This window comes from Lycium ferocissimum, chromosome 4, assembly GCF_029784015.1.
Source record: "Lycium ferocissimum isolate CSIRO_LF1 chromosome 4, AGI_CSIRO_Lferr_CH_V1, whole genome shotgun sequence".
Classification (NCBI taxonomy): Eukaryota; Viridiplantae; Streptophyta; class Magnoliopsida; order Solanales; family Solanaceae; genus Lycium; species Lycium ferocissimum.
The window spans coordinates 40,539,410-40,657,152 of record NC_081345.1 but is presented as its reverse complement, the minus strand read 5'-3'; the positions used below and the strand labels follow the sequence as shown (position 1 = coordinate 40,657,152).

The 117,743-nt window shown below is 35.7% G+C and overlaps 9 protein-coding genes and 1 non-coding gene across 27 annotated transcripts; 9 read left to right on the top strand and 1 right to left on the bottom strand.

Annotated features, from left to right (window-relative positions):
* Positions 1-21,347: 21,347 nt before the first annotated feature.
* Positions 21,348-27,004, top strand: LOC132052930 (GDSL esterase/lipase At5g62930). Of its 2 annotated transcripts, XM_059444672.1 has the most exons (7): positions 21,348-21,676; positions 21,763-21,840; positions 23,173-23,247; positions 23,828-23,968; positions 25,308-25,384; positions 26,067-26,231; positions 26,557-27,004. In XM_059444672.1, the coding sequence occupies exons 1-7, from the start codon at positions 21,578-21,580 to the stop codon at positions 26,729-26,731; spliced, it is 810 nt and encodes a 269-aa protein (XP_059300655.1). In that variant the 5' UTR covers positions 21,348-21,577; the 3' UTR covers positions 26,732-27,004. The 2 variants fall into 2 exon arrangements, with proteins under 2 accessions (XP_059300655.1, XP_059300656.1); XM_059444673.1 differs by lacking the exon at positions 23,173-23,247 and having other exon boundaries at positions 21,354-21,676.
* A 3,402-nt stretch (positions 27,005-30,406) lies between these two features.
* LOC132054055 (transcription factor MYB98-like) lies at positions 30,407-33,345 on the top strand. The gene is made up of 3 exons (XM_059446128.1): positions 30,407-30,957; positions 31,406-31,532; positions 32,791-33,345. Exons 1-3 carry the CDS (start codon positions 30,407-30,409, stop codon positions 33,343-33,345), a joined length of 1,233 nt encoding a protein of 410 aa, XP_059302111.1.
* Positions 33,346-33,710: 365 nt separating this feature from the next.
* TRNAQ-CUG (transfer RNA glutamine (anticodon CUG)) lies at positions 33,711-33,782 on the bottom strand. The gene has a single exon. It is a non-coding gene; the product is annotated as a tRNA-Gln (tRNA).
* A 3,823-nt stretch (positions 33,783-37,605) lies between these two features.
* On the top strand, positions 37,606-39,806 carry LOC132054054 (large ribosomal subunit protein eL42-like; the record flags this gene model as incomplete). The annotated part of the gene is made up of 3 exons (XM_059446127.1): positions 37,606-37,794; positions 39,353-39,427; positions 39,511-39,806. Coding segments are annotated over 3 exons (324 nt in total), but the record flags the coding sequence as incomplete, so codon positions are not given.
* A 4,862-nt stretch (positions 39,807-44,668) lies between these two features.
* LOC132054702 (uncharacterized) lies at positions 44,669-47,188 on the top strand. The gene is made up of 8 exons (XM_059446673.1): positions 44,669-45,352; positions 45,532-45,565; positions 45,657-45,854; positions 45,948-46,037; positions 46,132-46,197; positions 46,290-46,381; positions 46,469-46,516; positions 46,644-47,188. Exons 1-8 carry the CDS (start codon positions 44,985-44,987, stop codon positions 46,759-46,761), a joined length of 1,014 nt encoding a protein of 337 aa, XP_059302656.1. The 5' UTR covers positions 44,669-44,984; the 3' UTR covers positions 46,762-47,188.
* Positions 47,189-55,991: 8,803 nt separating this feature from the next.
* LOC132052929 (anthranilate phosphoribosyltransferase, chloroplastic-like) lies at positions 55,992-59,794 on the top strand. Its single transcript, XM_059444671.1, has 10 exons — positions 55,992-56,406; positions 56,529-56,672; positions 57,075-57,236; positions 57,326-57,409; positions 58,033-58,221; positions 58,332-58,422; positions 58,565-58,624; positions 58,834-58,952; positions 59,126-59,260; positions 59,337-59,794. The coding sequence occupies exons 1-10, from the start codon at positions 56,209-56,211 to the stop codon at positions 59,379-59,381; spliced, it is 1,227 nt and encodes a 408-aa protein (XP_059300654.1). The 5' UTR covers positions 55,992-56,208; the 3' UTR covers positions 59,382-59,794.
* A 1,277-nt stretch (positions 59,795-61,071) lies between these two features.
* On the top strand, positions 61,072-67,338 carry LOC132052928 (serine/threonine protein phosphatase 2A 55 kDa regulatory subunit B beta isoform-like). 2 transcript variants are annotated; one of them, XM_059444669.1, is made up of 14 exons: positions 61,072-61,331; positions 63,035-63,138; positions 63,267-63,374; positions 63,500-63,619; positions 64,076-64,249; positions 64,389-64,480; positions 64,672-64,790; positions 65,321-65,444; positions 65,559-65,682; positions 66,190-66,258; positions 66,395-66,486; positions 66,616-66,693; positions 66,773-66,849; positions 66,970-67,338. In XM_059444669.1, the coding sequence occupies exons 1-14, from the start codon at positions 61,268-61,270 to the stop codon at positions 67,098-67,100; spliced, it is 1,476 nt and encodes a 491-aa protein (XP_059300652.1). In that variant the 5' UTR covers positions 61,072-61,267; the 3' UTR covers positions 67,101-67,338. The 2 variants fall into 2 exon arrangements, with proteins under 2 accessions (XP_059300652.1, XP_059300653.1); XM_059444670.1 differs by having other exon boundaries at positions 61,289-61,331; positions 63,035-63,130.
* A 6,091-nt stretch (positions 67,339-73,429) lies between these two features.
* LOC132052926 (protein MICRORCHIDIA 6-like) lies at positions 73,430-89,735 on the top strand. Of its 14 annotated transcripts, none has more exons than XM_059444660.1 (21): positions 73,758-73,917; positions 76,233-76,464; positions 76,601-76,890; positions 77,174-77,248; positions 77,366-77,400; positions 80,274-80,352; positions 80,457-80,546; positions 80,625-80,700; positions 82,861-82,939; positions 83,799-83,927; positions 84,641-84,739; positions 84,832-84,930; positions 85,020-85,166; positions 85,654-85,746; positions 86,508-86,562; positions 86,678-86,789; positions 87,147-87,235; positions 88,220-88,326; positions 88,486-88,565; positions 89,271-89,313; positions 89,457-89,735. In XM_059444660.1, the coding sequence occupies exons 3-21, from the start codon at positions 76,683-76,685 to the stop codon at positions 89,568-89,570; spliced, it is 1,809 nt and encodes a 602-aa protein (XP_059300643.1). In that variant the 5' UTR covers positions 73,758-73,917; positions 76,233-76,464; positions 76,601-76,682; the 3' UTR covers positions 89,571-89,735. The 14 variants fall into 14 exon arrangements, with proteins under 14 accessions (XP_059300639.1, XP_059300641.1, XP_059300645.1 ...); XM_059444659.1 differs by lacking the exon at positions 76,233-76,464 and adding an exon at positions 75,767-75,863; XM_059444656.1 differs by lacking the exons at positions 73,758-73,917; positions 76,233-76,464 and adding an exon at positions 73,430-73,631.
* Positions 89,736-98,951: 9,216 nt separating this feature from the next.
* Positions 98,952-102,665, top strand: LOC132052924 (protein neprosin-like). Of its 2 annotated transcripts, XM_059444648.1 has the most exons (7): positions 98,955-99,468; positions 99,578-99,664; positions 99,992-100,210; positions 100,314-100,478; positions 101,095-101,148; positions 101,283-101,429; positions 102,224-102,665. In XM_059444648.1, exons 1-7 carry the CDS (start codon positions 99,247-99,249, stop codon positions 102,605-102,607), a joined length of 1,278 nt encoding a protein of 425 aa, XP_059300631.1. In that variant the 5' UTR covers positions 98,955-99,246; the 3' UTR covers positions 102,608-102,665. The 2 variants fall into 2 exon arrangements, with proteins under 2 accessions (XP_059300632.1, XP_059300631.1); XM_059444649.1 differs by lacking the exon at positions 101,095-101,148 and having other exon boundaries at positions 98,952-99,468.
* Positions 102,666-103,595: 930 nt separating this feature from the next.
* LOC132052925 (kinetochore protein SPC25 homolog) lies at positions 103,596-116,088 on the top strand. 2 transcript variants are annotated; one of them, XM_059444652.1, is made up of 9 exons: positions 103,596-103,715; positions 104,050-104,533; positions 105,180-105,245; positions 106,823-106,969; positions 114,284-114,397; positions 114,553-114,642; positions 114,723-114,845; positions 115,054-115,216; positions 115,845-116,088. In XM_059444652.1, the coding sequence occupies exons 2-9, from the start codon at positions 104,365-104,367 to the stop codon at positions 115,882-115,884; spliced, it is 912 nt and encodes a 303-aa protein (XP_059300635.1). In that variant the 5' UTR covers positions 103,596-103,715; positions 104,050-104,364; the 3' UTR covers positions 115,885-116,088. The 2 variants fall into 2 exon arrangements, with proteins under 2 accessions (XP_059300635.1, XP_059300634.1); XM_059444651.1 differs by lacking the exon at positions 103,596-103,715 and having other exon boundaries at positions 115,054-115,274.
* Positions 116,089-117,743: the final 1,655 nt, after the last annotated feature.

The window sequence follows — 117,743 nt, the reverse complement described above, 5'->3', positions numbered from 1 at the left end:
GGCCATGGCCACATGGATGGCTAATATATGCATATTAAGATGGCTAAGTAGTCATCTTTTCTATCTTCAACACTCAAGAAAAATCAAGAAACTTGGAGAGCACAAGTTGAAGGCCATTCGGCCATGGAGGAAAAAAAATTGAAGATCAAAAATAGCCATCAAAAAAATTATTTCTTCTAGGTTTTCAACTCATTGGAAGGTCCTAAACAACATGGATTAATTGTTATAGCAAGCAAACCATTCATCCTTACAATTCTCAACTCAAGCCATGTTGAAGAACTAAGTGAAGAAGGTGAGTTTTAATCCTCTTTTCATATGTTATGAATGGGTTATGTGTGTTGTAATATGTAAAAATGGATGAAATTCATGAAATATGGCATGTTGAAGTTGAGGCCGTGTGCATGGTGTATAGCCGTGTACATGTGATGTGGTGTTGAAGTGATGAATTAATCCTAGCTAGCATGTTTGGTTGTTGTAGTGTAAATAAATGGATGAGAATCATCTATATGTGTATGTATGGTGATGGCCGAAAATAGGTCATATTGTATGACAAAGAATGGATCAATTCTATTTAGTATGTTGATTGTTGTCGTAGTGAATTCTATGTTGATAATAACGATTTAATGATCTAAGTTGAAGTTGTAGTTGATGTGGGACGTTGGCACCTTAATGTGATTCTTATGTAATTTTTACATTGGTGAAAATGACGTTGTTAATGTGTGAATTGTTGGTGTAATCCATGAACTCGGAAGTGAGGAATGTGTTGTGTTGTTCTCGGGTTTGGGGATGAATTCGGGTGAGTTGGGATATTGTTTGGGTTGTTTGAAATATTGTGTGAATTGTTTAAAGTGTTCTTGAATAATGTTAGGATGGTTTCGGATTAGTAGTTGAACGTACGAATGTGGAGGTTGGTTTGAATGTAAGTGGTTGGATTGAATATAATGGGATGTTGTTGAATTATGTAGAAAACTGTATTTAATGTTAGAATGCGTTTTGAATTGATTGTTGATATTGCTAGAGTGATTGTTGGTATTGTTGTTGATGAATTTGGCCGAGCTGAATTCTCGGGGTTGTTGTATTTATAGGGGAAATGCTGCCCAAATTTCTGTAGAATTTGGTGTTCGCTTGGAATCGGGTTCCTAAATGCTTTTAGCTAATGTTTGGTATTTAATGACATATTGTAGATCTTGGGAAGTCCGCGACGTAAGTTTGGATTAGTTTCGAGAGCAGACGAGGTATGTGAAGCTTACCCTTCTTTCTTTTGGCATGCCTTAGTTGTAATTAGGCTATGACACGAGTCTCGGGGTAACTCCATTCTTAAGATCCGAGCACGTATACGATTCTTATTCACTTCTTGATGCTCACGTTCTTAATATGGTCAAATTATGGCTTTTAAGTCTTTTGTACGAGTTGGATTTCAAATGTTGCATAAAGAATGTTGTTTTTAAAGGATTCCATAACTACGAACGACCGTAACTTTCATAGACGAGCTCGGATCGCTTCGAAACGTTCATAGGAGATTCTATAATGAATAAGGTCTCCAACTTTCATAGATGGACTCGGATTGGTTTGATACTCGTCCGTGGGACCCGACACTTTCCTTTGTGTAATGCTAATGACTTTTGAAAGGATTTAGTGTGACTATCGTCTTAAACTCGGACGTTAATTACTTACTTCTCTATCAAGTTTGTAATGACGATTATGCCCCTAATTTCCTTTAGTTATTTCATACGGTTTGATACGTATTTATGAGCCCTAAAGTTCCGTTTTATATGTTCTCGAACGACATTAGGAAGAAACATGGTTTGACTATCGCCTTGGTTTTTAAATGACGGTTCATCTGATTATTCCATCGAGTCTATGAAAAATGTTTTTAAATTGCATATGGTTACTCACGACTCTGCTCGTGCATTCTGTATTTACATCCTTCACCGAGTCCGGGCCGGTTATGTATCGTGCGCACTATGTTATTTTCCGGTGTGATCGTGTTACGGTTCACCGAGCTCCTCGCTAGAGGGCCGGTTCCGTTTATATTTGGTGTTATCTTCGTGTTATGGCGTTATGGTGTGCTATGATGTGTTATGGGGATATGTCGGGTTATGGAGATATGAAACCTTTTGGTGTGATACTGTGTTATGGCGCCAACGACGGGCGGGCGACCATATTCTAAGAGCCCCATGCATGACTATGTTGTTTTTTGAGTAAGCATTTTGATATTCTGGATATTGCATTTACTTTCTGTACTTCTGGTTTTGATTATGATCCTGTTTACTATATTTCATGCTTTGCATACTCAGTACATATTCCGTGCATCGACCCCCTTTCTTCGAAATTTTGCGTTTCATGCCGCGCAAGTACAGATACTTGTTTGGATGATCCATCAGCTTAGGATTCCTGTTCAGCCGTCTTGGAGCATTCCCTTGTTCCGGAGGCTATACTTTGGTCCAGATTCTTTTATCGTACATATGCATATGTTTATTCAGGGGTACGGCGGGGCCCTGTCCCGTCATATGATTTTGTTATGATTCTTAGAGGTCTGTAGACATATATGTGTGGGTATGGGTAGTCACTGTTGAGCCATGTCTGTGTGATTTGTGTTTTGGACGTCCCCCCGTATTCTGATAACCTTACTGGCTTATATGTGATATCATTTGCTGAAAGGATTTGACTACAATATGTATGTAGGTGTTTGCAACAATGTTAGGGCGACGTATTACTATTCTGTATGTATAAGATCTGGCTATGACAGCTATGATCTGATGTCTGACTATTGTATATGTATAATCTGTTTGTACGCTGATTATGGTTAGCGGGTGCGCCTGGGTGCCCAGCTCGGGCACTAGTCACGGCCTACGGGGTTGGGTCGTGACAAAAGTGGTATCAGAGCAGTTCGTCCTCGGATTGTCTACAGACCGTGTCCGGCAAAGTCTTATTTATGGTGTGAAGCCGGCCACACTTATAAACAGGAGGTCGTTGGCATTTAGGAATCGGTGACCCTTTTTCTGTCTTAGATCGTGCGATAGAGCCAAGTCATAGGAAATGAGATCCCTCGTACTAACTTTTGATTTCAGCGGAAGGCAGACATCGACAGAAGAAAATGACTGATGATATTGGAAGCTATGAAGCGCGCAGGTAAGTAAAGGTACAAAAGGCATATGTTGACTAAGGTATTGAAGTATGATCGAAATGTAAAGTTGGAAACCGAAAGGGAAAGTAAACAGGAAAGTGTAACAGGTGTGGTTCGAGTTGGACATACGAGGTAAGCCCATCATTTTCATACTGATGTTGATATCGGGAGCCCTGTGTGGCTGTGATATGATATGATATGATATATATATATATATATGTTGGCCCTGTGAGGCATTGTTGGTATTTCCTGCGTACAGGTTTTGAGATAGTAAGAAATATAGAGGAAACTCTGCCGAAATTTTTCCAGGAAATAAAACAAGAATGAGGTATGGGTTTGTAATATGCCTCGAAAGGTCGTGTTATGTTATAGCCCGTATTTCGTACGTCCGGATGTTGCGAGACAATGGTGAGGAATTAAGGACAAGACTATGTTTTAAAATAATTTTAATGTCGGAGTTGTTGGGAATATTATTTATGAATATTGGTATTGTGGAAATATTGAGAAAGGCTAAGGGCAAGAGAGAAATTCGCAAAATGGGCCGTGGAAATAATGCGGAAGGTTAGGGACAAAATGGTAATATTGAGGAAAGTCGAGGGGCAAAACGGGAATTTCACAAGTTTCTTGAATATTCCAAAAAAAAAAAAGGGTCATGTTGACCATGTGAGAAAAAAATATAAGATGACAAATAAGTCATCTTTGCCATGGAAAAAAAAAAGAAAATTCTAGAAAAAGGAAGGGAAAAAAAGAAAGAAAATCTAGAGGAGGGGCATGTGCCCCTCACATGCTTGCACAATTATATGTATGTACATATATAAGAGCTCCTCTTATTAATTCAAGACAAAAGAAAAAACACAAAAAAAAGGGAAAGAAGAGAGAAAACAAGCCATGGCATTCGGCCATGGCTAGCCAAAGTTGGCTTATGGAAGACTTAGCAAAAAATTATTTTCTCCTAGTTTCCTACCTAATGGAAGGTCCTTAACAACATGGAGTGATTGTTGGAGAAAGTAGAGCCCTTGTTGTGCAAGTTGGGAACCTAGCTAAGTTGAAGAGCTAAGAAGAAAAGGTAAGGTTCAACTTCCTTTCATGTGTTATGGATGATCTATGCATGTTGTTGAGTGTTGTGATATGCGGAAATGGATAAAATTCATGAAATATGCTTATGCATGTCATGGCCGAATAAGGTGTGTTGTGTAGAAAAGATGACATGATGTTATTTAATAGTTTAATTGTTGTGTTGTGAAATCCATAATGTAAAATGAATAAGGATTATGATTTCGGTGTGTGGAGGTGTTGAGCCGTGTGGGGTGTGTTGTTGGCCGTGTATACATGATGTTTAGCCGTGTATATTGTGTGGTTTCTATGTTGCCAATAAAAGCTTAATGATCTTAGTGAAGATGTAGTAGTTGGAGACTTGTTTTAGAAGTTTGTGTAAATTGAATATAATATTCTTGCATGCATGGAAGGTATTTGTTAGTATGATGATTGTTAGTATGTAGTTCCCGAATTGGGAAGGAAAAGGAAATGTGTTGTTATTGTTTTTATTGGAGTTGGAAGGTTTTGAAAGAAAGTAGTAAATTGAGATCGTGCATTTTGAATGGAATATGTGAATTGCTAATGTGATTGTTGAATTATGTTAATAGTTTGGCCGGGTTTGAACTCCCGGATTGTGATTGATGAGAAATTTGGCTATATTGAATGTTGAGGATGGTAGATTTACAGAGGAAATGCTGCCGAAATTTCGGTAGCCAAGTGTTCCCTTAAGACACTAACTCTAAGAATCCTAATAAGAGTTTGGCAAATATAACCAATTTGCAGATTTTGACAGGATTGCGACGGGATTTTGGAATAGCAAAAGGAGCGGAAAGAGGTATGTGAGGCTTTACCCTTCTTTCTATGGCATGTCTTAGACGTACTAAGTTGGATACGGGTCTCGGGGACTATTCCTTTTCTCGAAATCCAAGATTGAAATTCGCTACTATTCATTAAGAGAATTGAACTAGAAATGGTGCGAAATGTTGGAAAACTTCTTAGACCTCTAGAACTTGCATAAATGAGACCCGATTACTTTAAACTCTCATAAGTAATGTCATGAAACGTGTTACACGTAAATTGTGTGCGCCGCCTCATTTGACCCGAGGTGGGCCCATTGTTCCTGGATTTTCCCTATTGTTTCATTTGGCTTGTTTTGGAGTGGAACCCTAAGGAAATTTCTGATCCTTATCCTGATTATCAAACGATAGGTACAACGCTACCCTAATGTAAATGTGTCTATGATGGCCATGACAACGACAATGCTAAGAAAGAACATATGTCCATGATAAGTACGACAAAGATGATTCCTTGACTAAGGTAAAGAATATGATCTTGTAATGACAACGATGGAGTCGAAAACGAGAAAATGCCTACGATAGATATGTTGACGATATGTTCTGTTATAAAAATGAAAATATGGAAATGTTAAACTGTTTCTGGATACCCCAAGTCTATTATAGGTAATGACTATTCTAAGGAATCTAAACACATGGAATTATGCCTCATGACCCCGATTGATGTGTGTACCCAACATACGTATATATATATATATATGATAGAAGAATCAGAGCGCTATAGACGCTGATATATGTATATGATATAAGTATGTGCATATGACAAAAAGAATCAGAGCGCTATAGACGCTGATATATGTATATGATATGAGTATATGTATATGATGAAAGAGCCAGTGGCGCTACCGTACCGATATTTATACGTGAAATATGCATATATTTACGGGGGAAGATGGAGATAAGGGCAGAGCGTTATATACGCATATCCACCTGATCAGTTGGAGTATGGCACATGATATCGTCCCGGACGCGGGATGCCCGGACGCGGGGTGTGCATAATATGGTTAAATGGATCGGCTGCCGACGCCTCGGCAATATGATATATTCTATTTTTTTTATGTATATATGTATATATATGAGTAAGGACAGCTAAGAAAGATCGATGCCCGCAAGGGCACTTATACGTACGTGTTTACGTTTCTATCCCAGACATGTGTCAGAAGTTCTTTATGCCATTATATATGATTTATGTTTCGACACATTCCGCTTACGCTTACATACTCGTATAATGCCCGTACCGACCCCCTCTCTTCGAAGGGCCGCGTTCATGCCGCGCAGGTACACCCCGATGATCAGACGCTATTATAGACGATGTTCCGCCGGAGTTGGCATCTCCATTGTGCTCGGAAATGAAGGTTGTCGTCAAGAGTCCTATGCTACGACGCCATGTTCGTTTAGTTAGAGACTTTCCGGTACGTAGCCGGGTATCGGGTTGTCATGTATAAGCGGCTCCAATAGCCGATATGCTATTATGTTTCGTGTCATGAGTCTGATACGGTGTTAGATTCTATTTATGAAAAAAAAAAATTGGTGTGTTCACTTCTAACTGATTCCCGAGTTTATATGCGTAATAAGAGTTAGCGGGTTCGCTCGGCTCCGAACATGGGGTCGAGTGCCCATCACACCCTAGTAAGGTCGGGGTGTGACATGTTAATAGTAAGGATAGAATTTGACTAAGTTGCAAGTACAGCTGACCTTCAAAAGTAAGTTAACTACTGAATTGGCGGTAATAGTAATTAGGAGGTCGATATCGATAGATAAGAAGAAGAATTGTGACGGATATGAAAGTACTGACAAGACAACTTGTGAGATATTAAAGATAAGATTGACCGGAAAGGGTAAAAAGTTAAGAAGTGTGACACTATAAGGTTGATTACGAACAGGATATTATGTGAATATCATAGGGATCATTATGAAAACGAGCAAAACCTAGCGAGGAAGCGACTAAAGGATATGACGTGATCCGCGTGACTAAAGTATGAAGGTGAGCTAGTGATCAAAAAAAAGAAGGGATTAATTGGAAGGAAGAGATAAAAAGAAAATGAGAGATAACGGATACATGATACACGAGCGAACAAAGTAATAAGGGGTTAACTATGAAAGGCCAAATCATAGAAATACAAATAGCGAGGTAGAAGGAATGCTAGGAAATGACTGGATGAGGAGAACAAACAGGGATGAACAGAATATGATTTGGGAATGAGAAAGGGATTAAGTAGGAGTAGTATTCTCCGAGAGATGTGGGGATATTATAAGCTCCTCGCACGCAGAAAAAGACAGGATGGACATAGGCTGGAGAAATATGGTAAGGGGATACTAAAGGAGTAACTAACCTGGATGTAATTAACAAGTATGAATATGAAACAAAAAGGGCATAAAGCATAAAGGGGTGCTGCGTGCACGCGACTTCACCTCGGAAATAATGGGATCTCTAAGCGACAGAGACGCTAGGCTTAAGGAACCGGTGGTGCAATATAATTCCACCAAAAGAAACAGGTGATGTAGGTTGAGGTAAAAATACGACTTCGAGAGAACTTTGGACACTTATCGTTGGAATATAAGTGCCACTAACTGAGAATTTGGAATGTCTACAAGTATTAGATAATTATTGATTGAAGTACGAGACCCTTTCTAATTCGGCGGGAAATGTGTTATGGGAATATTTTGAAATCTGTCCGGACTTCAACTTACTCCAGATTATGTGCTGAAGATCATGCGACGAGGTCGACGCGATCATATTAACATTAGAACGTCGCATTTCATCAGAGTCCCAAAGTTAAGCGTCTTTGGAGTGGGAGCGATTTTAGGATGGGTGACCCCCTGGGAAGTTTTCTGAAAGTCTTACAAATTTAGACATAAGAAGTAAATGGGAAGCTAGGTTAATCTAAGGAAAAATTAGAGTCTGCGGAGTGGGCAGAAACCTCAAGAGGTCGTGTAGAACGAGGCGTACCAGACCTAGATGAAGAGAAAGGAAGGTGCATCATGGCTTTAGAAGCGTGGTAAGTTGAATAGCGGGTGGAAATATTTCGTGAACAAGATGGTAGTGATTATGTATACGTATGTATATGATATCCCATGCATGGATATATTGAATCCCAGCAATCGACATTGCGACATTGGAAGGCATTAATCGGACAGGGTAAGGAAGCTCAAGAGAAAGAAAATAAAATGGCACAAATGTTATAAGGCAAACTGATGCTGTTTTCACTACGGGTTGAACCCGGAAAGCTCTAATACAATGATATTCTAGAAAAGAAAGAAAATGATTAGATAGTAGGTAAAGCGACCAAAAAATCGGGAAAAAAGCGAAAGAGTAAGAAACATGAGGGAGTAAAGCCTCCAAGAGAGACGACGGGCAAAGCACAACACTATTTGGATTAAAAAAATTGAGGTTAGGCGTGTGAGAAGGATAGAGTGTGGTAGTATGGAACAAAAGAGGAATGTGTGAGGTTGAAGGACGGACTTTAACAAGTGGAACGAAAGGATAATGACCACGACGAGGAATGAGAAGTAAAGGAAAGGAAGATTAGGCCGTGCAGCGATGCTAAGAGATTTCTAACTCTCGAAAGGTAAGTGCCGAAGGCATCGGATTTGAAAAAAAATCATTAGTGTATTGGAACCCCCTTAATAAAGGGGGGAGAACATATTGGACTTGAAAGAGATTATGACGTTCTTATGCTCCAGAAGGGAGAATTTATTAGCTTGGAGCTAGAGTTCAAACGATTGCCGATACAAGGAAGTCGAAGACACGTATACTTGTGTTATGAGAGAATCGTAAAGGGGGTAAGAATTTTCGCAGCCCTATGCTTTTGAGTTGTATTATAAGATTTGAGGGATAAAGGTTAAAGGAATAGCTGTGGCAAGAGCCCAATAATTCGGTTTAAACTCGAATTACGAGTTGCCATAAGTATAGCAGTACTGCGAAGGAGGGCAAAGGGTGCAGGACCATTTCGTATATAAATAACCATTATATTCACTACGAAGTCATGTGAGTGAGCATTCGAATGTAAAGATGAATGGTGATGAGGATGTAAGGACTAATGACGCTGACCATTGAACCACAAGTCTTAGTACGGTATGTCACCCTCAGACTGGCGGACAGATCGCGCGTACTATTCGGACGCTAGAAGATATGAATTCAGAGACAGCTAGGATGATCATCTGCCACTTATGGAGTGTGTCTATAATAAAAGCTGCTATTCTCGCATCCAGATAGCTGTATGAGGCTCTGTACGGCAGAAAGTGCAGGTCACCGATTGGCTGGTTCGATGTTGGCAAAACTAAGTTAATTGGGCTAGATATGAGTCAGCAAGGAGTTGACAAAGTGAGACTCATTCGGGAGCGGTTATTAGCAGCTCAGAGCTGACAGAAGTCATATGTAGATAGCCGACGTCGACACCTAGAGTTCCAGGTCGACGATTGGGTATCTTTGGAAGTGTCACCCTTGAAGGGTGTTATGAGATTCGGAAAAAAGGGAAAGTTCAGTCCAAGATATAATGGGCCTTATCAGACTGTCCGTAAGATAGGCAAGGTTGCCTATGAATTAGATTCACCGTCTGATTTGGAACCAGTACATCCAGTCTTCTACGTGTCAATGCTTTGTAAAGGTATAAGCGATCCTTCCAGAGTATCTCTCATAGACGCTATCCAGGCGACAGGAAGTCATCCTACGAGGAACAACCCATAGCCATACTGGATCGGCAGGTGAGAAGGCTGCGTACTAAAGATGTGGTTTCCGTTAAGGTATTGTAGCGGAACAATATCAAGAAAGAGATGAAGAATACGCATTCCTACTTATATCCTATGTTTTCAGGTAATCCAAATTTCCGGATGGGTTATGTTGACTGATTAATGAACTGTATGTGACGGCAAAAAAAGAAACTCCCCCGAAATACTTATACGACCCTATAAGACTAGTTTAACATTCGAGGACGAATGTTCTAAAGGGGGGAGGATGTTTTATACCGTATTTTGTACATTGGGACAATCCGAGTTAACTACGATAAGTAAGGGACAAGACTATTCCGGGATACAAAATCGAGAATTTTAACCACAATTTTGTTTTAAGACATAAGTTGTCCATGATATGGTGGTATGGAATATTAAGAAAATTTGGGGTCAAAAGTTATTTTTGGAAAGTAATTAATTCACGAAAATGGAAAAAAAAAATAGGGGGCATGTGGCCTGCCAAATGGAGTGTGGGCCATGGCCACATGGATGGCTAATATATGCATATTAAGATGACTAAGTAGTCATCTTTTCTATCTTCAACACTCAAGAAAAATCAAGAAACTTGGAGAGCACAAGTTGAAGGCCATTCGGCCATGGAGGAAAAAAAATTGAAGATCAAAAATGGCCGTCAAAAAAATTATTTTTTCTAGGTTTTCAACTCATTGGAAGGTCCTAAACAACATGGAGTAATTGTTATAGCAAGCAAACCATTCATCCTTACAATTCTCAACTCAAGCCATGTTGAAGAACTAAGTGAAGAAGGTGAGTTTTAATCCTCTTTTCATATGTTATGAATGGGTTATGTGTGTTGTAATATGTAAAAATGGATGAAATTCATGAAATATGGCATGTTGAAGTTGAGGCCGTGTGCATGGTGTATAGCCGTGTACATGTGATGTGGTGTTGAAGTGATGAATTAATCCTAGCTAGCATGTTTGGTTGTTGTAGTGTAAAGAAATGGATGAGAATCATCTATATGTGTGTGTATGGTGATGGCCGAAAATAGGTCATATTGTATGACAAAGAATGGATCAATTCTATTTAGTATGTTGATTGTTGTCGTAGTGAATTCTATGTTGATAATAACGATTTAATGATCTAAGTTGAAGTTGTAGTTGATGTGGGACGTTGGCACCTTAATGTGATTCTTATGTAATTTTTACATTGGTGAAAATGACGTTGTTAATGTGTGAATTGTTGGTGTAATCCATGAACTCGGAAGTGAGGAATGTGTTGTGTTGTTCTCGGGTTTGGGGATGAATTCGGGTGAGTTGGGATATTGTTTGGGTTGTTTGAAATATTGTGTGAATTGTTTAAAGTGTTCTTGAATATTGTTAGGATGGTTTCGGATTAGTAGTTGAACGTACGAATGTGGAGGTTGGTTTGAATGTAAGTAGTTGGATTGAAAATAATGGGATGTTGTTGAATTATGTAGAAAAGTGTATTTAATGTTAGAATGCGTTTTGAATTGATTGTTGATGTTGCTAGAGTGATTGTTGGTATTGTTGTTGATGAATTTGGCCGAGCTGAATTCTCGGGGTTGTTGTATTTATAAGGGAAATGCTGCCCAAATTTCTGTAGAATTTGGTGTTCGCTTGGAATCGGGTTCCTAAATGCTTTTAGCTAATGTTTGGTATTTAATGACATATTGTAGATCTTGGGAAGTCCGCGACGTAAGTTTGGATTAGTTTCGAGAGTTACGAGGTATGTGAAGCTTACCCTTCTTTCTTTTGGCATGCCTTAGTTGTAATTAGGCTATGACACGAGTCTCGGGGTAACTCCATTCTTAAGATCCGAGCACGTATACGATTCTTATTCACTTCTTGATGCTCACGTCCTTAATATGGTCAAATTATGGCTTTTAAGTCTTTTGTACAGTTGGATTTCAAAAGTTGCATAAAGAATGTTGTTTTTAAAGGATTCCATAACTACGAACGACCGTAACTTTCATAGACGAGCTCGGATCGCTTCGAAACGTTCATAGGAGATTCTATAATGAATAAGGTCTCCAACTTTCATAGATGGACTCGGATTGGTTTGATACTCGTCCGTGGGCCCCGAGACTTTCCTTTGTGTAATGCTAACGATTTTTGAAAGGATTTAGTGTGACTATCGTCTTAAACTCGGACGTTGATTACTTACTTCTCTATCAAGTTTGTAATGACGATTATGCCCCTAATTTCCTTCAGTTATTTCATACGGTTTGATACGTATTTATGAGCCCTAAAGTTCCGTTTTATATGTTCTCAAACGACATTCGGAAGAAACTTGGTTTGACTATCGCCTTAGTTTTTAAATGACGGTTCATCTGATTATTCCATCGACTCTCTGAAAAATGTTTTTAAATTGCATATGGTTACTCACGACTCTGCTAGTGCATTTTGTATTGACATCCTTCACCGAGTCCCGGGCCGGTTATGTATCGTGCGCACTATGTTATTTTTCGGTGTGATGCTGTGTTACGGTTCACCGAGCTCCTCGCTAGAGGGCCGGGTTCCGTTTATATTTGGTGTTATGCTGTGTTATGGCGTTATGGTGTGCTATGATGTGTTATGGGGATATGTCGGGTTACGGAGATATGAAACCTTCTGGTGTGATGCTGTGTTATGGCGCCAACGACGGTGGGCGACCATATTCTAAGAGCCCTATGCATGACTATGTTGTTTTTTGAGTAAGCATTTTGATATTCGGATATTGCATTTACTTTCTCGTACTTCTGGTTTTGATTATGATCCCGTTTACTATATTTCATGCTTTGCATACTCGGCACATATTCCGTACCGACCCCCTTTCTTCGGGGGCTACGTTTCATGCCGCGCAGGCACAGATACTTGTTTGGATGATCCATCAGCTTAGGATTCCTGTTCAGTCGTCTTGGAGCGCTCCCTTGTTCCGGATCCTATACTTTGGTCCAGATTCTGTTATTGTACATATGCATATGTTTATTCAGGGGTACGGCGGGGCCCTGTCCCGTCATATGATTTTGTTATGATTCTTAGAGGTCTGTAGACATATATGTGTGGGTATGGGTAGTCACTGTTCAACCATGTCTGTGTGATTTGTGTTTTGGACGTCCCCCCGTATTCTGATAACCTTACTGGCTTATATGTGATATCATTTGCTGAAAGGATTTGACTACAATATGTATGTTTGTTGTTATATCCCGCATTTTATGCAATCGGATAATTCAAGATAATCGCGGGAAGACAATAAGCAAGGCCACATTTTATTTTGTTTGGCATACGAGCTGCTTATGAAAAATTTAGAAGCGGAATTAATGAGGAAGGTCAAGGACATAAAAGGAAATTTGCAATACGACTCGTGGAAAGATGGAGAACGACGAAGGGCAAATTTGGAATTTTGGAAAAAATTATTTTTCACAAGTTGTAAGAGGAAGAGATTGGGCTTGGAATTAATGAATTATTTTGGGCCAAGTTGGTCATTCAATTAGTGTGGGCTTAAGCCCACATAAAGGCTTAAGGAGCAAGTTTAAAAAGAAGACTAAGTCTTCATAATTCTCATAGTATTTTCTAGAAATTTCATGAGCCTAAGAACAAAGGAAAGAAGGAGAAAGAAAGACATGGCCATTCGGCCCTAGTAGAGAAAAACCGAAAAAAAAGAAAAAAAAAGAAGAAGAGAGTTCTCAACGTGCTCCTCCTAGCCAAATCATTCTTTGAAGAGTCCTTACCATAGTGGAAGGTCTTTTGGAGCAAGGAAAACAATAACCTTGACAAGTTTCCAATTGAAGCCAAGTGAAGAATTCAAGTAAAAAGGTAAGAATTCATCCTTTTCTTTGTATGTTATGGATGTTGTGCATGTTGTGGTGCATGGAAAGGGATGAAATTTATGTGAAGGTGGTGTGTGGGTGTGTGGCCGTGACCCACAAGGGCAGGCCGTGTGTGTGTGTGTTGTGTGTGTCGTGTTGTGTTGTGTTGTGTTGTGTGTTGGTTGTTGTTGTAAAGTGTAGGAGATATGGAAATTCATGAAGAGTATACACATGGGGTGTGTTGGCCGAAAGTTATAGATTGTGGAAGGGTGTGGTGAATTAATTTTACTTAGTATTGTAGTTGTTATTATGGTAAGTTCAATGATGTAAAGAAAGAATTTAATGGTTTATGGGTGAAGTTAGGTTGGTTGTAGATTATGGAAAGAGTTGATGTAATGTTAGTATGATTTTTGTGTTGTAGAGACAAGATTGCTAAATGTATATGTTATTGTTGTTTTATTGGAGATAAAAAGGTCTTGGATAAGAAGTATGTTGCTTAAGTTATTGAAGTACCGTATGAACTTGATTGACTTGCATTGAATTGAATTGCTTTGAAATGAATATGAATGGCCTATTGATTTTGTGGTCAAGATTTTTGGGCATTGATGGTTGTTGATTTGGCCGAGCTTTATTCTCGGATTTGTGTTGATGAAATAAGCCGAGTTGGATTCTCGGGGTGGTATATTTACAAAGGAAGTGCTGCCGAAATTTCGGTAGCCAAGTGTTTCCTTAAGATTCTAACCCTACGAACCCTAATAAGAGTTTTGGTAAATATGACCAATTTGCAGATTTTGACGAGATTGCGACGCGAATTCGGAATAGCTAAAGAAGCCGAAAGAGGTATGTAAGGTTTCCCCTTCCTTTATTGGCATGTCTTAGAAGTATAGGTTTGATTTCGCGCCTCGGGGACTTTCCTAACTCTAGAAATCCGCGATTGAAAATGGGTACTATTCATTCAGTAGGATTGAACTAAAAGTACTTGAATTGTGAAAGGAGTGTCTAAATATTCTAGAACGTGCAAGGATAAGACCCGATTACCCTAAGGCCTTCATAAGTAACGTCATGACACGTATTATAGGTAAGTTGAGTACGCCACCTCATTTGACTCGAGGTGGGCCCACTGTTCTCAGGCTTTCTTTAGTGCTTTGATTATTAAACAATAAGTGTTGTAACTACTTTAATGAGAATACTTCTACGACGATGATGACAACAGAATCAGAGCGCTATATGCGCGCTAATAAATGAACATGGCATAAGTATATTGTATAATAGCAGAGTCAGAGCGCTATAGACGCTGATATATATTTATACATGGAATTTTCATATATTTATGGGCGCTATAGACGCCGATATTTATTCATGGAATTTTCATATATTCATGGGCGCTATAGACGCCGATATTCATACATGGAATCTTCATATATTTATGGGGAAAATGGAGATAATGGCAGAGTGTTATATACGCATATCCACCTGATCAGTTGGCATTACATGACTTGATATCGTCCCGGACGCGGGATGCCCGGACGCGGGATGTGCATGTTTATGGTTAAATGGATCGGCTGCCGACGCCTCGGCAATATAATATGTATTCTATATTTTATGCATTTATGTATATATATAAATGAGTAAGGAAAGTTAAGAAAGCATAGCACCGCAAGGGCACCTATATATATAGGTTATGTTTCTATCCCAGGACTTGAGTTGTAATTCTTTTATGTCATTATGCATGATTTATGTTCTCGTATATTACTATTCATGCCTTACATACTCGGTACACTATTCGTACTGACGCCCCTTCTTGTGGGCGCTGCGTTGCATGCCGCGCAGGCGGCATTGACAGGCGGATTTGATCCTTAAGAGCTCTACCGGCCCGCACTTGGCCGGCGCTCCAGTTGTTCCGGAGCCTCACTCCCGTGGTACTCTTTTGTGTATATATTTTCGGGCACGACAATACTCGGTCCTTCCTATGTATAAGTGTATTATGTCTAGAGGCTCGTAGACAGATACGTACAGTCAGTTATGTATAGTTAAATATGTGGTATTTTGGCATCCTAATGCCGTTGTATAAAGTGATAGCGAAGCTAACTGGTCTATGTTTATAATGACGCTGCTAATGTTAATGTTTAGTTTGGAAAAAAAAAAAGAAGGGCACTGTTCCTACGACTTGTTAAGAGGTACAGGTACAATGATAGGTAAGGGGTGCTCGGTACGAGTATCGGGTTCCCGTCACGGCCCCTAGTTGGGTCGTGACATTTGTGTTTGCAACAATGTTGGGGCAACGTATTACTATTCTGTATGTATAAGATCTGGCTATGCCAGCTATGATCTGATGTCTGACTATTGTATATGTATAATCTGTTTGTACGCTGATTATGGTTAGCGGGTGCGTCTGGGTGCCCAGCTCGAGCACTAGTCACGGCCTACGGGGTTGGGTCGTCACAGAGGAATCCCTTAGATATGATGCAAAAGGGCTCTTGTTCTATCCTTGATCAGAGATTTCTCTATGAAAAATATGAATCGGAGTTTGAAGAAGGGGAGGAGAAGGAGCCTTTGACCCGCGTTAGAGGATTTATTCAATCACATAGTTTGGGCTCCTAGAGTATGGCGCCCTGGGGCTTTCTATTTGATTGTATCGAAAGGCCCAATGAATTGGGATTTCCCTATTGGTCCGAGTCATTTCGGGCAAGAGGGTCATTTATGATGAAGAGGATGCGCTTCAAGAGAATGATTCGGGGTTCTTGCAGAGTGGAACCATGCACTACCGTACACGAGATAGATCTTCCAAAGAACAAGGCCTTTTCGAATAAGCCGGTTCATTTGGGACCCGAGATCCACTCTTTTTCCTATTCAAAGATCAGCCCCACGGCTCGTGTTTTCATATCGAGAATTATTTGCGGATGAAGAGATGTCAAAGGAGCTTCTTACTTCCCAAACAGATCCTCCTACATCTATATATAAACGCTGGTTTATCAAGAATACGCAAGAAAAACACTTCGAATTGGTGATTAATCATCAGAGATGGCTTAGAACCAATAGTTCATTATCTAATGGATCTTTCCGCTCTAATACTCTATCCGAGAGTTATCGGTATTTATCAAATCGTTTCTATCTAACGGAACGCTATTGGATCAAATGACAAAGACATTGTTGAAAAAGATGGCTTTTCCCGGATGAAATGAAAATTGGATTCACGTAACAGAGAAAAATTTCCCATTCCTTAGCCGGAAAGATATGTGGCCATGAAAGAGGGATTAAGTGGAATTAATCGACTGGGTGCTAGAGTCGTGGAAATACTTGTTTCTTCCATATTTTGGACCTTAGCTCCATGGAAGAATATGTTACGGCTAAAACACGAAAGTATTGAAATCTTAGATCAAAACACTATGTATGGATGGTATGAACTGCCTAAACAAGAATTCTTGAACAACAAACAACCAGTTCAGATATTCACGACCAAGAAGTACTGGATTCTCTTTCGGATAGGCCCTGAAAGGAGAAGGAAGGCTGAAATTCCAACATGCGCCTATTATATTGAATTTACCCGATAGGCCCCATTTTGGGAACGTCCAGTGCCAAAGTCACTGAATGGGTAAGTCGCCAATCACTGGACTATGTAATTGTAACACCTCGTAGCTTCGAGCGAAGGCTTGACTCGTAAGATGATAATATAATGGAACCAATATGAGGGTTATAAGAATTGTTTGGAAAACTAATCAAGTCATAAGAAATGTCTTTGGGCAGAGCAAAGTTGGAAGCCACTCTACAGGGCATGTTTGCAAGTGAGTGTGTAGAAGGTCTTAATTCCAACGATCATAACCCCTTTATTAATTAGGAATTTGGGAAAACTTCCTAAATGAAAATTGTAGTCCTTTGAAATACCTTTCCAACGATATATTATGGGGATCAAGGGGACATCTGTACAAAAAGTTATGGCCATTTTACTGAAGGATTACAGAGCAGTCCGTTCACTGGTCATGTTATACGAACTGGTTATACGGCCCATATAATTTTATACGGACCGTATAACTCGTCCGTACTTCATGAAACCTCAACCCGACGTTCTGTTTTGTGCCATGATAAAATATGGTCATATTATACGGACCGTATAACTTTATACGGACCGTATAATATGTCCATATAATTTCCGCCTCACTTTGGTATAAATTCAAGACTTGAGTTCTTTTATTTCATTATTCACAATTCCAAGCCCTAGCAACAATCCAAAACATCAAGGTAAGTCAATCCAAACCTTTCCAACTCAATTCTAACATATACTCTAATAATCTAAGCAAGAAATCATTGTTCCTAATCTAGGGTTTTCAAAAAAACCCATCTCAAGGTTTAAGAATCAAGATTTAGGGAATCTTCTCCAAAATTCAAGTCTTTAATTCAAGTTTTGGAGCAATTAAGGTATGTAGAACTTCCATCCACATGTGGGAATCTCTACGTTCTTTCCCATGCTCCGTTTCTTGATATCCATGAAGTTCAAATCCTAGGGCATTAAACCCAACATATTGATAGCCCATATTTATGTATTTTTGTATATGAATTTTGTATCTATATTCGTTATTGTATTCCTAATCTTTCATTACGGTTATTACGAACCCTAACTTAATCCATGATTCATGAACTCTTCCTCATGTGTTCTCGTTATGTTTATATGAAACTTTGTGATTTTTATCTAGCAAGTTGCAAGCATGTTTTCAAGTCAATTATATATATAATCATGAACTATTGTTATTACTCATGAATCAAGAACATGTTTGCAAGACTATGACAAGTTATCCCATGAAACCATATTACAAGATATTTCATGAAACCATGTTACAAGTTATTTCATGAAATCGTGATTCTGGAGATTATTTACAAGTTATTTCACGAAAATCACGGGCTTTTTAGCCACTTATTTAACATGTTATTATTTTTGGGAGTTGCGTTAATTACGAGAAGGCTTCGAAGCGAGCACAGAAACATACATCTGGCAAGTAGGATGAGGATTGCTACGCCCCGTACGCTTGGGACGATCTCTCGTAATGGTGGATCTTTCATAATATTATTAAATCTCATATCACGCTTGAGTATGGTGTTACCTGTGATAGGACGCAATCACAGGACCATGTTATCGGTTATATTTACGCTATATATATAAAATAAACGCACGTGTTATATATGTATATGTACCTAAGTATTCGTGATCGTCATTTAAATCGGTCTACATTATGTTATTATCATGTCCCGGCTGTTATTTCTTTCGATTCTTTACGCACAGTACATTCGATGTGCGCGTCCCGCTTTGTTGCGGGGGCTGCATTTCACGATCGGTACGGATTTACGGATAGCGCCTGCGCACGCTTCATTGTGGGATACTTGCGTTCCGGCTTATTGGTGAGCCCCATCTCGTTCGGGGTTTAGGCGTTGTCTTTCTTTATTTAGTTTTGCATCCAAAGGTACTTTCGGGGGCACTTGTCGACAAGTATGTTACGTGTTTCGTTTCATGTTAGAGATTTCATAGACAAGAGACAAGTGTCATGTTAGACTTCCGGAAGTTGGTTGACACCGGTTTGGCTCGTTGTGATATCGATACGCATTCACGACTTAATCACACTTATGTTTAATATTATGACTTACTATGTTTTATAAAGGCTCATCAAGCACTTCACGTTATATTTCCGCTCATGTGGCCGCCTCGCGATGATTCGGTAAGCCTTGTGGTTCGCTCTTGCACACACGCAATGTGCACCGAGTGCGTGTTCGCCTGTGCCATGGTTCGGGGCGTGACACCAGCTCTACTAGTGTGTTTACATCTCCCATGGCACGCGGCGATTAATGCCGGGTTACCCAAAGGCGCGCTCGGGCGAACGTCGTGGGTTTCCATGAAATTTCCAAAAAAAAAAAAAAATACTTTGAAACAAACCTAAAGCATGTTATTTAAGAAAAGAAAAAGTCTTACATTTCATGTGTGGTTTTGCGAAGATGTCACTGACAGTTAAATTAAATGAAAGACGTAGCAGTGGGGTTTCCCTCGGAAAAAAAAAAAAAAACTCTGAAACAAACCTAAAGCATGTTATTTAAGAAAAGAAAAAGTATTGACATAAATAGCCGACCACTCAACTTCTTAAACGGAAAATAGTCAATGAATACATCATAGCTATATAATCCACGTATAATACAGTTTATTTATAGCCGTGCATAATTGGTGTACAACTTATATAAACTGAATAAAAAATAAACAGTGAAGTTCATCGACTATTTGTGTAAAGATTCCTTTAGAAAAATAATGAGAAGGGGAAAAGTAGTACACTACCACTAATGGAGCAGCACTTGAAATTTCGACACCAGTGGCTATTAGGGCTTGTATAGCAGATATGTCAAAGATAAGATGAACTCAGCAACCCAATGGCCATCGACCCGTTCATGGAACAATTGGTTATACATTTACATGCCCAACAGGCTAGTGTTTCCTGTCCACTGGGCAATTTGCACGAATGTCTTATTTGGGGGTGGTCTTTAATTTTTGGCCCTCAAATTGCTGGTCTTTAACCGCAACTTTATTTATAAAATATTTGAAGTTTTGGGGTTTAACAACGCTCAATCAAAAAAAAAAAAAAAATCGCAAGGCAGATTTTCGTTGCAAAATTAGGCCTATTCGGGCAAAAGTTAGACCTTAAGGCAGAATTTTAAGGCAAATTCTACCTTACAGGCAGACTTTTCGCGAAGTCTTGCCTTACAGTTTTTTTTTTTACCGAGTGGTATTCGAACCCAGAACTTAGGGATATTTTTTACTACTTTTTAAAGCGAAGGACAAAAATTAAAGACCAGCGCCATTGAAGGACAATACTTGCAATAAAATGTTGTTATCTTGATTCTTGTGAATATAAAGTTACATATTTGGCCGGACGGTTAAAAATAATTACATGCGCTAGCTAAAATATGTATATTTTTGGTATACAATATGTATATTTTTGGTATACAAAAAAATATACAGTTATTGACTATCATTTTGATGAGTTGCTATATTTTAGTATTAAAAAAAAAATATTTGTCGGCTATTATTTGAATGGAGGATTATACATTGTAGTTTAGTAAATGTGTGCTTGTGAAAGCAAAACTTATCCAGTACAAAACGATTCGATTCTATTGAGTAACATCAACTATGAAAGAAAACAAATTAATAAGAATAAAACAAGACTTGGATTCAAACAACATGCGTGAAACTTTGGTACATATTACCTCCAGCTAAGAGTAGTAGTGTAGTACCATTGTCTAGTCCTAGCTTTCATCTATCAAAAGAATATTAAAATTGAAGGCAAGAAACAATTATTGAGAATATCCAATAGTACACTATAAGAAGATATCCACTAAAATGGCATTTGCTTTTTGGTTCTAGTTTTTAACATTGAAAAAGGTACAAAGAATATCGTCATTAATTATCGAAAATATTATTTATCTGCTGCGTCAATAGTTTAGTTTATTTGTCGTTGCATTCACCAAAAATGGTATTTGCATTATGGTAGTTTTTCATTAATTTGGATCGGATTTTTTAATTAATTTGAGATTCAAAATTGGATTAGTTTAATTAAATAACTTGGATCTACAATTAGAATTGGCATTGTAAATATCTGGTATTATAAAGCGGTGTTAATAAAAATGGCATGAATGAGCCATTTTGGTAATGGTGATCGTAGATAGCGTAATTTTAATAATGACGATGACATAAATATTAGAAATATGAATACACAAGATCATTTCCATGATTTAATGGCATATTTGAGTTTTTTGTGTTTTAACCCTTGTTGAAAATCTGGTGCTTAGAAGTCAGAAGTCTGAAAAAATAAACATTACGGAAATATTACTACGTTTTTAGTTTTTAAATACATTGGTCTTTGATAATATATTATTTTCACCTTTAACTTGGGTTCTTCCATTTTTCCTTCTAACTTCCCTTGTCTTCTTGTGCAATAGGAAAGAAAAAAGAATCAAAGAATTTGGTTTGAATTTTTATTTGTATGCATATGTATAAATATTGAGTGAGAAAGATTGAAGTGAAAGAGTGTGTAGAAAATGAGGCCACAAATAGTATTATTTGGGGACTCAATCACTGAACAATCTTTCAGATTAGGTGGTTGGGGTGCTTCTCTTGCTGATACTTATTCTCGCAAGGTTTCTTCTTTTTCTTTCATCAAGTTGAACGATTATGAGCATTCTTTTTAATCTAAAATAATTGGATTTCATGTATTATTGTAAAGGCTGATATATTGAATCGTGGGTATGGTGGATACAACACTAGATGGGCATTGTTCTTGCTCCATCACCTATTTCCACTGGTATGTATGTAAGCATTTTCAATTCTTGGTACATTTTTTATAACTTTGTTTTTGATCTTATGATTATTATTGGAGGTAGAATATTTGTGGGGTTGGATTGATTTAGTGTATTTTGTTTGGTACATTGCTAAAATTTATAGTTTTGATAAAGGGTAGGATCAGGAATTTTACTGAATTTGCAACTCAATGGGCACTAAGAAAAATAAAGTTTTTTTTTTTTTTTTTTTTTTTTTTTTTGGTAATCTGTAGTTGGAAATCTACTGAATTCAATGATATGTGTCTTAATGAAATGGGCTTGAATATAGCAGGATGGTTATTGAGGATTCACATAGCCGACCACAACTTATTTAGGATGTTGTTACCTCTTGATTATAGTTGGAGGTAGAATGTTTGTTGGGTTGTAATGATTTAGGATATTTTGTTGGAGTACAATGCTAAATTTTATAGTTTTGATGAAGAGTGAGATCAGGAATTTTACTGAATTTGCGTAAATCAATGAGTACTAAGAGAAAGAAAGATTTTTGTTTTTGTGATCTGTAGTTGGAAATCTACTGAATTCGTTGATATGTGCCTTAATGAAATGGGCTTGAATAGAGCAAGATCGATACTGAGGATTCATATAGCCGATCCCAGCTTGTTGATTGTAGTTGAGGATAGGACATTTGAGTGTTGTAATGATTTTTAAGTGTGTGCTTTGGGATGCTATTTTAATTTCCCATTTGGGAATTAATTTGTAGTTCACTGCTATTTCACAGTTAGGTAAAGGGTAAGATCAAGAGTTTTATGTATTTGCAAAATCAATAGGGATGAAGGAAAGGAGGGATTTGTTGTCTGTAGTCTGTAGTCTGCAGTTGGGGTGAAACTTATATTACAATATAGGGAGTTGTTTCAATTATATAGGCATGAGTTTTGATCCTTATGAAGAAGGCTTTTGTATAACTTTCTTGTAGCTCGCTCGGTAGCGCCTTTTTTTTTTGAAATTATTTTTAATGGAGTCGATGGCTTTATGCTTACTTTGAGTTTCATTGAACAATGGAATCAAGAAAGACTTATGGAAAAAAGGATAATATTGAATGCAATCAACCTTCAATATTGTTCTTAGATCTCTAGGTTACCTGCTTGTTCATTTGCATTCTGTTTTTCTTATTATCTTGCTGCTATTATTGTCTTTTCTTACTGATGCCTTTTCATCTTTTCTTAAGCTGAGGGTCTATCGGAAACAGCCTCTCTACCTTTACAAGGTAGGGGTAAGGTCTGCGTATACTCTACCCTCCCCAGACCCCACCTGGTGGGACTATACTGGTTATGGTGTTGTTGTTGTATTGAATGCAGTCAACAAGGTTAGTAGTGAGGGACAAGAGGAGAGGCACTGTTCAATTTGTTGTCCTTCAGTGGGATTCGACAATGGTACAGCTGTGAATACCCACTTTTCCTCTCACAAATTTTATTTTAGAAGGTAAAAAAGACATCTGTGATGTTCTAGCGGAGGGTACAAGGAATGAAGTAAATGTAAATTTCCTTAAGGTCACAGTTTCTTGAGAGACCCAAAAATAGTTAGTTTCTTGTTCTGGAATTTTCAAGTAATTCAGAATTTTATAGAGAACAAAAGATGAAACTGGTCATGGAGCAACCGACTTCTGTGACTAGCCTCATCAACAAGCTGAGTTTTTGTTGCTTGCTTTGGCGGTTTACAAGTATAAAAACAGTACTGTCTTTTACTGTCTATGCTGCAATAAAGATGCTCCTTCTTTTCAACCTTGCTTTTTCCAATTTCCTGGTGAGTAAGTTTGTTCAGGATCCTATTCAATCAAGCTAAATTATGGGGCTATTTGTTAGATCCAGCTGCCTCAGATCTGAGGTTATGAGTACAAAACACAAATTTTGATAGTTTTGAATTTGATATATACAAAGGTCTGTCGTGGTCATGAGCTGCACTGTTTCTTATTGCCAAATCTTCTGATTAGTGTATCTTTTGTTAATATTGCAGGATAATCCAACACCTCCTGTTGCTGCCACTATATTTTTTGGAGCCAATGATGCTGCTCTTTTGGGAAGAACCAGTGAAAGACAACATGTACCACTTGAGGAATATAAGGAAAACCTAAGAAGAATTATACAACATTTTAAGGTTTAGAATTTTCCAAACTCAATCATGCCTGTTTGTTGCTAAATGTTGTCTCTCAAATGTGCTAAAATTTTCCTCCTAAATATGTTTGTCTGTGGAAGACTTCTCCTGTAATAAAAAATCACAGGATCTAGAAGGTTAAAAGGATAGCGTTAATAGTGGCAATGGGAAATATTAGTAATATTAAGCCAATGCAGCAAAGCAATAAGTGTTATATGGTATGAGGAATAAGTGAAACACAGAGTTACTATCCCCCATAAAACGAAAAAGATTGTAAAATTTATAGGTAGTTTTTCCGCATAATTAGATATAGAAGCCAGTAGAAGCTTTCTGTCGTATGACCAGGGTACTGAAGAATCAAATTGAGCCTCCTATGCTGGGCTATTATTTAAAGCTTGACAATTGGTGAACAATATTTTTGAGGTCAGGTTCATAATCATTTCTGTCTCTGGGAGTACCGTGTCCCGGCGATTTTGTAAATTCTGGAATAACTAAAGTAAATGAACACTTTATAGATCTTAGTAGCAAATTTATGAAGCTTCACTTCCCACTCTGATTTCGAGTATCCTGTGTTAATCAAATAACTTATAGTATTATAGGCTAATATATTCTTGAAGGTTGATAGCGTTATCTGCCTCTTATCTGTACCTTTTCTTCTTCTCCTTGCTCCCTTTAGAAAAGGACCACCTATATTACATGGAATTAGGTACGAGTAGAGGATTCAGATATGAATTTGACAGGGTATATGCTATTTTTAGCGTGTTTGAATTGTATTTTCAAAGCTAATACAAAGTTCAGATATACATGTCAAACCTGTTTGACACAATTACATCTTGGCAAAGATAAGAGTCAGTGTAGCATAGAGGGACACATATTCGTCAGTAACATCAGAAAGAGTTAAGAGTCTGTGTAACATAGAGGAACACATATTCGTCAGTAATATCAGAAAGAATGAAATATCTATTAAACAAAGTTTGGAAGTCCTATGTAAGTTGTCTAATGGTAGCCCATAATGGGGTGCAACCTCTCAAGAAAACTTAGTTGCTATGCTAGTTGAAAGACATGCAGATTCTGCCCAATATTTGGTTCATACTCTCGCTAAAATGATAGATTTCTAGCATAAGTGAATGACTTCAGTTAAAACCCAAAAGATTTGCGAAAGAAAAAGAGATCATTTAGATTTGCAGGCATGTCTAACTTTACCAACTATTTATTACCATAAATAATGAGCAAAAGTACAATACTCTTAATATATATATATATATATATATATATATAAACAAAATTCTGGTTTGAGCTTTGCTCTCTTTCATATATCTCATGCATCTTATTTATGACACAGAAATGCTCCCCGTCAATGCTGCTATTGCTGATAACTCCACCACCAGTTGATGAAGCAGGACGGTTTGGACATGCAAGGTACAATCCACTTTCTCTCCTATTGGTACATAGAAATAATGAGGCAACCAATTGCTCTTTTAAAAAACTCTATGGTGTCTGAGATGTTCGAGAATCTTCTTGACACACCCGGGAGCTCCTTTTAGCAATGGGATCCGGAGAGATAAACCAACCTCTCAAAATTTGAACTGGAGAGAATAAGAAAACTTCTCAGGGAAACCCCAAAAAAGAGAAGGCAATATGAATGATAGACTACAACTATTGCTGCAAAGACAGCTTCGACATCATTAGGCATTGTCCCTTGATCATGGCTATCAGACAATACCCAATGTAGCAGCCCCATATGCAGTTGTCACAAAGAGACCAAACCGCCACTAGTGTCCCCACATCAGAGAGTACATTTCTTTCTACAACTCTTACAGCAACAGTAAAGCAAATGATCTTTCTAAGTATAGATGAATGTTTCAAGACCCCATGGCCTTCTAGCAGTATGACCCGTGCCTTTTATTATTTACTCCAGGAACATCATTTCATATTCTTTGGTCATTTTTCCTTTTAGCCATTTTTTTTCCTCTAAAAACAAAACAGTTCTGTTTTTTAAAAGTTCCAAGCGGATCAAATCTATCAGTGAAACCAAGTTTTCTTTTTCCACTGAATCAAATATTATTGTGCTAGGGTGTGTTAATTTTCAATTTAAAAACAGGTCTATGTATGGAGACAAGGCAATGCAATTGCCAGAAAGGACAAACGAAGTGGCTGGAGAGTATGCAAAACAGTGTGTTGAATTGGCAAGGGAGCTAGGTCTCCCTTCCATCAATCTATGGTCTAAAATGCAGGAAACAGAGGGTTGGCAAATAAAATTCCTCAGGTAAGTGACAACATCACCACGTGCTTTTAAGTACAAACTGCGTAGTTCCATTAATATTTGAAGTTCTTGGTGCTATATGGCGTTTAGAGGAAAGATCATGCCTATGTATGTTTAATAAGAATGATTGGGGGTTAGGGGGAAGGGGAGGGGGCGATTGGTGTGGAGATACGCTGATGGCCTCAGTTAGTAGCAAACAGTTGCATTCTTGTCATGGCATCATCAATATACATGCGTGTTGGCAGTTACTCTGAACTCAATACTTATGTGGATATTCTTAGTGGTGAAATGTGAAAATTCTTATTTATTCTGTTTTATTTTGCTATAGTGATGGCTTACATCTTACACCAGAAGGCAATGCCATCGTTTACCAAGAAGTCGTTAAAGTGCTCAATGAAACAAGTCTCTCTGCCACGAAGATGTCTTCTGATGTCCCTCACCATTCAGAAATCGATGGGCAAAACCCCGAGAAGGCCTTCAAGCTACAATGCCCTGCTATCTAACCCTATATTCTGTCCTTTATGTATCAACGAAAAACCAGCATTCAAGAGTAGCAATTGGTTTCAGAGGTATATAGAGACGCTTTCATCAGCAATTGATTTTAAGACAGATGACAGTTGAATAATCTATAAAAGAATCCTATTCGAATTGATTTATATACAGAAAATTCTCTGTACCTTGATGAACATAGACGTTTTGGATTGTGTATACAACCTCCTCAACATTGTGGTCTGAAATGTTATGCCTTCAATAGTATCTACAGGTTTGAAATGCAACGGAGTAGAAAGCTTAGCTAATGTTTTGTAGTACCACAATTGCTTTTACTACCAAAAATGAGTTCAGAGATGCCAAGTAGTCGTTTGGCCATGCTATTTGAAATCATGAATTCATATTTTGATTTCAAAGCAGCGTTTGTTTGTGAAATTTGCACAAAATTTTAACTTCAACTTCATATCATGATTTCAGATCCCAAATTCTCCAAAAAGTAGTATTTGGGATTTCAAATCATGATTTAAATTTTTTTTTTTAAAATGTAAAACTTGACTCGTAAGTTTATATTTTGTAAAAAAAGTATATGTTGGTATAAATATTTTTTAAATGTAAAACTTGACTCAAAGTAACAATGTTGGTTCGTCTTCTCAGTCATCTGATTAGAAATGCATGCTTGATGTGAAGAGAATGTTTGTACCATATGGGAAGATTATAGCAAAGAGTAGTTACACTATAACTCATGTTTAATTTTCCTTTTTATTGAACTAAAGATCGATCAGTAGATGTTGTATTTTTTAGAAAGGTTTTTTGTTATCTTTGTTATAAACTATGATTTGCTCATTTGGTAAGCTTGTATAAGAGTTGGGGAAATTTTGATAGTTTTCACAACTTGTGAGGTTTATGAGAAAAAAATACAACTTAAGAAATTCAAATTGCATGTCCAAACAAAACTTTAACTTCAAACCAACCTAATATCATATCATGATTTCAAATCACCGATTTTATATCATGATTTCAAATCATGTCCAAACAGGGTCTAAGAGCTGCACATGTCCTTGCATCTTTTTATTTCGTATGATAAAAAATATAAAAAATCAGCCTTAATATCAAGTGAGTGCAACAAATTGTGAGAGGGTAAAATGGAGGATGAGTGCAACAAATTGTGACAGGGTAAAATGGAGGATAAGGCTAAATAGCTTTTAGATACATAAAAGTTCTAAGATTTTAAAACCAACTAGGCAAAAGACATGTAGGAATCTAGTATCTCAGTTGGTTGGTTACCTGAACTTTCACTTTGTTGGTGAGGGTTCGAATCCCCTCCCCCATTTTTCCTTCCCCTACCCCCCTATGTAACAAAAAAAAAATTAAAAAAAAAAAAAAACTAGGCAAAAGACATAGATTGACCCCTGACCTATACTCAAAGTTTCGATATCACACTTAAATTATTAAGGCGACCTATTACATCCCTGACAATATAAAAGTGAATTTAGTACGCTAAGAGAGAACATTTTGTTCAAAAAGAGCTCATTGATCTCACCTTTGTTTCCAATATATTTTACTTAGTGATGTGAGAGTTCATGTCCTGCCACGCTTTATATACTTTTTTCATCTAGTAGTAAAATTAGACCAATAAGCCTATAAAATAATTTTTTCAAGGAAAGAGAGAACAAACTACTATAGGTGGCTGGTAAATTAATCCATAATAATAGGATTCAACATTACGTTTACTAAGTTTTACTATGTCATCTATGATAATTTACCAACTATTAATACCACTTTAATGTGACAAGTAGTAAATTAATTTAATGTCACAATGGAGAGAGAGCGCGCGCGCTCTTCAGTTTACAAATCGAATTATTTATCTTAATTATTTTTTGAGGCACCTGACTCATGTAGAGTACTTTTGTGCAAAAAGCTTTTACAAAGGTACTGACTACTGACGAACATTCTAGTTGTCCAATTTACATGGTCAAAGAATTTATTGGCGAACTATAATAGTAAAAAATCTTTATGACAATTAAAGACTAGAATATAATCTTTGAACTACAACACGAACATGTTTTTGTTTACAAATGGTAAGTTATCCTTTCCAAAAATTAAAGTTGGTTTTCAACATAAATTCTCACATATCACTACATAAATATTTTGCTAAAACAAGTTCCATTTTCGAAACATTTATCATGTTACTCCCTTTAGGATAAAAACACCTGGTCATTTTTAACTAATGCAAAGGGCCAAAACTAAAATTGAAGAATGATAAAAATTGTGATTTTCTTTTGAGCCGAGGGTCTATCGGAAACAACCACTCTATCCCATAAAGGTAATAGAGGTAAGGTCTGCGTATATCTTACTCTCTCCTGACTTTACTTGTGGAATTACACTGAGTATGTTATTGTTGATAAAAATTGTGATTTTGAAAATATAGCTATAGGAGAATTCGCAAAGAAACTATGTTATGCAGAGTCAAAATTTTATTAAATGGCAGTAACCTTTTATTACACACATTTAAACTAAAATTTAACAAGGAATTGCTACTATTGACTAGTGCTTTAATTGAAGAAATGGCATTGACTTATTCTTCCGTAATCTTTGTGCAAAGCAATTTAAATTAAGTCAAAAATGTTAATCTAAGAACGATAAATTTCATATTGTGTGAGTTTACCAATTGAAACAAATATTTAATGGTAAATTTACTATGTCAATTAAGCAAATAGTAAACACTTATGGATGGAAAAGAAAAAAGAAAGAAAAGATGAATAAAATATTTTATACCGATCTGGAAAATCATAGCACCTACTAATTCTTTGTGACAATTAAGTTTGGATCTAATATTAGATACATATAAAATTTTCTTTTCTTCTATGTTTATCCACCCATGGGAAAGATAGTATACTTACTTAATGATACATACTCAAGAAAAGAAGAGGAAAATTTGGCAAAAAAAAAAAAAGAAAGTAAAGAATCACAGAGAAATCAGGTTTTATTAGTCAAATCTGTAAAATTCAACAAAAAGAGATATCTAACTTGGAAATCCAATCATTATGTAAAATTACCTCAATTTGGTAAGTACTTTGTTTAAGTCCTAACCAAAACAAGTCTGGTCTTTTGGAACATTTACCATTAGAGATATGATACAAAAGGTCGGATATAACTTATATACATCGCCAATATAATTTTAACTGTTAATTTCTACACCGCTAGCACAATTTTGTCTGTTAGCAGGTTATATATCGTATATTTTTTTCAGATACTAATTTATTCTTTTAATTTACCCACAAATTTGCAATTACCTTATAAATGACCTAATAGTTAATAGAGTTCCTATATATGCATTGACATCATAGAAATATTTACATAATATGATTACTGTTACACATAAATTTCTTGCTAAATATTAATTGCTACGTTGGTAGAAATAATAATCGACCTGTTATCACTAGTTAGAATTCACTAATAGCTAGCATAAAAATATATTTACATAGAAATAACTACATAAATTAAACTCCAAAAGGTCCAGATACATTCACATTTCACATTGCATTAAATCTCACTCCTTTACTACTACCATAAAGATAACAAAGAGAGAAGGTAATTGAATTAAAGATGAGAGAATGAGATGTATAGCTAGGTAGCTCCATATTTTCCCCTCTAATTCCTCCATTTTGCCTCAATCTAATTTCCTTCCAATGGAACTTGATCCAAGTAACAACCAAAACATTTCAATTCAGCCATTTTTTATGTCCAACAACATGTTGAAACCAGAAATAGACGATGATTTTTGCATACACTCTAAAGATTATCTTCAAGATTTTCAGCACCTTGATCTTAATTTTTCTTACAATACCTTCAACAACCCTGAAAATGTTATGATTGAAACTAATGGTTATTATGACCCCTTTGATCCATTTTCCAATATTGAGGACAATTTTTCTTCGTTAGGGGATTTTAACTTTAGTTCTGAGCTTAATCCATTTGATCAGGAAAATGGAGAGAGTGGTAGTAGCAAAGACATGAAGAATAATTTTCAGGGTGCTGATGGTGATGAGTTTGTGAAACCTTTGAACTTTGTTGTGCCTGATGATCAAAGTTCATGTGTCACTGGTGATCATAATGGTTCTTGCAAATTAGAAATTGGTGGAGGAAAGACTAATAGTAAGAAGATGAGTAGAAATCTAGGTGGTAGAGGGAGGAAGAAGTCTAAATCCGCTAAAGGACAATGGACAATTGAAGAAGACAGGTAATTAACCATATCGTCTGTTGAATTATATGACTATCTCATTGGAAAACATACTTCTAATTGGTTAATTATGTTATAACATCATTATTTATATATGATTTCTTGAAATTGATCAACTTTTTCAATTCGAAGTGTTTTCATCGAGTGGATAACTAGATTGACTTTGAAACAACAACGATTAAATATTTTTGCTATAAAACAGGCTTGTAGTCTGTCTTTGTTACTTTTTCTCGATAATGGGAACAAATGTGAAAGCACCGAGTTAACCACATGCCTATTTCACTGAGCCTTTATCCGAGACAGTGCCTAATTGTTACGTCTCTTTCTTCTTCTTCTTCTTCTTTTTTTTTTTTTTTTTTTTTAGCCCTTAAATAAATGGCTCGGGTTAATTTCTTATTAAGAAACCTGGTATCCTTATAAAATAGTACTAAATAGCTTATATGTGCAGGCTTTTGATCCATTTGGTAGAGAAATTTGGAATTAGAAAATGGTCTCAAATAGCTCAAATGCTCAAAGGGAGGATAGGCAAGCAATGTAGGGAGAGGTGGCACAACCATCTCAGACCTGATATAAAAGTAAGTATGTTCTTTTTTCTTATTTCTTTCTTCGCAAATACTATTATATTATTAATCTTGCTTCTGTTTAGGATCTTCCCTTAATATTGTATCATCTTTTTGTTAGATGCAAGTTAATCACATCCCTGGAAAAGGTTCTTTTTCTTTCTTTGTGATTGTTCTTTCTACATCTGTGCATGAGGTGAATTTTGTTAACAACTTCTCTATTGATTCAAGTAATATATACACGGAAATTTTCGCTCGTTGAAACAGTTATTTAGTAAATGACTCTTTTTCTTTTATATAACTTGTGAATTTTTTAGATCACGATTTAAATATCTCTGTTGAGCAAACTAAAAGTCCTATAAAAAACATTAGAGGATGGTCTAAAAAAATTTAAGTTAATTATTACAAATCTTAGACAATAGTATAATATTTTGTTTGTAAGATTTGAGATATATATGCGCAAACATTAGACCAGAATTTGACATTCTCCAGAAGGATACTTTTCAAGAGTTATATTTGTACAACTTATAAAAATATGGACAAAATTTAAATGGTGGTTAAAAAGGAGGATTTGCATAAACAATCCACCAAGTGTAAAAAAGACTCACACTATCAATATAGTTTAACTTATGTAGTAGATTAGTTACCATTTTTACAAGGTTAGCGATCACTAATGTTTACTATAAAGATAAATTATAATTACTATATACTTATGATTTGATTGTGCAAATATTCTCTATATGTAATTGCCTTACAAATGACTTGATTGTGCAGATCGTCGATGCATTAAATTTAAATTGTTTCTATATTTGTGTTGTCCATAAGGATTTGGTCCACAAGATTTGAGGAATATATATATATATATATATATATATATATATATAGAGAGAGAGAGAGAGAGAGAGAGAGAGTAAGCATCTAGAGTCTAACGTTTCCGGAAGGATATTTTTCAAGAGTAGTATTTGCATAACTTCTAAAAATATGGACAAAATCTAAATGGGGTCTAAAAATAGACATTTAAATAAATCAACCCACGTAGAAGGGCAAAGATTTTTCACACTATTACTTTGGTTTAACTTATATAGCATAAGTTACCAGTTTTATCAAGTTATCAATTACTAATGTTTATTATAATGACTACTTATATTTAATTACTTTACAAGGGACCTTATTGTATAAATATTTCTTACACGTAATTACTTTACAAATAACCTGATTGTGTAGATCGTCTGTGCATAGAACTTAATATTTTTTCTGCATTTGTGTTGTCCAGAAGGATTTGTGGACGGAGGAGGAAGACAGGATCTTAATCGAAGCTCATGGTGAAGTGGGAAATAAATGGGCAGAAATTGCAAAAAGACTTCCTGGAAGAACTGAAAATTCAATTAAGAATCACTGGAATGCAACAAAAAGAAGGCAATTTTCAAGAAGAAAATGTCGTACCAAATGGCCAAGGCCTAGTTCTCTCCTCCAGAATTATATCAAAAGTTTGAACTTGGAAAAAGGAAGCAGCAAAAAAAATTCTCAAATCAATGACACAAATTCTAGTGCCAAAGTCATAAAGGTATCACCTAAGACAGAAGCCATTGAATTTTGCCAAGGCAATAATATTGGTGATTATGATTTCATGAGTGAAGCTCCAGAATTTTCATTGGATGATAAATTTTTTGAAGATATTCCTCATGTTGGTCCTTCCATTATGGATCAGAATTATGAGAAACGCATGGGAATGGAGATTATGCCTTGTTATGAAATGCCTACATTGATGCAAGGTGACGTCAATAAGGAGATTGATTTGATGGAGATGATTTCTAGAGTTAATCCATAGATATATGTAGTGTTTTACAACACTTAAATAAGTATATTCCTGATCAAGAAAAATATAGATACATTTATACGTGTTTTTTCTCATCAAGAAAACATGTGTCTAATTGGAAATTAAGTATGACAAAAATAAGTACAGTTATATGTTGAGTATTGTTTAATTTCCTTTTGTTTTATGCTAGTTCTACCAATTTTATGTAGTGATACACTTTGTCTAGTACGTTACGTATTTCTTGGGTTAGACCTTGCATCTAAAGTGCTGGGTTATATGATTATATCTGCCTGTATTTGTGTACATATGCGTATCTTTTTTTTTATATTTTTTTTATTTACTGCTTTGTGAGGGAAAAAGAAAATCAAAAATAAGTAAGGTTCCACCGAGACTTGAACTCGGGTTACTGGATTCAGAGTCCAATGTCCTGACCACTAGACCATGGAACCAACTTTGTTATTGTACACTCCAAATAATAATAACAATACATTGATTCTAAGCAAGCAGAAGTGCCAACACTGGAAAAGAAATATCTATCACCTTAGTTGATCGTCCACCCAACAACATACCCACTATATTCTCACGCGCGAACTTTTTAAATGCACTTTTATATATGCAGTTTGAGATATTTTATAAACTAGCACTTTTTTCTATTTTGTGTTTTACATTTGAACTTTATTGCTAACTAACAAGTATAAGAATGAGAAAGGTCATTATCTAACAAATTTTGTGAAAGAAATCGAATATCTAACTTAAAATCTTAAGGCTAACATTATAATATTTTTACACTTGGATTTTAATGCGGAATTAGTAGTGTAACATTAACATGAACTTATCATATGTTTTTCTATACCATGTAAAAAGTGTGAACGTCTAATTTAAACCATTAAGCTAATGAGTGAAGTGATCCAAAACGTTCGTAAATAGTTTCTAAATGTTCCATTCCAGTGAGCAAGGATATCAACAGAAATAATGCATCTTATATGTTTTTGAGTACATTCAAAACATTCCATCAAGAAAACATTTGCAAATCAATAATAATACTTACACTTCGTTTCTTAAAAATTATGGGTAAAAAACATATATGTACATAGTAAGTGGGTATATTTAAAGAACGTGACGATACGTTTCAGTTTACAAAATATATTAATAGATTTGTTACAAAATCTATACGAATCAGGTAAATTAAAAAGAAGTAAATTAAACACATTAAATAAATTGTTTTCCTTATTTTATCCACTTTTCTCTCCCCATTCAAAATTAACAGATATTGTTCCCTAATTTTCTCCAACTTTTGCTCTTTTATTTCATCCACTTTTCTCTCCCCATTCAAAATTAAGAGATATTGTTCCCTAATTTTCTCCAACTTTTACTCAAAAAGTCAATTCTAATCTGTAATTTTTATCCACAAAGTTCATACACCAGAAAACATATATGTATAATTTTTGTATGTAATATGTATAACTGTATAAATTCGTTATAATTTTTATATATGAAACATGTATAAAAATCGTATGTGTATTTTGATTATGATAAAGTACATTTAAATTGTATAAAATATAATCAAAGTATGTATAATAAATTTGTCATTGATACAAACCAGATTCCATACAAAGTTCATATATCAGAAAATAAATATATATAAATTTTTGTATGCAATATGTATCAGTGTATAAATTCTTCATAATTTTTATGTATGAAATATGTAAAAAAGTTGTATGTATATTTTGATTATGATAAAGTACATATAAATTGTATAAAATCTAATCAAAGTATGTATAGATTATGAGAAAGTATATATATATAATAAGTTTTCTAATTGATACAAACCAGATTCCATACACATTTCATACACGAATTCATATCGAATTTATTCGCATTTCATACACATTGTACCGCATACATCTAAATGATATATAGCAAATTTCATAAACATTTCATACATATATTAGTTTTCAACATTTATGAAAGCTACAGTTTACATAATATATAAAGATTCCAAACCCACAATGATCACACATATCTCAAAACAATACAAACCAATTTTTATATACAATTAGTACATAGGTCAGTAATAAAAAAATACTTTGTGATATTGGTTTGAAAATTTATTCTAAGAGAGAAGATGAATTTTAGTTCTGGAAATGATGTCTATCATAGAAGGACAGGGAGAGGGAGAGGGAGAGGGAGAGAAATCTTTTAAAAAAGTAGAAGAAGTTGATTGATAACTATTCTAAAATTAAGCCCACATTTAAAATCAGATTCTTTTCCTTAAAAAAAACAGCCTAAAATCATGGGATCCCATTAAACTAAAATATGGTATACTTTGTAATTTTATTGGTATGTTTTGTAAATAAGAAAAAGTATCCTTATGTTTTGTAATATAGAGTCTTAAGTAGTATTACTAGGTCATTTTCCCAAAAATTATTGTATCCATCAAATAAAGCCCGAACTGAATCTACATTAAAAAAAGGGATTTTCACACTGTGTAGTTGTACATCAAAATAATAGACGAAAACTGTACTTGTTTTTGTATATAATATACATATTTAAAACACAATCAATATATACTTGGCTAGGCAACAACAACAACAACAACATACCCGGCGGTTATTATTATTTCAAGAAGCAGCCAAATGTGTTAAGAGCCGAAGAAATAATTCTAACCCGACAGTGAAGAAATTGCGTGGTTTGGCCTTCAAATGGGTTGGTCTTTAACTTTTACCTTTCAAAATTGAACTTATTCCTAGCAGGGTATAAGTTCTTTAAGGGCTCGACATAACTTGTGGGATATTATGATGCAAAAACATAAACTCACGTTCCGCGAAAAGTTACTTGTCTTGAGGGCCAAATAGTAAAGAACTTCACAAAACAGGGACAGAAGTGCAAATGAAACCCCGGCAGTTAGGCGTGGCCCAGGAACATATCTTTTTGGCCATTTTTTTGCACGACAAACTTCACAGGCGCTGGTATCTAATTTTTGGTCTTCAAATTGCTGGTCTTTAATTTTTGCCATTTACTTGAAAAAATGACTGAAAATATCCGAGGTTCCGGGTTCAAACCCCGCCCAGTTAAAAAAAAAAATCGCAAGGTAACGTTTTGCGAAAATTCTGCCTTAAAGCAAAAGTTTGCCTTACCTGCAAAATTTTGCAAGACAATTTTTTTTTTAACTCTGCTAGAATTTGCGTTAAGGCCTAACTTTTCCCGAACAGGCCTAATTTTGCTATAAAATTCTGTGTTGCAAATTTTTTTTATTCTTTTTACTATTCCGGTGTTCGAACCTAGAATCTCGGGATATTTTAGGGGAGGGATAAAAATTAAAGAACAACAATTCAGGGGACAAAAATTAAAGACCACCTCCAAATAAGGCCAATCGTGCAAATTACCCTTTTCTGGCCCAAGTCCAGTAATAGCCCAGCGTTCTTACTAAACCCTAAGCTGCAATACAAAACAGTCTCTTCACACATCTCAGGGTTATTATTCAACGGCGACATATCTGTATCATTATCCACGGGTGACAATGGTAATATACTTGTTACATTTTTCTCCTAAAATACGAATTTAGAATACCTTGTGTCTGATGTACTATTCCTAAATGGATTTTAATTTTTTCTCGAGCATTCTTAGCATTTCATAGAGAAGCATCCTGCTAGTTTAATTATGTATATGTTTCATTGCATATTGTAATGTTATGATGTTTTATTGTTGGGTTAACAGTGTTATTGTAACTTCCTCCGTCCCAATTTATGTGACACCTTTTGAATTTCGAGAGTCAACTAAGTTTTTCTTTGACTGGATTTTGTTTATATGTCTTTTAAATGTTTTAAGTTGTTAATCGTTGTGATTTATATTATTTTTTACGTAGTTTCCAGATATATATGAATTTTTTTAAAAAAAACTTGAGCTTTTATGTCCGAATTCTGGGGCAAAATGTAAAAGTTTGAATCTCAAAATTTCAATTGCGCCACATAAATTGGGACCGGCAGAGTATATCTTTTCATATCCAATAATGTTGTCCGTAAAATATGAATCTAGAATACTATTCCTGCAATGTATTTTGATTTTTTTTTCTGGATCATGCTTAGCATTAAGTGGTTTATTAAAAATATTGTACTCTTTATAGAAGCAGAAAGAGAAAACGAGCAAAACTTATTGAGTATTTCATACAGAAGCGTGCTGCTAGTTTAATTATGTATATGTTTCATCGTGTTTAGTAATGATTTGATGTGTTATTATTGTTGGATTAACTGAGTTTTGACTTTTGAATGTTAACTCTTGAAGGTGAACGTTCCTAAGACAAAGAAGACCTACTGCAAGTCCAAGGACTGCAAGAAGCACACCTTGCATAAGGTCACACAATACAAGAAGGGGAAAGATAGCTTAGCTGCTCAGGGAAAGCGTCGTTATGATCGCAAGCAGTCTGGTTATGGTGGACAAACAAAACCCGTCTTCCACAAAAAGGTGAGAACCATTCCCTTCAACCTAGTCCGTATTGGCTATATATGTAATCACTATCTATAAGATCCATTTAAGGAAAAGATCATAAGCTTTTCCAGAGTTCTGTGGACGTACATTATCCTCTTAAAAAAAAAGGAGTTTGCATAGATGCCTGAAATGACCTAGAAATATTAAGAAAAAGAACGTAAGCTTTTCCAGAGTTGTGGGTTCTGATTTAGTGACAAATTGTAGTTGGTAAGGGAGTGAAGAAAAACTAAGAAACTTATTGATCATATGTCCAGAAAAACATCCATATTAGAATGTCCATAAAAAGAAGAAGCTAAAGATATAGCGGAATGCTAATACATAAAGCAAGGTTTGTTGATCCAGGACATCAAGTAAGGTTATCCCACAAAATAATTGGCTGTTGCACGGAATCCAAAAAAAGTGTATTTTTCTAAAGATGATCGCATATTGGGAGTTGTTAGAGAGCAAGAAAAGGGCGTCAAAGGGTATTTAGGGGGTTATAAAAAATGTGAAAGATAATTGTAAAATGCTTGGTCAAACCAAAATAGCTTTAAGCTAAAAAGTCATTAAGTTTTGGCTTAAGCACTTTAGTTTTTTGACTCAAACCCCACTTTTGCTGTTTGACACCTCAACACCAGAATACAAGTTTTGGCTTAAGCACTTGACTCAAAGCCACTTTTGCTGTTTACCAAACACCAGAATACGAAGTTGTTTGGCAAGTCTTTACAAGCTTGTCAAGCTAGCTTCTATGTACTTTTTGGTTTATTTCGGTCTTTGGTAAAGATCAAACTGCTTTTAAGTCAAAACGAGTCAACCACTTATAGTTTTTGGCTTAAATGTTTTTTGGGTTGGACCCAGAATTTTTTTGTTATCCATCATATTTTCTTATAGTTCCAAAATAACCTTTACTACACTAGTAATCTTAAATCTACTCTCATTGAAAGAATCAGTTCACTGTTAGTGTTAACAGCTCTAAAGACATTAAGTTAGCTTATCAAAATAAGATTTTATCAGCATTTTTGCCAAATATATTAATTGCTTATATTCAGTTATAGCACTTCTATCCAAACACGTAAGCGTTCATAAATAAATCAGCTTCAACATTTAAAAGGGAAAAAGTTATTATCTGCATCACACAACTGACACTTGTTGTGTGAGACTTCTTTTTACACTTGGGTCCACTTTTTTGTGAGACAAAAAGAAGCCTCACACAACTAGTGTCAATCGTGTTAGACACATAATAATGTTTTTCCTTTAATAATGTTTTTCCTTAAAGGTGTTTGTTCAACATGTAGTGCTTAAGAGCTGCATCAGTCCAGCCAAGCCAAACAGGCTCTGGATCGTCTCAATCCAATAATCAATGAACTTTGGATGGTCGTTGGCTTAATTTATTTATGTAGAAATATGGAATATTTGTTATTGAATAAAACGCGAAAGAGGGAGAGAAGTAAGGAGATTTCCTATGATTAAGTATGTAGCATTGGTTTTTGACTTTCAAGGCTAGTTTTCTCATCATTGATTTGCATTGTCTTTCTTTATCACCATTCGAAACCAGGCAAAGACCACCAAGAAGATTGTCTTGAGATTGCAATGCCAAGGTTGCAAACACGTGTCGCAGCACCCAATCAAGGTCGGTTAACTGATAGATCTTTACTCTGCAGTTGCATTTTTCATTATTATAAAAAAATATTCATTGTGCTTGGTGTTGTGCAGAGGTGCAAGCATTTTGAGATTGGCGGGGACAAGAAAGGAAAAGGAACCTCTCTTTTCTAGATTGCCTGTGAAGCAGAATTTGATCTTTCTCTTCTGTTCTGTTACACTTCAGATATTTTTGTTATATTGAATGTAGTTCAGGAGTTCTGTTATCGACTCATGATTAATTATGTGCTCTGTCAGTGATAATCTTATCAGGAGATGAAATGAATACTTCAAGTTTTTGATTTAGCAGTTCTTATATTTTCTTGTTGATGCAATGATGCTTAAGCTATGGCAAGAAAGTTCTACTGCCCTATTATCCTTGGCTGCATAAATTCGTATGTTTTGCTTCTCCAAAGTAGTCTTTATATCGAAACATGACCTTTAACTCAACCTCAAAGCTATGATTGATGGAGTAAGGGTTGTGCAATGATCATGTAAGGATCAATAGCTCATTTTCTCAATCAACGCAAAACATTCACTTCTGCACGGTGTCTGTACATATAACCTCAAAGCCTAGTTTTTTTTTTGCCTTGGCCAGAGGCAGTTTAGGAGCCTAGTGTTTGGTCTAGCTATTCTTATTGGGTCATTTAAATCTCATAATGTGTATTTCCTCTTTCTCCTAGCAGGACGTATCATTGTTATGATCCTCAATATGCGAGTATCTTTTGTTACTCAACTCTTCAAATATATATATATATATAATGAAATATAATATACATTCAAAACATTACTTTATCCTCTATAAATATAATGAAATTCCTTATGAAAATTCATAAAATTTACAGCAAATAACTATGATATTTTTATTTTATTAAATATTAATAAATTTTATGAATTTTCATAAGGAATTTCATTATATTTATAGAGGATATAGTAATGTAATGTTCATTTTAAGGTCTTGATCGGTGGGAGAATGATGTCGCAAAAGTCATTGAAAATGACAAATCCCTAGTTAGCAGCTGGTTTCGTTGGTTTGGCATCTTCCAACAAGTTTGAGACACAAAATTCCAACAGCCATTAAGGGCTAGGGATTTGCTTGTGAAAGTATTCTTCAGCCTTACCTGTCTGAATTTGTTTGTCCAAGTATAATATTTTAAAACTTAAAAACTTTGTTGCTAAGAAAAAGTAAAAACTTTGTTGCCAAGAAAAAGTAAACTTTGGTTGGAAAAAGTGTTTCTAAAATAAGATTTGTGCCGACAGTTTGCAGTGTTCACTTTAACTCTCCTGTTAACATGTGCTGCAAGAAACAATTAAGTGTTCATAGACGTACATTTGTAGTGTGTATAGCAAAGCTTTGAAATATAGAATGTTTACAAATCAACATAACAGGAAAACTAGTGTTATAGATCAAATATTTTAAGTGGGAGCCTCTTGATATTCATAATCAAGAGACTTGGTGCCTACGCCTGATAAAATATTTCTCAATATACGTTAAGTTCAAATTCATCATGTTAAAAGGGCAGGGACTTATAGGTGTTAGGCTACAATCTCGTAGTCAGTGGATTGTAATTTCACTTTTTCTCCCACTTATTATTTCTATGTGAGAACTTTCTCTTTGCAACTCGGCTCTTTATAGATAGGCATTTATTTATTTATTTTCAATTAAAAGGTATGAGTAGCCCCGAAAAATTTCAGTTATAATAATATTCTCAAAAACTCTTAGGTTCAAAGTCTTTGTATCAACGACCCTTAGACTGCATGGAGATAAGGAAAAATGATGGGATGTTCAACTGAACAGTCTTGAGTACTTTTAATCTTAATAAAAATAAAAATTCTAATTTTACCTCCAAATTAATTTGGGAAACTAAAACCTTAAAAGAGGGAAAAGAGGTGGAGGGATATTACGTTGCTTGTTGATCAAGTTTGACCATCTTTTCATCCCAAAAACAAAGGGGATGAAGTAATTTGTGGGACATACATAAAGGGGTGTTAGAATGTGGACCCTTTGCCGACTAGAGTCCACATCTTAAACAAAGAAACAAAGACTAATATGCGTTTTTTTCTTTCATTATGGGGTATGGCGTGTACGCTATTCTATACGCGTAACAGTTTAACCGTCTGCTTTCTCATGCTCTATGTATGTGACCCCTCACCTGACGTGTCCATATCACCCAATACTTGCCTTATGATTATTTTCTTTTTCCTTTCGTTTTAAACTTTTTGGGTTAGAGACTAAACTCGTGAATAATACAAGATGTTTTTTCTTTTCTTTTGAATTTTTTTGATTGAAGTAGACTCGTGAATAGTATATGCAATGATTACGGAATAAAACGGATTAGGGCTTAAACTCTACCTCCAAAATTATTATGTGTTGATTTCTTATTTTTGTATGGTCGACTCCACATTTTGTCAGCAGTTATAAATACATCTAGTACCCTTAATGTGAACTAATGTGTACTAATAGAGTCAGGGGCGAATGCCAGTGGTGGTCAGGGGTGTTGGCGAAATTCTTTCTTTAAAAAATTATCGTGTATACGCGAGATTAAATTATTTTTATGTATAAATAGAAGATGTTGAACCCTCTTAGTTTATGATTTCTTATTTTATATTTTTGAAATGAAAAAATTAGAAATTTCCTTGAATACGATTAAAGTTTTACTCAAAAATAGTTTTTCTTGTATTTACTTTTTTTTTAAGAACGGTAAGGTTTTTTCTGTTGTTACATTAATTAATGCACTGATGAAGTAACAAGGAAAAGAAGAAACGCAATGGATTGAGAAAGGCTTGACATTTACCCGCATTAAGTATTTATACCAAGCCAATAAAGTTAGTAGGCGTTTGGCCATGAGTTTTGAAAAATGGTTTGAACGCCGTTTGGACATCGTTTGAAATATGATTTCAAAGCTCAAATCATCCAGCATGATTTTGGGTTTGAAAATGGTTTCAACTTTTAAATATAAAATTTAACCATAAGTTTATATTTTGTAAAAAAAGATCCATAAGTTGGTAGATATTTTTAACAATTATCTCCAACAATCATTTACCAATCTTATTAACTTCCACCAAAGTTTATTTATGTCTATCAACCTTTTAATTTTGTAAAAAAAAGACCCATAGTTTAATTTTATTTATTGAACTAAAATTTGTTCAATTGATGTTGTATTTTTAGAAAGGTCTTCTAGTATTAATTTTGAGCCGGTTGTTATGAATTAGCGTATTAATTTTGTTATGAGCTATATTTGCTCATTTGGTAAGATTGTATAAATTGAAAATGTTTTGATAGTTTTCACAACTTATGGGGTTTTTATGTCTATAAGAGAAAATACTTAAATATTAATTACGTACGTGAAAAATACGTATTTCAAAGTTAGTTTCAAACCATGTCCAAACGGGACCTTAAAGTCTAGCAGTTAAAAATTAAAGTAAAAATATAAACTCCATCACTTAATTATAGTCTACTGATAAATAGGAGTGTGTGTATATATATAAAAGACACCTATCTTACATTCATTGGTACATATTTTATATCTTTATACAACATAGTGCAGGTCTTATTGAAGAAAAAAACCATTCCATTAGCATTCGAGCCTTTATATGTATGGCAATTTAATAATCATCTCGCATAACAAGAAACTACCAAAAAGAAGACATTTCTTTCTTTAGTCAATACAATCTTCGTTGAGCTTATGATATATGTCGAAGACTTGCCATTAGTACCATTTCAACTACCTAAATCTATGCAAAGTGCATTGTTTCTTTTTTGGTAACTCACAAAGCTTTACATAGTCGATAGTGCTACACAACTACTCTCTCCGTCCCAATTTATGTGGCCTGATTGGACTAGACACAAAATTTAAGAATTTTTTTTTTTAAATTTGTGATTTAAAATAAGTCTTAAAAATTTATGCGGCGATAAATTATATCATAAAATTAAATTATTTTTACATATAAAAATGATATTTTTTTGGAACAAACTAAAAAAAAATAAAAAATATTACACATAAATTGGAACAGGGGAGTACTATATTTCTTTTTTGTGTTAAACAAGAAAACTCGATAAGCAATCAAACACAAAATCCACAAACACAGAGGAGGTGGGTCCTTCTGCTTGCCACCTTTCTATGCCATTTTAAAATTCAAAAGACTAACAAGAGTACAACAAAACTATACCAGAATAAAATAATACTATCGACGATGTTCTTGCAATTTTATATTTGCATGGGCATATAGAGTAATAGAAATCGTGACTTTAGCTTGTAGACTATACCCTTATTAGCAGATCTTATTGGGATAATAAATAAAAACCTTGTCCTCAAAGAACATCATCCTTTTTCTTCCTCTTTATCAATTTTTTTTCTCTTTTTTTTTTTTTAATAATTAAAAAAGAAAATCCTTAAAAGCAAAGCATCTCTTACACCCCACCGCCTTGTCTTTCTTTCCCCAGGAAGCATCCCAATATCGTACAGCCCACCGCCTTGTCTTTCTTTCCTCAGTAAGCATCCCAATAGCTTTCCTTTGCTTACAATTAAGTACTTACCATCTAATTCCCAGCTTTTATACGAAAAATTTGCATTTAATTATTAAACTTTTAGGGGAAATAGCATTTAGGTCCCTCAATTATTTGGAAATTCTCATTTTAGTCTTTGTGCTACTTGACTACGACAACAACATACGAGTGAAATTATACGCATCCTTCCTCTACTGCAAAGGTAGAGAGAAATTTGTTTTTTGAAAGACGCCACTCGAAAAGCGAGCGCATCGATTCGGTAAAAAAAAAAAAAAGAAAAAAAGCAAACCACATCAGTCTTTGTGCTACCTGACTACGAATATTTAACTTTAATTAATTGGATGTGTTTTTTTATCCCTTTTATGTAGGAAATATATTATATTTAGACTAGTTTAGAAAGAAAATTCTTTTGTCAAATATAGAATAAAAATATAAGCTTAACATAACAAATGGACAATTAAGTGGTGGAACAATTGATAATCATGATAAATTTGTGTATATTCACAAGAAAAGGGACGAAAAGTGCACGTTTCAATTAATTGAAGGTCAAATATGCTTTCTCAAATATTGCAATGACTATAATTAAAATTTATCAAAAATTAAGGGACCAAAAGTGATATTAACACAAACTTTTGTATATCTTACTGTACAAATATATGCTGAAAAGTTTGGAATCTTTGCTTACTTTCAGACATCAATGTTGGTCAATTTCTTGCCATTTGTTTTGCATTTTCTGACAACCCAATAAGCCGTTCTAAACTGTACAAATATTCTTGTTATATACGTTGTCCACAATTCCCCCCTCTCTCTCTTATATATACATTCTTGGTATTTGCATGACAAACTTGCTTTATACATTTCAGCTTTGGCCTTAGCCTTGCTTTATCTTTTTTACTTACATATTCCCCACCACATTTACAGATCATATCACAACCTCCACTTTCTCTATTTTCATATTCTTTTTCACCTTGATATTAATTTCAGGCCTTTGGGGTTTCAATTCTTTTCAAAAAAATTAGTAAGAAATTATACCAATGTTATAATGAGTATTTTAACAAGAGCCCCAAAGAATTCTTGGCAGCCAGTAATGACTGTGAGTACAACAGTTTCTAGTTACTGGCTTAATTGGAGGTTTTTGCTATGTTGCATTTGGGTTTTAGCTTCAATGATGTTTGCAGCAATCCTTATAACTAAGTATGAAAGTCCTCGAATTCGAAAAAATGGAAGCAGTGAACCTAAAAAAGAGTCCCCTGGCTTATTGTATCAAGATGAAGTTTGGAGGCCATGTTTCAAAACTATACACCCTGCTTGGCTTCTTGCATTCAGAGTCTTTGCCTTCTTGATTCTTCTCTTGTTGCTAATCCTTAATGTTACCGTTGATGGAGGCGAAATTTTTTACTATTACACTCAGTAAGTAAAGCCAAACTTCTTTATAAAGGCATTGTTTTGTCTGGATACTTTTTTGGTGGTTATAGAAAACTTGGTTGTCATAGTGAAATCTTGTTATAGAGAGGTCTACCTGTAGTTCAATTTCTTAACTAAACTCATGCCTTTAAACAATTTTAACCTTTGATATTTGCTGTGGACAGGTGGACATTCACACTAATTACTATTTATTTCGCGGTAAGTGAAGCAAAATGTTTCATGGTCAATAGGTACATTTTTCATCTATTACGTTGCTTATGTTATTGTGTTACAATGTTTATTTATGTAGATTGGGTCTATTCTGTCAATGTATGGATGTTACAAGTCTCACAACAAAGTTGGTATTGATGGAACTGATATTGAGAGGTTAGATACTGAGTATGGTTCACAAAGTACAATTGCTGCAAAACATATGGTGGAAAATGCAGAACAGCCTTCTCGCCAAACTGCTGAGTTTTGGGAATATGCCTTTCAAATAATCTTCCAGGTATATCACGATTCAGTCAATGAAATTTCAGATGCAAAGTAAACCACTTTAGACTGTTTTTCAAATAAAGTTTGTTCCTTTTTATTGTTATAGATGAATGCAGGGGCTGTAACGCTTACAGATTGTGTTTTCTGGTTCCTACTTGTCCCGTATCTGACCGTTAAAGGCTACAAGTTAAATTTTGTAAGTAGACTACATTACCTCAGTGAAGTTCTGCACATTACTGTTTGGAAATCTATCTTTGTTTCTAATAAATGTTTTGTCATCTATCTTGCAGTGGATTATTAATATGCATTCAGTCAATGTTATATTTCTACTTGGTGATACTGCTCTGAATTGCTTGGTAAGTTGCCTAGTTCTATTGATACCAAATGTAGTGGTCATAGATTTAATACAGTAACTGACCATCAGTTTCCTATTGTTATGCTATTACAGAGATTCCCGTGGTTTCGGATTGGATACTTCTTCCTGTGGACAGGAATATATGTTATTTTCCAATGGGCTGTTCATGCCTGCATCTCAATCTGGTAATGATAATGCTATATTCCTGTGTTGTTACATTTTTCAATCTTGTTTAATCGATTAATTAGCACCGATGTTATTTTGTTAAACAGGTGGCCTTATCCATTCCTTGATCTATCATCTGCATTATCACCTTTGTGGTATGTACTTCCTATCTAGTCCTAAACTCTACGATAAAGTTCTTGAATTTGTTTAAGCAAATAAACTAGCAGATATACTGTTGATATCCTTAATCAAGAAACTGAACAACCCTGTTTCTATTTTCAGGTATTTGTTGGTGGCATTTATGCACATACCGTGTTATGGTATTTTTGTTTTGGTTATAAAGCTGAAACACCATTTGTTCACGAAGTGGTTTCCTCAGTCGTATCAGTGTGCAAGATGATACAACAACATCCACGCCTCAATCCTGACAAAGTCGGGATCCGCTATGTGAATCCTCACTGTCCAAGGCCAAATAAGGATTTTCAGCTTTCAAGACGGCAATACTAAGGAAAAACATTTCTAAATATGGCAGAGGATATGACAGAAGTTCGTGTTTTGAACACCAAACTTGGATCTTTGGTCCTTTTTCTGGAAGCAACGACGAAATGGAAAAACAAAAAATTTTATGTAGCAAAGTAGCTGTGAATCTTTAGAAGTTAGACAAGAAAATATAGGGACTTGAACTTCTGGTTTGCTAGATGTCCATCTTGGGTTACTATTTAAACAGAGATTTGTTGGTCATTCAACTTATTGTTGAGCTCTTACTTGCAATGTGTACAGATGATTGAAAATATAGTATTCAATTTGAATTATAAGCATTTCTTTTCCCTCGTTTGTTCCCTTATCTACTTGATAATGTTCATCCATCTTTAAGATTGGAATTTGGCAAAGCTCTATGTGCTTTGTTAACTTAAATTTACTGGTTCAAAAAGAGAATATGGTATGATTATTTGAAACATGCCTTAAAAAAAAAAACAATATCTACAGTAACAAAAGCCATCTAAATAGAGTCCAACACTACAGTTGAGATCTCAAATAACTTTTTGGTGGGGGCAATGCCTAGGTATACTGGAAAAGAAAGAAACTCAATCCCAGTCAAAAGCTGGTTAAAGGTTGTGATTCATTATTTTTATATGATTATATCATAAAGATTGTCCCTTGGCTTTTATGTTTTAACTGGTTCAAATTTGCCCTTTTAATCCACAAAAGGTAGCACTCTAAGTTTCTGTTTAAAAGGACTGGATTTGAGTCCATAGCTCCCAACTCCCAATCCAGAATTGTGGGCCACTCGCTAATGAGCATTGCGTCTTCCTAGTTAAATAGAGCGGTCTTCATGGGCCTAGCTCAACAATCCCGGTGGTGATGTTTAAAACATGACACACCTGGTTAAATTAGGAAGCTTAATGCACTTACCCTGTTTTTTACACCAAATCAAATAAGTTCATCGGAGCAGTTAAAAAATTAAATTAAGAATACATATTACACCATGCTTAAGTGATAAATGTATGTATGAAAGACACATATCTTGCAGCTATCAGTTTGAGAAGAACACTTACCCTGTACCGTCTGACTCACCATTGTTAGGAGTTTGGTTGAGAAATGAAAAGAATATCACAGGTTCAAAGCTTAGGGAAGTATATATAAGCCCGTCCCTATATTCAGCTCCACTTAAATACCAGGCTTTGCATTAGTGATCGTTTCTTCTGTTTTCTCCAAATGTGATCAATGGATAGGAAAAATATGGGTTAATGGATGCAATAACAGTATGTGCTATTCAAAGTTGCCCATTAATTCCTATATTATTGTAAAAGGAGCCCAAGACTTTTGTAACCCAAAAATAAATTTTTGAAACCAAAATAACCCATTAAAAAAAAAGGAACCAAAATAGGCTTTACGCACAGAATCTGTGCGTAAAAGGACCAAGTGTACATTTACACTTAAGTTCTTTTATGCACAGATTCTGTCCGTAAAAGCCGTTAAATATGTCAGGCTCCTTCTTCCCCACCACTGGTCCCCCACGATCAAAAAAGAAAAAGAAAATCAGTCATTGAAAAAGAAAATCAGTCATTGAAGGTGCGTTCTGAGGTCCCACACGATCAAAAACATCGTTTTCTTATTGATTTCCAACCCGAAAGTCAATATTTTTGGTATATTGAAGTCTAGGAACCAGTTTCTTCGCAATAAACCGGCGTATAATTCAATTCAAAAACTCAAAATCAAAGCTTCAATCTAGGTATTTTACTACGATTTTTCTATTACATTATTAACCTAAGCATCATTATTGTGTATTATTTACGGATATTGACCAAAAAAAAAACTTTTACGCACTTTTTTTGTGCACAAAATGGGGCTGTTTCCAGCCCGTTTTTTCGTTTTTATTTTTATTTGTTTATTTGTTGTTCATTTGTTAATTATTTATTAATTGTTTATTTAGTATTTGTTAATTGTTAGATTAACGAGTTAAGTATTTGTTAATTGTTAGATTTGTTATTTCAATTGTTAGACTAGCTAATTATTTATTTAGTTTTTGTTAATCCAATTGGTTATTTGTTAATAATTAGATTAGTTAGCTAATTGTTTATTTATTAATTATATGCTAATAATTTGTTAATTGTTTGATTAGTTAATTAATTGTTTATTTATTAATTATATGCTAATTGTTTGCTAGCTAATTGTTAATTTTTTGATTTGTTAATTATTAATCTTTATATCTTCAATTGTTAATTTATTTATTTGCTAATTAGAAATTGAAAATCCTTAGTTTAGGATTGAATCCTTTGTATAATTTCTCGATAAAAGATTACATAACTAATACTATGTATTAGAGATTAATTATAAAAATAATGATTAATTTAAAATGCGTAAAAAATATACCACTTTAATCCTTACTTCATGTATTAATGATTAATTTAAAATGGCTAAAATAGATAGGAAACCTCTATAGAGTTGGGGTCCTTCGACAACAGAGGGGTACTTTATCTACAGCATGAGCATAGGTCCTGGTATGTATGGGATGCACCGGTATCCTATAGTAGAGTGGTCTGTACCCGTTCGGGGGAGTCAGTATGGGATATTTTAGAGGCAATTCCCCCACATCCTCGTGTCATAGATATACTACGTCGGGGCGGTATCTACCGGTGCATCGAGGTTGGTCGGCTTGTGCACGATAAGGCTCTAGTGACGGCCATGATTGAGCGCTGGCGATCGGAGACCCATACATTTCATCTCCGCACTAGTGAGGCTACCATCACCCTGCAAGATGTCGAGGTGATTTATGGTCTACAGATTGATTGACAGGCATTGTATAAGTGGAGCCTCCCCAGCTGCCGTATCGCCAGGAGTTAACTAGGCTCACTGGTTTCGTGCCTCAGCAGAGGGATATATGTGGACAGAGTCGGTTGTTGGGGTCCTCCCTCCATGCTCACTTGCACCTCGTAGATCTGCAGCATTCGATTGGCGAGGCGACACTTCAGGCTGATGTTGACCGACGTGCTCGCTTATATCTTCTCATCATATTCGGGGGCATCATGTTCCCGAACACGTCGGATGCGGATATGAGCATGAGATATCTGCTCTTTATTGAGGATCTAGACTAGCTGGATGTTATAGTTGGGGCGCCGCTGTCCTGGCTTACGTGTACAGAGGATTTGATCGAGCCTCTATGGGCGAGAGGCTTGAGGTCGCTGCATTTAGCCCTCTTCTTCATGTAATATATTTAAGTGTGTGTAATAAAACACTAAATATATTTTTTCGAAATGACGATTGATAAATAATTTTTTTGATGACTATGACAGATATGGGTGTGGACTAAGTTGAGGCCTTTTCAGCCCATACTTTGCTCACCCTCCCGATGACTATGTTGATGAGGATATACCATACGCGCGGAGATGGTCGCGAGGCTGTACCAGAGGTATGGAGACGCACCATGTCATTCTCCCGTGTAGGGATCAGTTAGACCGCATGACGGCGCCCGAGGTAAGTTTTTATTTATTTAACATTAGTTTGTTATTTTTGTTAGTCTTTTATTGTTAACTAGTTGAATTCTTTTCATAGGCTTTCATATGGACGTCGTATGATCAGATTTTTGGTCAGCTCTTAGGTGTTTTGTAGGGCTGGTGAGCATATGTGGATGGCACGGTGTCCATTGATCCATATGGAGATCGTTGAGCATCACGCGCCCAACCACGTGTTACGGCAGTTTGGGCATGTACAGAACATACCCGCGGCTACGCGTTGGGAGCACACCCACTATACCAGGGACGAGCGTTCGATTGACAATGCGGCATGGCGAAAACGTATATACCAGGAAGTCGATGCATGGAACGCGAGGATGACGACTCTAGCGGCGGTCGGACATAACACTCCGGTCCATGAGTACATGACGTGGCACATGCAGATCACTCGCACCTTGATTGCCAACCCCTCGACACCTCGTCCTGATGGCCCAGGATATGCATCACTAGGAGCATATGAGGCTCTGGTAAGTTTTATTAGTCTTAAACTTAATCCATCGTCTTATTATCTATTACTTTACGAATTTATTCAATTCTTAAAATTTGCAAATATATGCAGCTACGGAGGACTCTGATGATACGTCATGAGAGCATTCCCCTTACGGAGTCCCCCGAGCCCTGGATAGCAGCATATGCAGCACGGATAGTTCAGCTTACCGACACTGGTACGACACGGGCACAGAAGTGGCATCGTATCGATGAGGATGTTCCAGAGCTTGCTCCAGAGCCTGTACCAGAGGGTGTTCCAGAGGGTGGTAGGGGTGATAGAGGTGGTCGGGCTGGCAGAGGTCTAGTAGATGGGCATAACGATATAGCCCGTCAGGCTCCGTCGGCTACAGATATCCAGTCGACTTCTTCTTCCAGGCCGTCGACTTCACAGAGACCTGGATATACGCCAGAGATGTTCGCACATTATGATTCTTGGTCATCATTTCCACATGTGCCAGTTATTGATCTACGTATGGGAGACAGACATGCGGACTTAGACTTGGGGATTATTTTTTATGAGTACTTTCTTCGTCCTACAGCCAGGCCTACGACACCATCTGCATCTCCGGCTTGGTGGGCCGCTCAGGAGCCCTCTCACATGCCATCTCAGGAGCCCGTCGACACACGGGTTTATTTTTTTACAATAAAATAATATATTAATTAATTATTTTATTAATCTAAACTAAATTATTTACATGTATTATAGGTTCATTCTTCTGCGCCTGTGGACCCGTCTCCTCTTGTTCAGATTGACTCGTCTCCACCTCCAGCTACAACTTCGGGTAGCGCTCAGGAGACCGTTGAGGAGCCAGCTAAGGAGCCCTCTGACCAACCATCTCAGGATGCCATCGACACACAGGTTTATTTATTTTTTTACAATGAAATAATTTGTTAAATAATTATTTATATGTTATTTCATGTTTAGTTTATGATAAATCTAAATTAAATTGTTTATATGTTATTTCAGGTTCATTCTTCTGCTCCATTCTTCTACTCCTGTTGTCCAGTCTCCTTCGATTGAGTCATCTCCTGAGGCATCTAATGAGGCTACTCAGGTTTCGACCGCCGCCGTCTCCCACAGGAAGCATATTTTCACCCAGGGCCTGAAGAAGGGAAGAAAGGATGATCATGGCATAAATCATCCTGTCATTAAGAGGAGGAGAGAGGATCCTGATGATAGTGAGGGTGGTGGGGTTAGGAGGATCCTTAGGCCTTAGGAGATTGTGTATTTGTAAATAAAATGTACATTTTATGTTAATATTATATATATTTTTGGGTATTATTTTTTTAATGATAATTAATTATTTTAGTATTTATTGTCGATTAATAATAACTCGTGCGACGTCCTATATTAATTAGAACCCTATAAAATTTGACAATTAAACTTAAAGATAACAAGTTTCCAAACTTACTTCAGAGCACCTTATAACCCCTAAAATGACGATCCAAACATATATGTATACTTGATGTAATGAAACGATATTATTGTACGCTGAAAAAAAATATTAAGCTCTATATAAAATATTTATATTCCGAAGTTTTGAAACGTGACTAATCTTCGGTCAAAGTACGAAAAAAAAAACTTAAATATAACAAGTTTTCAAACTTATTTCGAAGCACTTTACAACCCCTAAAATAACGATCCAAATGTATATGTATACCTGATGTAATGAGCCGATATTATTGTACACTAAAAAAAATATAAAGTTCTATATAAAATATTTATATTCCGGTCTTTTGAAACGCGACTAATCTTCGGTCAAAGTACCGAAAAGCTTAATTTTGAGTTTGATTTCTAAAGAATAAAGGCTGGGTTCGGGGGAAAAGAGGGTTTCACACATAAAATCTATGTGTGAAGCCTACTTTGGTTCCTTTTTTTTTAACGGGTTAGTTTGGTTCTAATTTTTTTTTTTTTTTTTGGGTTAAAAAAGTTCCGGTTCCCTATTGAAAAGCATATGACATAAATGTCCTAGGGTTGGTGCTGACAGCCTAACATCCTTCTTTTGACAATTTGTCAACATACGTCCACATACCTTAATTTAGAATTAAAAACTTTATAATAGTTACTGTACAACCCTGTCACCAATGAAGGAAGATGCTAATAAGCCAGTACATTGCTTTAGTGACAATCCAGAAATTTTGTGTTTTTGTTAATAAACCTTTTTAATGTAATATCTGTTTTAAGTATTGAAATTGGTTATCAACCACTAGATTGTTCTCCATTTCTCTTATTGCTCCACCAAAAAAATTACAAAAAAACCGATGAAATCTCTAGGGGCTCATTTGGTATGATGGATAAGCAAAAATAGTCCTGGGATAAAAATTTAATGTTGTCTTATTCCACGTTTGGTTGGAATAAAATCACAGAATAACTAATCCTGGGATTAATTATCCCGGGATTATAGTGTTATTTTATCCCACAGTGAGGGTGGAATAACAATCCCGGGATAACTTGTTTTCTAACCAAACGAGCCCTAAATGTACTAGATATTATTCCGCATTATGTACTTCCGTGAAGGATATATATATATATATAATTTTTTTTTTTTTTAAAAAAAAAGATCGATAAGACTAATGGTTTTGAAAATATGGATGGAGTTCATGAGCATTTATGCATAATTAAATGAACAAAAATGAAGCAATGACCTACAATGTACAGTAATATCGATATTAGTTGAACATATCCGCACGTCATTGTCGCTTTCTTTACTTGCATTGGACAAATTATTTATGCACTCGATATTTACATTAAATAAAATAAACTGATCTACAAATTAAAATGAGCTAATAAATTTCATTTAACTGTAGATCAAACATAGAACTACTTAGGCTTATAAACTGTGTTGCTCGGACTCTATGAACGAGTGCGTGTTGGATCATCCAAAAGTAGTGCATTTTTGGAGGATCCGACACGGGTGCGGCGGCAATTTTGGAAAGTCCGAACAACTTAGCTTATAAATACTTTAAATATTTATCAATAGGATAATAAATTTAAAAAATTATAAATTAAATTGACCAGTTTATATGCTAAGTCACATGTTCCTTTCTTACTCATATTTATGGCATATAGTAGGTCTTACGTTTTCTAAACAGGAACCCTAATTTATGAATCTGGGCCCTTGCCAATTTTGACTGTACTAATACAAAAATAAATAATTTTAAAAAAAAAGAATAAGAAATGCCCATAATAAAAAAGTATACTACTACTCCATCATATCCTCCATTTTTTATAATTCCATATGATTGATATTCCTTTTGTTACCCTTCACCAAACTACCGCACATGGTCAAAATCTCTTTCTCCATATTTAAATGTCAATGTTGTTATATGTGTATAACAACACAGTCAAGAAAATTTGGATCCAACGATGTTGTTATAGAGAATTTTGACGGTATTCACTTGTGTTTGATATTGCATGTTGTTCATTTTCCACTTACAATTGATAGATTATTTTTTTTGTCAAACATTTGAATAATCTTATGACATTATATGTATAAATATTAATCTTTTTGTCAAACATCCAGCTCATGATGTTCTTACAAAATGTATGCTTTAATTTTTATACTTAGTTAAATTAAAACATTATTAATTTGAAAAATATACACAATTATTTTTACAAATATGTGATTATTAATTAATATATTTTCAAGAAACAATATATACCTTAAATACCTAATTTAATATATTATTTATAAAGGCACATATTTGTCAAGTATTAATTTTTATTTTTAAACTAATTTAATTGTGTAATTACACATGTACAATCAAACAGTATGCTTGTAATTACACTGTAATTGCGTTATGACAAATAAACAAGTCGTCGTAATTACTATACTGTGTAATTACTAGGGTAGTAATTACACCAATGTCAATTACCAGGTGGCTTTCCAAACAGACCCTTAAATATCAGACTTTGCATTAGTGATCGTTTTTTCTGTTTCTCCAAATTTGATCAATGGATAGAAAAAAGTGGGTTTAATGGGTGCAATAAAAATGTGTGCTATTCAAAGTTGCCAATTAATTCCTATATTATTGAAAAGCATATGACATAATGTCATAGAGTTGGTGCTAACAACCTAACATCCTTCTTTTGACAATTTGTCACCATAAGTCCGCGTAACTTAATTTAGAATTAAAAACTCTATAATGTTACTGTACAACCCTATCACCAATGAAGGAAGATGCTAAGCCAGTACATTTCTTAAGTGACACTTACTATATCAAGATTGTGTTTTTGTTATCAAACCTTTTTAATGTAATATCTGTTTTAAGTATTGAAATTGGTTATCAACCACTAGATTGTTCTCCATTTCCCTTATTGCTGCACCAAACAAATTAAAAAAAAAAACCGATGAAATCTCTAGATGCACTAAGTATTATTCAGCATGACGTACTTCCGTGAAGGATAATCTTTTTTTTTACAAAAAGATCGATAAGACTAATGGTTTTGAATTGACTTCCATTTTTTTGTTTAATGCATTGTATGAAAATATGGATGGAGTTCATGAGCATTTACGCATAATTAAATGAACAAAAATGAAGCAATGACCTACAATGTACAGTAATATCGATATTAGTTGATCATATCCGCACGTCATTATCGCTTTCTATACTTGCATTAGACAAATTATTTATGCACTCAATATTTACATCAAATAAAATAAATTGATCTATAAATTAGAATGAGCTAATAAATATATTTAACTGCAAGTCAAACATAGAACTAGTTATGCTTATAGGCTTATAAATCGCGTCATTTTGATTTCTTCAAAAATATTAACGAAAGGTGATGTCGGATCCTCCAAAAAAATATATTGATTACACGAGCCATGGCAAGAATTTTATAAAGATTAAAGAATCTTATTTTTTATAAATACTTTAAATATTTATCAATAGGATAATAAATTTAAAAAATTATAAAATTAAATCGACCAGTTAATATGCTTAGTAGCGTGTTGCTTTCCTTAATCTTAATCATATTTATGGGCTATAGCAAATAGGCCTTAGGTTTTCTGGAGAGTAACCCTAATTTATGAATCTGGGCCCTCCTTCAAATTGATTGTAATAATAATAACAATACAAAATTAAAAATAAAAAAAAACCATTAAAAAAATTATACTACTACTCCATCATATCCACCATTTTTAATAATTCCATATGATTGATATTCCTTCTGTTACCCTTCACCAAACTACAGCACATGGACTAAATCTCCTTCTCTATATTTATTACAACAACCCACCAAAAAAACAAACCCTTCTTTAGGTTCACTTCATTAAATTGTGTAACTGAATCAGCTTTTTTTTTTTTTTTTTTTTTTTTTCATTTGACACAGTGAAAAAATAATGGCTTTGTTTCAATGCCGCATTCCATTTTCAGCAATATCAGTAACTGCAAACAGGCCTTTTTCAAGAATGCAAGTTACAAAATTGTTTCTTGGCAAGAACCCACCTGCTAAAACCACCCGAAAGAAATTTTCAACTATTCATTATGCTTTGAACAATTCCAATAATAAGCATTCATCCATATCCACCTTTAGTGAGGTAAAGGTTTGACTTTTTTTGTAAAGAAAGAAGAAAAAAAAGTTTGCTGAATATAATTGTGAATTGGGTATTTGTTAATTTGATTTAAATTTTGTGATTGTTCTTGTTTTTGTTTTATTTAGTTGATTGAGGCTTTAATTAGTGGGAAAGATTTGACGGAATGTGAAGCAGAAGATTCTCTTGATTATTTGTTGGATGGTGCTGATGAAGCTTTAATTAGTGCTTTTCTTGTTCTTTTGAGAGCTAAAGGTGAAACCTTTGAAGAAGTAAGTTCCTTTCTCAACTTATTGACATGTAACTAAAAGGTTTATGTATACTCTTGAAAGCATAATGTAGCTGAAATGAATATTTTACCTCTTTTTGTGTTTCATTTCTGAGGAAAATATTTCACAAAACTCTATGCATTTTGAACTCTATGCTTCTCCCAACACCCCACTCTGCTTTCTTCAATCCTTGTAAAAAAATATATGCTTTTTGAATTCTCAGCTCCTAATTCAAAATGTGTGAAAGTTCCATTTCAATGTACAATCCTACACCTTAAGGGGTATAATCCTCTGCTTAGGAATCTGATTTCACAGAATCTGTCATTATTGAGAGCTGGAAATCAAACATGAATTTGTCACTACTTTCTGATCTGTTAACCTCATTGAGCTAATGGTGATTGTTAGGTAGTGGGATTGGCAAGGGCAATGATAAAGCATTGCAGACAAGTGGAAGGCTTAGGCGACGCAGTTGATATTGTTGGGACAGGAGGGGATGGAGCAAACACGGTGAATATCTCAACAGGTGCTTCAATACTTGCTGCTGCTTGTGGTGCAAAAGTAGCCAAGGTTGACAGAGTTCTTCGGTTTTACTGCATATTTCATTTCGTTAAAATTGTGAACATTTTGGGCTTAAAGTTCGTGAAATTGAATTGTAGCAAGGGAATAGGTCAAGTTCATCCGCTTGTGGGAGCGCAGATGTATTGGAAGAACTGGGCGTTGTGATTGAGCTGGACCCTGAGGTTGGTGAAATTCCTGTTATTGGCTCAGAACTGTAGATTTAAGGACATTTAACATCATGTGGCAGTTCTAATAATCGAAGGTTTAAGAATGATTTTTTTTACTGTTGTTTATGTAGTTAGTTGCTTTATAAGGAGAAAGATTAGTTGTGACATTCACCAAATCAATTATCAAACTAATTTATGAGTTGTCAAGCGACCCACCATTTTTAACAGGCGGTGAGCTAAATCCAGCACATTGCCCATTCCATTTGTACTTGATGATAACCCCTAAAGCAACTGTTGTCCTTTCTTGACACTAACTTATCCACTATAAGAAACTTTCCAAGTAGTATGATGGCAATAGCAGTACCTGTTTTCTTTCATCTGGAGCTTATTCTAGATCTAAGTTGCCTGCATCATGTGCTCATTTTATTTGCTCTTGCTAACTGCCACCAAGAGACGACAAAGATATGCTATATCTTTCTCTTACTTTGGGACAATGGTTAATGGTGTTAAGAGCAAGTTTCTATAATAAATGGTGTTAAGAGTATTACAGAAAAATGCATGATGCTTTGGGGATAACTGGCATTATATATGATATCAACTTGACTGATGCTGGTGTATCTCATTGTTACTGGCATCAGGGGGTGAAAGAGTGTGTAAATCGTGCTGGAATTGGTTTCATGATGTCTCCAATCTACCATCCAGCGATGAAGATTGTCAGACCTATCAGAAAAAAGCTGAAAGTAAAGACAGTATTCAATATCTTGGGACCAATGTTGAACCCAGCAAGAGTTCCGTTTGCTGTAGTAGGAGTTTACAAAGAAGACCTGGTATATTTATCTCCATTCTGTCTGTTGGTTCATAGCTTCCTGACCCGTTTCAATATTCTTCTTAGTGTTTTCTACATTTATTTGGTGTATGAAGCAATCTCTTGTTATAGGTCCACAAAATGGCTAAAGCAGTGCAGAGGTTTGGCATGAAAAGAGCATTGGTTGTTCACTCAGAAGGCCTAGATGAGATGAGTCCTCTTGGTATGGTCCCTTTTCATGACATTAGTAAATCTATTGTGTTTGGTATTCATGCTGTTTTTTGCTTTTGACTTTGCTTGTCTATTTTTTGAGCAATTAGATCTGGACGTTTCCATCATATTATTTATGACAATTCATTTTACAGGCCCTGGGTTAGTCCTTGACGTCACACCAGACAATATTGAGAAGTTCTCCTTTGATCCATGTAAGTGACCTGTTAATATCAGGTCCAGTTAAAACTTTTTTTTTTTTTTTTTTTTGTGCAATTCGCACGGATAACCAGTGAATGTCCCTCTAAATATGCATTGCAGAACTCTGCAATAAAGAATGATGCATTATGATCAATGTGTTTTTCATTAGTCATTTAACTTTGTCTTTCTGTAAAAAAAGTCTGACAAGATTATCCTTCAATAGTGGACTTTGGCATCCCTCGCTGCACTCTGGAAAGCTTGCGAGGTGGAGGTCCAGAGTACAACGCTGAGATGCTCAGACGTGTGCTGTCAGGAGAAAAAGGGTCGATTGCTGATGCATTTGTAAGTTTCTTGGTCTGTAATGCTGAAATATCCCTGTAAAATGATCTGATGAACGTAGCTTGTTGACAGATGTACGAACCCTCCTCTTATAAACTTAACAGGGCTTGTTTCCACTTTCAATAACTTCCTTTCACCTTCAAAGTTCTTACTTTATCTATCAAATAAATTCACAGGCACTAAATGCATCAGCTGCTCTCCTGGTTAGTGGACATGTTAACAATCTGGCTGAAGGAGTGTCCTTAGCTCGTGAGACACTACAATCTGGCAAAGCGGTGAAGACACTTGATCTATGGATTGAAGTTTCCAATGTAAGTAGAATTTCTCAGTATTTTTGGGCTAGAAACTTGATCACTTAAACTCATGCTATGTCTTGGTTACTAACAGAAGGTGAAGGAAGCAGTACCTCAGGACACTCAAGTTTCTGCATGAACTGACCATGTTAAGTACAGTTAGCGAGATTGAGAATATTCTCACTGTCAACAGCTTTCCCTGCTAATCGATCGTTTAAAAGATTCAAATCAAAGAAAGAATGGAAGAAACTACACAACTTGCAATTTTGGCTTGGAGAAGGATCAAAAGAAGGGGTTAAAAAGAGAATAAAAATAAATGTTCCTTTGGCTTGTGAAATTTGGAAGGCAGCTGTAGATTTCTGTGGAAAGCATTGTTTCTAATACTCACTAGTGACAATAACCAAGCAAAGGAAGTGGCTCCTTTGCTGACAGTAAATTTCTCTGAGGATAAAAAAGAAGAAAAAATATATGACACCCATTTGTATCATTTCTTGAAGAATGATTTTAAAAAATGGCACAAAGATATGGTCTGTGGACCCCTAATTTCGTACACCTTCAAGATCTTTAGGGTCCTTTTGTTTGAAGTTCTGAAAATCTGAGTCAAATTAGTTGGTTTCATTTCATGGGATGATATTTATCCATCTATAGTGTAGTGAAGTCTTCTCGGATGACTTGTTTTTTACCAGTGAGTCTTCTAAGTTCTAATAAGGCTTGAGCATAGATGGTTGGTTTTTCCTTACATGGATAAAACATTTAAAAGATCAAACTAATCTTGATTTGATTTTTTTAATTTCTTAATCCATGTACTAATTAATTTAGTAATTATTAAGTGTATACTTGCAATTCCTTTAATGACTACTCTCCGGGTCCCAACTTGTGTGTTACATAAATTTCTTGAAGACATGAAGAAAAAGTGGGTTCGGAGTCATTTGGCCGTGAAAATTATTCACTTTTTTTTTTATTGGAGTAAATTTTCACTATAATGCAAAATAAGTGTTTGGTTATAAAATTTTCAAGTCCGACTTAGGAATTGGATTTTAAATTCGAAAGAGTGCTCCAAATCTGTTTTTTAACTCCATCTTCATAAACTCCAAATAAAGAGTTATCTTCTCTCCTTTGCAAAAAATATAATCATACACAACTCGATCTTCAACTCCAATTTCATAAATTTTACTTTTCCCATCTCAATTTAAATGTCTTAATTTAACTAGACACGATAAGAAATTAAAAGAGACTTTGAATCTTTGGGTCCTAAATAAAAGATGTGTCTTATGTACTAAAATATTCTTTGAATCTTGTGGTTATAAACTTGTCATGTACAGTAGGATGTTCGAATTATCAACTTTCTAAAATATAGAAAGACTCTTTTTTGGACATACCAAAAAAAAAAAAGTAAAACACATAAATTGGGACGGAGAAAGTAAATAAAACAAAAATATTTGAAATCATGGCCAAACGCCTACGAATAAACACTATTCCTTCTGTTTTTCTTTTTAGTATGTCTTAAAAAGAATGATACATTTCTATATTTAGAAATTATTTAATATAAAACATCTCATTTTATTCTTAATGAAATTATTTACAGCCATATAAATATGTATGACTTATTTTAGATCATAGATTTCAAATTTTTTTTTTTTTTAAATTTCGTGTCTAGTTAAATTATTTCAAATAATTTGAGACGGAGAAATATTTAAGATGGGCTGTTACCCATCACATGGCATTCCCTGCGTGTACTCTTATTATCAACTACCGTACGTGTATCCATTGGTTACTCATAGAAAAAGACAAAAAACAGTTATTGCACAAACTCTTTTACCCGGGAAACATCGAGTGGATAACAAGAATAGTCCCCCAATATACTCTTGAACTTCACTAGCCAAATAGAAATAAAAAATTTAAGTACTTAACATTTTCAAGATTCTCCCTTATTCTTTGTCTCCAATATTCAATCTTTAACAGTTAAAAATAGTAGATACGTTCAAACTCAAATCTTGGGTGTCTTAGTTTCTTGAGTAAGGAGCTATGACTGAATGGAAATTCTCTCAAGTCTTTGGTGAACAAACTCCCGGTGAATATATTCAAGATTGTATATTTCTTTCTCTTTTCTTCACCACTAAACATTTTACGTGAATGAATTCCAGTAATATGCTACTATTTGATTTGTATTTTTCTTATCTAGTTGTTTTTTTCACTCTATCATCTTATTATTTGGCTGTTATTATTGATTATTATTACTCATGCTTTTTCATCTCTCTTTTCTTCTCTTCTTGAATTGGGGTCTATCTGAAACAACCTCTCTACCTGTCACACGGTAGAGGTAAGGCCTGCGTATACTCTGCCTCCCCAGACCCCACCTGATGGGATTTTACTGGGTTGTTGTTGTTCTTTGGGGTTTTGTGTGTGTGTTGGTGGGGGGGGGGGGGGGTTCATAAATTGTTTCCTTCCTTTGGTCCAATTTTTTGGCTTTATCAATTTGCTTTGGAATGAAATGTGTAATATTTGTTTCTGAAATATCAGAAATATGGAGCCATTTGGAAAAAAAACTAAAAGAATATTATAAGTGGTGAATGGTAGTATTCTTATTTGAACTGTCCTGTCTTTTTAAGAAATATTGGAAGGCAAGTATTGGGCCAGAAGTAATTTTTCTGCCCTTAATTGGATGTTGTAGATTTATACATGAAATCTTGAAGCCTAATTGGGTAAACTTGTCTGATTTGGTTGCACACAGAAAGTGACACGTGTTATTTGTAATTAACAAAAGATAATACAGGGATAATTTAGAAACTGGGATGCGGGTTTAGTTCTGGCAGGTGACATTTTAGCTGATCCCAACTAGCTCGAGACTGAGGCTCAGTAGTAGTAGTTCTTGACTTGTTGTTGTTATTGTAATAGTTGCAGTTGTTAATTCTGGAATAAAGGATATTGCTTAATTTTGGAACGTGCAATATTGAATCGAGAGAAGAGAGTGGTTGATGCTAGCAGAAGTATGAGGAGCCGGTTTTTTTGAATATGAAGTTGAGAAAAAGCCACTTGTCCCGGAACTAATTCTTATTCCTTTACTATGTATAGATCAATCTTAAACTTCCATAAGGTGTTGCTTTGGAAATTCAATTGGGGACTTAAGGTTATGAGACTCTCACAATAGTAGGGATATTATGGTTTACTCTTTTCTGTCAGCCATGTTTGCTATGTTGGTATACGAAACTGACGGATAATGTGAGGAGAATCACTAGCATAGAGTCTAAAAGAAGGAACATTTTTCACAAACCAATCCATTAAAAGCAACACATCGAATGTGTGGAAGGGGAAGAACTGGCACGGATGTTTGCATCCTTTGAATGAGAAGGGGGTAGAGCGTGGTATGAGGATTGTTAAACAACAGAAAGTTGGCATGGGGTTGTTGAAGCCAATACTGATTATGTAATGGAAAATAATTTTTTCAGTTCGTTGAGCATGTTCGACTACATCCACACGCATTTTATTCGTCATCTAATAATAGATCTATCTTGAAATTCTCATATACCCTGGAAAAGAAATTTGGGTGGCCTATGAACTTTTGGTACCTTCGCATGTGACTTCTGCTGCCCAACTTTATACTTCTAGAGCTTTTTTTGCATATCAGTTATATAGAAATGAAAGCAGCAAAGTAATGTCTAGTTCTTATTTCCTTATTTTACCCTCTCACTTGAAAAAAGAAGAAGAGAGGAATTATGAACCAAAGAAGGTGTCACTTTTATTTCTGCCTTTATATTTCTCGATGACCTAAACATAAAAAGCATTTTATGTTAGGCGATATTTTATCTGCAATGGAGTTTGACAAGAATGGAGATCATCTGGCTGTTGGAGATCAAGGCGGACGTGTCATGATTTTTGAGCGTCATGCTGGTAAAGAAGTGCGGACAAAATTTTCGGAAATATCATTTGTGTAAATATGAGTCCTGCCACAAAAGATTATATACTTTCTTCAGTGCCATATTCAAACTTCACATCACATAATCTGTTCACCTTTATGGTCTTCTAGGATCTCCTTGAGTACAGTTCTCGAACTGACTCTGGTCAATTCAATGTTCCACAAAGGCAGCCTCCTGAATTTCAATATATGACGGAATTCCAGAGTCATGAACCCGAGGTATGATTAGATATTTATTTTATCTACCTTCAAGTACATCCCTAAGGCTACTTAAAATTCTGCATCTATAGACTATTGGTGATCTTTATGAACTATGGGTGCTGATCATGTTACATCTTCTTCAGTTTGATTATTTGAAGAGTGTGGAAATTGAAGAGAAGATTAATAAAATCAGATGGTCTACGAAACTCAACAGATCATTATTTCTTCTTACAGCAAATGACAGGACGATAAAACTTTGGAAGGTATGAAATTCCTGTGGTATCCATGAATCTTCAGACGAGTTCAAATTGAAGAAAGAAAGGGTTCTGGCTTATAGGTTTCTGGAAATTTGGATAAGTCCTTTTAGGGGATTAAGTTATCCATCTGTTATGTTATGTGATTTGATAGTAAAAATGTACCTTGAGAAAAAATACAGTTACCAGTTTTTTTTTTTTTTTTTTAAAAAAAGTACCTTGAGAACAGTTTTCTGCCTTTACACAGTTCCTCTGTACATAACTTTGTTTGGTGAAATATAAATATTAGTTGCATTGCCTGTTTAGAGTCTGTCTAGATGGAACTTTTGTCTGTGCATTACGAAAAAAAGCTGGATGGGTGTTCTTTCTGGATGAACTTAGATACATTTGTAAGTTCCTATTTACTGTAATCTTACTAAATTGTACATATCAATTTACTGTTTTCTTCATTTGTTTCTTTTGCAGATCAAGGAACAGAAGGTAAAGAAAGTTAAACAAATGGACGTCAATTCATCCGTGACTTCAGAGAATTCTCTTTTAGCTGATAGAAGTTACATGAGCGGACAAAGTGAACTGTTTCATGCTAATGGTCGCAGTCTAGAATGGACTAACAAAGTGAGCGACACATTGCCATCACATGTATGACATGGGAAGAGTGTTAATCATTCTACTTGTAACCTGAAATGTTCTCTCATTCTTCGTTACTTTCACTTCTCCCCAAATTATATGCATTTGTCATGCTTTCATATCATGTAATTCCAGCTTCTGTTGTAACTAGCTTGCAGATATCACAGATGTGGCTTCTACAAGATCCCGAAGAGTGTATGCAAATGCTCATGATTTCAACATCAATTCCATTTCAAACAATAGGTATTCTTGTGTTCTTGCAAATATTATGAATTTTAAACTTGCTCACTTGGAATGAAATTTGACCAACACCTGTTGTTTGTGTTTCTGATTGAGCTTGATCGTTCAGACTAGATTATCCTTCTTTAAGTATCAGTACCAGAAAAACTCAACAGTAGGCATTAGATAATACTCTGATTTTAATACTTTTACAGTGATGGTGAAACATTCCTCTCTGGAGATGACCTTAGGATAAACTTGTGGAACCTTGAGGTCAGAGATCAGTGTTTCAATATCATTGACATGAAGCCAAAAGATATGGAAGATCTTACAGGTGATTCTGGATCTCTTCTCGAAGCATTTTGTATGCTATAACCTACTGGATCTTATCTCATGCATCGGTGCTACTCTCTGTTAACCATTATTTGAAGTCTCCAGTTTATATTCTCTAAAAGTATGGAGGTGTAATCTGTAAATATGAACTGCTAATGATATGATGCCAGAACACTTCAAGAATTTGTAGAAGCATTATTTTTTATTCTTCAAGTGCATTCATTCTGACATCTTGTTCTCCTGTGATATAAGGAGAATGGCTCCTGTCATCTCCGGGAAAAATAGAATAAAAGAAAAGAAAGAAAGGAACTCTATAAATGTTTGAAAGAGATCAGAAGCTGCCCTTGCTCCTCCCCTGAAGAGGACTTGACCTGTAATTTGAAGATGATGATCTACTTTATGACATGGATAGAATAATGCCATTAGGTTAATTTAGTTTCATCACCATATGCTTTTATTCTGCATCAAATGTTTGACCAGACTGCCATCTGATAAAGGATGAGAATGAACATTGCGCCATTTTCAATGTAGAGGTGATTACATCAGCAGAATTCCATCCATTTCACTGCAATTTGTTGGCCTATAGTAGTTCACGGGGATTCATCCGGCTTGTTGACATGAGGAAGTCCGCACTATGTGATCACAATGTGAAAATGTGAGTTTTACACCCATCTCCGTTTTATTTCTCTCATCCGTATGACGCAGTGCGGCTTCTAATCTGCTTACAGTACTTCTAACGAGCCGCAGCTTATGGTACTACTTTTTACAGACTGCAAGATGGGGGGAGCCGTGGCTCTAAAACATTATTCAGTGAGATCATTGCTTCTATATCTGACATGAAGTATGCAATGGATGGAAGGCATATTTTAACTCGGGATTACATGACTCTGAAGGTTTTCTCAATTTCGATAATCCTTTTACTATATATGTACACTGAGCTTTAGTTCGTAACTATATTTCCTGTGCAGTTTATTGATCTCTAATTACGTTCATCAAAGAAATGAATTCCGAATATAAACATTTCAATTAAATACTCAAGAACTAAACTGAGTAATCCACAGGATAGAGTTAGTATTAATATGTGCTGCACTATCTATTCTGGGGAATTCTGTGTGTCCAGCATTTTCCTTAATTCATCTTTTGGCTCCTTAAAAGTGTATTCAGCTTGTTGATTTGTGCTTTTCCTCCTGTTTTTCTTTTTTGCCTTTATAACTGCCACCTCATTTTGATTCTTTCATCTTTTGTTAGTGGAATCTTTTTGTTCTCTTAATCTTGGTGACATTACAAATAAGCTGTGACTTTGTGTGTTTCATATTTTATAGTGCTCATTGCTTTCTTTTACCTTTTACATTGTCTGTCATTGTTGGATCTGTAATTATGTCTTATTTGTTTATTATTAGCTATGGGACACTCACATGGAGACTTCCCCAGTTGCAACATATAAGATTCATGAACACCTCCGCCCTAAGGTCTGTCTTCACGACAAATTTTTTTCAGAGGTTTACTAAGATATAAACAGTTAGTGATATGATGTAATGTGTGAAAATGATGTTTAATCAAATAGCTTGATAGCATTTTCTGATTTTGATGCATGTTGTGTGGCAGCTTCCTGAGTTGTATACAAATGATGCCATCTTCGATAAGTTTGATTGCTGCCTCAATGGAGACGGACTTCAATTTGCATCTGGATCTTACAGGTTTGTCCGTCAATGACAGTTCTACCAATGCCAACATATGAATAGTTCTATGGGTTGTCTAACTGTGTACTTTCATTTTGTTGTACCTTCTGTAAGTATGATGAATTCGGGTAATCTTTTGTGATTTAGCGATCGTCTTCGTGTATTTTCTTGTGGAACTGGGAATGAAGATGGCATCACACTGGAAGTCAAAAAAGATCCAAATAGGTAACCCTTGTACTAAGATGATCTATTGTCTTTCTTCTGTTGTTGAATAATTGACACTTCATTACACCTTGATTTGTAGAAAACCTACCTCTCAAGCTACATCAAGGCCTCGAAGATCGTCATTGAGCAACTTGGCACGAGGATTTTATCGCCAAGGTAGTTAGTAACAAACACGCATGTGCTTGTGCAGGACCCATAATTCATCAAATGGTAGCAGATCTAAACCCCTGACTTAGTTTTCATCTTATTTATATTGCTTTTTGTTGGCCATTTCAGGACAAGATCTCAGCTCAGAAAATGAGATTACGTGTAACCTGAAGTCCAAGTTGCTGCATCTGGCTTGGCATCCAACGCAAAATTTGATCGCTTGCTCTGTTGGAAGCAGCGTGTTCATGTACCATGCATAAAGTGCTGTGAAGAGGACTCAGAGTCGTAACCTTCCTGTAAAAATGATCTTTTGTCCCTGTCAATATACCGCATTTGAGGTTGGGTAGTCAGCTTTATCTGATCTCAACGTTAGCAATCAAAACAAACAATTCCTTAAAAAAAAGGAATTGCATTACAAGATAGCATATACAGAATTTGCACTTTCATAAATACATTTTGTTCCCATGTGAAGGAGAAAGGTGACAAATTTTTGCTTGATACTGTTACTTTATTTTCTTTCCTATTTTTCCTTGAATGTGATGGTTGCCAGAGACTAGACCTGCGACGGTTTAAAGGATTGCAATACTGTTTGGTATGAGTTTCGGCACTTCTATAAAAAAATGTGTGCTTATTTATAAAATCGGTTTTAGCACTTAAAAAGATGTTTTTTCAACAGTTAATGCTTGCCGGCTACATTCGATTAGTTAAACCAAATGGACTCTTAAGTCATCGGTGATCTATTGGCTTTATTTCTAGGATATAAAGGACCAAACAATACATTTTGCTCAGTTTCATTTTGCGGAGCTAGCCCTTCGGTCGTGGGTTCGGCCGAACCCAGTAGCTTTTGTCCGAATCATATATTTGTATTAAATTTTTTATCGAATATGTACAAATTATTATTTAGTATTAGAACCCCGAATTTTTATCTAGAATATGTCATCATGGCATGGTGCCCTTCAAGAAGTTAGTCAAGCCGGGATAATAGTCAAAATACCCCCCAACGTTTGACCAAAATCCCAACTACACACGTAACCATGGGGGGTCCTATTACCCCTGAACAAATTTTTTCAGTATCAAAATGACCCTTTTTGCTGGATGTGGCAACCAATATGACAACAATCCTTGATACACGCGTTCCATCATGGCATGAGTGGAAAAAAAAATCACACCAAATCAACTCAAAAAAGAATCTCAATGAATAGAGGATCCAAAACCCAAACAATTCCTTCATCTTCATCAACATTATCATCATCATCATCATCATCATCATCTTCATTAGAAGTTGAAAAAAAAAAAAAATGAAAAGTTTATGTGTTGTATTACCTTCATGCCGCTAAATAGTGAAGATCCTGATAAAATTATCAATTGTAGACAACAGCGAAGATGATTCAATTTTATCTCTTCTTCATTTAGTACCCTTTATTTTCCTCTTTTCATTTCCCCTGCAGATCTCCGCATCACTAAATCCCTTAATTCCAATTTTTAATTTTTCTCTCTAGTGGGCTAAAACAACTCAAAATTGGTAAATAACTAACTTTTTTAATGGCAAACTTACATAAATAACTACCTTACATATGATGAAATACACTCAGACCAAATACATATGAGATACAATATGAGTCAAATACATATGATGAAATACACTCAAAATATGAGATCCTGATAAAATTATCAATTGTAGGAAAAATATGTAAGCATCACTAAAAAGTAATGTGGTTGCCGGGTAAACAACTCAAAACGTAAATAACTAACTTTTTTAATAGTCACACCCAATAACCACTCTAGCCACAGAAGATTGATGTATTTTGGTATAGCTACGAATGGTAATTTATAAAATCAGTGTAGCTACTAAATATAAATAAATTAAAAGATAGTTATTAGCAATAATTATCTCTTAGAAGTAGCTATGCCAAGTGATTATTCCTTTTTAATACCTGTTATCAAATATTAGCCACAATTTTAATATTTAGTCACTCTTTTGACCTGAAAAAGTTTTTTGACAAATATGTCATCAACTAAACATGAAACAACTCAGCAATTGGTATTGAATTTCAAAGTTTTGACAAGTGGAACTCCAGCATACTATGCTCGAGTTCGAAAATTTTCTTTTGGTGAAAATCCGACACCAAATAATGGAATTTAGAGTGGTTAAACGTGAAACACCATCACACTATGTCAGGATTCCATTCCATTTTTTTTTTAATTCTTGCTTCAATTTTTATAATAAGGTTTGTTGGAACTGGAGGACACATAATGGAGTTTCAATTTCTGAAAGTTGAAGTTCCAAGCTATTGTCCATAAGTTCAAAAGAGGTACTAGGTGATAATTTTTTTCACGTTGTTCCACTCATTGTACCTCTAAGATGACTAGAATTGAACAATTGTCGTACTATCGGGACAGGGCCCCGAGCTACCCATAGTCTCTATTCATCGATAAGAATACTAGACTCAATTCGGCTCTAGATAGAAATGGAGCTCACCACTCAACAACTGGATGTCCGCAAACACCTAGCAAGGAAGTCTGCCAACCTGTGCATTTGGACCTCCAATATGAACATAGAGCCCCTAACAAAAAGAACGCGAGTAAAAAAAGAATTGTACTCGTATCGTATGTAAGGTGGACAAGATAACATATGCAAATACTGAAGCTCATATAAGAGACGGATGAAACATAATTAAATGCGTACCTCATTTGGCTACGAAACAACCTATAGGGTCAAATATTAAGTCATACAATACTTAAGTCTTTCTGAACGTTCTTTAAATCTTTCTAATGATACTTTTGGATTGCTATTTGTAGCAATGTTCTAGGGTTTCTACTCATCTCCTTTGACATGAGTTGATGGTGAAAGAAACAAATGAACGTCAAGTATGCGAATAGAAGATTCACGCTATTTCATTCTATAGATTCTCATTTAGGAAGGGAGACATGATAAAAACTCGTGTCAGAGGAGACGGATACGAGATAGCCATCAACTCCAAGTACACAGGGAGAAAAGCTTCAAGGAAAATGACCCAAATACTAATGGATTTGAAAACTTAACATTTGATGAACCTTGGTGACTTCTCTATTGCAACCTGATATACTTCCAGCCTTGACGTATGAATACCATAGGACTCAAATACTTCACAACAACGCATACTTAACATAGAAGCACTCCTAATATTACCTCAACTATACATGTTATTATATTGTTGCAACACACTGTTCAAGAATTCTACTTGTCAAAATGGCAAACTCTAGCATCGTGAGTTGGAGTTGTCCTTTATTTTAACTACTTGTACTTTTGTTCAGGTAATATTTATGTATTAAAAAGTGGCTACTTTCTAACTACATTACAAATGAAGGTTAAACTTTAATTGTCTGCTAAAAAACTGACCATTCGCGTAATTTTTACAAGATAATCCTAGCATAGTGTGACATTGTTCGCTTTAGGTTAAGTCTGCACGGATTTCCCCAAAATGTCTCACAACATTAAGAAATATCTGACATGTTATACGTACTTTTCTTTTTCTTTACTACTTTCCATGCGAGGCTTTGTTCATACAAACCCAACAATCTCCCCCTTCAACATAGTTTCACACGACTTTTACTATTCATGAGCTAATTTGGAGATTAGTTGTGCGTCACATACATTAACCGAGCTTTCATGGATCAAAGCTTACTGGCTTCTTCTTTGTGTCCATGTCTTCAAACCTACGTGTAAATGTAGCCGGACCATACACAGATAAAGACAATGTCATGACCCAAACCGGTGGCCATGACTAGTGCCCGAGTGTCCAACTCGGTTTCAAATCAGGTATAATTCCCAAATTCCGGTCCGGCTAGCGTATAGTTGAGGTTGCAAAATCGTATAGCGGCGTGCTGTGGCCTAAAATTAAGGTAGAGAAGTGAAGATACCGCTATATTAACGGGAGAAAGGTATGAATCTTCTTCTATTAATGTTAATTTTGGTTCTTTTTTGGCATTTAGCTATTAAATAGTTATAAAATGATTCTGTTGATGGAAATATGGGACAAACACCGTATGGGCTGTTTATGAAGTATTTTGGGTGTTGAGAATATTATGGTTGATGTTGGTATTGTTATTGTTGTTGTTAGTTGCTGAATTGAGATTTCAGGCTAGGCATATAAACAGGGGAGTTGCTGCCAGATTTCCGGCAGGATATAAAATAGTTTAATTTGAAAACTTGGAACAAGTGTGCGATGATGAGTCTAACGTTAGTGTAAATGCTCTTGAATGTAGATTTACGATCTCGGACGGATAAGCGTAACTAGTAGGAAGTCGAACAGGTATGTTAAGGCTCGTCCCTTTCTTTCAAAGGCATGATTCCTATATTATTATTCCATAAATGCTTCTGTAACCTCCTTGATTTCAAAAGCTAGAAGTTTATGACTCTTAAAGCCTCTTATGATGTTAAAAATGAGAATGTTTTTATGAGGATTACGTTGAGGACGATTTTATGCTTAAAGACCTCAAGTATGGTTTCAACGATGATGTAAATGTTAAGCTATTTAATAACTTTCTCGATTTATTTCATTGTTGTTGATCTCACCTTATAAATTGTTCCTTCAAGGTGGGATCGAGCGATAGTTTTTATTTGAACTCCTATGCATGCCATGAGTATAATAAATGTATATGGCTATTTTGTGACATTACAGAGTTCTATTATTTCATTTTGATTATGCACTGCACTCATTTTCATTCTTTGTGTATATATATAAGGCACAATTGACAGGGGGTGACGCTGTGACCTTTGTTGTATATATATAAGGCACAGTTGACAGGGGGTGACGCTGTGACCTTTGTTGTGTGTATGTATGGCACAGTTGACAGGGGGTGACGCTGTGACCTTTGTTGTGTGTATGTATGGCACAGTTGACAGGGGGTGACGCTGTGACCTTTGTTGTGTGTATGTATGGCACAGTTGACAGGGGGTGACGCTGTGACCTTTGTTGTGATGTGTATATATATGCACTGATTGTGGGGTGTGTGTGGCCTTTATTTGTGATATTTCTATGGATATATGTGTTTCTTTGATATAGCATTTGTCTTGATGCATTTATTTTGCCCATTCATTGACATGTCTCAAATGTTTCCCAGATTTTATGTATATGTTGATTTCATGCCTTACACACTCAGTACTTATTAAATGCGACCCCTTTCTTCGGGGGCTGCGTTTCATGCCCGCAGGTATAGACGCTCAGCTTAGTTATCATCCGGCTTAGGATTTCTGCCCAGCTGCTTGGAGAGCTCCATTGTCCCGCAGCTTGAGCTGTGTTGGTACAGATTTTTTTACATAGACTTTGTCATACTCTTAGAGGTCTGTAGACATGTGTGGGCTGTATATGTGGTTTAGTCAGCTATACAGATGTAGTTCGTTTTGGATACTCTCATGTATAGTGGCAGCCTTGGCGGCTTGCATATTTTGTAATGTTTGGTTACTGTGACTCCTCAGGAGACAGGTTTACTTTGATATATGGTATTACGAGTCTATAGCATGCTTTTACAGATTTCCATATTGTCCTTAGTATCAGTCTGATTGTCTCTAACATGTTCGTATACGAGTGTCCAACTCGGGCACTAGTCATGGCCACCGATTTAGGTCGTGACAGACAATAAGTAGAGCATCAAGCCATTACTCTGCTATCTCCATACTCGTCTCGCCAAACCCTTAGCTTTGTTACTAGTTGTTTGATAAAACAACTCAAAGAAGTGATGTTGTTTTGACGACGCTCACACCGTTTTCCCCAAAATGCCTCACAACATTCAAAGTATTTAACATCGAATAAACAACTTCCTTTCTTTTCATTTTTCAACTTTCCACGTGGGATGCTTTTCACACACACTCAACAGTCTCCCAAAAATCACGATTCTTTCCTTCAAAGTTCAAACTGAGCGTCTCTTTGCTATGTTTTTCATCCACGACAAATTTTCTTCCTTATATTCTCTTATATTTTCTTCTTAATCCCCGTCAAATTTTACAACCTAATTTTTCGCGATTTCATTAAGGATATATTTGATTGCACAAGTATAATTGTACAGTTTGATTTTTTATATTTTAAACAAAAACTAATTATAAAAATTAAATAACTCCTTTATAGACGAATATGTAAACACGTTTCGAGGATAAAAACTTGTGTAGAAGAAAATAATTATTTCATATTACTTATATGTAAAAAGAAAATCCCTTATAGAAAGAGTATAAAACTAAAAATAAACTTGCAAAGGACCACAAATTCAATTTGATAGTTTCAATGTCTGATAAATACACGTATACATAAGGAAATTTTTTTAAAAAAAAAAAGAATTCGAAAAGTCAATAATTATATCACCATTAGGTTTTCTCCCTTCTTGAAAATTGAAGAGTGTTATTGGTTTCCTCAATCACCCTAAATTTCACGTTGACTGAATAATTAATTGACTAGAAAAAAGTAATATCAATTGACTAAACTAAATATATATAATGTACTAAAATGTTCTTAAAATATTATGATTCTAAATGCCGATATTAGTTGTAAAAAATGATATTCTTTGCTAAAGAAAAATAAATTGAAATTAAAGAGCAACTAAATTACAAGATGAGTTTCCAAACATGTCCTAAGAAAAGTCGGATGTATTGGATTGTGGGAATTCACAGCCACGCGCCGCACTCGCCGTCACCGACGCTCATCGCCTGTTCCGTTCACGGTTGTACTTGGGCGTCCATCATTCATGATGAGGATGCTACTTGAAATGTCAAGTTTGGTGCTGATATTAATCGCTATGTTAGAGTAGGAGTCTTATCTGAGGTAAGGGTATAAATGTATTTTCAACTTATAGTTGCTTCTTTAGTAAGCTATACATGTGCCTCATAAAAGCCTATTTGCATTGGAATTTTCACCCACTTTTAGTTTCCCTTTTTACCCATTTGTCTTATAAAGCTCATTAGCTCACCCACCTTTTATTTGTCCCTTTTACCCTTCATGGCTTAAGCTAAAAAAATACTTTTTTCCCTAATCCTCATACAATGTCAAATTAGGGCTAAAATTTAGCCCAATCTTCTCAATACTTGGTGATTGGGCACATACTAGAAAGGTATGACTGGACATTGATCTCTTGGAATGTGATTTTCCCTTCTTTTTTTTTTTTCTTCATGTTTGGTTCCATTTTAGGTTTTTGGATTGTTGAACTTGCCCTAATTTGACATCTAATTGAGAAGTATGCTTCTTTGTGATCTACTTGGTAGCTAGAGTTACTCGATATTTATATTGGTGGAAGGTATTAAGTATTCAATGCAATACACTAACCTTAATCAAGGAAAAAGTAGGTTGTTATGTGAGCTTAGTGAGAAGCCTCATGAGTAGGTGAAGGGAAGTGATTGGAGAAAAGTATAGGTGCTTGGAAGGTCTATAGTTGCTAACATTAAGGTTTTTCTTTTGTATGTGTGTGTATATATATGTTGCAAAAGAAGGAAATTGGCCACATTAAAATTACCTTCTAGGGAGGTCGGTTTGATATCTAAAAACTGCTCAGCAACCATTGGACAAGTGGGGAATGCTGGGGTGAACCAGAAAAACTCTTTCTTCATCATCAATCGAATCACTGATCGCGACCCAAGATTCTATTTTATCATTAATTCAATCCCCGTTCACATTTTTTTTCTTATCAATGAATAGATCTCTTTACTTGTATGACTTAGCAGAAGGCATTCTACCCGATAAGGTCGATACGTCCAATCCTGCTTGAACGAAACAGAAGATATTGTCAATAAATAAAAATACACCTTGCTCATTAACATCTCGGAAATATTCCGCCATAGTTATAGTAGTCAAACCAACTCTCATACAAGCTCCCGGTAGTTCATTCATTTGACCGTAAATGAGGGCCACTTTTGATTCTGCAATATTTTCTTCATTAATCACTCAAGATTCTTTCATTTCCATGTAAAGATCATTTCCTTATATAGAAATATATATCATGCATGTACTTTACGGTGATATTGATGAAGTACAAAGAAAGGGAGAATAATAGAGGAAAAATGAAGAATGAGAGAGAAGAATAAGGGAGGTTTGCTTTGGGTGCTCTACTTCCAACCAAGAGAAGGTTCCTTTGAGAGCTTTGTCTCCAACTAAGAGGTTGAAACTTCAAGTCACTAAGGGAGGAAGTACAAAATCTGTTGGCCCTAAGGGGGGATTTGGATTTTGTAGCGTGTTGTCTACTGCAATGGGGAAAAAAGGCTATAAATAAAATTAAAGCATTGTTGCATAAAGTGTTAAACAGTGCTTTGCAAACAAAGCATATGGGGGTCTTATTGATAATAGGATGAGTTCTGAACAAGTTAGAACACTTAAAACTTTCCCTTTTAGTCTATTTGAAAAGAATGAAAGCTTTTTAAGTGATATTAAATGACACTCTGCTTTTTAGTCTATTCCAAAAGAACGACACCTTTTTATATTTGAAAAGTCTTTAATTTTTAAACTTCCATTTTACTCTTAATGACATGCTCTTATAGCTATAGAAATGTCAACTAAGACCTTAAGTTCTAAGGGTACTTTTGATATCGCCAAAATTTATTTCTTTATTAAACTCCGTATCAGTCAAAGTCATATCAAATAAAATGAAGGAGGTAAGATTAATGGAAACTTTTTCTTTTGAAAATATATGATTATCTCTAAACTAATAGATTGTGTCTTCAGTAAACTTTACCAGTTTAAAAAAAAAAAAAAAAAAGAGAGAGAGAGAGAGACTGTTTCTTCAGTAAGATAAAGAAAAAATAACATAAGAAATAGAAGACAGTGATAAAGATTTCTTCATGATGTACATCAGGTATATTGTTGTCTTAATTTGTTGTTTGGACTTTTGAATGAACGATTTTTGAATGACTGGTCAACCTGGAAAAGATTCATTTCGTCGCTAGCGTAGCCAGTTTTGTTTATTCTTCTAGTTGGCTTAACTATAATTGGATGGACTTTGTGAAAGTAAATAAAGTAAGTATTAATGCTTGTTGAATTGGAAGGCTGGCTGCAGTGGTGGAGCTAAAGGTAAGGAAGGGATTTCAGTTGAATCCCCTTCATCCGGAAATTACAATGTGGAAGTATGTTAAAAGATATATGTTCTTTTGTATATATAAATTGTTCAATCCCTCACCATAAAAGAAGCTTCTAGGTGTAATATGTTTGCGTTTCTTGAATCCCTTTGTTCGGATTTCTGGCTCCACCAATTGGTTAGCTGAACTGGTTATTGTTGTTTTTCCGTGCTTTAGACCCTATATAATGCTCATTACTAGTTGAAAAAATAGTATTTAGTTCATCTTGTCTCTCTGAATGAAATTCTAGATACAAATTGTAACTCCCATCTTGTCTCTCTGTACCTTGCTTAAATATTAAACAAGTTTAAATTTTTGCATTCAGGTGAATTGGAGACGGAGCCGGAAATACACAGACTAGTCCCTGGTCTAGTATACTTAGGCAGTTAGGCTTTAACTTAGAGGACTTTTTGAAAATAAGAATAGTATATGCATCTCTTAAGAGTTTTAGTCTAACATAGTCTTTTGAAACCCCATGCTCCTTTTGTCTGTCTTGTTCTTTGACCAGTTCTGAAATTTTTGTTCGCTATAATCTGGTCTTTAAAGTCCTATACCAGGTCACTTTCTAGCTTTAAAATCCTTATTCGTGACTTTTGTTTGTTGAATATAATCATTTTCAGATATTTAATTCTTTTTCAATCCTTAAGGTGAGTTTGACAAACATTATTGATTTGTTCAGCAATGATCCTGTAGGGGTGGATGTGAAGGCTATTAAATTTTGGGAGTTGGTTTCGTAGGGCACGCAACTGAAGGAATACCAAGAAACTGAACTATCATGCAACCGGAATTCCAAGCCCCTAGTCGAAGGCAAGACATCGAAAGTACCAGACATAGTGGAGCCACTGTATTGGATAAAGAACCCTCTCCAATTGATGCCTCAAGCCTGGACTCTATGTCACCAATATGTCCAGCACCTCTTTGTCGCCAGTTTTGGAGAGCTGGAAACTATGATTCAGGCCTTATTTCCAAGTCGTCTTCTAAAAGTATTCTTCTTTCAAATACTCGATACCAGTCTTTGTTCCATATAAATTTGATGCTTTGAAAATTCTATTAATGATGAGTCAGGCAGTGATTCTTTTAAATTTTTTGAAGTGATACTTTAACCTATTTTCTTCCTTTTTCCTGCCAGTTAAAATATATATGTGAGGCTTCATGTCCTTAACTCACTGTTGCTTTGTGCCAAATATCACTCACCAGCTGATTCCTCGTCAAGTATGCATTTATATCTCCATTATCTGTTATCTGACTTGTGGTCTCTTTTGGAAGATGGGGCCAGTTTCCTGCGTATTCACCCAAAGTTTCTTCACTCAAATGCTACTTCACATAAATGGGCATTTGGGGGTATGTATTCTTGTCAATCTCCTAGCCTACATTTCTCGAAGAGCTTATACATATCACAAGTAGATGCCCAGCAGAAGTTCTAACTTTCACTTGCTTTCCTTGTGTTCTATTTTGTAGCCATAGCTGAACTGCTTGATAACGCTATTGATGAGGTAAATTGCTGCTTTTACTTTTTTTCTCTGTTTTGTTTCCTTTTTGGTCAGGAAATCATAAAAGCCGCTTCCCATTTTCTGCTGAACTGGGGAAAAATTGCCAACATACTTAGTTTATGGATGCTATTCTTATTGTGAAGTCTTCATGCTCTTATCTACTGAACCCCTGTTTTTTTAGAAGTCCTATTATGATGTCTTTGACCTACTCTTTTATTGGAAAGCCCCTAAAAGTAAGAGACACGTTGAAAGTTGAAACATCTATGTTTAAACTATATTGTCACTCCATTTGTCCGGAATTTAAAGTTTGTTGATGTAGAGAAATCGGACATAGGGCGTAATGGAACCCCAAAAGCTAGCTCATGAGGTGAGAATTGCCCTATATCATATAAGGAGACAATAACCTATTCTCTTAACCATTTGGGACATTCTAAAAATCCCAACAATATAATATGTGGCCCAATCATTGGGTAAACTAAGAATAAGGATGAGTCTAGCTCTGATACCATATAAAATAAAATGGATCTAGCGTCTAATTCAGCCCCCAAAACCTAGCTAATGAAGTGAGGTTTTCCCATGGTCATATGAGAGGAGACAACAACCTATTTTGCTCAACCATGTGGGCATTCTAACTATTGACATGAGTAACGATGCTAGATTTCAACACGCGGATTGTTTAGTGTTAACATAGGGGAAATGAAGGCCAACAATAACATGCCCAGTATAATCTCACCAGGTGGGATCTGGGAAGGGTAGAGCGTACGCAGACTTTACCTCAACCTTTTGACGGGTAGAGAGGTTGTTTCTGATAGACCTCCGGCTCAAAGAGAGATGAAAAAGCATCATGAATAATAAACAGTAATAATAATAAGCAATAATAGCAGCAAGATAATATGATAAATAACATAGTAAAAGAAGCAATCAAATAGTACTAGCGACAAGAACAAGCAATTTAAAGCAGTATAAAAGGCATGGTGAACTACTGTAGAAAATAAACTATTTGATAATCGAAGTACAAGCAACAACAAATAGTATCAGGAATCGAAAGACAAGGACCTACAAGGATAATACTACAACTATTAGTATGAAATGATAAACAAGACAACACTCAACTACTTATTAACCTTCTACCCTAATTCGTGCCCTCCATAATCTCCTATCTAAAGTCATGTCCTCGGTAAGCTGGACAAGCACCCTATCGTGTCGAATCACCTCTCCCAGTACTTCTTCGGCTTACCTTTGCCTTTCCGGAAACCGTCCATAGCCAACCTCTCACACCTCCGCACTGGGGCGTCCGTACATCTCTTCTGCACATGTCCGAACCATCTCAGTCTCGATTCCCGCATCTTATCCTCCACCGAAGCCACTCCCACCTTGTCCCGGATATCTTCATTCCTTATCCTATCACTCCTAGTATGCCCACATATCCATCGTAACATCCTCATTTCCGTAACTTTCATCCTCTGGACGTGAGAGTTCTCGACTGGCTAACAATCGGCCCCATACATCATAGTAGGTCTAACCACCACTCTGTAGAACTTACCTTTAAGTTTCGATGGCACCTTCTTATCGCACAAGACTCCAGATGCGAGTCTCCATTTGATCCACCCTGCTCCAATACGATGTGACATCATCGTCGATATCTCCATCATCTTGGATAATAGATCCAAGATACTTGAAACTCTTTTTCTGTTGAATGACCTAGGTTCCAATCCTCGCTTCCACACTAGCCGCGTGCGGCACGTTACGGAACTTTCACTCTAAGCATTCTGTCTTGGTCCTACTCAACCTGAACCCTTTAGACTCCACAGTCTGTCTCCCAAACCTCCAACTTAGCGCTAACTCCGCTCTAGGTCTCGTCAATCAAAACAATGTCATCTGCGAATAACATACACCATGGCACCTCACCTTAAATTTGCCGCGTCAGTCCATCCATCACCAAGGCAAATAGAAACGGCCTAAAGTCGATCCACAGCAGTAACCCCATCATCACCGGGAAGTGCTCCGAGTCTCCTCCAATGACGGCCCTAACTCGGTCTTGGCTCCATCGTACATGTCCTTGATCGCCCTAGTGTACGCCACCGGTACACCTCTAGCCTTCAAGTATCTCCATAGAACCTCCCTTGGGACTCTGTCGTATGCCTTTTCTAGATCGATGAATGCTATATGCAGGTCCCTCTTCCTCTCCCTATACTGCTCCATAAGTCTCCATAGGGGAAATGAAGGCCATTTCTTAGCATTCGGTATTTGAGAATTCAACGGGAGAAGAAGTGTGTTGAAGTATAAAAATAACATAACTTTTTGTGGAATAGTAACTTTTTGGCCCCTAGGGCTTTGGTCTAGTGGTAAGAGCACATCGCGTGATGTGTGGGTTAGACACACGTCACGAGTTCAAACCCTGCTCTGGACAAAAGCCTGGCATCTAAGTGGAGAAGGGTAGAGAGGCTGACCCATTATCCCAAAAAATATCCCACTTTGTGGGATTATGTTGGGTATGTTGTTTTTTGTTGTATAGTATGTGGTTAACCTTCGTTTTTGGCGAAGTGGGTGTTGTTTTAGCTGTAGAAAAAAGAAAAAAGAAAGGTTGTCATTTTTAGGCCTACAATTTGTGACAAAGATAGTAGCTAATAAATAATTTCATACATCAGCATATTGCACTATTGCAGTATTCCGGTTGGTATATGTGAAAAGAGAGGAAAGGGGAAAGAAATCGTCGTGTTGGTGTTGTTCTTTTTAATCTTCTCACATATGGATGGCAATCTCAGGGTCTATAATCAGTCAAATATGTGATAAAACTGTAACTCATTCATCTCATGCAGTTGGGTAATGTACTTACTTTTTTATTGTTTGCATTCTATGTTTCATTAATTTGGCAGATACAAAATGGGGCCACCTACGCCATTGTAGATAAAACATTAAATCCGAAGGATGGAACTTCAGCTTTATTAATTCAAGGTATTCCACTTCCTTCTGGTTTTTGTTTTAACTCTGACTGTGAAGTTTGTTGTTCTTCTGGTTGAACAACTTCGAGATTGTGACAGTTTCTAATATTTTACTAGATAATGGTGGTGGAATGGACCAAGAAGCCATGCATTGCTGTCTGAGTTTTGGATTTTCTGATAAGAAGTCCGAATCAGCTATTGGACAGTGTATGGAAATTAAATAATTATTGTTCCTTTCCTGTTCTCCCATTTTTTTTTTTAATATACTATACACCTCCTTTTCAGACGGAAACGGCTTCAAGACAAGTTCGATGAGACTTGGGGCTGATGTTGTTGTCTTCAGCCGCTGTATGAAGAACAGGTTTGATACCAGTGGATTATAATTGCAAGAGCTGTTTACCTTTTCCTCTTTTGCCCTGAGAGAACTTTACACTATTGAGCAGTCAAAATGGGGTCTTTGCCTTAGGATATGGACTTAGTTGGAGAGATGCTGATGTATCTCTACAGGATTACAACACTTTATAATAGGGGTTTATAGTTTTGTATTTCAACATAATAAACTTGATTTCTGACTTGTTGGAAGTGAAGGAAGAAGCTTCCTACCTATATACCTTGAGGCAGTTGAAAATTCGGGGTAATGTTTTGCTTGCAACTACTGTTAGTTTTGGTTGGTCTGTTACTGATTTAAGCATTGTTATTAAAGCCACCGTTTTCGTCGCTTAAAGTGATGAAGTAATGTGAAGCGAGGAGTTATCCTTCTTGGGTGATAGTAATGATCTCAACAAGAAGGCAATCCATTCCTTAAATTGTAGTTATCTTAGTTGATCATTATAGTACTAAAAAAGCTATTTTTGATATTCTTTTGGCGAAATACATAGGTGAACTCAAAGTTGACACCAAGATTTAGTTAGATACCCTAGTTTTGTCAGTGTCCAGATAGACACCTCTTCTTGGAAGAAGTGTGTCTCTTAAAACACCCGAAACCAGTAGACCATGTGCGTGAAGTGCAAACTCCGCTGACTTGTCAAATAGACAAATCAGTGAATGCCTCATGTAATTAAAAAAAAGTAATTGTAACTTTTATTGGTACCTTTTTAAAAAAATAACAAGAGCAATTAAACAAAACAGAAAAAACTACCCGCCCCGTCCCTTCTCTTCGTCTTCTTCCAAGATTAGCCCCCTTTCCCTTCCACCTCCTCATCCCCCTCTTCTTCTTCTTCCAAGATAGCCCTCTCCCCGTTGCTCCTCCTTCCTCCCCGCCCCCTCTTCTTGTTCCAAAAGCAACCTCCCTCTTCCCCGTGTCTCCATCCCTGCTGTGGATATGTTTATTTTGGCAGTGTTCTTTGTTAAGGTGGTGGTTAGAGGGCGATGGTGAGGCTATGAGCTTGTGTTGGTGTTGGGGTGAAGAAGTGTCTTAGTTTGACTAGGCACGGAGTTTATTAAAAAAATAAGGGAGACTTTTGAATCTTGTTGTCTTAAACTAAAGATGTGTATAATGTACCAAAAGGCAATTTGAATCTTGTTAAACAAGCCACATAGAATTCTTCCCCCCTTTTTTTTTGGTCTAAAAAAAAAAAAAAAAGAATGTTGGAATTAGAGAGTTAACCAATATAAAAAAAAAAAAAAAATTTTGATCTAACTAAAAAGAAAACAACAACAACAACAACATACCCAGTATATTCTAACAAGGAGGTCTGAGGAGGGCCCCTACCTTGGGAGGTAGAGAGGTTGTTTCCGATAGACCCTCGGCTCAAGAAAAGGCATTTCAAAGGTCAGATAAGAATTAACAGGAGTAAAGAAGTCATCGCAGAATACAATAAAAAGCATAATGTAAAAAAAGAAACAGTTACGACAACAAACTAATACGACAATCGAAGTACAAGTGACAACAGATAGAAAAGGTAGTGAGACACTTAAATTGAAACAAAGAGAGGATTGTTTAAAGACAACTGGGGCAGATCTTAATCGCCTGTTGTAAAAAAAAGACGAGTGCTTTTCTTGCACTTTATGGAGTAGAAGAGGAAATGAGTTTCACTGTCAAAGTTTGTTTGTTTTACTTTAGGATAATTCAGCATTGGAAAGAAATTTCCATATTAAACAAGGTGAATGTTCACTTTGAGATGGACTAGTCCGAAGGAGAGAGATTATCCCTCCCATCTCAAGAATGTTTCTTTTTTGTAAAATAAAAACTTTGAGGTGGAGGGAGTAATATCTCTTCTTGCGACTAGTAGCATGTAAAAAGCAGAAAGGATCGATCTCCCTTCTTTTACTTGGATCAATCTCTCTTCTTTTTGTTTGAAGAGCTAGGGGATACCACTCTACTTTAGGCTACTTCTTCTTTGGAACACCAACACATTGTTTTCTTTTCTATTTCCTGAATGGTCAGTTTAAAGAAGATACTACAAATAATCATTCTTATGGTAAATGAAAGCAGCATTTTTTTTGGTCCAACAATTTGCTTACTGTAGTTGCTCTATTGTTCATTAATCCTTTGATCTCTTTACATTGCTACTGTGAGCAGGAAATTGACGCAAAGTGTCGGTCTTCTCTCTTTTACATTTTTGACACGAGCAGGCCTTGACAGAATAGTGGTTCCTATGGTGAGCCTTTTCAGTTGCCTTTCTAAGCATTCACTGTAATCTACAAGTAGTTAGATTGATATTTTGATTTACAAGCCTTCATTTATTTACTCTGACAATCCCGTTCAGTCCCTTTTTTCTCTCTAGACAATCCCTTTCTTTTTTAAGTTCTCATACGCCTCCGACAACATGAGAATTGGTACTTGTGTATCTGTGGTTGTTGAATGTATAAAGCTCATCTTTAGAACGTAGATGCAAGTTTTATATTGTCCATATCCTTTTAAATTGTTTGGGATGTTATTTCTCATAGACTAACCTTGCCAAGTAGGGGCGGCTCAAGGGAAAGGCAAGTGAAGCCATTGCCTTACGCCCTAAAAATTAAAATGTTTGCCTTACGCCCTAAAAATTAAAATGTTTATGTGCAACTAATATTCTATGGGTTTTTGAGTTTTGCACAGTTCTTATATTAACGTGATAATATAAGTGATGATATGTTCAAGAGGGAGATGGAATTGATGTTGATGGGAGTCAATATAAAGTTTGATATGACAGTAGAGTGTGATAAACAAAAATAACACAAAAATAAAAGTTCAAACAATTAGATCAGTTCAGTATTTAGAATCAAATTGGGTGAAACCAAAATTTATTATGGGTATAATTTGAGATTTGATGAAATTGAGGTGGAAATGATTTTAGACTGTTGGAAGTTGAAGAATTTTTCAGCGGCTAGTTAAGTGCCAGCCAATATTTGTACGGGGAAAGAAATTTTAATTTTCAAAGTTTTAGGGGCAAATGATTCTAATTTCTAACCATCCAACACTCTCTCCTTCTCTTGTTCTTAATTATTTTAGTATTTTACTTCTTTATTCATATGATACAGATTGAATACGAGTTCAGGTCAACAACTAGAAAATGGACGTCAATATGCAGTGAACAACATTTTGTGAATAATCTCTCATTGTTGTTGCAGTGGTCTCCATTTTCAACAGAGGAAGAGCTTCTTAAGCAAGTGAGTCTAAACCTCCATCAAATTTGCCTCTTCTCCCCCAAAAAGGATAAAAGAAAAATTATGTTCCGCATAATGCTTAATGTTGCAGCCCATTCAGAATTATTTTCTGTGATAGTGATCTACAATTCCATGTTAGGCTCGAACTTGCGTTGAATTTTGTATGTGGGGGCAGATCAACTTCATTTACAGTTGTTTCAAGGCTTAAACACCCAGAATTGTCTTCAATTGATTTCTTCACCTAATTTGCTAATAGTTTTTCTCCTTTTAAATATTAATTTGCTTTATCTGTCTTAATTTTGTAGGTGAGTTGGGCTTTATTGTTCTATAAAAGTTTATATTTTGTTCACATCTCTACCAAATTTTAAGAGGTTAATTTCCTACATTAGTGTCTTGTGATAATTAATAAAACACGAAAATGTGCTCAAAAGGAGGTAAGTGAAATGCATAACATTGGAGTTTGACATGTTAGAAAAAGAGCTCAAGTGGAAGAACCCCCCCCCCCCCGGGCCGGGGGGGGGGCGGTGGAGGTGTTTGGTCCTGGAAGGGCATGTGAGCAGGGAACCTCTCATGCATAACTTGGAGATCCTTTAAATTTTGTGGCAAAAGTCGTTCTGGATCCTTAATTTCCTGAACTATGGCTATCTGATTCTTTTTCTCGGTGTAATTAATGTTGTTATAACCTTTTTCAACCAACTATTCTTTTCCCATAACAGTTTGATGATATTGGTGATCATGGCACGAAGATCGTAATCTACAATTTGTGGCTAAATGATGAAGGCCAAATGGAACTTGACTTTCAGTCAGACCCTGAGGTTTGATTTCTCTTTTCCAATTTAATTTTCCCATTTGGAGTTTCTTGCATTGTCACTTACCATAATATGACTACCTCTATTACAATAAGCAGGATATTCGTATCTCTTGTGATGCAGAAAGTGATAAAAGTGGCTCCCGCATGTCAGTAAGTGACCTGCATCTTGCTAACACTCTTCGTTGTTCACTCCGTGTAAGTTCTTTAATGAACAAGATGCACTTGAAGTTTCTTCATTCAGGGAGATCCCTGATTTCTAACTATGTTGTATTTTCTGCTAACAGGCATATTTATCTATCTTGTATTTGCGAATCCCTGAAAACTTTTGCATATGGTTGCGCGGGCAGATTGTAGAGTATCATAACATTGCTAATGATCTCAAGTATCCAGAATTTATCTTGTACAAACCTCAGAATGGTGGATGCGAAGAGGTTTCCACTAGTACATACTGTAAAGCAAATCATTGACAACATTGATCAGAGCTTGTTCCTTTTCTTTTTTTATTTGTCAGAACAGTATATGCTCTTTTCCTCTATTTTATTTGTCAGAACCATGCGCCGGCTGGCCATCGGGGATTTCTCGGTTATAAAAAAACTTAGGAACAGTATATTTTCATTTCTTCTTTTAATCTGCTTATTATTGAAAAGAGGCCTTTCATATAGATTTTTTGAAACAAAATGTATAAATGTGTAAAAGGGTAGTTTGAGTTAAAGCATTAATGAAACTTTTCCGTTCATATAAAGGATGAAACAGGTAGTTTGAGTCAGACTTATTAAATGGAGGACATAATAATACCATAGAAGTGGTATTATTTGAGAGTTGCATGGTGCATTTTTTTGCTATAAAGCTTCAGTAACATCAGCTGCTTCTTCTCCCTCCTTTTTAAGATTCTCAACTGTCATTTTTCTTTTTTCTTAGGGTTCTGTCATTACTTCCATTGGTTTCCTAAAGGAAGCTCCACTAGTGAATATTCATGGTTTCAATGTCTACCACAAGAATCGTTTGATACTGGTTAGTTGCTTTATCCAATGTTTTAATTTTGTTAATGGTGCTTTGACTTGTGTATCACAAGACGGTTCACGCTTTTTAAAGACAGAGATTTTGAGGCCGACTTCTAGGACTTGATTATGACTGAATTTGATATGAGTAAACCTGTAAGATGGTAAAAATTCCACCTGTGTTCCTACAATTTATTTTGCATAGTTATAGAGCTAGATGTTCTGACCTTCACAGCCTATTAGGACCCAATAATTATGAAAGCGAAAAAAGGAAAAGAAGAAAAAATGGATGAGGATGAGACAGTTTCTTCATCTGGACCTAATTTAACTTCCGAGTTCTGATGGGATCCGGTGAATTGGTGCTGATATACTCGCATCCTCTGGACCTAATTAATATGCAGGATAGAAGGAAAAGGATTTCTAAGGATGAACTGTTTGCTGTGGCTCTGAAAAAATGTTTCAGTTCTTAGTTCTATTACGCTCTTAGTTATGTATTCCTCCATATAGAACCTAAGCTTTCTTTGAACATTCCTTTTGTAGCCCTTCTCAAAGTCCTTCCATCTCTTTGCTCCTCCCTTTTCTGAAGTCTTGTCCTTATCAACTAATGTGAAATGTATATTCTGCACTTACCCTGGTTTTGGGACAAGTGTACGGTTTATGCACTGTGTAAATATCCCATTGATTAATCATCCTTTGCTAGAACAGATGTTACAGATAAATGATCTTCGGACCCTATATCTTTTCTCTTAAAATTTTCCATTTATTTCTTTGCAGCCATTTTGGCACGTGGTAGTAGGCTCTTCTGTCAATAGAAGCAGAGGAGTAGTAGGTAAGAAGCCTATGGAGCATTACTTTGGACATTTCTTTTCTACTTGTGTGGTGTTTTAGCTTTTGGTCAATTACTGGCTGGAAAAGGTGCTAACTAATTTCCTTGCCTTTTATAGGTGTTCTAGAAGCAAACTTTATTAAGCCAACTCATAATAAACAGGACTTTGAGAAAACTCCCCTCTTTCAAAAGCTTGAGAACCGATTAAAGGAGATGACATTGGAGTACTGGTAGGCTATTATTTGAAAGAGATCTAGGCCTACAAATTTCTGTTTAGCACTGAGCTGAATTGCTCCTATTATTTGAGAGCTAGTTTATCTAACTTCTGCACATGGATTATACATCTAAAAACTGCTGCTTAGGCACTGAGCTGAATTCCTACTGTTCTTGGACAGCCATTTCATATTCTCTGTGTGGATTTCTGTTTTCAGCAAGGAAATGGAAACTTCCCATTTAGCTTCTCAAATTGATTACTGTTGCTTGTCATTCTCGATGCTCTTTTCGCTTGTTTTTTTGTGCGACTCTTGGTAATTGAGTTTTTCTCTGATGGTTGAATGTTTCCATGTATTTATATTTGTTTTTTACAGGGACTATCACTGTGGATTAATTGGTTATCATACAACTAAACGGCATCGTGCACCTTCTCAGGATTCATTGGAATCTAGAAAGAAACATGGTACGTATCACTCCATTCCATTGAGCAAAATATCCTCTGCTGCTACTGGTGCCAAAGTTTCTAAAATGAGAACATCTACACCATCCTTCCTTCCATTGAGCAAAATATCCTCTGCTGCTACTGGTGCCAAAGTTTCTAAACTGAGAACATCTACACCATCCGTCCTAACTAATAGTCAAGATGTTAATGGACCAAAAATGTCCTGATTGAGCACATGAATAGAATCTGTTGTAATTATCTGCCTATTTCGGTGGGGTTTGGATGATACCTCATTTCAGGGAAAATCTTGTAGCAATTTGGGGAAACAAACAGAAGTAGGTGAACTGCAGAGAATCTGATATGACTGTACCTGGATATGTCTTCTGGTTTAGTAACTTGTCCCAGAAGTGAACTCTCTTAATTTGCAAACGCCGTATCAAGCAAAAGCACAGCTCACAAACTGATATAGTCTGAAAAGATGATTTTGTTGTGCCCTAATCTTCTCTAATGTATAGTGCTCCTGGCACATCATATATATCAATACATCCACAATTGGAATATGTGCAAGCTGAATTTAAAAGTGTATATTCTGACCCAGGGCTTAAAAACTGAAGTATTGTGATGTGTCCCATTGGACATATTTTAGTATTTGATCAAATTAGGGGGACAGAAGGAGACGGAAAGAAAGTATTAATTCTTATTTGATGTATGTTTGGGAACCTGTTGCTGTCTCCTGTCTTGCACGTTTTGGAGATCCCATTTTCATGTACTTGTATGATTATATCCATTCGACACACAGTAATAATGAAGAGATTTCACTATTATCCCCTGAGGTTTCTTCAACTTGCATTTTACCTTCATTTGCTATCAAAATAGGTCTAGCACTTGGCCATTTAACAAAACCTTATCCTTTTGAGTTTGCACTATACATGCTAGCTTTCTCAGTTTTTTGGTTTTCCCTCTTAAGTGATGTTAAATATCTTTACTATCGCTTGTGACTCACAGCAAGCACGAAAAGGAAAGACTATGATCGTCAAATAGAACCTGAAATTCTGAAACAAAAGGCTGGATTAAGGGTAAATCTACCTGATCCTGAGTCCATTCAAAATCCGGTTGGTTTCTATGAACTTTCCTCTTCCTACTTTGATTTCATTAATTGGCTGTGAAACTTAGCAGTATGTTTTTCCACCATCTTTCTCGTCCTATCATGCATTTGATGTCACATTTTCTGCCTACTGTTTTAATCCCTTTTTGTGTTTAAATGAACATAGCCTGCGACCACTACCTCAAGTGACTTGGAAGATCAAGAGATGGTCCTCCTCCTTAGAGAGAATAAAAGGCTCCATGCAAGGTGAGTTCAAAATGTGTCGATTGACTGCGTCTCTGTCCTAATTACTACCACCATGATGGTGTTAAATTGAACGAGGAGTTTAAGAAAGAGCGAAAAACTTTTGGCACAAGATAAATAACACACAAGCAGTTTGTAGTTTTTTACGTATATCATTACGTGAACAATGAGAATGTTAAAGTAAAAGACTGATCAAATATAAAAAGGTGTCACTAAAATGAATAATGTTACTCTCACCGTTTCATTTTTGTGGAACTTCTCTTCTTTTTTTTTTTTCCGCACGGAACTTAAGAAGGGAATCTTTTGAATTTTGCGGTCTTAAACTAAAATGCATATAATATACTAATATGTCCTTTGAATTTTGTGGTCTGAAACATGTGAGAAAGAGTTACTAAATACAAAAAGTGACATTCTTTTCTTAAAAAAAATAAAAAAAAAAAAGCAGACCAAAAAGGGAAGTAAGATACATAAATTGGAACAAAGGGAATTAGGGAATAATCTATATAAAATGGAATCGAAGTGGTAGCATGAAAAAATTCCAATGCAGACGTACATTAGGAAGTTCATGTTTAGAAAGGTAAATGTAGTTTAGTTCATAATTGCCAGCAGTTTGCATTCTCCCATGTGAAGAACCTCGTGGAGTTGTAATTTGTTTCATACTAGCCTTCTCAGATTCTCTTTTCTGAAGTTCCCTTTCATGTGTATCAGATGCTTGGAAAAAGAGAAGAAGGAAGAGGAATATAATGCCAAGGTAATTTTAATAGAATTTGCTTTACCTTTTAATGTTTTGATGTTTGGAAGACACATGCTATATCATTAGTAGCAGTTTTACAGCAGCATCTAGTTTCAATTTTTCTCTAGTATATTATGGGAGTTCAATTGGGCAATATGTAGGTAACTTCGCTAAGGAAGCAACTGAAAGAAGCACAGCGCGAATACCGCCGCTTGCTAGTCCAATCAGGATTGCTGGAGAACCCCAAGAGGGAAAATACGATTATAATTCTATAGATAAGCTTGTTATAGTCCTTGTAAATGTCTTTTGTATATTTGTATTTTTGGTTAAAAAATCCCATGATAGGGAGCTAATGCTCCCCTTGTTGCCCCTTTTCAACTTCCGCTAGGGAAAGTATTTCTGTTTTGACCAGAATGGGATTAGGAAGATGTTGTCCTAAAGGGAAGTCTTCTACAGAACAAGAAAAGTTTGTAAGCCAATGACCTAACGTCATGGTTCAAACTCCAAACCATAGAAACAACTTTTTTGTACAAATGTAAGCTGAAGTTGTGTACAGTAGAACACTCAATATGATTTGGCTCTTTCTAAAATTCCGTGCGTAAACGAGAGTTTACTTCTTTGTAGAGGCAACCTCTTTAGTTGTTGTGTTCATGTGTTTGATAAGAAAAGGAAAACAAACTATGCGAGCTATAGCCCCAAAATCAAGAATGCCAAAATATTACACTTTTGTTCTCTTTTTCTGAACTTGTAATTATTTTTGCGAAGCAGTTGCTACGGTTAAATCAGCAGAGGGTTATCATAACTAACAAAGTCTCGTCTCAACGTTTTATTCTATTTTTTTTTATTACCTTAATGTAGTAGAAATGATATTTGGTCACCACTTTAGTGGTGCTATTTAAAGCATAGCCACAATTTATAACGTGTTTAAAATTTATTGATTATGTTATTGCGCTTCTTCCTGCATTAACGCCGGTTGTTCAAGAAATTTCGTGGTCTTAGAAGTCATGTGGTAAGCTGGCTAACTTTATCTGGCAAAGTGAAACAAGCATTTTACTACTATTCATTCAGTACACGTGTCGGAATTGGATTTGTTACAAAGTCTAAGGGGCAATTTGCAGGATTGGCCTTCGCTGGCGGTGGTCTTTACTTTTTGTCCCTCAAAATGGTGATGTATAACTTTTGCTTTTCGCAGACTTTTGCTAGGTTGAATTTGCACATGGGTACCCATGCAATTTGCAAATCTATCCATCCAAATTCTATCTGGGGCCTTACAATTTTTTTTTTTTTTTTTTTTTGATCGAATTAGGCGAAAAGCCAATTCAAACTTTATTAGGCGAAGAGGCAAAAAACTTAAAGATCACCCATTTGAAGGGCAAAAATTATAGATCACCAAAAAAAAAATTGTATAAGGCCAATCATCATCATCAAAGTAAAAGGAGGAGATGATAAAACTTTTAGTATTTCGAAGAAGGAAATGACAAAATAAATTTTTATGCCATTGATATGAATTTAAATTGTTGTTGTTCGCATTCATACTATAGTGTTTTCTTGTTCCTACCCGTCAAAAGATTTGCGTACACTCTACTCTCCCTATATACCATCTGGTGTAATTATATTAGATATATCGTTGTTGTACTATAAGCTTTGAAGTTTGCTCTCTTCTTAGTTGGGCAAGTGAAATGTGATACTTTTTACTACTTGTTAATTCCGTTTCACGTTACATGACAATATTTTCTTTTTAACTCATACAAAAAGGATACTCCTTAAATTTTAAAATAATTTTATTTAAATTTTTCCTTTTACGCTTAATAAGAAGTTTTTATAACCACAAAAATATTATTAAATGTTCAAACACTAACGTTTTATAGCTACAACAATGTTATAACATGTATATTCCAACAAGTTTCAAAAAGATTTTTTTTTTTTCTCCTAAGCTTTGTTACGGTTCAAACTCTAGCAGAAAAATCAAAACTGTTTTTTCATTATATTTATTTGTGACCTCAGAAAGCACATTTAATTTTGTTCCGTTGCAACCAAAATGCATGAATCCAGAAATTATAGGAATTATTTAATGGTGGGCAGACCAACTAGCCTGCCCAAGTTGCCCTTGACACCAAGGATACAGCATATTCTAACAACTTGGACCATTCTATAAAAGGCATCAACAAACCCTAAAGATACACATCTTTTCATTGTTTGCCTCCTCCACTTCTTTTTTTTAATTCTCTCTTCTTTTCCTTTTGTAGAATAGTTTAGGTTTCACTTCAAGGTTCTCTTTGCAAGTCCAAATCTCTCACAATATGTAGTATAAGTCATTTTCATAAACTTTCTTTAGTAAAATCACATCTTTTTCTTTTTCCCTATTAGGGTATAGTCAACTTTTCTCTAGTCTAGTGTCAATGGAATTGGATAAAAATTAGATATTAGGATTCCAATAACAAAAAGCGTTAAGTAATTTCTTTTCATATGTACAAGTATCATCCTTACGGGCAAAGGACATTTGTACACAAATTGATTCGAATAAAAAAAAAAAAAAAGTAACTCTTGTTAAACTTTCGACTTTTTAACTGCACTATCCTAGTTTTTGTATCTACCATTTTTAGCAAAAGTAGAAAATCATTATAACTAGATGGGTTTCTATTTATAGATTTTAATAATGTGCAAAATCTTCCATCCGCTTGCAAAATAATAATGGGCAACAGCGGCCATCTTTTGCGCAAAGTGACAAAAAATGCTCTTATATAGGTGAGTCGCCTCATGGTGTGCTTACCTTTTGGATCTAATAGGTTTAACTTTATTAATAAGTTTAACCTTCCTAATTTACGTGATGTAGTTTAATTTGATATGGAGTTTAATTAATTTATTATGAATCTTAAATTTGCCTTAACGTTTATGTAGCTATATGATTTTCTCACTAGTAGTAAAATGAGGAATTAAAAATGGAGTAGTATAAATGTCATTTTCCTATAAATCTACCGCTTGATTTTTTTATGACCCTTTTTATCGGATTTTTTTTTTTTTTACATATAAAAGATTTAAAAAAACACATAAGTGATTTGAAAATGTCTTTTCTCTTCTATTCAATTTGTAAGAGGATAAGAGATTTCATTTTATAATTAATTTTGTCTAAAAATTCCTTTTAATTGATGATGTAGTTAATACAAATTAATTAGTTCTTCAAAAAGTTTCTTCAATTGTTGCATAACCGGATTCATATTTTCTAGTTTAACATATTTAATTTGAATAAATTCTAATGATAATTAAAACAAGAATATATACTTATGTAATAAAAATATCAACAATCACAGATTTTCAATGAAAAACTATAATATAAGTTAGAATTAAACTTGGCTCAAGAGTTTGATAAATTGATTTTAATATCGAAATAGTGTTGCATTGCTTTAATATAATAATTGCTTGTTGCAATGCTTGAAATTTTAAAGAAGATACCAAAAGACAAATCTTGATCTTTTGTAAGTTAACATAGTAAGTTTTGCTTTGGGAATGTGGAGACCTCAAAATATTAATAATAAGAATAGTGAAAGGGGGAATAAAAAAGATAAAAATAAGAATAATAAATGAGGCAACAAAATAGGTATCACGTAAGCGTATAACTGATATTGATCCTTAAGTGACTAAACTTACAAAAACTTCTAAACTTTGGCTATGTCTTAAGTAGGGTCCCAAAATCATTTTTTTGCGCGGATTGCCCTTCTTTTGGGGTGGTCTTTAAATTTTTTTTTAAATTTGTGTCTTTAAATTTTCTTTCCATGTTGTGGTTTTAAGTTGTCGCACTTGGAAAGGTGGGCGAATGGACTTACAGTTCGAATCCCCGCTCAAGCATAAAATAAAAAAATAATTTCGCAAGCAAGGGGGGGAGTGTATGCCGGAACAATCTCTTCTAAAGTTATCTTGGGATCGGCATAACAAGAAATCTTACAATAAGGCGATTTTTTTCCTAAGACATGGTTTAGTTATGCCTTATAAATTTTAGTTAAGGCATAACAAAATTATGCTTATAAAACGAACTTTTTAAGGCATAGACTTTGTATAAGAAAGTTTAAGTTATGCCTTAGGAAAAGTTTTTATGGGCATACTTTTAGTTATGTCTGGGACATACTTTTTAGTTAAAGCGTAACTAAAGTTTCCTTGAAAAGTAAAAATATATATATATATATATATATAAGGCAAAGTACGCCCGTCGGCGGACTTTTAGTTAAACTTCTAAAAAAATCCTCGTTTTCCGGAACTTTTAGTTAACTGTATTAAAAGTCTGGAGGGCATAACAAAATTTAAACTTTGCGCTTATAAGGCAAACTTTTAATTATGCCTTAAGGAAAACTTATGCCTTATGAGGCATCTTTTAATTATGTTTTATTATGGCGCGTTTTTAGTTAAGGCATTACTAAAAGTTTACTTGAAAAAGTTAAAAAAAAAATATATATATATATTGAAAAATGCCTCCTCCGGACTTTTTTTTTTATTAAAAAAATAATTAAACTTTGCCTTATAAGGCAAACTTTTAGTTATATTAAGGAAAACTTATGCGTTATGGGGCATACTTTTAGTTATGTTTTAAAAAATTTTAGTTAATGCATTACTAAAAGTTTACCTTGAAAAGTTAAAAAAATATATATATATATCTTCGAGGCGAAGTACGCTTATGACTTTTAGTTAACATAACTAACGATCTTAGGATGGGGCATAGCGAAATTTAAACTCCTTTGCAATTTTTTTAAAAATTTTTTATTGAGCGGGGGTTCGAACCCAGAACCTATAGGGTTTAGCGAAGGGTAAAATTTAAAGATTTCAAATATGAGGGCAAAATTTAAAACCGCCCAAAAAGAAGGGCAATTCTGCAAATTGCCCTCCCAAAATCTCCTGGTGAATGAAGTCCAGGCCCAAGTAAAAGGTTCTGGACTTACAGCCTTTGGGCTTTACTAGTGAGCCAACAATCTCTCCATTCAATCGCAGCAAAACCATAACAGGTCTACATAGGAAAAAAATAATCCCAATAATAAGTTGATGTACTGATAAGCTAATCAAAGTCAAATCTTATAAATAATTTTTGTAAAGAGTCACAAGTTATTAATTTGGTGCTTAAATTGGATGTGAGTTGTTTACTGGCCGCATATATTTGGATGTGTGACCGAGGAATGGGAGAAAAATAAAGGGAAAATAAAATGGAAGGTCGTAAATTTTGTTGAGCTTGTAATAATTTGACTGAACGACCAGCAGCAAGTGATTATTGGGATTTGGGGTGATCAAGGAAAATTTTGACCATTGGCGTACAAAAAAAGAGAACGTTGAGGAAATTTGTAAGGACTAATAGAAGAACAATTATTAATTTGTAAGTTCTAATTTTCTGTCGAGTAGTACATTCTAATTTCTCTGTTGGGAGCTTTTGAGTGGGACTTAATTTGCAAAGTTCGTAAAATCATATCAGCATATTATTGGTGATGAAAATAGTGCAACTTTACATACCAAAAAGATAAAAGGGGAAAGATCACACATGCCTCCTCAAATCAAAATAATTACCCGCTCATATCATCATTACTTTTGTACCCAAAAAAAAAAAAATCAAAAGCAGTTACCCGAGATGCCCCCCAATTATGATATCATCATGGTATATAAATATATGGCCAAACCCATCGACAGATACCCAACATGTATTAAAACCTTTCATTGGCACTAAAGTGGCCTTGTTCGTTTGAGGCGACCGGTGGGTTATTCCTATTCCCTTAGACAAACTTTTTTAGATCGGATCGGAGCAAAACCAACACCAAAGGGCGCCACCTCATTGCACATCCAATGAACCCAAAAGCCCCGATTTTTAATGGTCAAAACTTCACGAATTTACAAATTAGTGAATTTACAATTAAAATGAGTTGGCGCGATTTAATTGAGTTGACACAATTTAAATGAGGTAGCACAATTTAATTAGCCACTTAATCCACGTAGAGGCGGTAGTGTTGATTTTGCTCGATAACGGTACAAAAAGTGTCAAGTGGAATAGGAATGACCTTTGAAGTGTTTAAATGGAACAAGGGCCACTTTAGGTGCTCAAGTGAAAGAAGTGGACGACCACAGGTGTTCGTCGATGGGTTTGGCCTAAATATATTGAGACGGTATCATGAAGGACTGCTTCTGTCTTTCTCTTAGTCATCCATGATACCATCATGATATATAAATATACTGCGATGTTTTCCTGATACCTCTATCAGTAAAATCTGATGAAACTTAATTACGCATGTGGTTACTCCTATTTTCTATCTAGTACAACCAAAAATAAAAATGGTAGTCCTATTGCCAGGTGAATACGGTGGAAAAATACAAAAAGAATCAAGAGGAAGTTACTTTTCCGGCTTGTGATCATTTGGAAATTACAAGATGATAGTGTTGTGATATTTAAGTGACAAAATGAAGTTGTGTAACTTCGGTGCAAAAAAGTTATAATTAGGTTACCATTTGTAAAATTTACCCCTAAATAGAAGCAGAACTAGCATAAGATGCAATTCGGCGAAATTGACCCAAACTTTAAATCAAATCCTTGTATATTTTGTGAGATATCCACTAAATATGTACATCTAATAAACGTTGCAATCCAATAATTTTGAATTCAAAACCCATAAAGTTCAAATACTTGATACATCTTTCCCCTGAATACAAGTCATTACTAAAAATTTCTATTTTCCCACTAAATTTTCCACTGAAAGATATTTAGTGACTATTTCTCGCTAAGGGTGTGTTTGGTATGGAGGAAAATGTTTTCCTAGAAAATAAGTGAATTTCCACTTATTTTCTCATGTTTGTTAATTAAATTGGAAAAATAAGTGAATTTCTTTACTTATTTTTATTCGTTGGTTGATGATAAACGTTTTCCGGAAAATACTCATCCACGCCTCGCAACTCAACCAGCCCCGCCTCCCGACCCCGCTACTTTATCCCGCCGCCCCCCCCCCCCCGCTCCAAAAAAAAAATTCTTTTGATTTTTTTTTTTTGTTTTCACCCGCTGACCTCGCGACTCCCGACCCGACCCCGTACACAAGCTCCCGCTCCCCCTACCCCCGCCCCCTCCGTGTTTTATTTTTGCACCCCCGCCCCAACTCCCGTAACCCATTGCTACCCCTCGCTTTTCTACCCCAAGCGCTACCCGCTCGCGACATTTTTTTGAAGTTTTAATTTTTTTTTCTAAATTTTCTACAATCATACCCAATGACCCCCCCCCTTGCGTGGAACCCATACCACGCTGACACGATCCTAACATTTTTTTTGATGTTTTTTTATTGTCTTTTAAAGTTTCTATACCCTCGGACACCCCCTGCCCCAAAAAAAAATCTTTTCACCTATACTACCCACACATAAAAAAAAAAACCCATGCCCCTTCAAAAAGTTTTAAATTTTAACCACACAAACTTTCAATTTTTTATAATTGTCAACTTTTTTTTCAATTTTTTTTGGGTGGGGGGGGGGGTACAAAAACCAAAACAAATGTCAAAACTTTTTTTCCAAAAAAAATATTTTTTGGGAGGGGTAGGGTGCGGGGTGAGGTGGGGGTTGGGAGGAAAAAAAAAGGTCAAAACTTTTGTTTCAAAAATATTTTTTTTTGTGGGGGGGGGGGTGCGGGGGGGGGGGGGGGTAGGGTGCGGGGTGGGGTGGGGGTGGAAAAAAAAAAAAGTCAAAACATTTTTTTTTTCAAAAAAAAATTTTTCTTTGAGGGTGTAGGGTGCGAAGGGTTTGGGTTGGGGGGGGGGTGTGCAAAAAACAAAACAAAAACTTCAAAACTTTTTTTTCAAAAATATATTTTTTCGGGGGGGAGGGGTAGGGGGTGAGGGGCGTAAAGGTGCGAGGATGGGGGAGGAGTAGCGTGCCAGGTGGGGTGCAAAAAAAAAAAAAAAAGTCAAAACTTTTTTTTTCAAAAAAATATTTTTTTTGCTCGGGGGGGGGGAAGGGGTAGGGGGGGGGGGGGGGGGGTGGGGGAGGGGTAGGGTGCGGGTGGGGTGCAAAAAAAAAAAAGGTCAAAACTTTTTTTTTCAAAAAAAATAATTTTTTTGCGGGGGCGGGGGTGGGAGGGGTAGGGTGCGGGGTGGGGTGCAAAAAAAAAAAGTCAAAACTTTTTTTTTCAAAAAAAATAATTTTTTTTGCCCGTGGGGTAGGGTGCGGGGTTTGGGTGGGGGGTGCAAAAAACCAAAAATAATGTCAAAACTTTTTCTCAAAAAAAAAAAAATTATTTTTGGGCGGGCGTGGGTGGTGCGTGGGGGTGGGGTCGGGTGGGGGGGTGGGTGGGGGGTTGAGAGTGGTTGGGATTGAATTGGGTGGTGGTAAGGTGAACTTGTGAACTTGTTTTCCCTACTTTCATTAGGGAAGTCATTTTCCCCAATTTTGAGGAAAATGTTTTCCAAAAGAAAATATTTTAAGTAAATTTTTGACCAAACGAATATGAGAAAATTGAAAAACATTTTCTGAAAAATGTTTTCCTCCATACCGAACATATCCTAAATGTCTATTTCTCAAAACTCTTTATTTCTAGCGGTGACTATTCTCTAGTAAATATGCTAGTTCACACATTGTATTGTAGTGTAGCCTAGCTAGTAATTTGTAGTTTGAGCATGCTTCACTCACAAACTCAAATTCGCACCATTTATAGGATTTGTAGGTAAAGGTTGCAGCACAAGTTTTTAAAAAGATACTAATATATGCCCATAAAATATGATGAGAATATTCAAAAGAAAAACAATAATTTATAATTTCAAGGCAGTGAGTGGGGAATCTACCGCAGACCAACTTTAGAAAAGTAAGGTCTAGTGCTCATGAACATAATATTCGATAAGATTTGAAATAAAAGAAAAAAATTATTGAAGATTTCTCAGCTTGGTGCTCGAATTTGAGAGCGAAAACTTATGGGCAAACATTCCCTTTCATTCTTTGTGTAAACGAAGAGATGAAAATAATGTACTACTCCCTCGGTCCCAAAAAGACTGTCTTGATTCAAATTACTAGTAGGGTCAAACAAGCTAATGTTCGGAGTGAATTAGGATACAGAATTTTAATTTTTTTGAAATAAAAATTACATATTTAGAAACTACATAAAAGGTATTATAAGTCACAATAGTTAACGATTCAAAATATGTAGAAAGTATTTAAAAAAATAATGATTAAAGAAAATATTCTTTAACAATCCAAATAGTAATTAAGACAGTCTCTTTGAGACGGAAGGAGGATTATTAAGAACTAAAGGAAGAAGAGGAAGTGCGAGGCAGCTGCAAACAAAATCTCATAAAGGTAATTAAAAGGAGAACCTAATTGCCTATGCCTCTGTGAAATGTGCTAAGCAAATATAGTGCCATACCATGTGCTATAGTGGAATCTCTAGGAACTCTATTTGCTACCAATAAATTTAATCTTAGGTTACATCTTGGGTTAAGTTGATGCCGTACCTTATTATTTATGGCTGCTAATTATTTTTCAAGAAACCTGATTCTGCAAACACTATTAATATATAGAAGTTAAACTAACTAAAAAAACAGGTCCAATTAATTTTGACCATATTATGTTGTATATCCCCTTACTTATCAGGACTCGTCTTTAATATATAAAGTGAGCTGAGGTTTTCTGTGTGTCAGAACCCAAAACCAACACACACACACACACACAGTTGTTTTTATAAGTTATTTCTTTAAAAAAAAACAAAAGGTTTTGAAAATGGTGAGGGAGTGACCTTGTTTTAACTTTTACTCTTTGGACTTTTCCTTAAAGCTTTTTCGTATGGATTTGTAGATAGCTAGAGGAAGTGTTCCCATGGACAAAATTTTGGAATAAATCCTCTTGGCCTCTTCTTAGTCTTACTGCTCATTACAGTCAGTAGACAACCAGAACACATACAAATACAAAGCCTAAGTTAACAGAAAGAAACAACCACACCAAGACAATAACATTCCAAAACTAATCATCATGACTAGTAATTCTGAGCCATTTTCAATTATTTTCTCCTTTGTTTCTTTCTTGCTTCTTGCTTCTATATTTGGTACTGTCATCTCAGATCCAACTGTGCATGATTCAAAGCATCACTTGCTGACAAACCAAACTTTCAGACCAAAGCAAGAGTTGCTTAAATTTAAGAGATTAAGGACTTATCTCAAGAAGATCAACAAGCCTGCAGTCAAGACAGTTCAGGTAATATACATAATTTTCTCTGTTTTCTTCTTTCCAATATTATTAAAGTTTGAATTTTTTTTCATAAATCAAGATATTGAGAATAATTGTGCCATTTTATTTATTGCAGAGTCCAGATGGAGATCTAATAGATTGCGTTCTATCTCATCTTCAACCAGCTTTTGACCATCCTCACCTCAAAGGGATGAAACCATTGGTATTTTTTCTATGAAATCCTCAAAGAGATCTATTTTATATTGCATTGATTTATTCCATGTAATGCAGGAAGCAGGGATTCAGCAGAAATAAATACAGTCAAAACCTCTTTATAATGGTGTCGTTTGTCCGGAAATTTTTTGGCTGCTATAATAAAATGTTCTTATAGAACATAACATGAAAAATCGATTCAAAAGAAAAATTGGTTGTTACAGTGAAATGTTGTTATAGGGATGGCTGTTAAAAGTCTGACTATATGTGTGAGAGAAGTGGACATACGACATATAAAGAGCAGAAATCACTGCCTCTAATTTACGATTGGATGCAGGAACCTGCAAAGAGGCCTAAAGCAAATGAATCGACAGATGCAATGGGAGAAATTAGCAGCTTTCAGCTGTGGAGAGTTTCAGGAGAATCATGCCCAGAAGGGACAATTCCAATTAGAAGAACTACAGAGAAAGATGTTATGCGAGCTAGCACTTTACAAAGATTTGGAAGAAAAATTATAAGAGGTGTAAGGCGCGACACAATGAGCGACGATCATGAGGTTTTTATATTTAAATTTAGTCTAAATTTAAAAGAAGAGGTACACGATCATCTTGTTTAATTTATAATTATAAGACGATTTATGAGAAGGTTTGTAATGGCAGCATGCAGTAGCATTCGTGAATGGTGAAGAATATTATGGTGCAAAGGCGAGCATAAGTGTATGGACACCAAGGGTAACAGACCAATATGAATTCAGTCTGTCACAGCTATGGGTTATCTCTGGCACTTTTGGTGAAGATCTTAATACCATTGAAGCTGGCTGGCAGGTATTTTGCAAATTCAAGGCATAAATTTATTGTCCTAAGTAGTCCTTTACTTAATTATACTACTCTGTTCGGCCCTTCTTCATCTGTTGGTTAAAATTTTGATCGCCTCATGAAGAAAAATATGCAGTCATACTAAGCATTAGTGGTACATTGATGAAGTTGCCTTATCGCTTCCTCAAATGACTGATTAACGAGTATCTTGAATTAATTCCTTTTTAGCTAAAATGACAGGTAAAAAAGATCGGATGAAGGTTATTCCTTCTAAACTTTATCTCACTCTCAAAGGAAAAACAAAGGATAGTTCCTTCTTAATCATGATTCCTTCAAGTCCAATTTCGTTTACCAATTTAGTAGTTCTTTTTCTTGTTTTCAGCTGAGGATATGACTGCTAGTTTGCTACTAGCTGTAACATCCCAAGTAGGTAGCTTCGTTTGAAAATAAAATACTCCTAATAGGAGTATCTTTGAACTTTAGTGGTCATAACTCATACGTAACAAACTAACCATTTATCATAATGACAGCTAATATAATTATAGTAATATAAAATTGGACTCCCTTAAGAGTGAACAGAGATTTAGTACATTAAATTGATTAAGTGCCATGTTCATATTGTCAGGTCAGTCCACAACTGTACGGAGACATCTATCCTAGGTTCTTCACATATTGGACGGTAAGAACTAGTTACGCAAGATAATCCAAATTAATTTCCTTTTGATCTCTCAATGGTTACGTTAGATTATATATTCTTTTTCTTCATCCTAATTTGCTTTAGGCTGAAACTATTACTACAAATTGCAAATGCAGAGTGATGCCTACCAAACTACAGGATGCTACAATTTACTGTGCTCAGGTTTTGTACAAACAAACAATAGGATTGCTATGGGAGCTGCAATATCTCCAACTTCATCACCTGATGGTAGTCAATTGGATATTGGCATAATGATATGGAAGGTATATATGCTTAAACCCTTCATAAACATCTTTATCTAAGTAACCTTTCATATTATCCGTCTTTAATTAATTTTTTTACATCCGTTACAAAAGATAATTGATATCATTAATCATAAGACATACATATCTTCAGTTCAATCTACTCCTTTTTTATTTATTTCATTTCCAATATTTGATTCTTTATTTTAAGGGGGTGGGGACTGATATGGACTGAAACTGAACCATGGTGGAGCTGCATGTGCTAGGACGTCTTTATGTATCGACAAAAATGCTATAGTGTTATGTTCTTTTCCAATGATTTTTCCCCTCACTTTAAACAATACTAGAGGAGCATCCACTAAGTCAACTTTCCATCCACTAAATATAAATATCCATTTTCTTACAAGCTAACAGCAAACATCTTTTAGACTAGTAAACAGTTTGGAGCCATTGTTCTTGTCCTTTCTAATTGATTCTTGTTTCCACTTACCTTTTCCTTCACAATCTTGAATATCATGGTGATCTAAAAGGAAGAGCTAGCAAAATCTTCCTTTATTATTTACAGGGTATAAATTTGACATAAGACTTTAAGTTTTATATATTAACGGCGTAATAGATTATTTACCCCATCAAATCAATACTAGGTTATTACAAGTAAATTATTATGATCAATAACATAATAAAGATAGTAATTAAACTGTTGTCACAAATTAAATTACACTGATAGTGTAAATAATCTTTACATTTATGTTGTGTATAACTTAAATCCTTGAGATAATAGCCACACTCACAGAGCACAAGTTGTTTTTGTGTAGGACCCAAAGCATGGAGATTGGTGGCTTGAATTTGGGTCAGGGCAATTAGTAGGCTACTGGCCATCATTCTTGTTCAGCCATTTGCAAGAACATGCAAGCATGATACAATTTGGAGGAGAAATAGTGAATTCAAGATCATCAATGGAGGGATTTCACACTTCAACACAAATGGGAAGTGGTCATTTTGCAGATGAAGGCTATGGCAAGGCATCCTATTTCAGAAATTTGCAAGTGGTTGACTGGGACAATAACTTGATTCCTTTAGCAAACCTTCATCTTTTAGCTGACAAGCCCAATTGCTATGACATTAAAGCTGGAAAAAATAATGTTTGGGGTGATTATTTTTACTATGGTGGTCCTGGTAGGAATTCAAAATGTCCGTAAAAAACAATGTCATCACATGTTATTGGCCTTGCAGAGTAAATATCATATGTTTCTACCTCATGTCTTCGGCTTTGCTCATAATTAGTAGGCGTTTGGACATGCGATTTCATCTCTGATTTCATCTCGATGAAATTCCAAATCATCCAAAAAGGCATGATTTGGGATTTGAAATCATGATTTCAAAAAATATAAATGTAAAATTTGATCCATACGTTTATATTTTGTAAAAAAAGACCCATAAGGTGGTAGATATATTTATTAATCATGTTTACCAACCATTTGTATAAATATTAATCTGCAGGTTGGTAAAATATATTTACCAATCATGTTTACCATGTGGGAGGATTATATTAATAGTAATTTCATTACTATTCATGTTAAATTTTCCTTTTTATTGAACTAAAATTTGATCAATTGATGTTGTATGTTTTAGAAGGGCCTTCTAGTAGCGTATTAATTTTATTATGAACTATGATTTACTCATTTGGTAAGATTGTATAAGAATTGGGAAAATTTTGATGGTTTTCACAACTTGTGGGGTTTTTATGTTTATTAAAAAAAGTTGCAACTTAAGAAATCCAAATTGTATGTCCAAACATGATTTCATCTCATAGTTTCATCTCATGAGATGAAATCATGTCCAAACGGCTCCTAATTGTATGTCCAAACATGATTTCACTCACTATTAATATATCTATAGCCATGTGATTCTTTGTAACAAGTTGATAGTATATACTCCCTCTGGTTCAATTTATGTGAACCTATTACAATTTGGGGAGTTTACGAAGTGGTACTTTGACCACATTTTCCTTACATTATTTCTAAATAATTTGAATTATAAATTATCACGACTTATACTTTTTATGTAGTTTCTAAATATAAATTTTTTATTTTACATACTTGAAAAATCTATACCAAAATTTATGGTCAAAGTTATAAAGTTTGATCCTCATACTTCGAAAAGGTTCACATAAATTGAAACAGAGGGAGTACAAAATAAAATGGTTTCTTGAATTCACCCTGACAAGGCTAATCCGAACTTACCCAGGGTCTTATTGCTCGAACCAGCAAGGCTAATGTATATGAGATTCACATATTTATTGATAAAGTCTCTTAATTAATAAGACTTCGATTGTTGTGATTGGAGAAGCTATCAAGACCTGTACAACTTAAAAAAAATAATCCAATAATTGGACACACACGTGCATGGTCTTAATCAAGAACATGACTTTTATCAACAAATAAATTTAGTTGGTATCAATTACAAAAGTCAAAGACAAAACTGTTGCAAGACAAAATTATTGCGTATGTAGCTTTCCTAGTTAATGAAAATGCCAATGTCTACCAGGTCATTCTTTATCTTTTCACAGTTCCTCTCAATCTTATATGACAGAGTTTGTTAAATATTTAAAAGATAAAAACTGGTCATGAATATATTGAAGGAACCACTTTGAACGTAGGCACAAACACAAGGGACCTTTTGTGTTATTTTTCCCGTCAAAATCAACTTGTGAAACCATTGAACCACCTTGTACTAACCACGTTTAATTTATTAACTTTAAAGTTTCAACCATTGTCAGCCACCATCCTTTTACCGTTTTTCTTTTTTTTTAAGGAAACGCAAATTGACCCCCTCCATTTTTCAAGAAAGGAAAAAATCGCGGGCTTTTGCAAAGCTTTATCTCCCACCACTATTCAAATCTCACAGTGTAATATTTCTGTCACAGTGGAGAGACCAAAAAAGGGTTTGAGAAGAGATGCCAGAAGGAGTAGCGGCAACCATAAGAACAAAAATGGAGGAACTAAGATTAACATGTGACAGAGATTTATACATTCAACAACAGAATATTGATGCTGGTGTTATCTCCTTTTCGGAATCATTGGATTCAATCAAGACTCAAACTCAAGAAACCCTTCAATTCCAGGGTAAAATTTCCACACTATTTACTACTCCCTCCCTCTCAATTTGTTTGTCTTGACATTGAGGGTAAGAAAAAAAGGAATATTTTTCGAAATTTGTGGTCTAAAACAATTCTCAGATATTTTTGCAGTGATAAATCATTTCATTAATTAAAGGTAAAAGGAGAATTTTAAAGTTGAGTTGTTTCTAATTATAGATTGGTGTCAAAGGTGCCACATAAATTGGGACGCGGGAGTATTTCCTAACATTCCATAAAAGTATTACTCAGCCGAAACAATTTTTCCTGGCAAATTTATTGTTTAATTGACACCAATTTCTTCCAATTACTACCCTCAGGGTTCTCCCTTTTTTTTTTTTTTTTTTTTTTTGTAATGGTTTCAGATGATTTTGTCTGGTTTTACTAGTAGTCATTTCTGGATATTTTGGTAACAGACACCAAGATTTGCCTTTGCTTTAGCCTGTCAAACTTTTCGATTTATGGTCACTATGAAAGTATCAGTCTTAGAAAGGTATTTGCTACCTGGGATTGGATTAAACTCCATCTTTTCGGGTCCTTGTGAAAAAAAATTCAATTTTTTTGGGTGTGCATTTTCAGTTAAGTCAAAATATATACAGTTTTAAACTTTCTCACTGATATTTTTGTCTCGGCAGAAAAACTTGGGAAATTGAAAACTGAGCTTAGAGAGGCGGAAGATAATTTAGTAAAAGCACTTGCAGGTATATCAATCTCTCGCTATCTATCTTTTTCATTCCGTATTATAGGAATGTTTAATCTTTTCTGTTGATAAGGTATGATTAGTGTTCAATCTTTATGTGCATTTCTATTTAACTTTTGTATTACTCACCCTATTGACATTGCTGTCCTAGTACTTGTTCAAATTTGACTATTTATCTGAATGCTTTCCACATCAGAAGATGGAAATCAGTTGAGTTAATCTTTTGTTTTCACTTCTTCATACTAGTAAGTGTTGACAAAGGCGAAAAACATAGAGTAACTTATGGGGCTTTAACCGCAAAGTGCAATTAAGTGTATGTTTTAGTGGAGGGAGACATAAATGAAGAAAATAATATGCTTCTTTTAAAAAGACTAGTGTTTCGGAGAAATGATAAGGAAATTTGAGGAAATTGTTTTATAAGAGAACAATATCTAATGGTTCATTTTTTTTGGGAAGGTAACATTTGTATGTATTTAAGTCAGTGCATAGATTGCACTGAAACCATATTTACAGCAAAGGTGAGAAAACTGGCACAAAATTCTGATAATCTAACAAGAACCTAGGATTTCTATTATGGATTCAGTCTCCTGTAGGTAAATCTGCTTGCACCAAAAACAAAAAAGTTTAATGTAATTCAGCTTGTTCTTCAGTACTTCACTGCTACTGTCTTCAAGGACCTTGAATTTCTCTCTTTTCATATTATCCACCAAATGCAAGCTGGGACAATCCTCCATTTATCTCTGTCTGAGGCTCCTGTTCCTGCCTCCTCCCAGCTATGGAGTAGATGAGTAATCCTATTTGGCATTACCCAAACTGATGGTTCATTTAGATTAATGATATCAAAAGAGGAATACCTGAACGCAATAAGCTGAAAATATCGAATGATCTCGTTCCCTTCTACGTAGCCATGGAACTTACTCTCACATTACAAATTATTAGGTTAGATGAACTGTATCTGAATTTATGTTAATTCTTAAGTTTGAGGATGCTGATGGTGGAATTCTCATTAGTACTTTTGGTTTGATTGATAAACCAGCATTTCTGCAAATGACTTAAGGTGACAAGTATGATAATACATACATTTTAATAATTAAATTTGTAAACACCAAAAAAGTATGATAATACATTATCCTTTCGCATTCTCATTGTAGTACGGATGAGAATCATTGAATGTTGGAAGTTGAAACCTCAAAGTAACAATACCTTCAAGGCTTAGAGAGTATATGAAACAAGGATTCTAATCTTTTGGAGTTATATTGACTTCCGTTTGTAGTTGATGTAAACAAGAAGAGTATAAAGATTCACATTAAAAGTAGCTGTGACAGGGTGAATTCTTGGGATTCTTTTCTTTTTCTATTACTTCTCATTCACGATGTTACCATATGCTATTGTTTTTTCTCTCAAGTTAATCAACTCTTCATAGTGAATAGTTTAAGAGGTTAATGAATTAATCGTCACATATATGTATTCTTTAGCAGGAAAATTGGATACTCACTGTTCATTTTATATACTCACATCGTCTTCTTTTCATTCCTTTTTTTTTTTGTTAATAGCTTTATCAAGTTATCTTATTTTCAGTAAAGACCCGAAAAGAGGCAAAGAGGACAGAAATGGCAGACTTAATATCTGCTACCAATGTTAGAGTGGAAGAACTTAGATGTGTCGTGGAAGATCAAAGGGCGAGGAAACATGAATATTCCACCCTACTATCTCAACAAGCTGATGGTAAATTTCATTTTTTGTAAAAGTCATTCTTCTCTCATATGTTACATTCTTCTTCTTCAAAACAAGTTATTATTCTCTCATTCCATTCGGAAAAAGGAGTCATGTTTCGAGTCTTTTAGTTAAACAAATAGGAAGTGGCAATGTTTCGAGAAGTATCTGGTCAATTATGTTTTTTTGGTACTAATTATGATAACACAAGGTGACAATATGAATGCTTTCTTTCCATATCAAATACCTACTTCAACGTCATTAATCCCATTGCAGTGTCCATGGGTTCTGTGAGCTGTTGGTGAATAAAAAAAAATTTTGACAAAGAATTTCCCTTGAAATAAAATACTCTCTCTGTTTCAATTGATGTGTCTTAGTTACTATTTGGAGAGTAAAGATATTTTCTTTGACCATAATTTTTTTTTCCGATACTTTGAATTACCCTTAACTTGTGTTAATAGGAGGTATTAGGTACCAATAGATTTGTTGAACTTTGCACAAGCTGGTCCAAACACGATGTTAAAAAAATAAAGCCTAAATAACAGTATAGCACACATCGTTGTTGTACATTTATAGGTTTATTTCCTCTTCTTTCCCTTTTCCTGAAGGTAATTGCCTATTACTTGGTTAATTTACCTCGGATTGAGGAGATCTTTTAGCATTGTCCTAGTAAGTTAATTAGTGTTCTCTTCTCCAACCCATTAATTATTTGACGAACTATATATTAAAGAGAGTCTCTTTTAACTTCTGATGGTATAACATTTCAAATGCTTTTGAATGCTCTAAGGAAGTATCATTTTAAGATAGGTATCAAAAGGCGATTCTGGGAGGATTTGGACGAGGTTGTGCGGGGTATTCCGCACTCAGAGAAGCTTTTTCTTGGTGGTGATTTCAATGGCCACATCGGGACGTCGGCTAGGGGTTAAGATGATGTGCGTGGAGGCTTCGGGTTTGGGGATAGGAATGAGGGGGTACGTCGTTGTTGGATTTCGCGAGAGCTTTTGATTTGCTGATAGCGAACTCTAGTTTTCGAGAAGAGGAAGAGCACTTGTCACCTTTCGGATACGAGGGCCAAGACACAAATTGATTACCTACTCTCCCGAAAGTGCGATAGACGTTTATGCACGGATTGTAAGGTTATCCCGAGCGAGAACCTCACGACCCAACATAGGCTCTTAGTTATGGATCTGGAGATAAAAAGGAAGACGAGAAAGATGGTTGTATCTGGTCAGCTGAAGATTAGGTGGGACGCTTTGAACAAGGACAATGCCCAGGAGCTGGGGGAACGGTTGAGGGCGTTGGGAGCCTGGAGGAGTAGCGGGGATGCGAGTAGGATGTGGACTACGACGGTTGCTTACATTAGGGAAGCGGCAAGAGAGGTGCTAGCGGTCTCGAAGGATTACTGCGCGGTTCACTGTGAGGGGTGGTGGTGGAACGGAGAGAGTACGAGGTAAAGTGGAAGCTAAGAAAACGGCGTATTTAAAGCTAGTAGAGAGCCGAGCGAGGAGGAAGATGACTAACGGGGAGCGGTATAAGAAGGCGAGGAAGGAGGCGATTAGCCGATTCTGACGGCGGCTAAGGCTGGCACATTTGGACGCTTGTATGAAGAATTGGGGGAAAAAAGCGCGGACAAGAAGTTGTACAGGCTAGCCAAAGTGAGGGAGAGGAAGGCTCGGGACCTGGATCAAGTGAAGTGTATCAAAGACGAGAGGAGGAAATTTTGGTGGAGGATGCCGCGTAGACGAAGATGGCAGACTTACTTTCATAAACTCTTGAACGAAGAGGGGGACCAGAACATCGTATTAGGCGAATTGGAGCTCACACAAAACCGCCGCGATTTTGGGTATTGCAGGCGGGTCAAGGTTGAAGAGGTCGAGGGGGTTATGCGGAAGATGAGCAAGGGGAGAGCGACCGGGCCAGATGAAATACTAGTAGAATTTTGGAAGGCTGCGGGTAGGGGAGGCTTGGAGTGGCTTACGCGGTTGTTGAATGTTATTTTTAGGACGGCGAAGATGCCTGAAGAGTGGAGATGGAGCACCATGATCCCGTTGTATAAAAACAAGGGGAATATCCAGAACTGCAAAAACTATAGGGGTATCAGTACATTGAGCCATACGATGAAAGTTTGAGAGAGAGTAGTGGAAGTGAGGATGAGGAAGATAGTATCTATTTCAGAGAACCAGTTCGGATTCATGCCGGGACGTTCGACTACAGAAGCCATTCACCTTGTGAGGAGGCTGGTGGAGCAGTATAGGGATAAGAAGACTGACTTGCACATGGTGTTTGTTGACCTAGAGAAGGCTTACGGCAAAGTCCCTAGGAGGTCTTTGTGGAGATGTTTGGAAGCTAGAGGTGTTCCTGTAGCATGCATTAGAGCAATTAAGGACATGTATGATGGAGCCAAGACTCGGGTGAGGACGGTTGGAGGCATTGTTTTGGACGGCACGCGGCGACAAAAGGCGACAAGGGCCTGCCTCGCCTTAAGGCGAGGCGCGCGGCGAGGCGCTCGCCTTTTTGAAGTGCGGCACCAATAAATACCAAAAAATTAAAATATTTAATTGCATATGTAAATAATCAAAATCTCACTAGCAATAACATATTAGCAAATATTTCAATTCAAAAATTAAAAGTAGATAGTAGATACTAAAAGTCTAGAACTTGAATGAGTCAACAAAAGTTTATAACAAAATTTAAACAATTATTGAACAGAAAAAACAGGAGCAAAACAGCCACTGCCTCACTGGTGCTGTTGAGGGGGAAAAAAAAAAAAACAGAGGAAAAAACAGAGGAGAAAAAAACAGAGGGGAAAAAAACAGAGGAGAAAAAACAGAAAAAGAAGAAGAGAATAGAAGAAGGAAAAAAAAATGCAGAGGTGGCCGGAAATAGAGCAGTCGTCGCCGGAAAAAAAGAAGAAGAACAGAAGAAGAAGCAGAAGTCGAAAATAGAGGAGGAAGAAAGAAGAAGAACCGAAGAAAAAGAAGGAGGAGAAAGACACGTACCTGAAAACCCTGAAGGAGAAGAGAGGAGGAGGCAAAGAAAACCCTAGCTGCTGTTTTTCTTTTGAAAATAAGTTTCATTTAAGCCTCCACTTCTTTTAATTGCTTTTTTTTAAAAGAAAAAGGATTGTCGCCTCGCCTCGGCGCCATTAGCGCCTTTTGAAGGTGAGCTCGCCACAGCCATAAAAGGCAGTAGAGCCTCGCCTCGCCACGCCTCTCGCCTTTGGCGAGATGGCGCTCGCCTTTCACAACACCGGTTGGAGGTGACTCAGAACACTTCCCAGTCACGATGGGCCTACACCAGGGGTCCGCTCTTAGCCCGTTTTTGTTTGCTTTGGCAATGGACGCACTGACAAGCCACATTCAAGGAGAGGTGCCTTGGTGCATGTTGTTCGCAGATGACATTGTGCTTATTGATGAGTCGCGGAGTGGTGTTAACGCGAGATTGGAGGTTTGGCGACAGACTCTGGAGTCGAAGGGTTTCAAGTTGAGCAGGATTAAGACAGAGTACTTAGAGTGCAAGTTCAGTGATGTGAATCAGGTAGAGGACGAGGACGTGCAGCTGGATATTCAGGTCATCCCGAAGAAAGAAAGTTTCAAGTACCTGGAGTCGATCATCCCAGGGAATGATGAGATTGACGACGATGCTACACATCATATTGGAGTGGGATGGATGAAATGGAAGCTCGCATCGGGGGTGTTGTGCGATAAAAAGGTCACTATACTAGGGAAAGTTCTACAAAGTGGTGGTTAGACCAATTATGTTGTATGGGACGGAATGCTGGCCAGCTAAGAAAGCTCATGTCCAGAAGATGAAGGTAGTAGAGATGCGGATGTTGAGATGGATGTGCGGGCATACCAGGAGAGATAGGATTCGGAATGAAGTGGTTCAGGACAAGGTGGGTGTGGCCCCTGTGGTGGATAAGATGCGGGAAGGAAGATTGAGATGGTTCGGCCATATGTAGCGGAGATGCGTTGATGTGCCAGTGAGGAGGTGTGAGAGGCTGGCAGTGGTGGGCTTGAAGAGAGGGAGCGGTAGGCCAAAAAAGGCCTGAGGAGAGGTGATTCGGCAGGATATGGCGCTACTTAAGCTTACCGAGGACATGATTGGGGATAGGAGGGGGTGCGAGGATTTCTTTCCTGTATTAGGAGTATTATTATCCTGCTTTTATGTGTTGGGTCTTGTCTATCCATGCTGTTTTGTCATGACTTCTTTGGTCTTGTTATTTCTCATTTTCGCATTGCTATGATTTAGATGTCCGTATCTGACTCTTTTCCCTTGTTTTTCCTTGTTTTCTTTTGAGCCGAGGGTCTTTCGGAAATAGCCTCCCTCTCTTCCAAGGTGGGGGTATGGTCTGCGTACACTTTACCCTCCCCAGACCCCACATTGTGGGATTGATTGGGTATGTTGTATGTTGTTGTATTGTATACTTTCTTAATTTGTTCTGTTAGGCATAACTAGCTCAATTGAGACCTCCTAAGTCCTAGTTTCAGAATTTTCTGTATTATTTTTACTAGTACTGCTTAGGTAAAGAAGGATCTAGTTTTCTAGTATATTCGTTGTGCAAGTTGATTCTCATCCAATGTTGCATATGTCATCCTATCACTTGATCTCTTTGTTTCAAGTCTTTGTCACAAACTCATGCCACCTATCCTAAAATGATACTTCCTTAGAGCATTCAAAAGCATTTGGTATGTTATACCATCAGAAGTTAAAAGAGACTACAACAACAACAATAATAACATACCCAGTGAGTCCCACAATGTGGGGTCTGGGGAGGGTAGATTGTACGCAAACCTTACCCCTACCTTAGGTAGGAAGGCTGTTTCCGGAAGACCCTCCAAAAAAAAAAAGCATGGGAAAGGTTAGATATGGATAAACAATTCAAAGCAATTATGAAAATGAAAACAACGAAAGTGAATAAGCCATGATAAACCATCCTGTGCAAACAGATACTCACACACATCAAAGGGCAAGAAACTAAAGATCAATGCAACTACTCGCAAGAAAGGATAAACGCGACTACCTACTAGCCTTCTACTCTAATCTGAGTCCTCCATACCTTTCTATCTAAGGTCATGTCCTCGGTAAGCTGGGGATGCGCCAAGTCTTGTCTAATCACTTCTCCCCAATACTTTCTTACCGCCTCTCCTCTCTCGAAACCGTCCATAGCCCGGCCCTCTCTCGCACCTCACCTTGGGGTATTTGTGTCTCTCGCATCACATGCCCAAACCATCTCGGCCTCCTTCCGCGTCTTGTCCTCCACGCGGCTTCTCTACCTTATCTCGGATAACTTCATTCCTAATCCTATCGCTCCTAGTGTTCCTACACATCCATCGCAGCATTCTCATTTCCGCTACTTTCATCTTCTGAACGTGAGACTTCTTGACTGGCCCACACTCCGCCCCACACAACATATTCGGCCTAACCACCACTTTGTAGAACTTAACTTTGAGTTTTGGTGGTACCTTCTTGTCGCACAACACTCTGGAGGCAAGCCTCCATTTCATCCACCCTGCACCAATACGGTGTGTGACGTCATCATCAATTTCCATTTCCTTGTATAATAGACCCAAGATATTTCGAAACTATCTATCTTCAGATGACACTGGGTGCGCCAAGCTTCACTTCCATGCCGGCCCTCGTACGCACTATATCGAACTTGCGCTCCAAGTACTCTGTCTTGGCGTCTACTCAACTTGAACCCTTTAGACTTTAGAGTTTGTCTCCAAACCTCCAGCTTAGCGTTAACTCCACTGCGAGTCTCGTCAATCAGGACTATGTCATCCGCGAATAACATACACCATGGCACCTCACCTTGAATTTGCCGCGTCAATCCATCCATCACCAAGGAAAATAAAAATGGGCTAAGAGCTGATCCCTGGTGCAACCCCATCATAACTGGGAAGGGCTCCGAGTCTCCTTCCATAGTCCTTACCCTGGTCTTGGCCCCATCATACATGTCCTTGATCGCCTCGTACGCCACAGGTACACCTCTAGCCTCCAAGCATCTCCATAGAACCTCTTTCGGCACTTTGTCATATGCCTTTTCTAGGTCGATGAACACCATGTGTAAGTCCCTCTTCCTCTCCCTATACTGCTCCACCAATCTCCGTACAAGGTGAATAGCTTCTATGGTAGAGCGCCCCGGCATGAATCCGAACTGGTTCTCTGAAATGGACACGTCTCTCCGCACCCTCATCTCCACCACCCTTTCCCACACTTTCGTAGTGTGGCTTAGCAGCTTGATCCCTCTGTAGTTGTTGCAACTTTGAATGTCGCCCTTGTTCTTGTACAATGGAATCATTGTACTGCATCGCCATTCTTCGGGCATCTTAGCCGTCTTAAAGATGACATTAAATAACCGAGTCAACCACTCCAAACCTGCCCTGCCTGCAGTCTTCCAAAATTCCCCAGGAATCTCGTCGGGCCCGGTCGCTCTCCCCCTGCTCATCCTACGAACAGCACCCTTAACTTTCTCAAACTTTATACTCCTACAATATCCAAAATCACGACACCTCTCGGAGTACTCCAAATCTCCCAACACAATGTCTCTGTTCCCTTCGTCGTTCAAGAGTTTGTGGAAGCATGCTTGCCATCTCTGTCTAATGAGAGCGTCCTCCACCAGTACCCTGCCATCCTCGTCCTTGATGCACTTCACCTGATCCAAGTCACGCGCCCTCCTCTCCCTCGCCTTGGCTAGTCGGTACAACTTCTTATCCCCGCCTTTGTCCTCTAGTTCTGCATACAGGCGTTCAAAAGCTGCTGTTTTTGCCGCTGTAACCGCTAACTTTGCCTCCTTCCTCGCCATCTTATACAATTCCCTATTCGTCCGCTTCTCCTCATCATCCTTGCTGTCTACCAACTTCGCATACGCTACCTTCTTTGCTTCTACCTTCTCTTGAACTTCTCCATTCCACCACCAGTAAGTTAAAAGAGACTCTCTTTAATATATAGTTCGTCAAAAAGTTAATTTTTGCCTTTGCTTCTAAATCAGCTTCTGGTTAAAAAGGACTTAACTTTTCTCTAAATGCTTATGCCTGGTCAAATAAAGGTGTATGACTCGGTGAGAAGGAGTATGAAGAAATTACAATAGCTGTCTCTTGTTCCTCTGTGATATCTCAAGCTTTAAAATAATATTGGACATCAAAATGTACAATTTCGTCCTTTTTATCTGTCCTTCGACAATGCTCCTTTTATTGAAGTTAGCATTGATCATGTCGGTGCTGCATTTGTGCACATATTTGTTATCAATTTATGCTGTTTCCATTAAGTGCTTGATATTACAAGGTAATTGAGCTGTGCATTTCTTTTCTGTTGGGGTGAAAGCTCTGCAAGCACTTGAAGAAGAGCTTAACCAGAACACTGAGCATAGAGAGGCAATAGAGGAGGCTACTGTGTGGTACAATAAGGTGCTTGGTTTACGTATTGAATGTGGCCAAGGTATGTCGAATCTTCTCTGCTAGACACATTTTAGCATACTAGAAGAGCAAATCTTTTCTTGCTGAACATGTTTTATAATAAAGGACAGATTTCTATTCAGTTAACTCTAATACAGATACAATTATTTGAACATTGATGGCCTATATTCTCTGCAGGAGTGAAATTCATCTTTACCAATATAGATGTCAACAATCCAGATGACAAGTACTCTTTTACTGTCCGTCGTGAGAATGATGTACATACTTGTAAGTCTGGAATCTTAATCAACTTTAATAAATTGAAGGTAATTCTGAATTATAATTCTTTCCTTTGCTTGGATTGTTAGTGATTGATTGTGATCCACAGCTGACTGACGCAAAAGAACTGCTCATTGAGTTAAATAAAAGCAATGGACTATTCAAGTTCGTCAGGACTATGAGAGAGAAATTTCTAGAAGCTGTAGCACATGGTATGACCTGTGTCTTGCCTGTTTCTTTGTTCTTCTCCCCATTACGAGTATTTTTTGCTAGACATTCAAGAGTAATTGGTATAGTTTGCAGACTCACAAGTATGATAGGTGTGTTTTCACCTTTCATGCAAATGCTGTTATTGTTTCTGAATTTGGATATATTTGATAAGCTACTATTAAGGGAATGTTTTTATGTGGTTCCTTCCAGGATTAACATCTCAAGATCAAGATACTTCTATGATCTCTATGCCTCCCCTGATTTCGTCCATTTCAACTAATAGTAGAGATGAATCTTCACCCCAAAAAGCGGAGCCTCAACCTGATGAATATAAGAGAAGTTCCATGAAGCTTGCCCATGGTAAAAGGGTTAGGTCAGACGTTCTCTCCCCTGTATCTGCATCATCTTTTCGCCGTTCTCCTCGTTTTAAGGTATCTTTCTGTTAACTTCGAACATATTTTGACAATTCGCTCAAATCAATTTCAGTGTTTGTTTCTTTTTTTTCCTTGGATAATGTTGAATAGATACCAAATAAGTCATCCATTTATTGTTGTTTGTGTTCATTAACACTATGATGTGAAACCACCTATGGCTAGAAAACTGATCTGGAAAAAGAGATCACATATGACTGGAAAACTGATCTGAAAAAAGAGACCACGTATGGCTATATGAATCCTCATTGACCATGTTCCCCATTGACATTCATCAACATTTTACCAAATAAGAAAGATTCAGTAATTTGATAACATTATCTGAATGATAACTGTGATAACGAATAACTAATTTTACAGCATTAGATGAATGATTAAAGAAGTGATTTACTATCAAACAATCTTATTCGTTATGCCTTGTCGTGAATAGTTTTTGACCAGAAATATCTACTGAGCAACAACGTTGCTTAAAGAATCATCTCTTAACGTCAATGAAGTCAATTAGATTGAATTTGAATAAGCACTTCATATAACATGAGACTCTAATGAACAAATTTTCTTCTTTGGCAGGTCAAGAAATGATAATAATCAGCCATTTTTCTTCATCTGAATTTGATCAGCCATCATATACTCAGTTGGCTAGCATTGACTAGCAAATACTCCCTCTTTAATTTATGTGTATTACTTTCCTTGTTAATCTATTTAGAAAAAAAAAATCACCTTTCTATATTTTGTAAATTTTTAATTCCAACATTCTTGTTTTATCCTTAATGACACTCCCTTATAGGATGACTGACCACAAGATTCAAGGATACTTTGACTGAAACCACAATTACATTAAGTATTGTAATTCAACTGTTTGTTTGTCATAATGTAATTACGGTGTAATTACAAGCGTGTTGTTTGGTTGCACAAGTGTAATTACACAAGCTTAGTTTAATTTAAAAATAAAATTTAATTATAAAAAATTTAAAATTAATATTTAAAAAATATGTGCCTTTATGAATAATATTAAGTTAGTTATTTAATAATACATATTTCTTGAAATATGTTAATTAATAATCATATATTTGTAACTAATATTATAAAAAATAATTGATATATAATTTCAAATTAATAATATTTTAATTTAATTGATTATAAAAATTAAAAGCATACCTTTTTTGTGAGAACATCATGGGATTGGATATTTGACAAAAAAAAATATTTATAAATATAATGTCATAACACTATTCAAATGTTTGACAATAATTCTATCGATGAAAAATAAACAACATGCAATGTTCAATAGTACTAAAGAAATATTTTTAAAATCGAAAATATAATCTAAATTCAAAATCGAAAGAATATTTTTAACACAATGTCAAATTCTAACGTTACATAAGTAAGTTTCAACATAACATAAGTAAATACTCCAATAATTCAAAAGAAACGGAAAATATAAGTCAATAACCTCATTCATAACGAAATTCTACTTTAATAACTTCACTTTTTTTGTCAAGTTTGCTAATGACTCATTCTTTCTAATATTAAGAGATGTAGTTTCAAAAATTAGAATATTAACACGGTTATCTAAATGAATAAAATAAAAAACTAAAAAAATCAAAAGTAAAGGTTGGAATGAGAAAAAGGAAATGAAATATAAATTCTATAAAAAGAAAAATATATTTTAAAAAATACAAATAATTAAAAAATAAAAATAAAAAAGAAATTAAATAATAGAAATACAAATAAATTAAAAAAGAAAGAAGTTAAAATAAAATAAAAAAGAAATTAAATAATAGAAATAAAAATAAATTAAAAAAGAAAAGAAATTAAAATAAAATTAAAAAAGAAAAGTAAATTAAAATGGTGATTTTCTTGTACCTAAAACCCCCTTGAGAATTGGAGAGTGCTTGCCAAACCGCGTAATTACACCCAATTACACCCAATTCCAATTACCTGGGTGGCTTTCCAAACAGGCCCTTAGTGTGATGTATATACACCTTTAGTTTAAGGCCATAAGATTTAAGTCTTCTTTACATTCTTCATGAATCAGTCAAATTAAGGTTTGACTTAGCTAACTTTGTTTAAGACGGTAAGATTTAAGTCTTCTTTACATTCTGATTTTCTTGTACCTAAAGAGCGGAAATTAAAGAGCCAGTGAATACCTAAGCGGATGCTGGAGCCTAGCTGCCTCTTCCTAGGGGTTTGACTTAGCTGACTTTGTTTCCTAGGTCAAAAAACTTGTTGATTTTGCTAACATATATTGCCATAGTTTTCAAATTATCCATTCCATTCTCCTTATAGTATATTTGGTTTGTGGTCTCCGCAAGGACTTATCGTTTTTACTTCTGTACATTTCAATCTTGTATCTATTGTAGAACAGTGACTGATGGAGTTATTTTTTCTGTTCAGCTTCTAATCTTTATCTCATTTCTGGGTTCCAACATATCGGTTTAACACTTTAATAACAAGAAAGAGAAGACC

Coding starts and splice junctions, on each gene's coding strand:
- LOC132052930 (XM_059444672.1), top strand. CDS start 21,578: ATGAGGCCACAAATAGTATTATTTGGGGACTCAATCACTGAACAATCT. Junction 23,969..25,307: donor GAATTATACAACATTTTAAG/GTTTAGAATTTT, acceptor TTTATGACACAG/AAATGCTCCCCGTCAATGCT. Junction 25,385..26,066: donor GGACGGTTTGGACATGCAAG/GTACAATCCACT, acceptor ATTTAAAAACAG/GTCTATGTATGGAGACAAGG.
- LOC132054055 (XM_059446128.1), top strand. CDS start 30,407: ATGGAACTTGATCCAAGTAACAACCAAAACATTTCAATTCAGCCATTT. Junction 30,958..31,405: donor TGGACAATTGAAGAAGACAG/GTAATTAACCAT, acceptor TTATATGTGCAG/GCTTTTGATCCATTTGGTAG. Junction 31,533..32,790: donor ATCTCAGACCTGATATAAAA/GTAAGTATGTTC, acceptor TGTGTTGTCCAG/AAGGATTTGTGGACGGAGGA.
- LOC132054702 (XM_059446673.1), top strand. CDS start 44,985: ATGAGTATTTTAACAAGAGCCCCAAAGAATTCTTGGCAGCCAGTAATG. Junction 45,566..45,656: donor TAATTACTATTTATTTCGCG/GTAAGTGAAGCA, acceptor TTATTTATGTAG/ATTGGGTCTATTCTGTCAAT. Junction 45,855..45,947: donor CCTTTCAAATAATCTTCCAG/GTATATCACGAT, acceptor TTATTGTTATAG/ATGAATGCAGGGGCTGTAAC.
- LOC132052929 (XM_059444671.1), top strand. CDS start 56,209: ATGGCTTTGTTTCAATGCCGCATTCCATTTTCAGCAATATCAGTAACT. Junction 56,673..57,074: donor AAGGTGAAACCTTTGAAGAA/GTAAGTTCCTTT, acceptor GGTGATTGTTAG/GTAGTGGGATTGGCAAGGGC. Junction 59,261..59,336: donor TATGGATTGAAGTTTCCAAT/GTAAGTAGAATT, acceptor GGTTACTAACAG/AAGGTGAAGGAAGCAGTACC.
- LOC132052928 (XM_059444669.1), top strand. CDS start 61,268: ATGACTGAATGGAAATTCTCTCAAGTCTTTGGTGAACAAACTCCCGGT. Junction 63,620..64,075: donor GGACGATAAAACTTTGGAAG/GTATGAAATTCC, acceptor TTTCTTTTGCAG/ATCAAGGAACAGAAGGTAAA. Junction 66,694..66,772: donor GTCAAAAAAGATCCAAATAG/GTAACCCTTGTA, acceptor CTTGATTTGTAG/AAAACCTACCTCTCAAGCTA.
- LOC132052926 (XM_059444656.1), top strand. CDS start 76,683: ATGCAACCGGAATTCCAAGCCCCTAGTCGAAGGCAAGACATCGAAAGT. Junction 80,701..82,860: donor AGCCGCTGTATGAAGAACAG/GTTTGATACCAG, acceptor TACTGTGAGCAG/GAAATTGACGCAAAGTGTCG. Junction 85,747..86,507: donor ACAAGAATCGTTTGATACTG/GTTAGTTGCTTT, acceptor ATTTCTTTGCAG/CCATTTTGGCACGTGGTAGT.
- LOC132052924 (XM_059444648.1), top strand. CDS start 99,247: ATGACTAGTAATTCTGAGCCATTTTCAATTATTTTCTCCTTTGTTTCT. Junction 99,665..99,991: donor TCAAAGGGATGAAACCATTG/GTATTTTTTCTA, acceptor GATTGGATGCAG/GAACCTGCAAAGAGGCCTAA. Junction 101,149..101,282: donor GGTTCTTCACATATTGGACG/GTAAGAACTAGT, acceptor TTGCAAATGCAG/AGTGATGCCTACCAAACTAC.
- LOC132052925 (XM_059444651.1), top strand. CDS start 104,365: ATGCCAGAAGGAGTAGCGGCAACCATAAGAACAAAAATGGAGGAACTA. Junction 104,534..105,179: donor AGAAACCCTTCAATTCCAGG/GTAAAATTTCCA, acceptor TTGTCTCGGCAG/AAAAACTTGGGAAATTGAAA. Junction 114,398..114,552: donor ACGTATTGAATGTGGCCAAG/GTATGTCGAATC, acceptor TATTCTCTGCAG/GAGTGAAATTCATCTTTACC.